This window comes from Prosopis cineraria, unplaced genomic scaffold, assembly GCF_029017545.1.
Source record: "Prosopis cineraria cultivar Desert tree isolate PC_DT_omini unplaced genomic scaffold, ASM2901754v1 PC6, whole genome shotgun sequence".
Lineage (NCBI taxonomy): Eukaryota > Viridiplantae > Streptophyta > Magnoliopsida > Fabales > Fabaceae > Prosopis > Prosopis cineraria.
In genome coordinates, this window is record NW_026555337.1 from 13,539,947 (window position 1) to 13,665,508 (window position 125,562).

The following is a 125,562-nucleotide window of genomic DNA, read 5'->3' on the forward strand; positions in this document are numbered from 1 at the left end:
CCAAGGCTTTATTCATGACCTCCAGTTCGGACTCAGTAGGACCCTTTTCAGCTTCAGCCCGTGCTAGCTCTTCTTCAGTAGCTACTAGCTAGTGCCTCAGGTCAGCTACCTTATCCTGTAGCATTTAGAGATGATCCACATGAGGAGTGATCTCCTGGACTCGATCATTGGCAGCAATCATCTGAATCTTAGCAGTAAGGTACTCATCCCTTACAAACCAATTATTTTTCAAGTAGCCTGAAAGGAGTGAGAGCTCTTTGTGACAGCGGTTGATGATATTGTAACACGCCAGGATTTGAGTGCGAAGAAGCACCTGCTCAGGCAAAGAGATCGCCTTCTCCATAGCCACAAGGGCCTAAATCATCTCCTCATAATTTTGCTCAGGGATGAGGAGTGGGTCTGAGCTGAGTTGAAATTGAATGACCCTTTAAGCATCAAACACCACATCCATTTTAGGGACGCAGATACAGGCTAGAAGGGCGTTAGTAGGAACCACCTTCATTGAAGCAAGCTAAAGATAGAAGAAGCAAGGTTAGTAATGAGAGGAAAAAAGGGAAATAGACAAGAACAACAGAGCATAACAGGCTAATACCTGATTCGGGTCCATGAGTGCTTTATCTTTGCCCTTAGAATAGGTAGGGGTATATGCAAACTGTGTAACTAATTGCAAGGCCTTCTCCACATGACCCGCAAGTGTGAAGGGGTTAGTTTAGCCCTGTACTAAGACACCTTAGATGGAGGCTAGGGTGACTATTACATTTTCCAAGGTTGGAATGCTAGTAGCTGCGGGACTGGCGATAGTTGTTACCTAAGATCCTTCTAAGGACCTCTCAGAACACTCGACCTCAAGGGCGCTTGCCAAGCTGGTGGGCGGGATTGAGCTGATAGGGGGAACTGCCCTTGGGGCCTTAGTAGAGGCAGGATCTTGAACTTTATTGGCCCCAAGCCTTAACTCATCACTCGGGGCTGTAATGAAAATGTGCTCTTGGCCAATAATAGCCCTGAGGTCTTCTGGACTGCCATCACCATCTGGGGTCGTGGCAAACATAGTTCCTTGAACCTCAATGGCAACCCCTAAGTCTTTTGCATGCTCTATCACCTCTCGAGCTACATCCTGAGTAGCCTCTAATGGATCCTTTGGGATGGCTTTAGGGATTGTAGAAGAGATAACCACCTAATGGTTCAGTATGGTTTGGATGTGGCAATGGAAGTAACCACCAGGGGATTTGAGATTTGAGTCTCCACCCCTCCACGATAAAAGGGACTCACCCCACTGTCGTCAAATTCTACCAACAGGATTATTATCTGTTGGTGTTTATGTGTGCACTTTCCCTTCTAGGGAGGGGGTCCGACTGAAAGAGGAGTAGAGGAAGGTTGATCGATAAGAAGAGGCGTTGTCTTCTTCTTTCTCTTAGAGTCAGGCAAAGGAGATAAAGCCCGCTTCCTCTTGTCAGGTCCATCTTCTTTGTCCGGGCGACTTGAGGAGTGAGTCTTCTTAGTCCTGGGCTTTTTTAGGATCGAGACTTAAGAGGATGCATTATCCTATTCCATCCCTTGGACAACGGCCCCCAATGAGGGGACCGTTTAGGTCTTTGAAGCAGCAAGAGCATCGATGTTTCCCCTCAAGTATGTCATCAACACATATGATTGTATCTAATTGTGGCTTGCAAAAAGTTAAAATAGGTTAGACTACGTTATAAAGTGAAAAAAGGAAAAGTAGAAGAAAAATGAACACAGGAGATAATACTTACTCGTATAGCTCTTTATTATGCGCCTAAAGCATTGAGGCCACCATTTATTAAAGTGAAGGCAAGCATCTCGATCTATAAGCTCTACCTTACACTGCCTTTGGGTAGTATGTGGGATGGCTATCTGGTTGATAGCCTCCCGGTCTAATAGCTCCACACTAATTTAGAGGGATAGCCCCTAAGGGATACACTGGCTTAATTCAAATTAGCACGCTACTAGTTGGGGATGATAAGACTCCAAGTAGATCTTCCAAGACTTGGAGGAGGAGCCAGTGTATGGCAGCCACATCTTTCTGGGGGTGGTGGCTGAGAGGAAGACCTCATCCCTTAACAGTAAGGTGAGCTTATTCTTTCGGTCTACTAAATGTCTGTACCAGGTGGGAAGGTGATGGTCTAAAATGCTGAAAGGCTTTAAGGTCTTTCATAAGGACCAATTCTACTAACTGAAGAACTCAAAGAAGTTATTTGAGTTGGTTAGAGGATGGCTACCCAGAAGGCAAGTGAAGGGGTAGTTGGCATGGGAATCTTCCAAGAAAGGTTCTCAGAGGAGAAGAGGGAAGTAGGCCATCATCCTTAACTTTAAGAACTAGACGGGCCAATAAAAGTTACTGAAAGGCTTCTTTATCAGTGACTCCCTCATGCCGTCATAGAGACGGCATAAAAACATACTCCCTAGGGTTATCTAGTTACCGCAGAAGAGGGGCTGAGTGATCCTCAAGTACAGTTGCATGGGCTTCCCACCCCGCAGGGCCAGGATCCAAATAAAGACCAGGTACTCCGTAGGGGTGACGGGCTCATCGATTGGGTTCTCAAAAAACAACTCTATGATCTTTGTGTAGGAGCCAGTGCTCCTAATCTTGCTTTCCAATTCAGTTGAGAGAGCGATGTAAGAGTCATACTTCTCGAAGATTGCATAGAAGTTCTCCTCCCTGGTTATAGGCATCCCCAGGTATATGAAGACGTCTCATAATGTGATAAACATGAGACTTAGCTCAAATATCAAGGCATTGTAGCCCAAAGCTTAAAAACTCAGAAGGGCCATCAGTAGGTCGATCGAGATGTCGACATTGGCAAGGAAAGCTGGATAAGGTCGTAGAGACCTATCTCTTTCCACTGGTGCGCATAGGTCTGCTTCAAGCATCTCACCCAATTAACCCAAGAATAAAGAGACTAGGGCCAATTCCTAAGCTTTCAGCAAGATGACTTGGGAAAAGGTGAGGTCGTTTGGGTCAGGACCAAATTGTGGACTGAAATCAGTAGCCATATTTAGCTAGGTAGGGGCAATCACTTCAGACAAGTCGAGAGAAATGGTCAGGTACCTGACGTCGCTCTTGTTAGAGATTTGAAAACTCTAAGAAGAAGTATTGAAAAAATAATGAATATAATATATTTCCCCAATAAAACAGAAGGTCTAAACAAAAGAAGTAAAAAGCTTACCAAAAAGCGACAGAATTATGGAATGAAGAATTCTCTTGTAATAAAAATAAAGAAATATCATAATAAAGACCTAATCCACGGGAAATAAGGGTTTTCAATAATCAAATACATACCATTACCAATCCGTCGAGTGAGGTAACAGGATTTTGGATAGTGGCCAAGGAATCAAGCAAACTTTCGGTGAATGTGGAAGACGGAGCAGTGGTAAAGGCAGTGGCAGAAGTGGAGGAAGCCGTTTGTGACCAAAGGGAAGATTGGAGCAAGGGAGGAAAAAGCTTGAATATCAAGAAACGGCAGAAAAGGCAAGAGAAGTAACTAGAAAAAGAAATAAGTTTATATTAACAAAGGACGCTTAAAGATGAAGTGACATTTCAATTTTTTCAAACATGTCACATGACTTACGTTATCAGCTACTGGCACACGGGGGGCATTGTTTCGGCTAAAATATAAAATGTTACTTAAATATGTCACAGGACTAGTTGGGCTGAGTAATTAAAGAGTTAAGCCCAATCGGAACAAAAAGGCCGGCCCTGAAGCTCAATAAATGCCAGCATAAAATAAACATGCCGAAATCCCACCAGTTACAAACATTAAACCATTGGCACATGAAGACACGATCTGGAGTAATTCCAAAATCCACGGACATCGTGCCCAAATATCTCGGTGAGACGAGCTAATTATCAAAAATGGAAAATACAGAATAAAGACTATGCCATGAGTTTCGCAAGATCCCTAATTCCTCGGCAAAACGTTATAGGTCTTAAAGGAGAGGCTATCACCACTCTGACATTATAAGTGGAAGATGAAGAAACAGAAGAAAGGCAGTCAACACTCAATCAAAGACTCACATTTTGACCCTTTAGCCTTTAGTTTTACTTTCAATTTAGATTTGCATTTCAATAAAAAATCAAACACATATTCTACCAAAGCTTTGTGTATCTTTTATATCCGAGTGAACTGTGGTAAGGGAGCTTGGGACCTTTTTATTATCAATTGAAACTCAGTGCCTCTGGAATGCTTAGTATTTGTTGTTCATACCACAAACAGTATGTGAGATTTTATTTAAAAGTATTTTATAATTTAAAACGGAGGCAATACTATAAGAAACTAAATTTGATAAAATAAATTAAGGATAAATGTGTATCTTCATTACTGTGCATGTAAATGCCTTCTCATAATTACCATTAGGAACATGGTTGCAAGGCAGAGTTTTCTCACTTCGGTACATGTAGACTGCCCTAATATGATAATGAAAAAATTTTATATGAAAAATCATATAGAAATAATGGTTTATCATCTACTCCCTCCCGTCCTAAAATTTACATTTAAATCCTTTCACAATAAATTTTAATTGTATTTAAGTTTTCTTTGATACTACAGAGTAATATAAACATAATTTGGTCATGCACAGCAGCAATTAATTTTGCCTATTGGTCATTGACTGTGATTTTCACTGAAATTTATTAATATCGTTGCAATTCTGTCGAGTGTCAATGTTGTCACGCCTTTTCCCATTTAATGGATAGGAAAATAAGTTGAATTCATGGATATGGTGGCCATCTCATCCGTCTCCTTGGTCTCCATTATTTTTCAAAGACAAGGAACGAAAATTGCTTCAAGTCAATTCATCTACCTGTTCCGTGGAAAAATTGGCACAATGATGTTGGGGAAAAAAAATCTTTTTGGAATAAGAATAGTTGATAAAGTGTTTTTTTTAAAAAAAAATTCAAACATTTTCTTATTTCCATCGATGAATTGAGTTCAGCTTCCTGATGAGACAGCCATTCTTGTCTCATTCTTTTTCTTTCAATCCCGTGATCTTAGTCAACACGTTAAGTGTCTCTTATTAGACTTGAAAATAAATACTCATGTTATGTCCACCAATCTTGTCCAGACAGTATTTCACCTCCAGATAAGACATTTAACCTCTCATACACACTCTCTCTCATGTCCTTGTGATAAGGCATTGTGATTCCCTCATCCAAATCAAGATAAAATAATTAAATCATTAATTGTATTAAAAAAATTACTCAGGTTTAAATAAAAAAATTTTAAATCTATATCTTATTCTCACTTATAATTAATAAATTTAAATAGAAATTATATCAAACAAATTTAACTAATGCCCCCTAAAATTATTATAATAAGAATGGTTTATATTTTTTAATGGTGATTTATATAAAAAATATTCTAGACGGAGTATTTCATGATTGACTGGGGCCAAAGAGCTGGAGAAAGCGTCTCATCTTTCCTTTCATATTTACTAGAAAAAACGGCATTATGATAGAGTCTTGTTAGAATTAGGACTCTCCAAGTCCAAGCATTTTTTTTTCTTTAAAAAAAAAAGAATTCACACTTATGATTGTATTTTATAAATAAAATAAAATGGATTTTATTTTTCATATAATTAAATTAACCAAAAATATGTAAAATATCAAAATTAAAATTAGAACCAAAAGATTGAATAAAATTTAAATAATGATGAAAAGATTTCAAAATCTAAAACAAGGACCAAAGATTTTTTTAGTGGATTGGTCAAAAAAATTTGCTACTCTCATCCTATGATTTGTAATCATTTAAATAAGAATTGGTAAGTGAAACTCATTAATTTATGAAAAAAAAATTATAATACATATCATTATTTCCAGCAATCTTTCCATACCATTTTTAACAAATAAAGGTTTCATTTTCCAAGACTGTCACTTCTTTCTTTCTTTGTTTTTTTTGAGAATATCAATGAAGGGTCATGATAAAGGAATTTAATATCTGATAAAAATTGTAACAGATCAGATGCTTGTTTAACAAGAGCCTCACAATATTTATTTAATCCTTTATTAATATTTTCTCCTTTTTTTTTCCTTCCACATCATCTTTAACTAATGTTGGTAATGCCATTTTTGCACCCCTACGGATAATTTTACAAGCCGATTTAATTTTGGAGATTAAGGCTTGATTTGATCAATTTTCAATAATCATTACTAATACTGATAAACATGGCACTGAAAATCCATTTGCATAAATCTATAATGTATATCTATAATATCAGGCAATTGTGGTGGGATTGCAATATAGATCTACAGTGCAATTTGACGTCTATATTTTTTAAATTTAAAAATATCTTTTATTTTTAAATAAAATTTATATTTTCTCTGTTAAAAAATGTAAGAAATTTTTAACTAAATCTCATCCCTCAATAAAATAGTTACTTATTTTTAAATTAACTCTGTCTTTTTATATTTATCACTATTAAACATCCTACAATAAATATAAAATCATTTATCAATAAAGACACTTTTAAAAAAAGGTAATGACTACGTCTCAAAAGATTAAATTTTTTTTACATTTTTAAACATTCAATTCCTTAAAAAATATTATATTTTTCAATAAAGGGAATATATTTTATTAGTAATATTGTAACGGATCATTGAACTTGAGTCCAAACTCATTTTTTAAGGTTTAAACAGGTTTGAATCTTAAAGAAAAGAAAAGAAAAAGAAAAGTATAAATAGATAGCTTGACAGGCTTAATCAATATCATCAACTCTATTAATACATATGACTCCTTGAATAATAAATTTTATAATGGAATGTACCTTTTAATTTTTTTACAAAAACACATATAAGGTAACAAATTATTATATGAATAAGTGTGTTTTAAAATTTTTAAATAATTTTACATACTTCTAGTGAAATATGCTAAAAATAGCTTATAAATAGGATAGGGATGAATATATTAAAAATGTTAACCTTCCTTTTTTAAAAAAAATTGAACTTATTAAAATCTTTTTTATTCTTTATTCACTAATATTATAATTATAATTAAGTTAAAATTCTGTGCATCTCACTGTATAAAATCTAGTTAAATATAAAGAGAGAAACATAGAAAAAGTTAAATATGAAGAGAGACACACAAAAAGAAATACTGCATGGTGGCAATTTTTTTTGAAAAATTGACAATTAAGTCTTAAAGGATCAATTTTATTTAAGGTAAGTCCCAAGACATTCTGAAAGGTCAATTAAGTCCCTAGATCCTTAAGTAGCATTTTAATATAATGAAAAATGATCGAAATACCCTTATTTGGCTGATGAAAATTTGAGGTTGCTCCTTCTCTACTCTTCCCTGCCCTATTCGTCGTCTCTTCCCTGTCTCATTGCAAGCAAGTAAAGCTCTCTATCGTCTCTTCCCTGGGCTATCCAGTAAAGCTATCTGTCATCTCTATTCTAGTCCTGTTTGACATCTCTTCTCTGTCCTAAGTGATCAGTTGCTTAGGTCATTAATCTGTAATCTGTTTTGGTCATTAATCTTTGATGGGTGTGATGCATTTGCCTAGCTGAAGAATCTGATCCTCATCAACATTCACCATTTCGATTATGCAGAAATTGCTTCTTCTTCAAATTTTTTCCCTGAGTGTCTTAGCTGAAAGGGGACTATGTAGTTTATACAAGTGAGGACACGCTCAAATGGATTTTAAGTTCGAAGTTATACATTGTACCCAATTAATCAAGTTTGCAACTTTGTAACTTTGTAATTTGTTTTCACAATTTTATTCCCAACTTCTAATATTGAAATGTATTTGTAATGTTCAAGCTATACATTATACCCAATCAATCAAGTTGTCAAGCAACTTAGGTACCCAGTTTTGCAACTATCTCGAGACAAATTTGCCACTGCTTGTCAAAATTTTAGGTGGAAGAACCATTGAATTCTTAAGAAAGTTATTATTCTATGACAGCGCTCCAGTAATTTGTAATTCAGACACCAGATTTTGCAACTTTCTTATGAATAATTTGCAAGTTCTTTTCAAAATTTTGGGTAGAAGAACTATTGAATTCTTAAAGTTATTAATGTAGGACAATGCTCCAATAATTTGCAATTGATACACCAGATTTTACAACTTTCTTATAAATAATTTGCAACTCCTTCTCAAAATTTTGGGTGGAAGAACTATTGAATTCTTAAAATTGCAAAGTTACCAAATTATTTTAGAATAAGGCTCCAGTAATTTGCAACTGATACACCAAATTTTGCAACTTCATTACAAATAATTTGCAACTCCTTCTCAAAATTTTAGGTGGAATAACTTTTGAATTCTTGAACTTATAAAGTTATCAAATTATTTTAAGATAACGCTCCAGTAATTTGCAACTGACATACCAAATTTTGCAACTTTATTACGAATAATTTGCAACTCCTTCTCAAAATTTTGAGTGGAATAACTTTTGAATTCTTGAACTTATAAAGCTACCAAATTATTTTAGAACATGGCTCCAGTAATTTGCAACTAACATACTAAATTTTGTAGCTTCCTTACGAATAATTTGCAACTCATTCTCGAAATTTTGGGTGGAATAACTTTTGAATTCTTAAACTTGCAAAGCTACCAAATTATTTTAGGACATGACTCCAGTAATTTGCAATTAACATACCAAATTTTGCAACTGCCTTACAAATAATTTGCAACCTCTGTTCAAAATTTTAAGACAACACATTTTTAATGATTATAGAAGATATGAACTGTATATATAAGTTACATGTATTAATTCATCTAATGCATCTACACATATCAATTGTCCACATGCACAAAAGCATGAACTTGGATTTATAAAAGAGGGGTTGCTATGTACCAAAAAAATTTCCTAATACTACCAATATATATGTATAAAAACCTATATATGTTAACCGAATCTAACTTGATCTAAAACTATCCATATATATATCACCCAAATCTAAGTTCATGTGGTAACCCATTTACAATAACATCAACTTGGATTTGAATTTCTACACCTCTTCCGTGTATGACCTGCTTCATGACAATGAGAACAATGATAAACCTTCTTCTGCTGATATTGAGACTCAATCCTCACACGACAAGGTCTGCCAACTGACCGAGATGTTCTAGGAGGCAGCAAAAAGGTTTGGCTTATGAGCTTAGATACTGTCAATACATTTGGCTTTGACATCTCATGGGTCTCAACATAATACATAGTGCCATTGTATATTTTCTCCTATGAGCTACGAAAATAACATGCATAGTACAATACTATACTTATAGATTGCTTGTCTACAATCATCAGCACTCGTAAAAATCTACCCAGGTCCTACTAGTAAATCCTTCTACCTTGTTGCATTTAGCTCAGGCATTGGTGTTGGGATACTTTGTATTGCACATGGTAGAACTTCAAGATCTTGTGTAGCATATGAATTTCCAACTGAACATCTTGCTTTACATTTCCATTCAAATCATGTTTATTACTACCATTCATATTCAAATTAGCATAATATTAATCATGCAACTATTAAAAAAACTTACCCATCAATTGAATCTTTTGTTGCCTTTGTACTTTGCTGTATCTTCCCAATGATGTACACATGAGCAAAATTATCATTCAATTTCATTAATTGATTTATCCCTTCATCATCTTTAAAGTCTAAAAGAACATTAATCAAATTTTACTGTGTACTTCAACTCTATTCCATTTAAATCACAATTCAAACATGATGAAATCAATCTAACAAGTCCTTCAAGAGACATTCCTTCTCTAATCATTCTTCCATTACAACTCCCCCCATCATAATGCATTGTCCCATGCATATCTTTTACAATATTTCCACCAAAATAAAAATAACAAAAAATTTTCTTAAAACAACTACTTTCCATCGTTCCCAATAATATCAACCTACAATAAAAAAAATAAAATGTAATAATATATCACTTAGAAATAAGTTACCTTTGACATAAGTGATTTTTGCATCAGTGAAACAGTGACAGTGTTCCATCTTAAGATATGGACACTCGATGATAAATTCTTACACTTTCAGTTGCCAAATGTCGAATCTTCTTAGAAACATGAAATAAAAAAAAAATCTTTCATGTTCAGTTGCAATAAACCGTTCCATCTTTTACCTTACAAGAGCCATTTTGCAAGAAATCAAGCTTAATGGAGTAAACTTTTTTGTTCAGATGCAGGAATTTGAAAAAAAAAAGACATACCTGTCTAAATGCACCAGCACAACTCCTTGAGCTTTCTTGAGTTAGTAATTAAGGCAACTCTACCTCTTCCAAGCACAACTCTGTTTTAGAAATGGTATTCTTCAATGTGCAGCCCCACCACTTACATGCAGCTCTCATTAATGGCGGGAAAGAAACAAATCGGAAGGGAAATGCTGGAACTGATGAGTGTTTATATTATATTTAATCATAGGGGCATTTTCATCATTTCCTTCGTAAGTCTGATTTGTGAAAAATAGTATGGGACTTAACTGGCCTTTCAGAACGTCTTAGGACTTACTTTAAATAAAATTGATTTTTTGAGACTTCATTGTCATTTTGCCATTCTTTTTCTTCTTTTTCTTTTTGGCCTTGAACAGGGTAGCAATTCGCAATTTAATCTTTCTATTTTGTCTCTATAATTTTCCCAGCAGTCATGTCAACAAGAAAGTCCATGGCGTGGAAAGAAATGGCTTGATATAAATATAATGTATTTTATGTTTAGAAATTGAATCGCTCATACCTTCAATTTAAATTTTCAACTCCTGCCCCTAATTTTATTTATATACCACTTTTAACATGTTGTGTTAAAATAAAAAAAAAATAAATTTTATTAAATCTGTCTTAAAATTTAATTAATTTTTCCTATATCTGTTAATAAACATAAAAAATTATTTTTTCTAACATTTATTAAGAGAATAAAGATAAAAATAATCATAGAAAATAATGAAATGCTTTATAAAATTTATATGATCAAAATCAATCTTTTTTTGTTTATCATATAAATTGGATCATAGGAGTAAAAATGTAATTGTTTGAATCGAATTTGGTGTATTGGGCTTGAGAAGGTAGTTAAGTCAAGGCCCTCCAATCCAAAAGATATCCTAACCCTATAGCAAGTCAGCCTTATAAACTTCAGTGGAATGCACGTTTAGGGAGCTAGAATTAAAAAAACATATATATTACAAAATTTACATAAATTTTAAAAAGGTCAAAAACATGTGACACCTATATAACAAAAAAATTTAAAAAAATTGAGAGCCATGGCCCCTATTAATCCCCCTCCTTTTGCCACTGCAATTCCAAATATATCAAATAACTACCTGATAAAGTCCTCTTCATTATTAGTTATTAGTTTTAATTAACTTGGCGCAGTGTTATTGAAATCAATTCGTGAGCACCTAATACTCAAAGCTGCTTTCTTAAATTAATCAAACCCAACCAAAATTCCTTTTATTGCTGCATATAAAACTTAATATGTTGATTTTTATAGTTTTATTTAATTTTAAATTAGATTCCTGTAATTTATTTTATTTTAATCAAACTCTTATAATTTAATTCATACGATATATTAATCTCTGTAAATTAAATTTATTAATGAATGAATATTTTTCCCAAAATAGAAACACTTTTGAAATTTGTAGAACATTTGATTTAATACTTTTGCCACAAAAATCGATTTAATGTAATGTTTATATATTTATTAAATTTTGTAAAAAAATTAGATATGTATAAAAACTATTTAAAATAAAAAATTTAATTAGATATATTGAGTTATAAAATTACAATAATTAATTCTAAAATTATATAATTTTTAAATAAAAATATAAAAATTCTTAATTTTATTTTTTTAAAAAGAAAAGGTTCAAGAATTTTAACTTTCAGTTAGTAAGAGATCTAATAAATCAAATTATAAGAGCTCAATTCTAACAAAAATAAATTAGAGGGACTATAAAATCGTGTGGATTAATTTTCCTACGTATTTTATATGAATTAAATTTATGTCAAGAATGTGAATAGGCCACACTGTCCACGTATACATTTTCTGAAATATAAATATATTTCATAAGGTTAACTTTCACGGGGTTGTTATCACCACTTGTTATTTATGCCATCATTTTTTGTTGGAGAATTATATTTTATCAATTTCAAAAGGATATATATCCAACCTCTTGCCCTCTTCATCCCAAGAAGCCTTAACTATCAAACATGACAAACGTCTGTTTTCATTTCTCCTTCTTCTTGTTCTCATTGCTCTGCCTCAAAGTTTCTCCCACTTCATCTCACACCAATTCTACTACTGATAAATTGGCACTTCTTGCTTTCAAGCATTCTGTGAGAGATCCTTACAATTATTTGGCTAATTGGTCCAACTCTTCTTCTATTTGCAAATGGGTTGGGGTTACATGTGATGCCCATCATGAGAGAGTAAAGATTTTGAGTCTTGGTGAAATGGATCTTAAGGGAACTTTACCCTCACAAATTAAAAAGTTGTCCTTTCTTGTTAAACTTGACCTTCATAATAATAACTTTTATGGCAAGTTGCCAGGAGAGTTGCTTCAATTACATAGATTGAAAATTCTCAATTTGAGCTCTAATGGGCTCAATGGAAAAATTCATCCAAGCATATCAAATTTGTCCAACTTAGAGACTTTGGATTTCAGTCATAATTTTATCGAGGGATCAATTCCGATTGAGATTGGAAGTCTTCAACATTTGAAGATTTTTGACTTTTGAAGAAATAACATTTCAGGGATAGTACTTCCAACCATTTTCAACTTATCCTCACTCAAGCAAATCAGTTTGTCTCAGAACTTGTTAGCAGGTATGTCTTGAATAATACTTTAAAAAAAAAGCTTTTTTAGGAAGTTATAAGTGCTAGTTTTTTTATTTAATTTAATATGATTTTTCAAATATGTAGAACTAATAGCAATTTGTGAGTTACAGTGTTATTCGTTAAAGATTCCCCAAAAAATTAATTGGTGATCTTACAAAGATAAACAACATATGCTTATTTGTTACTTCCTCTATCCTAAATTTTAAGACATTTATTGAAAAAATTTAGCATCTCAAAATATAAGATATTTGGACAAAAATAAGATTTTATTAATGATATTTTTTTATATTGCCTTTTCTTATATATTCTCCCTCTTTAATATTCTTTCACAAATAGAATATTAAATGAACTTTATTAACATATGTGATTTTGTTTAAAAATATTTTATAATTTAGAATGAAAGGAATAATTAACTGGCTGGCCATATATAGCAAGTAGCATTGAAAACTTGACTATATCTATGCTTCATGTGTTAGATCTTTGTTGCGATGACTTAAAGGTAACTTTCTCAATTACAAGTGCTTCTTATCGTTATAATCAATATTTTAAAAGTCAGGCTAGATGTCGAATTGAAGAGGTCATCAGATCTTGTTATGGTTCAACTAATTAATCGACAATCAAACTAGTAATATAATAATTAAATAAAAAAATATTATATACATCTATAAATATATATATATATATATATATTTTCACACATACATGATATATACATATGTGTGTGTATAAGAAAGAAATATCAAATAAAAATTAAAAGTAAAATTAAATAGTCTAATTTCATGATGAGTCAACAAGATCACAAAATAATATATCTCATAACTCAGTAATTCACAAACCACTGAAATTAAATTAATACACTAAAAACATACGTTTAATTGAAATACCATATAAAAATATTATAAAAAATATAAAATATAAAATATTATCAATATCAATCTATCCCATTTTCCTTCTAAGTTTCTTACACATTTTTTTAATTATTTTCAAGTCAACTAAAAATTTTTTTCCAAACCGGGATTCATTTCACATCACTCTTAAAAATCAAGTTAAAATATATATATTTAGTCTTTTAACTATATACAAGATTTCATTTTGATTTCACAACTTTATAAAATATTTTTTAATTATTTAATCTTAGTACTATTAGTTTTATTTCAATAAATTTTTACATTGAACTTTTAAATATTGGTAAAACATTCTCAAGTATTGATATATACAAAAAATAATCATTTGAAACTAACAATATTAGGGTTAAAGGACTAAAAAAATAATTTATAAAATTAAAAGACTAAATTAAAATATTATATAAAATTAGAGGACTAAAGCATATTTTACCTGCAAATCACAAACCACATCCTCCTTCTGCTTTCCTCTTTCTTCTTTCTCTGTCTTCCTTCCTCTTTCTTCGTTTCGAACACTATTCCCCTTTCATCCTCATTTTTACACCTTCATTCTCCTAACCTTTGTCTGAGATCAAAATGAATGCATCAAAGTTGATGGACTTGTAGTTGCAAAAGTAAAATGATGAATTCGCAAGGGCCAAAGAGAAGGACGATGACAGAGATTTTGACGGTGAGTTTTGACGTGTCCAATTCCGAAAGCCAGTTCAAAACGGTTCAATTGGGTTCAGCTCATAAAATGTTTTGAAGTTTGAACACTCTAAATGAGCCACTGTGTCTCCAATTAAAGTCCAACAATCCGGTTAGAGTCTCAAAATACTCGTTTTAATATTGCTTATGATGCACCAACGTCACTTATATTGGTTGGATTCCAGTCATGTTTATATCTAAATTGATTATTTACTTTCAAGATTTTGTTTTCTTTTTATGCCTTTCTCAAGCCATTTACCGCCCGCCTTCAACATTCATTTTAATTTCTCATTCTTAAAATTATAGACCAAATTAAAAAAAAAAGAGTAAATTGCAAGTATAGAGGTATATGTTATTGGATATTTCTTTGGGTAACACACACACACACACACACACACAAGGTCTTTGCTTGGTTATCATCTTGACCCTATAAGTCCATTCAATTTATCGAAATCATCTTTTCTTGAACTAGTTACTTTATCTGATAATACTTTAATAGGCATGCCCTGGAGGATATGTTTGTAAAAATAATTTTAGAAAAGTGAACAAACTAATAAAAATTATTTCAAATCCTGTTATAGCTTCACAATCTTTTGAGTGCTATAAATTTTTAATTGCTCACAGATTTTCTCCTATTAGAAATGTGTTTGAAGTACGGTCCAGGGACGGATCCTGCTTGCCCCCCATGTGGAAAATTTTTTGATAAATTTTAATACTTTTTACAAAAAAAGATGAAAAATTTAATCCCGCCCCACAACTTCCATGAATATTTTTCATTTTGGCCCCCCATGAGTGATGCTCTGGATCCGTCACTGGCACGGTCAGGTGCTTATTTTACCCTAGTCTTTTGGCAGTTATTACTTAAGTTGTTAAATGCTTATGTAATTCAAATAGTTATTGTTCGTTTTACTAACACTGGCTATGATCACGTGTCTTAAATAGCTTTTTGTTTTTCGTTTTTTGGGAGAATCAGTTTTCCGAGAGAGAGAGAAAAATCTAAGAAAGAACAATTGTACAATGATTTGTCAAAAAATGTGCAGTGAAAATGAATCCTTAGAATTTTTCAAAAGATTTATCTCAAGTGAAAATTTTTAGTTGATTTCTATATTTTTTTTCTTAATAGCTTCATAAAATTAAACATGCTACCAATTTTTTTTAATATGATTTCTTTAATTTCACACATCACCTTTCATAATAATGCCACTTTTTCTTCTTGGTTGTCATGTGTTGTAGGAGATATTTCGAGAGCAATTTGTGATCTTACAAATCTAAATCTCATATACTTAGACTCGAATAAGTTGTCTGGCCACATCCCAAGAAGCATTAAAAATTTGACAGCCCTTCAAGAGTTAGTTCTCGATGATAATAATTTACAAGGTATAGTTTTATATCAAATCATAATTATTAGTTTTTGTTCTTTTTAAATGATTTTTCTACATCATCAAAAACAAATTTACAATGTTCTGTTTTTTCTTTGTTTTTTCCTTTCCGTTTGGGTTTCTTATTATCAGATTAAAGTAGACGTGTTATATTCATGAAGAAATTGGTGATGTTCGAAGTTAGAATTATGCGTTTAGATGATAATATATACGTTTCCAGGTCAACTACGCACTATATATTTTATTTATAAATTATAAATTATCCTCAGTTGAAGATCATTGTCTAATTTTTCTCTTGACTCGAAAATCCCTTGAAGCTGGTATGTGTGATGTAAGTATTTCTTATATAATTTTTTAATTGTATTAATGGTTGCTTTATTTGAAATTTAATTCTTTTCGTATATTCTCTTTTTTATTTTTAGTATTTATTATTTAATATAATTTATATATATATATATATATATTTAAAAAGTATCAATTCGGTCATGAATAATCTAACTATGGTTCAGCTATGTAAGGAGCTATATATGAAGCAATACCATAATTTGTTCAGTGACTGCTGGTCTGATTTGTGATATTTTGTTTTTGGATGCATATATTTTCTCTAAGTTATATCTTCAATTTAATAACTAATAATATAATATTTGTTAGGCTAAAGTGCACATTTGATCCTTAACTTTGTACAAGGTTTTACTTTGATCTCTTAATTTTAATTATAAAGTGTATTTTTAGTCATTTAATCCTTACACCATTAGTTTTATTAGCAAAAAATTCCTACATTGAACATTTAAATAATAACAATGATTAGTACCAAAACTAACTATTTTAAACTAACAGTATTAGAGAACTAAAAATATATTTTATAAAATTAAAGGATTAAACTAAAACTTTATATAAAATTATATGTTGAAATATATACTTTAGCCTATTTGTCAAGTAACTTACTCTTTTTTTTTATCAAATAAGTAACATACTCTTTAGTGTATATATTTACACAGGCAACTTAGATACACAAGCTTATATATATGGTTTAATCAAGTAGCTATTCGAAAGGAATCATAAATCATTCATGTATTGACTTAAGGAGAGCTGAATGATGTAGCTAACTGATGTCTAGCTAGCCTAGTGCATGTTGCCTAAACTATTAAAGCATTACAAATTACACAAGAATTTGGTTCGAATTTGATTTGGTTGCAACTTGCAACAAGCAATGAGGAATGAATAAAATATCATCCATGTTTATAGCGTTTCAGATAGGAAAGCTTGTTTGTGATGTCAATAATATGAATTCACACTTAAGAAGGAGGTTATTAGAATGTTAATAAGCATAAACAAACCCGACTTGACTCGATGTGAAAAGTTTTGATAGAATTGAATTTAATAATATATATATATATATATATATATATGAAATGACTTATAAATTTGAACTTAGATATTTAAAATAGAATGACAAATTATAGGAAGAAAAATGAACAAAATGATGAATACTATATTATTGGCATAACCCGATACAAGCCCCTAATTAAATTTTGGTCCCTCACAGAGTCAAATAAATTAACTGCACTATATCTAACAGTTTGACTTCCAATTATATTGCAAACACTAATTGCACGGACCTTGAGTTACGTTGTTATCATCATCATATAATTAATAGAATTGGATACATAGCAAGGGGCATAGGAAACATCGTTGACGTTCAAGAACTATATCTCTTCTTCTAGTTATATATTTTGATCGCAAAACATAAAAATTATGCATTCAGAAAATCACAAGTGCTGCTTATTAATATTTTTCTTTTAATTTGATTTCTGATACATCAGCACTCATCAATATATATTCTTTTTGGCTGCCACAATTTAGGAGACATTTCCAATGGAATTTGTCATCTGACCAATGTCAATTTGATATCTCTAAGTTATAATTTACTCTCTGGTCACATACCAAGAGACATTGGAAATTTGACAATTCTTCAGGAGTTATATCTTGATCACAATAACTTACAAGGTACTTCATCAAATTGTGATGTGCTTTTATCATCTTTTGCCTTTTCACATGTTTTTAATTAATTTCTTAGTATCACTGTAAACAACATTTTTTATTGTTAAATTTGTTAAACTTTATTATGATATATTATTAAATGCGATCACTATCTACTCTTCTCATGACACGCATAAATTCAAGATAAGCCTATTTTAGCTGAAATTGCATGATGCATTTCAAAAAATAAAGTGGCATGCTCTTTTTTTTTTTTTTGTTTTAGCCAGAAAAGTGGCATGCTTTGGTTCTCGCAATCTTCCTGATTTTTCAGAGTTACTTGCGTCCACTTTTATATGTATGTCATGCATTCAAAATTACAAAATCTGTCTCTTTATGTCCATGAATTTTTTAAAGAAGATTATAGTTTTATTAAATAAACTTATTTCAATATTACCCTTTCTCTTTCTATTGAATACTAATTAAGTGTAGATTTAAGGTTATTAAATAAAGAGTATTTTTAAATTTTTAAATTTTTGTTTTGAAAAAATAAGATTATTAATTAAGTATATTTAATGAAGTTTATTGATATTTAATACTTTGTTTAAAAGTATCTTATAATTTGGGATGGAGTGAGTATATGTTATATCTGGATCAGAATAACTTAAAATGTATGCATTAGAATTTATTAAATGCTATTCATTTTTCTCTTAATATCGCTTTGATGCATTGCCGCTCATAGCATTGTGCATGGTTTTCTTATCGCCACATTTCAGGAAATATTTCCAAAGAAATTGGCGATCTCACAAATCTAAACTGGTTAGACCTAAGTTCTAATAGCCTTTCTGGTGACATACCAAGAGACGTTGGAAATTTGACTGTGATTCAAGGGTTATACTTAGAGGAGAACTTGTTGACAGGTGTGTACCACCATCTACGTATAAAAAAAAAGTGTTTTAATTAACTTCACTTTTATGTTTTTAAATAGCCAAAACCATTAAGCACTTAAGAATTCTTTTAGTTTTATAAGAAAAAGTAAAAATTCAATAGGCCAGATTAGATTTTTAAAAAAAATAATGTTACTTCGTCTAAATTAAAATTGATTTGTAATATTCTAAAATTTGATTCTTCATATTGATGTGTTTTATTTATATACGAGCAAATTCCTCAACGTAACTATATATGCTTTTTAATTTGCTTATATCTCAGTTATTTCTTTGAGCTTTAAAACCTAGGGGCAATTAAAATTCATGATTTGATTTACATAATGGTTTTGACATAGGCTTGGCAATTAATGGCCCAGAAACAACATCGAACGGGAATTGCGACAACATTAATATTAGCATTGAAGCTAGCTTAGCATTTCATAAGTACATCTAGTTTACTTAGCTCAGACATTGTTTTAATTTTCCTTATTTTCGGTATTGATAACTAACTTCATTGAAATTTAAATTAAATTAATATATGTATCATAATCTGAAACAAATTAAAATTAATGCTTTCCTTCCAGGTTTAGTACCTAAGGAGATAGGCAATCTTTGTAAGCTTGAGATATTGTATTTGAGACAGAACAAATTGTGGGGATCTATTCCATGGGAAATTTTTAATATGTCAACTTTGAATATCTTGTCTATCGAAAACAATTCTCTATCAGGCAGTCTTCCATCAAATTTCGGAAGTGGTCTTTCTAATCTACTTGAGTTGTTTTTATGGGGTAATGAACTTTCTGGAAGAATCCCAAGTACTATATCCAATGCTTCTAAGCTAACCATTATAGCATTGGAGAATAACAAATTTTGAGGGATTTTACCAAGCACACTTGGGGATTTAAGATACTTGCAAACCCTTCGAATAGCTCAAAACAACTCAACCATTATAGATGCTACCACTTCTGAAACCAGCTTTCTTAGCTCATTGTCAAATTGTAGGCAATTGATAACTTTGGATCTCTCATTAAATCCATTACATTTAAAACTTCCCAAGTCCATTGGAAACTTGTCCTATTCTCTACAAGATTTGAGGATAGATTCTTGCAATGTTAATGGTGACATACCATCAGAAGTTGGAAATCTAACTAATTTATTTAAACTATCTTTGGCTCAAAATCTTTTGAATGGATCACTTCTAACAACAATTAGTAGCTTACAAGCCCTTCAATACTTGAATCTTGAATGCAACAAGCTACATGGCTTGATGATTGATGAGCTTTGTAAAATTGGAAGACTTTCCTATTTATATCTAAGCAGAAACAAGTTCTTTAGAGCAATGCCACCTTGCTTGGGAAATATTACTTCTTTGCGAGAACTTCACTTAGACTTTAATAAGTTGTCTTCAGAGATACCCTCTTCTTTTTGAAATTTGAAAGATATTTTGAACATAAATATGTCTTCCAATACTTTAGTTGGAAATCTTTCATTCAACATTGAACACCTACAAGCTCTTATCTCATTGGATTTGTCAAAAAATCACATTTCAGGTATCATTCCAACAAATATGGGTGAGTTGCAAAATTTACAAACTCTCTCCTTAGCACTCAACAATTTGCAAGGGAATATTCCGAAATCATTTGGGTAATTGCTAAGCTTAATAAGTTTGGACCTTTCCCAAAATAGTTTGTCTGATGAGATCCCTAAATCTCTAGAATCACTTACTTATCTTAAGTTTGTCAATCTCTCTTATAACAAATTAGAAGGAGAGATTCCAAGTGGTGGAGTTTTCAAAAGTATGACAGCTAAATCCTTCATCATGAATAAAGCTCTTTGCGGCAAGCCACAACTACAAGTTCCACCATGCATAACAGGAACAAGAAACAAATCGATAACAAAATCAATTTTATTTAAATGTATATTACCCCTTGTTTTACCAATTATTTTGGTTGTTTCATGCGTTATTCTTTTTCAATATAAACATCCAAATTCAAGGGATCAAGTTGATAGAGATTTATCAAATTTAGGAGTACCCAAAAGGATTTCTTATTTTAAAATTCTAGAAGCAACTAATGGATTTGATGAAAGTAACTTACTTGGAAGGGGTAGCTATGGTTTTGTGTTCAAGGGAAAACTTTTGAGTGGGATGATAGTTGCAATTAAAGTATTCAATTTTGATTCGAAAGTGATGACAAGGAACTTTGAAGTAGAATGCGACATAATGTGTAATGTTCGCCATCGCAATTTGGTGAAGATCATAAGTAATTGTTCCAATGCTGATTTCAAATCTTTGGTAATGGAGTTCATGCCCAATGGGAGCCTCAAAAAATGGTTACATTCTCATGACTTATGTTTAGATTTTATACAAAGGTTGAATATAATGATAAATGTAGCATCTGCTTTAGAATATCCCCATTATGACTTGTTAGCACCAGTGGTTCACTGTGATTTGAAGCCAGGTAATATTTTGTTGGATGATGATAAGGTTGCCCATGTAAGTGACTTTGGAATTTTCAAATTATTAGATGACGAGCAATCAAAGATACACACAGAGACAATGTCTACAATTGGTTATATCGCACCAGGTAATATTCTAAAACTTATTATTTTCCTCTTAAATTTAAATATCCAAAACTTGCATGTGCATTAATATTAAAAGAAGTCTAGCTTGTGTTATACTTTTGTTAAATTTTGCTTTTAAAAACAATCACTTACGTTGGAGCAATATTAATAGTTGATGCTCATGAAATCTTACATATATCATCACTCATTATTTAAATTAGCAATTTCATATAAAATTAGTCCATATATAAGAAATTAATTAATAGCAATTATGAGCGGTGCAACATTTTTTTATTTTCCAAAACATTAGATATTCCCGATTTAATCTTCATAAACAAGAAGTTCATGACAAACTAGAAAAATGGAGAAAGATAAAAAAAAACTTAGGATAGAGTTACGAATCTTCATCCAAGCCTTCCTTGAGCCTTTCCTACTCACAAATTTCAAGAACCTCCAACCTATCCACTAGAAGCAAATATATGCTTCAAATTAAATCCAAAATTGAATCCGAAAACACACACACACACACACACACACATTGAAACCTAAGGGAGAAATGTGAAAAATGCAAGTTGCTCTAGGTTTCATAATTGGGTAAATGAGCAAATTACCTCCTGAATTTTAGGTCTAGTAGCATTATAGACCTTAAACTTGTTTATTGTACAAATTATTCTCTCAACTTTTAAAAATAGTACAATTTAACCCTTGCTGTTAACAAAGGTTAATTTTAACTATTAGTTGGACAAAAAATGACCTCAAAAATTATAAAAAATAACCATAAAATTTTGTTTTATTTTTTTAATTTCTTGGTCCTTTTCTATAATTTTTTAGGTCCTTTTTATTATTTTCTAATCAACTAATAGTTAAAGTTAACATTTGTTAATAACAATAGCTAGATCGCATTGTTCTCAAAAGTTAAGGGAATAACTTACACAATAAACGAGTTAAAGGTCTATGGTGTTGCTTGACCAAAAATTTAGGAAATAATTTAATTTGCTCATTTATCCTTCATAATTTGCCAATATGTTATATCCAAGGGTGCTGAAAATTGTTTATGTCGATATGGGTGGAATCTAGTATGCATTTCAAGAGTTATCTGAATATAAATTTATTTCAGATGATATAACAAGAAATCCAAAAGACCAAATAAGCTATAGAAAGAACAACATCATTTATTTTATTGGTTATTTATTTACTCTAATTGACTAAAAAGTGCGGTATATTAATAAGCAAGAACATTTTTAATTTCTTTAGTTGCTTGAATTTAATTATATGTAGAATATAGATCCAGTGGAGTTGTTTGAACAAAAGCAAATGTATATAGTAATGGAATTATATTAATGGAAGTATTTACAAGAAAAAAGCCAATAGAAAATATGTTTATCTCAGGATTGAGCTTGAAGAGTTGGGTTGATAAGTCAATGCCACATGCTATAAAGCAAGTAACAGATTCCAACTTATTACAAGGATATGAACAGTACATTGATAGTATATTGGCGTCAACATCCTCTATTTTCGAATTGGCCTTGAATTGCTGCATGTAACACCCTCAAAACTTACAGACCAATTTTTCGCAAATTATTAATTCAACAAATCATTTTTTTTCTTTTTTTTTTTCATTGAACCCTTATCATACCCTTATCATGGTAGAAAAATTTCTACCATGATACATCCAAGACAATATACCACAGGTCTTAAAATATCTCAAAAAGCAATTAGAACCATGAGGGACAGACATGATCCTCATAGCATGTGATTCAAATTAGGTCATGAATCAAAAGGGACAGACATAATCCTCTTGGACATATAAATGCATTTAATAAAAAGGATTAGAGTTTACATGCTCCACAAACAAGATATGTCCTAAGTTGGCACAAGATACATTGTATAATCCAAAATAAGAGGCAACGTAAAAGATGGTGTCTCATACACCATAATTACACCTCTGGTACTTTCTCGGCCGGATTCGCTCCTGTAAAAATATTAACCACAGGGAATGAGACTTAAAAGTCCCAGTAACCAAAAAATTAATATGTAATGATGCATGTGATTGTAACTAATCATGCGATTGCTAAGTGGGCACACAAAATATTTAACCGAACAATATTTTCAAACAAACCGAACAAGTATTTAATTGCATAACTGCACCTTATATCCTCCTTTCACCATGCTCGGACGCCAAATCACCCGGTCAAAGGTGAGTTGGACCAAGCGACACGCCACTCATTGGGTCCAATGAGGGCTTACCACATGGTAATAATTAACCGAACAGAAATTTCCATTAACACCATACATTAAAATACCCTGACAAGTCATGCATCATTTAAATATCCAAACAGGAACATATCCGAAAAATAATATCTCATCATGATAAACAAAAATAAATTTTTAACCCACTTGGCAATAATTTCAAACAAGTATATACAGTATTTATTTTCAATAATTCATAATTTTTCCAAACAACAAAACAACACATAACCATTCACAAACACACTCATCACAACACATTAATAATGGTTACCTTGTATCTTGAATAACAAGTTTCCCTTCACAACTCCTTTTTCACCACTATCTTTGTCAATATAATCTATATAATTATTTCACAATACTATATATTAATTTTACATTAAAATAAATAACTCTAATTTAAAGAATTAAAAAGTCTTAGATCTATAATCCATATTAATACTAATTTAAGATTTATGCCTCATTTAACTTCCCAAATTCTTTTTCTAAAATTCTCGTACCCTAATAAACTATTTTTTTTATCCTTAAATCACTTCTCGTATCACAATTTCATCCTTCTATATTCTAAAAATTCGTCTAAAAATAAATTAAAAATTTTAGAATTATCCTGAAGCCTCAAATCACCTTTCTATAACCTCAAAAATACCTATTCATACTTAAATAAATATTTAATAATCAGAGGTTTATCTCTACATCTCAGATTCCACATAAATTCAACCATATAGATCTAGATTTTAACTCAAAAATTCTTAAACATGAGTTTTAACCTCAAAAAAATATTCTATAATATTTATTATATCCCTAAGAGTTTTAACCTATATTTTTAATCCATCATATCATCAGATTAACTATCCTATAAAAAAATCCTAATCAGAATATTTACTCTATCCTACAAAATAATCATATCACTAAAAAGCTAATATTATTTAGAAAATAACTATAAAATTAATTTTGTAATTAAATAAATTTTTTAAATGCTAATCTAAACAGGAAAGTTAGAACATACCTGAAAAAAAAGAAAATAATCCCCCCTTGCAAGAAGACGCCGAGCAACATGAGAGAAAGAGAGAAAAATAATATAAAAATGGGATTGTGGGTCCCAAAATTATATTAAATAAAATTATAGGTCTGAATTTAATTATTCAAACCTTTGGGCTATAAGTTGCAATTTTCTCTAAATTGCATCTTAGCCTCTCATGCTTCCTAATGCACACCCCCTCCTTTTTATACATGAAGGCACCTCTTCTCTTCCCTCATCTAACCAATGTGAGACTTAAAAACAACAACCTTCCACCCCCCTTTTTTTTGTTCCTTCTACCTTCTCTCTCTGTTTTTTTTAACACACACACACAAAAATTATTTATGTATTATATCTTAACTAAATATTACTTATGTGGTTTTAAATTTAAATTTTTAAATTCATAATTAAATACCTAACCATAATATTATTTCTAAATAATCTCAAATAATATAAATTTCTATTATTATCATTTTTTTTTCAAAACCTAAATTCCACAATTTCTTTATTATATAAAAATCAGGATGTTACACTGCACTGATTGTTTAGAAATGCATAGCAATATGACAGATGTTGTGGTGTTATTAAATAAGATCAAGGTCGTGTTTATGCAAAGACAACATCATACATGACAAAGCATCAAGACTAGACTATTGTGTGATTTATGTTGTTGTCTATTCTCTATTTCTTTTTGAGTGTCCCTTTTAAAAAATGTTGGACCCATTTTAGTTTTACATATTTAAATTTTCCCCCCAAATATTGAAGACTGTTGGTTGTAATAATTGTTACATTTCATGTTTCATGAACCTTTTAATCAATGAAGATAGCATGAGTCACAAATTAAGAAAGGTTCTTTGCCACCCCTTCCATAAAAAATACATCAGAAAATTTCCCTGAGCAAATATGGGATGTATCAAACTTGTGGAATCAATCTTGCAATACTTCTTCAACTGTGAATTCAAGTATGTTTCTGCAAGCAAGCTAGAAATAGAAGTTGTTGAGATCTTTAATATTAATATATAAATATACTAGCATGTCAATTTTTTTTTAACAAAAGGTAGATAACCATTAGTAATAACTACTAACACACTAATTATTAGTGTACTCAACATTAATCAAAATATGCAGTCATATTGTGTCCATGCCATTCTCTAAGAATTAACATTTATGTTGTATTTTTTATGGTTATCGGAGTAGAACCTAGAGAGAATCATTGCCCAGATCATTTATGGATGATATAGGAATCATTGCTAACAAAATGATCAATAGAATTTTTTTTTAAGAAAAATATAAGTTTAAAATTTTACATTTTGCTCAAGTTTTGTCATAAATTTTATATTTTTTTGGGTATTCCATATTCTTATATTTTTTTTTAGTGTTCTAGATTTCTATAACATCATCACTCACAGAAGAACCTAAAATATCAAGAAAAAAATATAAGGATTTGAAACATAGAAAAAAAAGTTCAAAAATCTATAGTAAAACTCGAGCAAATTGTAGGGATTTAAAGTTATGTCGTAAAGAGAAACAGTGCAAGGTTAGTGAGAGAATATTTCTTGTGTGGAGGAATCTCAGTTGTTTATCAAATGAAAATTTTCTCTTTAAGATAAAAGACAAATTTATAATAAGGACTTTAAAAATATGTAAGGGGGTGTTGCTTGTTTTGCAATTTTTTTTGGTTAGTCATTAATAATCTTTCATGTGTTGCAACTTGCACCTACACCAATCGTGATTGTAAAGAGAAATGCTTCATGTAATGTTGAACTTTTAATTTGTACTTGACAACTCTTGAAGCTTTTAAGGGCAATAAATTGTGAGCGGTTGTCATGTCCTTTGTTATTATTATTTCTAATTTTAACTTTGATGCGGCATAATTAGATCCATTTGTTTGAATATGATATTCCACATGCATTCATGCATTTATATATTTAAAGAAATATTGACACAAACGAATGTGACTAACTTTTTTCTAATTTTAAACATTTTTTTCAAATTTGATAGTGTATATGTTTCCAAATCTATGCCAATTGCCAAATATATGTATAGAGAGAGATTTGCTAATCAAGTTGAGCCATACGGTGCCCCAAAATGAGTTGGCCCGACCCACGCGACACGCCCATGAAGCTCTGCTAATTTCTCAACTTGACCCAATACCAATATTTGCTAAATAAATATACCCTCTTTTTCCGAATCTAGTATGGCCTAATTCAATTCGCTCGAATTATATCTTGCCTATTAAACCGATCACTTTGTTATTTCTTATGGTTTAAATGCCGAATAGGTCAACATCCTAACCATCAAGTTCAGCTAGACAAGTTGTTAGGGTTCAAACTCCAACCCATGTATATATAGCAATTTAGTTTAAAGAGGTCTATATGTTACTCTCATTATCTCAAGAAAAATATTCTTCACTATCAGCAAAGCATACTCCTTATACTCACCAAAAAAAAATCAAAACTATTAGTCCCTAAAGTGTCTACTACTCATCATTCCTTTTTTATTAGGTGGGACCACACTTAGATTCAAAAAGATAAATTTAATGATAATTAGATTCTAAAAAAAATTTAAAAGGTTTGTTGTAAATATCAATTTAAACTAGTGTGAATATGTGAGTTGTGAATCAATAAGGTGACCCTATGAAATTTAAGTGCCTAATTTGCAATCAAAATTCTTATATATATGGTTATCTAAATTGATATTTGTAACACATATTTCAATAATTTTTAGGATTTAAATTTGTTGAATACTTTATTTTGATGATAACAAAATTTAAAAAAAGGTTTTGTTTGTGTAGATTATAAAATCAATTATGTCAAAACCCACTCAAGAAAGCAAATGTGTAAAAAAATAGAAGATTAGTTAAATAGATTTATATTATACTCTCTTGGTTCTTTATGTTAAAAGCTGATTAAATTTGAAAGCTTACATATGCATATCCCGATAAAACATTTTGAGAGATAAGTGGTAAGCTCACACATATATGCTCATGATCTTGGAACTTGGAAAAATATCTTTTGCATTTCATGGTTTTAACCTTATCCTCGCTAAGAGAATAGTTTGCCTATACGAGTTATATGTAAATGCCTTGTATTGTTCTTTTAAGTGTTGCAACTTATACTTGCAAGTTTTCAGGAACTCGCTCCCTCACAAGTTTTAAAGTTAAAAAACACATTTGGTTTTGTAATGCTCAACCATGTAAATTTCAATTAGAAACATGCAAGATTTAGAGCTTTAGAAAAGAAATAACTTTTGAAGTGCTCTAACTTGCAAGGTCATGTTTTGTGCCCACATGAGTTTTGGTATGCTTAAAGATAAATTGGTTTTAAGCACTCAAAACATGTGAGATCCAGTAGTGACTCACATGAGTTTTAGAGTATCAATGCTGACTAAAGTTATGAACTTCTTATCCTTAAAAAGTTGAAGTTCTCATCCTCATAAGTATTGAGTATCTTGTTACAACTTGAGTTCTTGAACATTCTCATCATTGTGAATTCTATTACGACCCTCGTGAGATCTAGTGTTATACTCAAATTTTGCTTTTACTTGAATTGTCCTTGCAAGGTTTAGGAAGCCTCTATACATATTTTGGCTTGAGCCTTCCTAAAGCCTTTCTGTGTTACTTATAATCACTAGGGAGAACTTAAAACACATAAATTTTAGTTTTCTAACACGCATTCAATGAGTTTCACGTAAAATGTGCCTTTTTACAATTTCTACTCTTAGACACATGCAATGCAATGGCTCCAAATAGCTAATTGAAATCCCTAATGACTATAATTATTTTCATACCATATATAACACCTCATTTAAAATGAGTGGGTAATGAATTTATGATGCCTTAATTGATTTCTATCATCATTTTGCATAAGTTTTCAAAAAAGCTCTTTATCATCAACTTACAAGCTTTAATTGTCATATCTAGTTAGGAGAGTTTATTTGAGAATGCTTCATTATTTCTATCATCATTTTACATAAGTTTTCAATAAAGCTCTCTATCATCAACTTACAAGCTTTAATTGCCATATCTACTTAAGAGAGTTTATTTGAGAATGTTTCATTTATTCCCATTATCACTTGTGAGACAATTTATTAGGAAACACTCATTCACTATCTTCGAGAGAATTAAGAGAAGAATTCTCTTGGAGCAAGTTCAAAGAGAGATTTCTCTCGGTGAGTGTAAAGTGCTCACTATTTTAAAGTGAAAGATTATAGTGGCTCACAAATGCATGATTAAACCCGTGGTATTCAATAAAAAAATCTCACATGTGTTTTAAAAACCATATGTATACTAAGTGCTTGGACTGAATTAAGATAAATTGATTTATGTAATCTCTCTACCCTTGCTATTTGCATCTAGCTCTTAGGGTTTATTCTCTCTTGCATGCTGCGTGGTGAGTATGTGAGTATTGCATGTGGGAAAAGGATAGTTAGGATAGGTAAAACAATTAAAAAAAATTATAAATAAACCCTATATAAGAAATTTATTTACAAATAAGTTTCATGAATTTGTGAAAATACATTTAGGTATTATAGGACTTAGTTGTAATTAATTTATTATGCAAACACTTCATTGACAAGCACTAGTTGATGTTGATCGACTATAAGTGGCCGTTGATCGAAGGTCAGCAATCATTGACCGATCAAAACTAGTGTTAGCCAATCAAAATTAATTTTTTTTAAAAATATTTTTATTAAATATTAATACTTTAATGTTTGTAGGTCAAGCATCACATATTGACAAGCAAACATTCAAGATTTATAAATAAAACCTTTTACATTTACAAGTCAATCTCTTATAATATTCATACTTTAATATTTACGTATTAAAGTTTGCAAATTTACTAGATGTTTAACTTGTAAATATGTGAAATTTGATTGTTAAATCAGCAAAGTTGACTTGTAAATATTAACTTATAAATATTGTAAGAGTTTGACATATAAATATAAAAACATTTACTTGTATATCTTGAGGATTTACCTATAAATATGTGATATTTGACTTGCAAATATTAAAGTGTAAATAATAAAAGAAAAATATTTTTGATCAGTCAATACTAACTAGTGATCGATTGAGACTATCAGTCAACAACCACCAATGGTTTGTCAATGTTGATCAAAGGGAAGAAAGTCCAAGGGTGTTTATATCATTTTTCATGGAAAATTAATTATAATCAAGTTTCATGGGATCTAATTCTTTTTTTTACAAATTCATAAAATTTACTAGTAAATGATTTTTTTATATAGGACTTATTTATAATTTTCTCTTCAATTAAACTCATCTTTCGAGAGACTTAATAGTCATTCCTCATTTTCATAACATGATCATTGATAATTTGACAATATGGTCAGCGGAAGCATAATTGAGGCGTCAAATAAGATAAAGAACAACTTCACCAACCTTGTCATCAGACATTGACAACAACAACGACGACAAAATTTCATAAGACAAAACGCATTCCAAATATCGGAGGACCCATGATTTTCTCAGCTTCCTGCAGGTTCCATAATTTTGCTGTTTAACACTAAATTATTTTGTAAATAACCATTTAGAGTTTATTATTAGAACCGGGTTAATCATTTAATTATTGAAGTTAAGAAATTATTTTTACTGGGTATTTTGCATCTTTTATAATTTAATAAAAAGTTTTAAAATATAAAACAAAATATACGTCTTAAAATTTGGATCTTCTAGATCAAATCTAAAGTATGGATGTCTGTTGTCAAAAGATTCTTAATTCAAAAGAGTTTTACAAGCAAGGAACAGGAAAACATCCCAGTATCCAACCCTGTTAAAAAGTTAACAGAAAAGTGATGATGTGCATACTCAAAATCAATATTTAGTAGCACTGTAATGTAACGTTTTAATTCATGTAATAATTATAATTAAGCTATATTTAAGGTTTACAAATTATTTACTACCTTAACTTATACTCTCTCCCTTTAAAAATATAAAATATTTTTAATCGAATTTCATTCTTTAATAAAGTAGTTATCTACTTTTCAACTAACCCCATTTTTCTATATAAAGTCATTATGAGTAGGGACACTTTTGGAAAGGAGCCAATGATTACACCTCAAAAGACTAAAAATGTCCTATATTTTTTAACATCTAACTCCTCAAAAAATGCCTTACATTTTTGAATGGAGGGAGTATAACTTAAAAATATTTTAATTTAAAATGTTAAAAATTAAGCTTAAAAATAATTTTTTAAAAAATATATTTTAATAAAATGTTTGAAATCATAACCTTAAAATGAATTATTTTTATTATCAGGAGGAGTCTGCTGAAAAATTCAACCTGGCTTATAAAAGAACAAAATTTCAAGTTTGTCAAAAAAATTAATTTAATAAAATATTTTTTCACAACAAAACTTATTTATTTTAAGGTTGTAATTATAAAACAATATACGAGTAAATAACATTAAAGTTATGAACAAAATAACACATTTTTCAAATTCCATATAATAAAATTAGATTAGACCCACAGGAAATTAGAAAATGTGCCCTGATGACATGGCCGAATCTGCAGCCACGATGGCCACTTTGAAGAATAATTAACAGATAATAGATATAAATAATAAAAATTAAAAATTAAAAATAAATCGCGTGAATGAAGGAATATTTGTGGTGGAATAATGTCCCCGCCATAAAAGCAGAGGCTCTTGCCTGCTTTCCCGTGAGAAGGGAAGGGGACGTGTCTTTGCTTTAAGTGACATAACATTATAGTGACAGCTGATCAATCCAACGGCTGATATTGAAAAGGAGTATCCCCGCTTCTGTTTGCCGGAACAGGGAATCTGCATCCACATTCCATGGCTTTAGGATGTGCCAGCGTTGACTCCGTTGAACAAAGGTCCTCTCTTCCTATTAGATGCAATATTCGCCGTCCACTTTTGTGCACAGGATTGTGCCATGTCACCCGCCCTACTAATAAATAAAACAGTGTGTTTTGAAGAGCTAAGAATGACCGTTCGATGACTTTAATCTCAACCATTTGTTTTGTGCGCAGTGCATTTAACTGAATAGTTGAAGGTTCACGATTTTTCTCATCTAACCCACGGTTTCGCCAATGGTTTTTTCATCATCTGTGTATATCGGTCTTTTGACTAAATCACCATTTTGTTTTAGTGGTTGGGGAAAATTATTCACTGTGATATAAGTGTGAGAGAGAGAGAGAGAGAGAGATTTTGTAAGCGTGCTTGGAATTTCAAAGATCATTGTGAGTAAATAGAAAAATATGCCACAGTCATATATGGTTATATGCAATTGTTAAAAGTACAAGAAAGAGAAAGTTATTTGATTTCTTTAATTTTAATTTAGTTGTAATTCATTCTTTTAATTTTCACTTATTATAATTTAATTTTTATAATTTTAATTTATATATAACTCAATCATTTGACTTTTTTGAGTTTAAACAAAAAGAACTAACAAATATTAAATGTTACAAAGGCACATATGCCCTATGTCAAGAGAGTTGCCTTGTAAAAGCTTACTCAAGTCTACAGGAGGTTACTCTAGATCATGCACTCCAATGTTAAGTGAAAAAGTGAATATAGCTGAGAAATTACTACACCTCTTCAAGCTCAATTTTCTAACTTCAACTTATTACAATTTAATTCTTATAATTTTAGAAACCGTGCGTGTCAGAGTTATAAGGATCACGTTATGGTGAGTCAAAATTTAAAAATTAAATTATAATTAAATTAAAATTATAAAAATTAAATAATTAATTTTCTAAAAATATAAATGCAAACTATAATCATGTAGGAAACTTTAAAAAAAACCCCAAGATGTTAGGTTTAAAAGTCGTGTTAAGCAATGAATGATAATTTTAAAGGAAGAAGCTAGTCTCTTTTTTATTTTTAAACGAGCTTATAATTTATGCCATGATCTTTTCTCCTACTAATTTCAAGAAGCAAATTATTCATTTTGGCCACTTTTCTCGTTCCCACGTTTTAAACATTAGGGGTCCAACATGGAGTTAGTAGCATATTGATTGGTTCTTGATTATGTTTTTTTAGAATATTCATAATTATGGTTAAATATAATATCTTCAAAACGTTTTAGATTTGACAACTACCACCACTCACTATGGACTTTTGGGATTGCGGGAGCCATGGATGGTGGAGACAGTGCTGGAAGAGAACGAAGACACAAATGCAATGTTTTTAGAGTGCTTAAAGAGCAAAGAACAAAGACGTGGATGCCTTATCGAACTTCATATAATGTTCAATTTTTGTTGCTTAGGGATTTGATTGATTTTCAGTTTTGATTCTCTTTTTTGCTTTCCATTGATATAGTGTTGGCTTATTGATGTTTCCATGGAAAAGAATGGATTTTCTGATGGAGTCTTAAGTGAGAGAGAGTGGGCTTTTGGAGGAGGCATTTTGGTATTTTCATATAAGAATGTCATGATGATACCAAACGACAATTCTACTTCCTGTAATTAATTCCATTAACGAAATGAGCCCTAATTCATGCGAGAATGGGTCACAGCCCACCGAAATACAAACAAAACAAATATGTCAAAATATAAAATCATCATTTCATTTCAATTGAGTTAGAAATATAAATCAACTCTATTTTACCGGGCAATGACCATTGCCCTTGTGGATTTGGGCCACAAAGACCCAAGCCTAAAAGCCATGTCCTCCTAATTTCTTCCATTCATGAAGCCTGAACCAACTCTCTAAATTTAAGTTTGACATTGTCATACATTAATTTATTCAATAAATTAAAGTGGTGTAAGTTATAGAAGCTCTTAACAATTTAGTTGGGAAATACCCATTCATTGCTCTTGGTACTCTAGGGAAGATATTTTTTATTATTGGCGTAGCCTACTTCTTACTCTCCCCATAAAAAATAACTCATTCAACAGAGAAACAAACTCCACCATATGCAAGCATTACATGAACATGGCACCATGATATGTTGCTCGCTTGATTTCTTTCTTTTTAATTTTATAAAAATTATAAAAAATGATAATAAAATTATTTTGAATTATGTAAATAATAATTCAGTCTCTTAAAATGGTATAATACTAATGAAGTCTTTAAAGACTTCTTTGTCAATAACTTTTTAGGATAAAGATCATTTTACCTTTACTGACAAATTGTAATTTCTTATTTAATTTTGTGATTCTTTAAAAAAAGTTGTAATTATTTAAATAAAAGTTGTGAATAAAGTATGTTATTTTGAAAACTTGTTTTCCAATAACAGAAATTACATTTGATAAATTGTGATTTTTTGTTCAACTCTTGCGATTCACAGAACAAACATTGTTATTCTTTAAACAAAAGTTGTTATTGGAGCTTGTTTTTTAATAGCAAAAATTATAATTGACAAGTTGTGATTTTTTATTCAACTCTTATGATTTACAAAATAAAAGTTATAATTCCTTAAATAAAAATTTTGATAAGGTCATATTATTTTTATTAAGGGTAAAATGATCCTTTTTCCTAAAAAAGTTATTAACAAAGAAGTTCTTAGGGACTTTAATGATATTATGGTATTTTGAGAGACTAAATTATCATTTATGTAATTTATAAAGATTTTATTATCATTTTTAAATAAAAAATATTGCATTGATCTAGTGCACTACGTTATTTGTATACTATTCAATAAAAGCATGTTATGTCAAATTTATTAAATTTTAAACGTTATCTCTCATTCATGTCATTTAAAATTACTTTAATTTCTTACATTTGATTTTTTTCATCATTTATGATAATTGGGGGAGGGGAAGGGAATGCAAAAAATTAAAAATACATTTTATTTGAAAAAAATTATTAAAAATAATGACATATAAGATCATATCTAATTTAATTGGTGCAATTTTATTGAAAATATCATAGACGAAGTGGTACTCTTGGTCTATGCAAGAATTCCTTTCAGCCTAAGTTTAAACTTAAATAATACAAATCCAAGCCCTAAATGATCAAATATAAGTATATTCTAAATTCCAAATTGCACAATACAAAATTAAATCTCCCTTAATCCTTATCTTCAAGGTGCTAATTTTCTCAGTCCCGCTTGGTAATTTTTTTTAAATCATTATCTATAATTTTGGGTCTTTTATTGTAATCTTTTGTCTTTTTTTGTGATTTTTAAAGTCATTTTTTGTCAATTAATGGTTAAAGTTAATAAAAATTAAATTCTATTATCTTTAAAAATTGAAGGAAAACATTACACAAAAAATGATTTTAGAATTCTAAATGCTCATGAACCTCTAATTTAAGGGCTAATTTATTCTTTCATCTTGGAACAAATTAAATGATTAAATTCAATAAGACTCACATCTTTTTTTTTCTTTGTCCTATAGGCATCATTTTATCAGAGATAATTCTGTTTGAGATATTATCAAACACTAAATCCAGGCACCTTTTTTTAATGGAAATTCAAACATTGATTCGTCATATTATGAGAGACTACTTCCTTTCGCTAGACCTCAATTCTCATTAGTTAAAAAGGCTAAAATCCTTAACTTAATATAAATTACATACTCATTTTACTCATGCTTTTGCGACTATTTTTGGGCAAAATCATTCATATGCACTACTTGCAAACCAAGCTTTGCAATTTTTTTTTATTTTGTCACAGCTTGCAAAGCAAGCTTTGTGGAATAAGAAAATTGCCCTTATTAAGAGAGATAACAAAAGTTTGGAACTAGCTTATTTGACTAGAAAGTGTCCACATCTTTCCCTTTCCTTAAATAATCTAGTATGTTCCCAATAAAATTTTCACGTTTTTCAATTTTTTTTGGTGAAATCACGCTTAGTAATCATTTTATTTATTTTTACATGTTCATCAAACTTATGAATTTAATTAAACAAACTTTAAAACGAAGATGGACTACGAAGATTCGCAACGTCAAATTATAAGAATTTATTTATGGGGTATAGCATTCGAGGAACAAAAAATTGAATTACTTCAATATTAGGACTAAAAGATTTGAAAATATTAATGGATTATTGAGTGCATAATCCATTTTTGGGCCAAACAATCAATTATACATAAAAATTACCTAAACAGCCAAATAAATCAAAATCAATTATAATTGATTATTGGGTCAGAATCATATTTTAATAAGGTTTTAGGAGGTTACTTATTGATTCAATTTTACTGTAAAATAATATATTTTACTTCTAAGTAAAGTTTAACAAATTTAATAATATTAAATACAACTTTATCAATAATTTAATTTTAATAATAATTTATACAGCTAAAATCAATTTTAAAAAATAATATCTAAATAAATTGCATTATAACATAATCAATTATGCCCAACTAAAATTCAAACAGCCCTAAAAGAAGGGCCACATATCTTTTCAATGGTTTGATATTCTTATTTTTTGATCTGTAACCTCTTACCATTAATTTGCAAGTGAGATTTTTCTATTCATAAAAGAAAATGAAAATTAACTTGTTTATGTATCACGACTTCTCAAGATTTGATATTCACATTCCTTTATTTGTAATTTTGTAATTGTTAATTGCAAGTGAAATTTATTTATTTATGAAAGAAATGGAATAGTTCCCATTACTTCTAATAAATAATAGTTAGGTTAATGAGTAAAATAGACCCTGAAGTGTTACATGAAAAGCCTCTGGATCCTGAACTTTTAAAAATGTGTAAAATGAACCCTAAACTTTTAAATTCATAGTAAATTAAATTCTATCATTATCTTTTTATTAATGCCATTACTATTCACCGTGGTCTTTAATTAAATGCTAGCGTGACAGTCCTTTGCTATGTATCATTTATTAATTAGCGTCATAGATCCTAAACTATTTCACGAGTTGTGCCCTGGATCCTGAACTTTGAAATTTCAAGCAAATTATCCTCATTGTTTATCTATAGAACTTTAACTGTTATATAGACCGAATTAGCCTCAGCATGGTTCACCACGATGAATGCATCATTTGTCGTGACGAATAACCCATAATTTTGTAAAATGACATTTTTACCCCTTTTTTGTAATGTTTTTCAAATGATTGGTATCTCATGCTTTCATATACTCTATTACTCCGATTTAGTCTTATTTTAAATAATTTTTATTTATTTAATGGTAAATACTTGGGACCCTATTTGAAAAGAAGTTTAAATGTCATAGGATTTTACAGACGATGGATGCGAAAGTCGACGATTCATCAACAAATTTAAAACTCAAATTAACTGGTTAATTAAAATTCTCTAATATTTAAACTTCTTTCCAATGAAATCCCAAGTTTTTACCATTAAATAAATAAACATTATTTAAAATAAGACTAAATCATAGTTATAAAGTATACGGAAGCATGAGATACTAATTGTTTGAAAAATATTGCAAAAAAAGAGTAAAAAAATAACAAAATTATGAGTCGTTTACCATGGCCAACGATACATTCATTGTGGCGAACCATGCTGAAACTAACTTACATAATAATTAACGTTTTATACATAAATAGTGAGGTAATTTATTTGAGATTTTAAAGTTTAGAGTCCAGGACACTATTTACATGATAGTTTAGAGTTTATGATACTAATTAATAAATGACACATTAGTATTTGATTAAGGCCCATTGATAGGAAATTAGTCGCTTATCCTCAAAATTACACTAAAGCTAACCCTAATGCAATATAGGATCACCTTAGGTCATCTCCCAAAGAATGGTTTTTTTTAAATCTAAAAAGTTATCTAGTGAAATAAATCAACCAAATTTTGTAGGAATTTAGTTACCTGGCTAATTATCTAAACTAATTACCTAATGTGCAAGTATTTAAAATGCTAGTGAAAGTGAGTGAAATGAACTTCCCTTTTCACAATAATGGAACCCTAGAGATTAGTTGATTTTAGACTTATTATCTTCTCATGATTAGGCTAACTTTAGCTTCCCTTTCGTCTTGACTAAAGCTGTCATGACTTAAGAAGATTATCCTAAGCCAATTAACCTAATTAGCTAACCTCCCTAAGTCTTAGATTAAAGTCCCTAGTTCAATTAACCAATTGGTGGAGATATAGCCAAGTGATTCACTCAAAATCCTCTCTCAACAGCCATGGTGAAACACATAAATTGAGCAACCACAAGATTATGTCAAGCTACTCAACAACACAAAGATTAACACTACAAGATTATGCAATATTAACCACAAGATATTCACTAATTGAAAAACACAAGATTATGTGCCAAACAAAAGAGTGGCAAAATTCAGTCATGGCTGTCCAAGGGAAGAAATTAAATGAAACAATCCTCTCTCTTTACATCAACATCAAATTCAAATTAAAATTTATAAGCTAAGATGATTAAACCTAGATTAAGGAATCTAACCATCTAGTAAAAAGAGAAGAGGATAGAAATAAAAGAACTTAGCCAATTTTGAGCTCAAGACTCATCCTCCTCTTCATCTCTCTAGGATTCCATAAAGAAACTTAGCCAATCTTCATCTTCAAGAACCCTAGTGATTGCTTTGAAGCCAAACTCCATAACTCTTGAATGAAGAGAAAGAGCTTCAATCCTTGTGAAAATGGAAGGGATGGAATGAAATGAAGAGAGGAGAAGAATGTATGAGTTTTTGTGAGGTTTGGTGGCTGAAAATGGAGGTTAGGGTGCTGGAAAATAAAGAACAAAGAGAGAAAATGAAGAACACTATGAACAAGAGAGAGAGAATGTGGAAGATGAATGAGATATGGTGTTGGATCCCATTTGGGGCTTAAAATGGCGTGCTCCTTGGTGTCTCCCACAGCTGAAGCTAATTAAAAATAAGGAAAAAGAAATAAAATGTAAATGGGAGCCTTGTCCACACTTGCAAGGTGGCAACTTTCTATTGGTTTTAGATGATTCCAATGTGTGCCTAATTTTCCCGGTGTCACCCACATCATTTTAGCTGATTTAACCCCTCAAAATAATCATAATTCACATGCAAACCATCAGCCATTGACCTCAAGTATTGACCTCAATTGCCCAATTGATGCACAAGCCATATGCCACCTATGTCACATAAATCACATAATTCAATTAAATAGCATATGATATAATAAAATCTAATTCATGTCCAGAATTAAATTCATATTAGAAGGAAAATTATTAAATTAACCAAGTTTCAGGCTGCATAAAATTATATAAAAAGTTCCACACAAAGGCAACCAAAAACTAGGACAAACTAAGACACTTAAGAAAGTGTTTGACTTTTTTATTTAATTACTCTCAAACTAAATGAATTTTAAAAATATAATTTCACCATTCATCAACTGGACATAAAATGCACTTTGTCAATTTTTCTTGTACATTTTTTCAAAAGTTCATTTTTGAACCAAAATGCCCCTGGTGTGCACTGACCTAAAACTTAGGCAAAGTTCCAAATCTAATGCAATGTGTGCACTTGAAGGTGATAAATTATTAATAAAATGATCCTAATTGACAAATAAAGTGGGTAACAAATGTGTTCTATCACCCATGGAAACAACAACGACATTAACAAAAAGTTAACAGTAGGGTTTAATTTGCGATAAATTTAAAAATTTAGGATCCATTTGTACATTAAGAGTTCAGGTTCAGAATGCTTTTTACACAATACTTCAGGGTACATTTTTCTTATAAACCCATGATAGTTTAACACTCATACTTATTGATTTGCAGCTTCATAACTAATAAATTTGTCTATTTACAAGAAAAGCAACAACTTAACTTTTCAATGATATTTGATTTCTAGTACTTTGATATTCTCATTTTTTTTTATTTGCAACCTTATAATCATTAATTTACAGTGAGATTGGTCATTCAAATATACAGGCATACTAATGTTTGTTATTGAGTCATAAATCCAAAAAAGTATTATTTGAGTCAAAAAAACAAAAAAATATTTTGAGTCAAATTGTTAAAGGACATTCTTTTTTATTTTAGATTTTCAACTTTTGTATCCTAAATAAGAATAATTTAATTTTTATAGATGAGCAAATTAGCTCCTAAAATATAGGTCCAGAAGCATCTGAGACCATAAAATAATATTTGTGCAATTTCCTTTCCAATTTTGGAAAACAAGCAACTAGCATCTTTTGTTAACAAAAGTAAATTTTGATCGTTAATTATCAGAAAATAATATCAAAAATATCAAAAATAGAAAATGATAAAAAAAATGACAGCAAGGTTAATTGGTCTATTTTTTGAATTATTTATTGTAATTTTGTGGTCATTTTTTTTATAATTTTTGAGATTCTTTTCTATTATTTTTTGGACAACTAATGGTCAAAGTTAACCTTTGTTAATGTCAAGAATCAAATTGCACCATTTTTAAACATTGAAGGGGAATATTTCATAAAGATGAGTTTAGGATCTTAGACGATAACATATTAAAATTTAAATAGAAGTGTTAAGCAAAAGAAGGAATTAGTTAGGAGCAATTTGGAGCAAGATTTGGTGTTCAAAGTGATTTGAGGGGAGGAAGTAGGGTTTTCTGTCCACAACTACCTGCAGTTGTAATATAAAAGGGGATCATCGTGCACGGATGGACATTTCTAAGAGAGGTGATACTCTCTATTCACAATAGTCCACAATTGTTCCTTCGGAAGATATGACCCGTTGCGGTTTAGCATTATTAGAAGTAGGGTATGCTCACAGATCACAACCGTTCTAGTTGAGTTTTTGCACTGGAGATAATCGGTCTGTTTAAAGGATAATGATGACAAATTAGGGTAAGTGGCTTCGATTGTGAATGGATATGCTTTTATATGGGGACAATCAGTGGCAGTTAAAATTATAAAATTGCTTTTCAAATAGTTGAAAAATGTAGAGAAATAAGAGATGGAGATGGAGAAATAGAGAGCATCATTTTGCCCTACTAAGGCACACCTGATTTGGAGATTAAAGAGCATTTTAGAGCTACCAATACTTGGGGTAAGTTCTTAAGCTCCTCTTTTTCTTCCTCTTCTTCTCTTAAGAGTTTTTGAGTTAGGAATTTTTTGGGGGGTGATTTTCGAGGAGAAATAGAGAGCATCATTTTGCCCTACTAAGGCACACACTGATTTCGAGATTAAAGAGCATTTTAGAGCTACCAAATACTTGGGGTAAGTTTCTTAAGCTCCTCTTTTTCTTCCCTCTTCTTCTCTTAGGAGTTTTTGAGTTAGGATTTGTTTGGGGGGTGATTTTCGAACTTATAGGGACATGAGTCATAACCCATTAACTTATATAGAATTAATGAAAGTTGTTTGAATTATCAAATCTAGTATTAATGGTTTTTGTGAGTTCATCAGAGTGGGCTCTTATTAATGGATGAATTTATGTCCTAAGATGCCATTAATGTTGGTGGATGAAGTAGTTAGGTGCCATTAATGGTGGATTAAGAGTTTAATGAAGTTAGATGGGACTAATTAAAACTAATAAGCCTAATGGTTGGTATTAAGCTCAAGGGCTAGGAATTTTGGGTGTTTAAAGCATTGGATGTATTAGAAGTGTGGTTACGATGATATTAATAGTGATTGGCATAATTCATTGTAGACTAATCATCTTGTGTATCATTTTGGCTTGAGATTGGCCTTGAAGGTGAATTTTTTGAGGGGTAAACCTTTGATCTCTCTTAAAAATTTGAGGTAACTAAAGAAAAATTTGAGGTAACTAAAGAAAATTTAATTGATACATTTGTTTGTTTAATTGATTATAAGAGTTTTCATAATTTGAATATGATATCTTGAATGCAAGTATGACTTGAAGTTGAATTTTGTAATGTAATCAAATGAATTGTATGCAAATAAATATGTGAATCTTGAGTATTATACGGTCTTATGGAAATTCATATGGAAGAGAATAATCATTGTTGATTTTTGCGATGTGCAAATGTGATTATGTAGAAAGCACGATAATATGAAATGATTATGATGATTTGGCATATTTATGGTATAGACAGTCGGGTTAAGGAAAATGATATCATGCTTTGGGTTGAGTAAATAAGAGTTAGCATGCTTGTTGTGTGAGTAAGCATGTTGTTGCATGATCATGGTTAGTAATAGTTTGCTATAAGGAAAGTAGCGTAAGCCTATGTGGTATAGCCACATTTTGATAATTGAAGGCTTATCCTTGTCTCATGATTTGTTGAGAGTTACTCCCACTGTTTGTTTGGGGGCTTAGACTTAGATTGTCTTTATTTGTTCTACGAGGAGTCTCACTTAGGAATAATGATACCTTAAGAATTCGAGAATAGGGAAAACTGTGGTCTGAAAATGAGTGTAGTGACCTTTGGTTGGGTTGCTCCTCACTATTAGTGAGCCTAGATAGTCCATTCATATGGACAGAGCCTTATTTGATTTAATAACTCATGGTTTCAATTGGAGGTATCGAGAGGTTACAAGGGAGGTGTTGATAATGTATATCATTATTATTTGTCACACGGTTGTTAAGTTGTGACAATGATAGTTTGTGATAAATTGAGATATGAGTATATGTGATTATGACATGATTACATGTTGTTTGCACACTTGCATGTTATAATTAATTGAGCTACAATTATATAGATTAAATGTATCTTAGTTACTGAGTGACTATATTCACCTCTTTTCTTAATATTTTTTAAGCATTATCTTGGGGCAAAATAGAGGGAAAGCGCTTGAGGCATAAGGACTTTTTTTCTTTTTGTATGCCTCTTTTATTTGCTTTTATATTTGTGTAATTTTTAATGATATTGCCAACTAGAAATTTGTTTTGGTTGTACATGCACCATTAGCATGCATTATTAGGTTGGTTGTATTTTAAGCCTTATAGTCATTGTTGTTTGATTGAGTGATTTCATCATAGCTAAAATACCAATGCAAGTATAGTTTTGATTGTATTGATGCAAGTGAATGGTTATTTTGATATTTGCAATGTTGAGAATCTCCCTCTGCCTTTTTGTAATTAAGGAGTTGAGGGTTGAATTTGAGTTATATGTGTAATATGATTGTTGTGGTGCATTGTAGTTGTCTCGAGTCCATTAAATATGATCTAAGTATCGGGTTAAGCTTTTGGCAGATTGGTCGGGTTTGGGACACCTTCTGATTGATAAGTGTGAAAATGTAATTTAATGTATTTGGGGTTCTAATTTGAACTAGTGTAGAACTAGTGATAATAGTTAACTTATAAAAAAAAGCTTTTTGTGAACACTTAGATTGTCTTAATTGGACATCAAATGGAGATTTGAGATATGCTAGAAATTGACCCCTGAATTTGTTAATTGTCAGTATTATGCTATCTGATTCTTTGCAATGTGTTGAGTCACATGGCACTTGTGTCAGGGTGCATGATGTAGTGAGAAGTTTGTTGTGGCAGATGACTCAATCTTTAGGTTTTTGGTGTTTTCAAATTATTTTTAAATGTCTTAATATAATATTGCATTTTATGCTTTTGCAATAGTTATTCTCTGGTTTAAACTATTATTGCTTTAAATGTTTAATTTTCAAAACTTGAGATCCCATGTTTATTATTTAGATAATACTTGTTTATTATTTGGATAATACTTATTTTTATTAAGGTGAATTTTTAGTTATGTAATCGGGGCAATAATGGTGTTATTATATAGATGGTTTTGGACATCTAGTTTGAGGATCAATTTATGCTCATTTACCCTTCAATTTTTTATCCTTAAATGCTATTCCCCTTTTATTTATTAACAACTATATTTATTAGCTAAACAAGAATTTTACCATAATTTTAGTGTCATTCCCATCATTTGTAAATGTTATTGACATGATAGTTGGTAACACTTGAAATAAGAAAATAATTATAAAAAGGATACTTGGAGAGTATAAAAGCTTTTAATGGTAGCCATTATTTAGCAGCATATTAATCCCGCCAATTTGTTAGGAAACTTGTGACTTCACATATAAGTTACTACTCAAGTAGAGTTCAATATAAATTTTTACATGTGATTTAATTACAAGATGATTGGACAAGTTGAATGGCCACTTTAACAATATTGAAGCTATGCATTGCTCAAAATATGAAAATTTAGCGGTAATTTCATCTCATAAAATTATAGAATATATATATATATATATATATATGTTTGATATTGATAATTCTACTTCTAATATGGACTAAATAATCCAAAATAATAATTCAACTAAAAAAAGATGTAAATAGTACTTTTGTTAGTTTTTAAATAAGAATAAAGATTCAAGACACAATGAATTATTTTATTAGATGATCTAGAATTAGGCATTACTAATTAATCTCAATTTAAGTAGCTATTTTATCATTTAAAGTTGGACAACACTCTCAAAAGCCCCACAAGAAATTACATGTTCTCAAAGACACATAGTTTAAGAAGGTTGAGTTCAACGTTGATGCCTCTTTTGTGGATTGGATAATTTGAAATACTAAAAATGAAGTAGAAAGCCTATTTACAAGAAAATTGCCTTAACAGAAACTTTTTGTCCATACCTACTAAAACATATGGAAAACTAAATGCAAGAAAGTCTATTATGAAGATATTATCTTGGATAACAACATTGCCTTCTTTTGCTCTAAACAAATTATCAACAACCTAAAGTTTCAATCCAAACTTGAAATTTCGAATAAAATCGACACCAGACATGAAGTTAGATGGAATCTACCAAATCTTGGGAGGGTTAGACTTAATGTTGATGGTCTGGTCAACTTTAATGGTGTAGCTAGTTGTGGAAGCTTTATCAGAAATGATAAGGATAACTAGATTAAGGGCTTTTTCAAAAATTTTAGTTATCAACCCAACACAGCAACTAAATTCACAGGGATATTAGAATGACTAAACCTTGCTAGAATGCTGATATTCTAAGAGTTAATGTTTGCTCAGATTCTATGGAGATGCCACCCTCTCTCAACAATTATCAGGAATATCAAAAATCTTATTATGAAAGACTGGGAGATTACCTTTGATAACTTTTACATAAAAGCTAATAGACGAGCCAATCTTCTAGCCTACAAAGCTTTGAGCAAAAATTTTGATATTACCATATTTGATAGCTCGCCCATGGATTGTAGAAGCCTTATGGCTTCAAACATGAATTTATTTTAGACTTCTTGCACAATCTTTATTGTGGGCTTATATTAAAAAAAACGTTGATGCCTCTTTTCAATTCTTTTTATGTTGTTTCCTTTCAAGCATCCTCATCATGTAGGGTAAGGCTTGAGTTGGCTCTAGTATAAACTCAAACTTAGATTTGTTAAGTTTGTTTTTATTTTTGTTTTTCGCTGTGTGGTTTGTGTGTTTCCTCTAACTCAAAATTGTTTTTGATATGTAGTCATTTTGTGCTTTTTGTATAATTATTTTATTTTTAATGAACTTGGTCTTCATATAAAAGAAATTCTTAATTTGAGTCAGCCAACTTTTAAATAAGGGAAAATTCTTCTAATATAATTATTTTGATTTGCACTATTTGAATTTAAATTTTTATTTAAAAAATATTGTGTGTGTTTTCATTTGTTTGAAAGAGCTATAACTAGTAAACACCTCAATTTTGAATATATTAATAACCAAAACCTTAATTTGCTATGAATTAGACTATACTTTTACCCATAATCATTCGCATTGCTTGCAAAGCGATTTTTCTAGAAGATAGTTGTCCTTATTAAGAATATTGTCATTGTTAAGAAAGAGAACAAAACATGGAACTAACTAATTTCAGTAATTTGACCACCAAGGATCCTTTTCATTCCCCAAATTTACAACCTAGGGTTCCAAAATATATTTAACTCATGTACATAAAATTCTCAAGCTTATTATTCTAATCAAAGAAGAATATAATAATATATAATATAATCCAATAACAATTTTGCCAAGGAAAAACAATTGAATCCTACTCTCCTATTAGCATTATGATTTTTTGTTTTTTCGGTAAAAACTAGCATAAGATTTTTTATTATACTCATCATGATGATTTTTGGCATAGCCTCATAATATGGGATGCACAGTGACTTTCAAAAATAATTTCTGACTAAATTTGTACATTTATCTTAATATTAACACAATTCTTCAAATCATTTACTTTTTTTGGTGTTATTTGATGGTTACCATTACCGGTTAACTAAATTTCAAACATATAGCATGAAATTTGTAATTAGAAGTCACATTATTTATATCTTTATAAATATTATTGTCATCAATTTTCATTTATAAATTTAATATCGATTCAAATTTAGTCAGATAGTATTTAAATAAATGATAAAATTCTCTTAATATATTTTCTATTTGCATGAAAAATGTCAATTGCATTTCATCTTACCCAATAATCATTGATTAAACACTAAAGTTTGTGTACTCATTCTCATCACCAAGATTTTTACCAGAACAATAGCATTACATGTAGCGAGGCCATGCTTCTGTTCTGTTGTGCTTGCGGGTGCCAAATGAGCTGTGAAGACGGCAAACAAATCCCCAAAGTCATACGTACCCCCACCCACGCACACTCTCTCTCTTCCCCAACTCTGCTTCAAATTCAAGCTGTCTTTTTTCTCTCACTATATAAAGTCTAAACCCTCCCTCCCTCCCTTTTCTCCCTCATCCGAAATCTCTCCGGAATTTCTCTCGCTCTCTCTCTTCCACCTCCTTCTTTCTCTATAACCTTACGCTCCTTCTAGGGTTTTGGCTTGTTGCTTGGTGGTGTTGTTGGTGGTGGCCGTACACCTTCTAGGGTTTATCACAGCCCACCGTGTTAATTCTTCACTATGGCTGCCGAGAGGCTCAGAGATTTGAGCCAGCCGATTGATGTGGCTTTGCTTGACGCCACTGTCGCCGCCTTCTATGGCACCGGATCTAAGGAAGAGGTCAGGGCATGGTCCCTCCTGTACTTCAACATCATTCGTATTGGTTTTTCGGGGAGCGCGGGAAAATGGTGGGGGTTGGGGGGCCAATTGGGTGCTGGTTGAATGTCTCTAGTGTCACTGAGTGTTTACTGGAACTTTAGGTTTTGGTCTAGAGGGTTCTAGTCGCTCATTACTGTTTTGGTACTCGAGAATGTGTGGGGCGGTGGAATGACGCGAGACTTACGGTTTTAGGGTTTAATTCTCGTAAGGTTTCGCTTTTGTGTTTATGTCTTCGAGGAGATAGCGTCCCTTTTTAGATTTAGTGTGAGGCTCTTTTATTTGTTTAGTGAAAAAAATCTGTAAAATGGAGTTTTGGCTTGCCATTATCATTTAATTCTTTGTAAGCTGGTCATCAGCAGAATCCTCGTAAACTTTCTTTCCCCCCTTTTTACACGATTGAATCGAAAGATCAAATGAATGGTCGAACATACTGTTATTTTAGCATATTTAACTGATATGTAGTGTGCCTGGCCTTCTACAACTGCTTTGATATATGTTGAAGTGCTTGAATGAACAAAATCAATTCGATACGAGCTTTGAGCAATTTCAAATATCAAATTTCGTGTTCTGTCTTGTCAATGTGACATGCTTTACTCAACCTCGTTAAAATGAATGTTTATTTTTATCGGTCTATTTATTTATTTATTTGCTTGTATCGTTATCATCAATATGGGTGCATGGCAAAATAGCCAGTGGATATTTCAGAGGCTGTTTCTAATTCTATTTCCAGCTAGTAAGCGAGTTCCCCCCTTAATGTTCAACCTTGCAATTTATAGCAATTCTTTGTCTTCATTGCAGAGAAATGCTGCCGACCAGATTTTGCGTGACCTGCAAAATAATCCGGACACTTGGCTGCAAGTCATGCATATTTTACAAAACACTCAAAATCTGAATACCAAGTTCTTTGCCTTGCAGGTCAGTGTTTTTTCAGGTTTGATCTGTACAAATTTTTATGCTATGTGGGACGAATTCTTATGCCAATTTCTTTTGTATGTCTGGCACATAAAGGCAGAGTCCACTACCAAGAGAAAAGTAGTATAGGTATTCGCCATGATCCCATGGCCCATCTTCATGTAACCAATGCCTATTGTTTTTGGTAGGGTCATTGCCCAAATATGCAAATTACAAACATTAGCCAATGCAAAATGCTCTAGGAAGCATTGATTTTGATGTGGGCACAAGACAAAAAATCTAAACACACATCTCCCTTTTTTATTTTTCAAGTGTTTGTGTTTTATTGATCATGATAGACGCATGATATGTGGCACTATGGAATTTTTAGTTGTTGCGACTTACCCTGATTTGATTAAAAAAAGCAACGTGCCCTGCTTTGTTTGGCTTGTAGTTTGGATCAAGATGAGGATATGTGTGATAGGTTGATCATATCAGTAATGCGTCATATGCTTGAGAAGTCTTATTCTAGTGGGCTTTTGATTAGGTATAGCAGTTGTAATTTGAGATTTGACTGAAGTACAAGCAGTTTGAGTGGAATTATTTGAAGACTTGCACAAAATGCTTGTGTATAATCCATATTTTTTCTAGTCTCTTAACATGCATCTTTAATTTTAAGGAAGCTTATGGCATCAATGGTCTAGTAATTTATCTTTGTCTATGAGCCAGGCTGATTTTGGTGTTCAGAATGAGCCTAATGCCAATTCTGATGTAGCTGCTGCCTTTTGTTATGGGATGGCGATTGCCCAAATGCATGGGTTCGGTCCAATCAAGTTCATGTCTGGTGTTGTGTGGAGACATTTTTGCGGTTATTCAAGGAAATAATGGATTTGCCAATACAGATAAATAAAGAGAATTTCAATCAAAAAATGGCCAAAAAGTGGAGTTTACATTAAATTGAGTGCACTTTTAGAAATGAGGTTTTTTGCTCTTAGGAGTCCAATTTTAACATATATTTTTAATTTTACTGGAAATCTGGGGTCGATAAATGAATAGGGTGGACAAAATGCTAAATGTAGAGGTTAAAGAGTGGATAGGTAAATGGATTGCGCGATTCTGCCTAACTTGGCTCAGGTTTGGCCCAAAAATTTTGTGTGTCAGTATTATCTGGACTTTAGTCCATTGACCCCCAAAAGTTATGCCTTGGTCAACAGAGCTGGTCAAGCATGCCATGGGTTGAACCTTCCTGTTCCTGGATCAAATTTACCTTGAGATAGGGCCATGAGCCTTTAACTATGATGGTGGACCTTTAAATGATTGAGCCCATTTGGCTGTTGTTGCAGTGTCTTTAAAAGCATGAATTGTTAGCTGTTAAATTATGGTTTGTTTGAGAATCTTACCTATAACTTTTTTTCCCCCCTGTGTTTTCAAAAAAAATGATGTGTCATTTCTCTGTTGTCCTGCTTACAGGTTCTAGAAGGTGTGATTAAATACAGATGGAATGCTTTACCTGTTGAGCAGCGAGATGGAATGAAGAATTTTATTTCTGATGTTATTGTAAAGGTATCAGCCATACTTATAGAAAGTCAATCTTTTCTCAACAATAGTTTTCTTGGTGCCTGCTCACAGTATTGATGTATGTATATATATTTGTTCATGTAGCTTTCCAGTGATGAGGCTTCGTTTCGAGTGGAAAGGTTGTATGTCAACAAGCTTAACATTATATTAGTTCAGGTAAAATACTGCAGCTCCATAATATTACTTTGATGTTCATTACTTCTGCGGTTTTCTTTTTTATTGGTCATTCAATGAGTATATTGTATGCTTTCCTCACCTTCATAAATTTTAGATGCTCTGAGTCTCTAACCTTCTTCGTCTTCTTTACTTTTCTTGTGATGCCTTATGTTTACTATGCTAATTTGTCATGTTTAAAAATAGATTTTTTTTCAATCTACCTTTTAACTTGTTAGGTAGGTTGTTGGTTTGCCCATTCTTATTAGTATGGGTTGACAAACTTTTTTTTAATGGAACTCTCAGTTGTGCTCCTGGTGGCATATATTGTATCTATTGATGATTATGTGCTGTACATAATGGTTGGTGTATCTTATGCAGATATTGAAGCATGAGTGGCCAGCAAGATGGCAAAACTTTATTCCTGACCTTGTTTTAGCAGCTAAAACTAGTGAAACAATTTGTGAGAATTGTATGGCGATATTGAAAGTGAGTCTGTTGTACTTTTATACCTCAAATTTGATTCCTTAAATCAATACATGACATAGCATGTTCTGTCAGCTTCTGAGTGAGGAGGTTTTCGATTTTTCAAGAGGAGAGATGACTCAGCAGAAGATAAAAGAGCTTAAACAATCATTGAATAGGTAACTGTTGACAGCTTTGTATTCCTGAACAAAACTGGTCATACTTTCTAGGTTATCTATTCAATCAGTGGATTTGCATTGACTGAGAAATTTACTTGGCTGTTTACAGTGATTTTCATCTCATCCACGAGTTATGCTTGTATGTCTTATCTGCATCCCAGCGGACTGAACTCATTCGCGCAACACTATCTACATTACATGCCTTCCTATCTTGGATTCCCTTGGGATACATATTTGAATCACCCCTGGTTGGTGCAGTCTTCTCCTTAATCAAAAACCTTTGAAGGAATGAAATTTGTAATCTTATTGGTATTTGTCTACTTTACAGCTTGAGACACTCCTCAAGTTTTTTCCAATTCCAGCATATCGGAACCTGACATTGCAATGCCTAACAGAGGTATATGTTGTATCATCTGAGTACTTTTGTTTTCTCCCAATTTTTAAAAAACGTCACTCACTTTTTTCTTTAGTTACAGGTGGCAGCCCTTCAATTTGGGAACTATTATGATGCGCAGTATGTTAAGATGTATAATATATTCATGGCTCAATTGCAGGTTTGTTGGATGGGTTTCATTACCATGTCATGTGCTATGTTTTAACTTTATCTCATGTCTCTGCTTCAGTTTATCTTCTTTTGTTTTGCCCTATTTGTTCGGCTTTATGCACAATTTTGTGGCTGATTATAAGATGACTCTTCTATTTTTTTTAAAGCAGAGCATACTCCCTCCTACTACAAATATACCCGAGGCTTATGCACATGGTTCCAGTGAGGAACAAGTGAGTGTCTGTAATTGGCTGAGGGGGGAAATTTGTGATTTGCTTGATATCTCGTGTATTATCTGCCTGAGACCTTGGCTTATTTATTTCAATTTTAGGCATTTATACAGAACCTGGCGCTGTTCTTCACTTCTTTTTACAAGGCAAGGGTTTTATTTTTCTTGGTTTTCGTGATTTGATGAGGATGCATTTCTTGTTTATTTTTCTGGACACTACTATTTTTTTCATGACAGTGGTATGTATCACTTCAGGAATGAAACACTATAATAAATTATATCATCCACGTCATGCATGGGACATATTTAAGAATTGACCTAATTTTTCTTGCATACCAGTTTCTAAAACAGCCTCTGTTCCCCAGTGACTGTTCCATCTTGTTTTCACTGGTCTTATCGTTTTTTTTTTATTTTTGGTTTGCTTATCGGGGATTCAGTTCTCTATTGATGTTAGTTCTGGTGCCCTTTCTATATGCAGTCTCACATTAGAATTCTGGAAACTTCACAAGAGAATGTATCTTCTTTGCTATTGGGTCTTGAATATCTTATCAACATTTCATATGTGGATGACACAGAGGTTTTTAAGGTATTTTCAGGTTTACATTTGCCTTAAATTTGTTTACACTTCTGTTTCGAATATTCACTTATTTGCGTGCACACCTCCCTCCCTCCCTCTAATCTCTATCATTTGCCTTATTTGTGTGGATTACTTGTCCTGTCTTTGTTTTGCTAAAATAACAGGTTTGTCTGGACTATTGGAACATTTTGGTATTGGAGCTGTTTGAGGCACACCGCAATTTGGAAAATCCTGCTGTGGCTGCTGCAAACTTAATGGGTCTTCAGGTGTCTCTCTCTTGTTGATAACCTCAATTGATTCCTGAAACTTATTGCAAATCTCTTGCAACTAGTTTTCTCTTGTCCTTGTCCTCATTACTATATTGTCTGTTAGTGTATAATAAGTGTCAGAACTAATGGCCTAGGCCCAGTCCAAGTCAGTGTTTGATTATATTGTTCTGTCTTAACACTGAACTATATATTGAAAATTAGTTATACTCCAAAGTTAAGAACATTTAGTATTATTCCAATCTCAATTGTTTGGTTTACTGTCATTTTTTGTAGTAAATCAAAATAATCTCGTGTGATCGGTATATTCAATTTCATCCTGCCCACTTTACATGGAAGTGGTGCTTATTGATGAATTTCAATGGATCTAGCAGGTTCCAATGATGCTACCTGGTATGGTTGATGGTCATGGTTCACAAGTTCTTCAGCGCAGGCAGCTTTATGCTGGCCCAATGTCAAAGTTGAGAATGCTTATGATCTGTCGTATGGCTAAGCCTGAAGAGGTTCTTATAGTTGAAGATGAAAATGGAAATATTGTTCGTGAAACAATGAAGGACAATGATGTTCTTGTTCAATATAAGGTATCTAATGACACTTTGTTCTGCTAGAATTGCTGCTATGTGTATATATTATATGTATACATTAGTATGTAGGTATATATACGTATTGAGACAGAAACACGCACAAAAAGATAAAACTTAGATTTTCGAAGTTTACATCTTTTAGATACACAAGATGATATTAAATTTTGAAAAACTTCCATTTTTTTCCTGGTTATTAATCATAATTTGATCAAACAGAGCATGAGAGAGACTCTTATCTACTTGTCACATCTTGATCATGAGGACACTGAAAAGCAGGTATGTGATTCTAAAATTGAACAGGCTCAGCAGTTAGGAATGCATAAAATTTTGTAGTTTGTTCCTTGTAGTTTTTGATAGAGTTATGATAGAAACACTTTACTATTGTTTTCTATTTTCAATTTTCAAATTGTTTGACATTTTATTTAATGGTAACATCAGAATATGCTTTTTTGTACCTATGTTAGCTTCTTAAATGTTAAAATAAGTGTATCAAATAGTTTAATGCTTAATGAAATTGCTGCACTCCTTAGCCTGCATGGAATCTTGATGTGAGATTGTCCTTCTTTGTTGGGTAATATGCAGATGCTGAAGAAATTAAGTAAACAGTTAAGTGGTGAGGATTGGACATGGAATAATTTGAACACGCTCTGCTGGGCAATAGGGTCCATATCTGGCTCTATGATGGAAGATCAGGTACTGCTTCTTGTTTCAGGGTTAAAATTTACATGATAACCCAATAGACTTGTTACAAAATAACCCTCCTTATATAAACTCATAAATCCCAAAAGTTTGATGGTAGTTGGTAGATACTGGCACAGGCAACATGTCATCCAGCGTTTCATGTGAAAATAGTGCCATATATCAATGCGGGCCTTTCCCTCCATGATGTCCCATTCTTTATCCCTCATCTCTTGCTTTACAAACTTCCAGACTTAACTCATACTGTCCCTATTATTTCTTCCACTTATTTTTCTTGACTTCATTTATGGTTGATTCACTTTTTCTTACTTTTTTTTGTAGATTGAGTCATCCAACAGCTAACTTTCTGACTTTTATGATTTATGTGATGATTTATATTGCACTCTTTTTTTTATTGAAAAGAATTGATGCATCTGAAAAATCAATTACCTAGAAGATTAAAGTTTTCATAGATATATTTTGTAATTTTTTTAACAGCGTTCTCTTTGTACTGGTGTTATGTCTATTGCTTATGGTCTGTATTTTTGGATCTTTGGCAGGAAAACAGATTTTTGGTTATGGTCATCCGGGATTTGTTAAATCTTTGCGAGATTACTAAGGGAAAAGATAACAAAGCGGTTATTGCTAGTAATATCATGTAAGTCTTGTTTATTCGGACCTTTGATTTTTGGGATTTTGCTTTGATTTTCTTGAAATTGAATATTACAATTTTCACTATTTCTCTATAATTGCTTCTGTTGGCAGGTATGTTGTTGGGCAGTATCCACGCTTTTTAAGAGCCCACTGGAAGTTTCTAAAAACTGTTGTTAATAAGTTGTTTGAGTTTATGCATGAGACACATCCCGGAGTTCAGGTTATTTATTCACCCTCATGGCTTTCATAGAAGCAATGAATTTGATTAATTTCTTTCATGCTGAAACCCCACGAGAACACATGCATGTAAAAATAAAGCTTATGCCTGTCTTTAATAAGTTTAATATGTATGCCATCTCTTATTTATGTTCTGCAGTTTACATTTTCAAAAAATTGTACTCTCTCTATTAAAAAATGTAAGGCATTTTTAACCGACTCTTACCCCCCAATAAAGTAGTTACTTACTTTCAAATTAATTCTATTTTTTCATATTTATCCCTATTAAACATCCTACAATAAATATAAAGTCATTCATCAGCAGGGGCACTTTTAGGAATAAGATAATGATTACACCTCAAAAGACTAAAAATGCTTTATATTTTTGAACATTCAACTCCTCAAAAAATGCATTAATTTTTTAATGGAGGGAGTATGTTTTAATAAGTTTATGCTTGTCTTCAATAATTTCTTTTCTTATTTTTTGGGAATTAGTTGAAAGAATATGGAGTTAAATGTATAATTAATAGAAGTTAGAAACCATTTAGTCAATGGATTGAGACAATGGAAAAAAAGCTCACTTTCTTCACCTTTTTGCCCTTTTACTTTCTTTTTCCTTTTTCCCTTCTTTTTTTCTGCAAAAAGAGTATGGTTATGTACTTGATTAATTATATTAGTACTAGTAATAATAGTTACTGGGGTCTATAAATTTTTTCTCACATTTTGGCTGCCGCCATCTTTTGTTTATGTTCTGTGGCTTGTAACAGTGCCACTCTTCTATATGTTTTATATGGACAATAATTGGAAATATACATGGTTTTATAAATGTAGTCTTGTAAAACAAAATACTCCCTCCAATCCTAAATGCAGGAATTTATTTAGGACTTTGCTTTGGTCTTAAACGTAGGACTTCAATCTCCTTTATCTCTTATATTTATTATTTTTTCTCCCAAACTACCCTGATTGATTGCATGCATTAGTATGTGCAATAAATAGTGTGGTTTCTAATGTAGATGATTAAAAGGAGGGATATTTTACAGAAATCAGCACACACTTTTTTTTTTTAACTTAACTAATTTCATTAATAAATGTGATTTAGTTATCTAGCTCCTACCTTGAGGATCAGAGGGAGTAACGAATTGTAAATTATAAATATTATAAAATATGCTGTAAAGAAGCAGCCCGTTTAACCTAGTAACTTTTATATATGATGTGATACATTTTTATGGTTTCATTTTCTTACTAGTGACATTTAAGTATACATGCTGCTGAATTTGATTCACTTTGACAGTACCTCTATGCTTCATTTCTTTCAGGATATGGCGTGTGACACTTTTTTGAAAATTGTTCAGAAGTGTAAACGTAAATTTGTAATCACCCAGGTAATATGGGCTTTAGATAGCTTCTCCCTAAGAAAATGGAAAGCATAAGTGAAGTTTCCTTGTGCATAATGCCAGAATATTCACCATCATTGTATTTTCAGGTTGGTGAATCTGAGCCATTTGTATCTGAACTTCTCTCAGGCCTTCCAACAACCATTGCGGATCTTGAACCCCATCAGATTCACACATTTTATGAATCGGTATGCCTTTTGGATTTGTGAGATCTTGAATACATTAAGATTGTCCTTGTTGTATTTATTAACGGTGCTTCTTGTTGTAGGTTGGCCACATGATTCAAGCAGAATCTGATGCCCAGAAAAGAGATGAATATCTTCAACGATTGATGGAACTTCCAAATCAGGTTCTTTTTTTGCTTGAAAAATCTTGTCTGTCCTCACTTTTCCCCTTGCTGCATCTGTGGGCTCGTGTTATATTGCATGAGTGTTTTTTTCATCATGCTGTTTCTGGCAGAAATGGCTTGAAATAATTGGGCAGGCGCATCAAAATGTTGATTTTCTGAAGGATCAGGAGGTGATCCGGACTGTGCTTAATATATTACAGGTACATCTTTCTAATCAATCAATGATATATAGAATCATTGCATGATCTAATTTATCTGTGGATTTATACGATCACATTTTTTATATGGTATGTACTAGTTGCAAACTTTTATATTATTTGGTTGTTTGATCTGTACTCTGCTGAAGCTCAAGTTTTATTTGACTTGGGAATGAAATTTTTCTTGGCATGTTATTCATTTAACGACAAGTAGCCAAATAAAACAGACGTGGGCTTGCTTGACTTCTAACTTCGGTAATGTATGGATACTTAAAATTGGTCATGTATAGTTACGCCAAACGAAGTAAAATTTTATTGAATTTTGATTGGTTTATTTCCAATTGTAGTTGCAATTATATATGTTTTTTTGGCCTCCTGGGGCATCAAACTATTTTGTTGTCTCTAGCAAATTTGTCATGCCATGTACTTTATTTTTTTTAGTCAATACCGGGTATTTCATTGGTAGTTTATGGATAAGGAACTGTTAAGACTAGCAACAGTAGCAGAAGGTTCATCCCATCATCTCACTGTTTGACAGTTGGAGTCATCTATTGAGCCCCTTTGCTAGTATTAATCTCTTTTTATGTTTTGGTTTCCACTATGTGTTGATTTGCAATGTGATATATAATATTCTTAGGTCTTCATCTTGATTATTACCTTGGGATAAGTAAATTGTCACTCGAATCACTCTGCAGACAAACACAAGTGTTGCATCTTCTTTAGGAACATATTTTCTGCCCCAAATTACGTTGATCTTTTTGGACATGCTGAATGTGTACAGGTATGTTTATGTAATACATGGATATATTGAAATGATCTATCATAGCAATGCGTACATGTATGTTTGTTTTCTGTTTTTAAAAATAAAAAAATCTTGTTTGGGTATGTGTTTTGGATTTAGACGCTTTCAAAATTGTTCTCATTTTTTTGTTTTTTTGTTTTTTGAAAAAATGGAAACAGCTTAGAGCTGTTTTCGTTTTCTTTTTTAATTTTTAAAACACTACAATTGACTATTGTAAACCATTATTGGCCGTTTTTTAAAAATTGATTTACAGAATAGTTTTTAAAAACAAAAATGAAAACAATACCAAACAAGCCCTTATAATCTGTTTGACTTGTTTCTTCTTTGCTGGTAATTACTAATGTTATTTGATTTCTGCTGCAGAATGTACAGTGAGCTTATATCAACAAGCATTTCAGAAGGAGGCCCTTTTGCATCTAAAACATCATACGTAAAACTCTTACGGTGAGATTGATTGAGAATATTTTTATCTTGCTCAGACCATGTAACACTTGGAATATTTTTACATATAATGGCATTTGGTGCAGTTCGGTGAAGAGGGAGACACTTAAGTTGATCGATACATTCTTGGACAAAGCTGAAGATCAACCACAAATTGGGAAACAATTTGTTCCCCCAATGTTGGATCCTGTTTTGGGAGATTACTCTAGGAATGTGCCAGATGCTAGGGAATCAGAAGTTTTGTCACTTTTTGCTACAATTGTGAACAAGTATTCTTCTCTCCTTTTGTTTTATTGATAATTCTGTTTTTTTTTATGTACCTCCTATGCTTTTATATGATTGAAGTATGGTGCTTTGGCATTTCAAGTTTTCATGTATAGTTGTGTCATCTTTTTGGGCTTTTATGTTAGCCTAGCCCAAAATTGGAAAGGGATAGATTGACATTTTCCCCCATGTCTTTCTCGTACTTGCAGATATAAAGCTGCAATGGTTGAAGACATACCTCGCATATTTGAAGCTGTTTTCCAGTGCACACTGGAGGTAAAACTGTGGGCTATTTAGCTATGGTGTACAAGAACTAGACTAGCATTAGATGGTGATATATGCGAGAATAGATTGATTGATTTGTTTTGATCTATTAATTCTGTATTACATGCCTTCTTGATGTGCGCCTACAGATGATTACAAAAAATTTTGAAGATTACCCGGAGCATAGGCTCAAGTTCTTCTCTTTACTCCGTGCCATAGCTACCTATTGTTTTCCTGCATTGATCTGTTTATCAAGTCAGGTGTTGTTTCTTGTATCCTCTCTTCCTTCCCAAAACAAACGGCATGTCAATTAGTTAGACTTAATATGACACTAGGACACTGAAATTTGCTGCCTCTGTAGTATGTGACTGATGTTGTTTGTGATCACTGGCAGCAACTAAAACTTATCATGGATTCAATTATATGGGCATTTCGGCATACTGAAAGGAATATTGCTGAAACTGGGCTTAACTTGTTGTTGGAGATGCTGAAGAAGTTTCAGGTATGGTTTGTGTATATTATTTAATATTTCATATCATGTGTTGCCAGCTCTCTTACCCCTTCTTTTCTTTTTTGGGAATCAAACAGGCATCTGAGTTCTGTAATCAGTTTTACAGGACGTACTTTTTGACAATTGAGCAAGAGATATTTGCTGTTTTGACAGACACATTCCACAAGCCTGGGTTCAAATTACATGTTTTAGTTCTACAGCATCTGTTCTGTCTGGTATAGTATCGTAGTTATGATTCATCCTTGTCCTGTTTACTTAATCATGGAATATATTGATGGAAGAGTTTGAATTTCTTCAGCTGGAAAGTGGTGTCTTAACTGAGCCAATCTGGGATGTCGCTACAAATCCATATCCTTATCCAAGTAATGCAGCATTTGTACGTGAGTGCACCATAAAACTTCTGAGCACTTCATTTCCCAACATGACTTCATCGGAGGTAAAGTGAAAAATAAATACTTATTAATTTCTAGCTGGTCAGAGCAGATGAATTCAATTTAAGTAATTTTCAGGTTACACAATTTGTCAATGGACTTTTTGAGTCTACCAATGATCTCTCTACATTCAAAAATCACATACGAGATTTTCTTGTACAATCGAAAGAGTTTTCAGCTCAGGTAGTATTTTCTTGTACGAGATTTTCTTCATGTAATATTTAATTCATTGTATTATGCTATACTGAGGCTTTCCTTTGACCAGGAATGAGTTAAGTTCGGATGTGTGGTGTGCATCTAGAATTTTTGACATTGCATCTTGCTAGTTAAAGTCTTCAATTATTGTGGAACTGGATGTCTGGCAGTTTTGTGGTCATCATGGTGTGTGCGTGTTTGATGTTTATTGCAACACTGAGTTTTGACATTTATAACTGCTGAACATTACGCATGTTCTCGTTTTTTTTTTTTGTGCTTATTTTTGTGTGCACATGATTGCCACTCTAAAATGAAGCGCAACATTATGATGATTATATTTTTGGCTCCATGGCACATCTTGTCATATCTGATCTCGACAAACTTGGTTGATTCAGGATAACAAGGATCTCTATGCAGAAGAGGCTGCGGCTCAGAGAGAAAGAGACCGACAAAGGATGCTGTCTATTCCGGGACTCATTGCCCCGAACGAGTTGCAAGATGAAATGGTGGACTCATAAATCAGGTTACAGCAATGGAATTGACATGACTTTGTTCTCGCAGGTGCCTCAATCGAAGTTGTAGAGTCTTTGAAACAGAAGTGCACCATTTTCCTCCCAAAGTTTAGGTTTACCCTTCCTCCCATGATATTTCGCTTCGGGATTTGGTTTGGCAAAAAAAGTTGCTGATTGCAGAGGTTTGGTTGGCGGGCGATACTGCCTTTGTTTATTGGGCGAGTGTAGATTATTTTAGTGGCTAATTTAGGAAGGTAATATTGAGTCCTCTGTAAGGGAATTGGTGAAAGGCTTCTTTCCAATAGAATTCACAAAATGGACTGATTGCACGACTCAATTCCTACTTATTCATTTCTCCTCTTAGATCTGACCTCCTAACCTCTGGCGGTTTGTGCAGAAAACCCTTGTGTTTTGATATTTTTGTATTTCTTTTTCTTTTTGAACGATCAATTTTTAGGGCAATGATGTACACTTGCTGCATTTAATATATGGGTTGTGTTATTAGTGTTTTTTCTTTCCTTTCCTATTTTTTCCCCTGGGAACATGTATCCTACATCAAATTTTTCTGGTTCAACTTCTAAAGCCTGAAGTCAATTGGCTAAACATCCGGATATTCTATGTAGGTCATCAATGTATTGAATGAAAATCAATCTGTTATGGATTGGTGGTGAAAAGTTTTTGTAAGTTTGAACCGTGTGTTATATAGGGAAGGTCAACTTTAGGAGGAATAATCGTTTCCTTTAAAGGTTTATTAGTGAAGTCGCCTCATGCATCTGGGACTCACTGTATCTAACATCTAAATTCTTGGCATTTGAGAATTAGACGTGTGTGCTTTATATTTTAAAATCTTTCATGTAGTTGTTACCTTTGTTGTATGTATATAAAAAGAAACAATTGAACTAAAAATTACTTATTTGTAAATCAAAATTATATTGTATTTTTAATATAGAAAATTATGATAGTAAAAGTGTAACTTTAGCTTTCCAATTTCAGTATATCTCAATCTAAATGGTAATGTTACACGAGTTAACGCTTGGCACGCTTTGGGAATAAAAAATTTTATTGACATGTTGGCCCTATTATCTCCCCCCCCCCCCACCTTTTTTTTGGTTGTCATCTGAAAATTTTTGTAATTTTTTTTATATTTTTGTTTCGATAATAAATTAATATATTAATCATAGTTATAGTTTTTGTAAAAATAAAAATTAACATTTTTGAATCAACAACTTTTATATGAAAAGAAAAAAAGTGTAAAAATAAATAATTAATCTTTCCTCAATTTCTATCTCAGTTATTTTAATTGCTTTCATATTTTTTTGTCCCAAAAAGAAAGATTGCTTTCAGATTTTTGAGTTTTTTTTCAGTATGTTTTAAATAGTGCTTGTGGATAAGGTAATTATGATCCAAAGCGAATTTAGAGATTAGAAAGATTGGGATAGGTTAGAATTTATTACACTTAATTAAAGATATACTTGAAAAGGTAGTCTGATTTTAAAAACATAAATTTACTTTAACTAACCTTCTTGATTTATATAAATTAATTAAAAATTAAAAATTAATTTAATTAATGGTTAGGATTAAAAGAAGATTAACATTAACAGTTAAGCAATAAACACCCAATATTCTCTAACAAAGACAACGCGCTCATGGACCATGGTTATGCAACTCACTGTACAAGGTCGCCCATGGATCTTTCAATGTGCAGATACTTGGAGAGCTGCCTGATAGTGACCCATTGGCTTGAAGCGTTGGATTTTTGGTTTAGTTCTGTTATTTGTTCTTAGCGTGCAATTGGCTTCCCATAGTCTTGTGTCAAGTCAATGCGAACGGCCCAAAGGCGCGAAAATAGAGTCACAGAGAGAGAGAGAGAGAGAGAGAGAGAGAGGGAGGGAGGGAGGGAACGCTAGGCGGTAATCTGAGTTAACATAATTACATAAAGTCGCGACCTTGACTCGAGCAGTTTTTTCTGGACTAGAGCAGTTTTTTTGTGAATCAAGGATGAACTTGTTCAGGTTGGCTGGGGATTTCTCTCACCTTCTTAGCATAGTGGTTCTTCTCCTCAAGATTCGAACCACTAAGTCCTGTGCAGGTCTCTCTCCTCCTTTAAACTACTCAGACTCTTGTTTTCCCTTTTTATCTTTAAACTTTATAATTAGTCGTCGTCTTCTATTGCTTCTACGTGGGTTACTGCACAAATAGAAATAAAATGCAGTTGAGTCACTTGTTCTGTTTTAGAAGCTGGCATGGCTAGTTCCTTCTCGTTTTCCAATGGGAGGCTGTCGCTTTTTTAAGACATTCTGAGTCCAATTATTAAACTTTTTTTCTCGATTTTAGGTTGAAATTGAGTAATAAATTTATGGCTCGCTATGTGGATACTGATAAATCTAAAATTAAGTGATCTTTTGATCTTCAGTAATTGAAGAAAATGGTGAACACGCCGCTTCGTATCTGTAATTATTTAAATTTTTTGAAGTATGACAGGCTAGCTCTGACAGCTATTTCTTTTGCTATTAGTTCGTTCTTATGATTGATTGTTTAGTTTCAATGTCATTGCGCAGTACATCTACAAAAGTTTGTTGATAGAGATCCATCCTTGAAACTCATGCCTTATGTACTGTTAAAGTCCTCTTGATTATAATGTTCTGCATACCTTAAATTACATTTTCGAGGCTTTGAAATTTGGATGTATACACTATGGAACTAATTATAATTTGTTTTTTTTTTTAAATTGTCTTCTCTTCCCTCAAAAGTGGAATCTCCATGTTCTATTTAAACAACTATAATACAAGTTCTCTCGTGTCCTGTGTTTTTCTTTTTATCTATTGTTCTGTAAAACATTTGCTCTGTAAATTTTGAGGATGTTAAGCAACAGAAAATTACAATTTGGTATTCTTATCAGATACTGTTAAAATAAACTTTGTGGACTTTTCTGCTCATGCATTTATGAAAAATTGTTTGCTTGTGCTCCTGAAATGATATTTTCCTCCTATTTTAGATGATAAGTACCTTTGAACTAGTATATAATAAAAATGAGAGTTATGTATCTGTTTGATTTTCATAGCATATTATTAAGTGAGTACGACTTTGCTCACTCAAATCAATTAGATTGATGCATTTGATGTCTTTCTCTTAGTTAAGGTTTAAATTTATTGTGAGCCATATTACAACAGTAACATTTGAATGGTCTGTGCTCTTTTCAAATGTAATGACTCCTTGCCTAAATTTTACTATTGCAATTACTTTTTCCAGGGATTTCACTCAAGACTCAGGAACTCTATGTTATTGTTTTCATTACTCGATATCTCGACTTGTTCACAAATTTCTATTCCTTCTACAACATTGTGATGAAGCTAGTTTTCATTGGAAGTTCGATTGGCATAGTCTGGTACATGAGATACCATAAAGTTGTGAAGCAGACATACAACAAGGATCAAGATACTTTCAGGCATTATATTCTTGTTTTGGTGTGCTTCTTGCTGGCCATTTTGATCCCCCACGAGTTTACTGTAGTGGAGGTTAGAAGTTTCTGTTACATTGTTGTTTTTCTGTTATGAAATTAAACTAATGTCACAAAACCAAGCTAGGAATTTATAATGAAGTATATGTAGATCCTGAAGTTTTATCATGAATTATCCATGACCTGGTGCTTCAAAGTCATAATAAAGCAACCAAATGAAATTGACCGAGGTTGCAATGCTCGAGATTAGCTAATTTTAACAAGTCCTATACATTGAAAAAAAGGTTTTTATTTGGTGTTGGGCCAATGTTTATTATAGTGTCCGTGCTTATTAATGACCATGTTTAAAAGTTATGGCTCAACTTTTTCAAAGGTTCTTTTAGTTTCTTTATCATTGTTTTTCCATATAATTTTTTTGGTTGAAATGACCTTTTCTATGGCTTTATGTGACAATGAAACCTAAGGTTAATATGTATATTCCATCATAATGTCCAGTAAAACTTAAACCATCTTCTACCTCATTTCTAGCTAACCCCTCAAGTTCCTCTTTAAAAGAATCAAAATATTGTGCCAGAGGCAACAAACATATGATTTAACTTTTATTAATTTCTCACAAGCTGAAATGTGGCACTAGATATCCTATCTATCTATTTTCTTCAAATTGCTCTGAGATTCCCCCCCCCGGGTATTTGTATATTTTTCTCTGTTTCGGTTTAATTTCCAATGGAAACTGGTTTTTCCTTGGGTAGGTGTTGTGGACATTTTCTATATATCTTGAAGCAGTGGCTATTCTTCCACAATTAGGATTACTGCAAAGGTCAAGCAATATTGACAATCTCACTGGGAAATATGTATTCCTTCTTGGGTATGTGTTGCCTTCTTACTTCTTTTGGGTTCTCTTGGCTGAAATTCTAGATTCTACACGATATAGCATAATTATGAAAGCTTTTTAGTGGTGAATCTCCATTATATATGTAAGCAAAGCTGCGTATCTTAGTACCTAACCTAGGTAATAAAGTAACTATACCTTTCTGGTGACAGTCCACGTACAAGGGGTTCAGATTTTAATGCTGTTATGAAGTTGAGCTCCTGATGGTTATAGTGTTCTAATTTAAATGATAGTTTAGATCATTCATGCTGCATGCCTTTAATAAAATATCATTGTTTTAATGCTTTAATTTTGAGTGTAAAAAAATACTTTCTCAATTTCACATGGATGAAATCACGTTATTGAGTGAAACAAAGGCACTGAATGCACTTGAATGCTTCTCAATGAAATGAATTTAATCACAATGATGAGTTACAGGATGTACATGAGTATTGTTTGAGTTTGAGATACAAGAGGGCGTTGACATCTTGAAATACTGATCCTATAGCTTCAATTAAGGTGTTTTTGGCTTGGTTTCCTAATTCAGATGTCTTGTACTTTACAACATGGAATATCCTCATTATGCCTATACCCTATACATATTGTTTAATATATTAGCATATTCATGTATCCTAGCATATTTTCCCTGAACTGGTAGCCCTACAACTTATGTGGATAGACTGTTGAAATAATTCCGTCGATCTATACCAAGAAACTGTAAATTCACGCACATTTATTCAAATGCCATGCGTTTTTATATATATGATAATAGGAAAGGATTAGTTGGGTTGTTAGTAGTTGTTAGGAAGCTAGTATGGTTAAGCGCTGTTAGTGACTGTTAATCTGTTATCCTGGGCATCTTGACCGTATATAAGAGCTGATTAAGAGCGTAAGCATTGTGAAGATAATAATAGTGTGACTGTGAATTGTGGAGAACTCAGCCACCATACGGTCATGTTACTTTGATTGATCATTCTAATGAAATTTTTCTGGGCAACTATCTCTCTCTCTCACTGTCCGTGCAAGAATTTTGCCAGTAGCCTATTACAATTACGCATTTTTGGAGTTTTTATTGGCCTATTGAGCTATTTCATCAAAAAAGCCACTTTTATTTTTTTGTATTCATAAATCTGTCTTCTTACAGCATGAACATTTTTTGGCTTAACTTGAATGAAAATCTTAAAATGCAATGTTTACAATAAGACCTATTTTTCTTTCTTCATCTCCTTTTTTCTGAAATAACTGAATGTGATAGCTTTATCTGGTTGATGTTCTTGCAGCACATACCGGGCCCTATACATCCTCAATTGGATTTACCGCTACTTCACCGAGATTCACAAAGTCCGATGGATACGTAAGCATGATTAAATTTTTACTGTTTAGTTTTGAAGATGTTTTGTTTGCCTTCACTGATGAAGTTTTTTGAACGCCAAATGCAGCTTGGATCTCAGGCCTAGTTCAGACTGCTCTTTATGCAGACTTTTTCTACTACTATATGAAGAGGTAGATCGCTTGCCTCCCTTGTCTGTTGTTTCCCAAAACATAAATTTGATGGCCGGAATAGCAACCACTAAACTGACAATTTTTATACCTTCATGTTGAACAACAAAGTAAAAGATGCATGAAGCACCGACACTGAGTTTTGGTGAAATTACATAGATATCATCTCTATTTGTAGAATCAATGCAAACTTTTATAATTTTCAAAACCTATATAAACGATCAAAACAAATAGGAAACTGCAGATTTTGTTGAAATTACATAAATCTCTTTTCAAAGATATACACCAATTTTGCCTGAAAACAAAAGGGAGCTTTGGGTAATTTGAACAAAATTCAGAGGCCATATGTATAATTTCAGCAAAACTGAAAAATGCCAATAATTTACATTTTGTTTTTTAAGAGAGGTCTATGTAAACTTTAAAAAAAGAAATGGGAAATTTTTTTTTTAAATTTAATTTAGATATTCATCCATCGTACAAGCATTTGGAGATTATTCCACTGACAATTGGGTTGCTTTTATTCAGCTGGAAAAACAATGAGACGCTGAAGCTTCCTGCTTGAAATGTTGCAGTGTCCTGATAGCACATAGCTTAGTGTCACGGGTCTTTGGACACAGCCATTGGTCTCTGTTGAAAGCTGTTTGCCTTTGTAAGATAAGGACAGTGAAAATATTTAGTCATATCACTCTCCATTGTGAACTTTATGTACTTGTTAGTATACTACCAAATACAACCAACTTTATTCGCCCCAAATAATTAACTAATTAAATAAAATACAACCAACTTTTATTGTGGTATACAAACAACGTTTATTGTGGTGTTTTTACCACTCTAACCTCACTTGAAGTTGCAGTTTTGAGGCGCGAATGCATGCAAATTTTTTAATCAATTCCCTGGAGAAAAATAAACAATAATGTTAATAATGAAAGAAGATATAACTTTAAGTTTTTGCACTCTGTTCATTTTTTGTTATTGGTCCCTGTATTTTTTTTTGTATTTTAAATTTTTAGATTTTTATTTTTTATTATTTTAAGTCCTTTCATAAATAAAGTGTAAAAACTTTAAAAAAATTTAAAATAATAAAAAATAAAAGTGCAGGAATTTAAAACATTAAAAAATATAGAAATTTACAGTTATGTTTTCACTAATAATAAAAACAGTCACCTTTTTCTTATAAATTACACGAGTATCTGTAGTTTTTTTAAAAAGTAAAATACCTGTCTTTATTAATTATTGCTCTTCATGTATAGTTTTTTTTATTGTCAAAGCCAAGTAACTTGATCTCTGCAGGAAGGATATATTTAAATTTTAAAATACAAAATTGAAGGTATATAATCAAGTATAATAAAAATAATACTGTTTCAAAGGATTGTTTCTCACTGTGATATTAAGACGAGTAATTTATTGTAATAAATAATATCAATTATCTTCTTTGTATATATATTTAGATTTATATTTAAGTATTTAAATATATCATACGAAAACAAAACAATAATTATTTAACGAGTAGATTGATGAGACCTTGGAAATAGTAATGAACAACAATAACAAATCTCACGCACCAACAAAAAATACTAGCCAAAGCCATTCTTGATTAGCTTGAGACAAATGGTGATAGAGAAAGGTGTTAGAATCTTCCAAGATTCTGATTCCTCATCCTATTGTGATGGATCCGCCTGAACCCCACCAATAATTTTCAATTTTTTTTTTGCCTGAAATATTTTTTACAAAATTCATATCATACAATTACCTAAACTAGAAACTTGCATGTTGCATGAGATGTATTCTGAATTATGACGCACTCAAATATAAATGCAAAAATAAAATAAACTTTACCAAAGAAGTAAGGAACAATTATTAATAAGAAAAATTGCTGGTCAAAAACATGCATAGGCATTCATGTTGAGGTGAAACATGAGAGGGTTGTCACAAAATGCTCAAATTCTATTAAATTCATAAAAAAAGCCTGATAAAAAGAAAAAGAAATATGCAAATATGTGTATGAAACAAGGAATTCTTAAATAGACTTATAGCATCACATCATTTGCAGTCTAACTAACCAAAATATAGCATCTTATCAAATTCAATTAATTAAATGTCAAAATAATGCCATCTCAAATTAAAAGTGTTATATTTTGATTGATCAAACAACAAATGAGGTGGTGCTCCAGGTCTACCTAAAAATTTATCTCAAAACAAATTAAAAAGATAATTCTCATGAATAAAAAAATCCTTATAATCTAAACTATAACATTCTAGGTTTCCTCTTTCTAGTACATCTTTTATTATTAGTTATTTCATTATTTAAATTCAAATATGATCAAACCCAATTGGGATTAGCTTTTTCAAGGTGTTATTTTTTTTTTGGTTATTTATAAAATTCAAATTCTCAATCTCGTTACCACTGATTAAATGAACAATTTTATCTAAATTTTTATTCCCGTGTTACATCTTATAATTAGTTAGTGGGTAAATAGTCTTAATTTTTATGCACCTAAACCTAAACCAAATTTGTATATTTTTTATATCATTTGAATTCTGAAAAATAAAAATAATTATTAAAAAAATATCATCAATAAATAAATGAAAAGTATACTCATCATGTTTGATCATCTTATTTTTATATAACATTCAGATTGATAATTTTTTTGAAATATTTTTTTAGAAACAATCCTCTAATTTTTTATTTCATTTATGTTTTTTGGGTAAGAATTTTATTTATGTTTCCATTTTTTTTCTTTTTTCCCCCGTACTAGAATGGAAATAAATTTTACATGCAAATATTCTACTTCTCTTAATTTTCTTTTAACTTTTGAATTTTGGTTTATTCAACAATAAGGTAGAAGGAAGGAAATAAAGCGAAAGCCAAGTCTGCCTCACCCTCACTTGTTTGGTCCTCTTGCTTGACACTTTCTCGTCCCAGTATATTTTTTCAAGAGGGGTTTGTTCACAATCGCCGAATCTAACTCGGCGTAAGCCCACACTGATTCGCGTTTCCGACGATACAACTCTTAAATTATCCATAGAATTTGATCGCATATAGAAATTGTAAGTAAGAGTTTCAGAATCTTGGTCACGGCCATGGGTCAAGCTTTCCGAAAGCTCTTTGACGCCTTCTTCGGGAACTCCGAGATGCGGGTACTTCTCTGTTTTCTTTTTTTCTCTGTGATGGATTGCTTAGTTGTTTTTTCCCCTTCACGATCTCCATTTGACCCATAAGTTTGAAATTACGATTTGGGTGAATTTTTCTTTTTGTGATAATACATGTCTCCCCTCCCCCCTCCGGCCCTTTTTTCCACAACAAAGATCGGCGTGAAGTTTTCTTTGTCTTTGTTTGGATTATTACTTTATTAGCTTTTTAAGAAGTATGAAGTTACGTATTATAAATTTATAATTATTATTTGTTTTTGAATTCTCTTCTATTTTTGAAAACTGGAAAGTTATTGCTTTAGGTAACTTCCTTACCATCTGGAGTGAAAGTTTTGATGATTTTTGTTTATTTCTGAGCTTTTGAAAACAAGACAAGAAATTTCAACCTTCGTCTTGCTTCTGCTTCCTGTATTCTCGCCGATCCCAGAGGATATGCTGGTTTTCTGGGCTGTAGTTGGGTGATTTTGGCAACGGTTGAAACCTTTTTTCAATATATCGATAGCAATATCGAACTATTTTGGCTTTTAGTCCTCGTGCTTGTTGAGGGATCGGGTTGTACTTTCTAAAATAAACGAACATTGGAATAAGATTACGCATTAATGCCCAAAATTTTATCACTTTGACTGAGCTTTTAAATTCATCCTTCAGAACATGGTACTTGCCCTATGGGACTATGCGTTAATGCACAGTACTTCATCCGGTTTGCCAGTTCTTAGTTTGCAAATATGATGCTATTCATTGTAATGATTGTTGTGACGTTTCGGATGTTTCTGATTTTTCTTAGGATTAACTTATCCTTGTTTCCATTTTTGTTATTTGTTTTTCCTCTGTAATTTATGTTTCAAGTTAATGTTTATAACTAGTGCTGCCTTTGCATTCTTCCTTCCACACCATCTGCATGAATGCTTTATTTCTTGGCTTAGTGCTCATGGCCCTTGAAATTTTCTTTATCTTCAACACTTTGTTAATTAATGATTCAAAAAACTGTTATGAATTCCTGTTAATCACTGATAAAAAACTTTTATGACGCTTGTAAATTTCCCTGGCTTAGGTTGTGATGCTTGGTCTTGATGCTGCTGGCAAAACAACTATACTGTACAAGCTGCATATTGGAGAAGTTTTATCGACTGTCCCTACTATTGGTGGGTGTTATTTTACAAACTCACGAATCCTGACTAATATTTATTGATTAGTTTTTGAATTTTAAACAAGACTTTATCCGGTCAACTTGCTTTAAGATAAGTGTTTTATTTCTATCTCAATAGCAGAAAATTGTTAAGATTATGCAAAGTTTTTTAAATTTTCTAAATTGCTAGCTATTTTCTTCATTTTTTTAATTTTTTGATTGCCTATATATTCAGAGGTAAGCAAAGTTGTATTGTTGCTCTTCTCCTTGTTTGATGACGTATGGAGCTTTTTGTTATTGGAGCCAGCTTTTGTTGAAAGTATATTTTTATTGTGATGAAAAGAGAACATTTCCTGCAATTATTAGGGGACAAATTAGGTAGCATGGTTTGTATGTGAAATGCTTGAATGTGAATATATATATGTAATCATGTTTCAATTTAGTGCGTTGAATAGTTAACGATGTGGATATATTTTTTCAATGGTATAGAGTGAAAGATCTCAATCTAGTTAGCACGTTTGTGATTAATGCGTGAATTCAGATATTGGAAATAATGGTTTCAATAAGATTTTGGAAGGATCAGTTTGATGTATGAGTTGATGGGAATGTTGTTTGAAAGGATCTGTGAGTTTTTCATGTTTATTGTTATTTTTTACGGTTATGGAGACTACCTATTATCAATAGGGGGATGTGGGAAGTGTGACATGCTGATATATTGCTATCTTCTGCTGAAGGTCTCGTAAATCCATTTGTTGTTGATGGTTTGTTACATCACTTGGAAGGTTTTATTTTGATTATTGACAAACACGTGACAATTGGTTTTTTCACAGGATTATTGTTTATGATTTCTGTTGTTTGATTTGATGTGGCTTATTCTTTGGCATTTTGTCAAGAAAATTTGAAGAGACCCACGTTGTGTGGGGTTTCACAAGGGTTTCCCTTTTATAGTTAAAAAAAAAAATTGTTTTCCTTCAATCAAACAATGTTCCCATCATTAATTTCATTAGGCCTTTCTGATGCCCTTTAGCATGTTCTTGCTGGTCGTCAAATGGGTGCCTACAAGATGTTTCTTCAGTTCCATAAAATAAGAGTTGTTTCTGCAGTCTAATGGTCTTTTTCGATCTTGTAGGTTTCAATGTGGAGAAAGTTCAGTATAAGAATGTTATATTCACAGTTTGGGATGTAGGAGGGCAAGAAAAATTAAGGCCACTTTGGAGGCACTATTTTAACAATACAGACGGTTTGGTAAGAATTATTTCCTATGCTTTTATGCCTTTTGATATGTTGAGTTGTGCTTTGAATTATGATGGTTTTTTGGATTTTTCTACAGTCAATTGTAATTTCAATGGAACTTACTAGAAAGGACTTTTTTTTTTTTTATAACTTAGCTAGGTTCAAACCTGTATGCTCACTTGTGCATTTACGCAGATATATGTTGTTGATAGCCTGGACCGAGAGAGAATTGGAAAAGCAAAGCAGGAATTTCAGGTGGTAAAATCAGATTCAATGCTTATTAGTCCTTAAAACTGAGTAACAAGCTTAGAATTGATCCATGAATTATTTGCAGGCTATCATAAGTGATCCGTTCATGCTCAATAGTGTCATTTTGGTTTTTGCCAACAAACAAGACATGGTATGTTTTTGTTACTTGTTTTACTTGTTTTTTTTTTCCTGAATTAGAACTTTTGTCACTGAAGATCTAATAATGAGAGCCAAAGCTCTGAAGAGGGTTGATAATTTGACATGGTTGTCCAAATAAGAGATTTGAAGAGGTAGTTGTACTACATTAGCATGTATTGAATGTATTTTGGGCATGTTATCATCATTGCAATTGAGATTGGATTCTATGATATTGAAATCTTTGAAATATTTAAGTCACAAGAAACTAAAGAAGTTTCTAGACTGTTATTACTTCTATGAGAGTCTTTTGGGTGGATTTTATGCAAGCTGTATGTATATTTTCAACTTGCAACTAAAAACTTTAAGAATCAATTGGAGCTGCTGCTGATAAACTACATTATTTTAGGAGGACTCTACTGTATAATCACATAGAATTGTGAGATTAGAAATGGTAATACGAGAGATATCTTCTACTCTGACTTTTGCAGGATATTTTGGCCAATAATTTTTGCATAGACTTGAAAGTTGAAACCATATAAATATTTGGTAAATTAGATTATCAATGTCACTTCAAGGACTAAAAAGGTCCCTGCAAGAAATTAGTTCGCCTTAGTTTTGTATACAGTGGCCTCCACACACCGTAGGCACGCTAAGGTTACTTTCTGGTGAGGCAGAATTGCACTAGTAGTAGCTCTCACTTATCGAGGGTGGTAGGACATTTTAATCACCTGTGTGGGATACTTAGGCAACCATATTTTCCTTTTCCTACTATTATTGGAGGATGCATGACACATCCAATCAGTGATTTCTGAATGTATACTGGCATGCTTGATTACCTCTTTAATGCCCCTTGTAGTTTTATGACTTAAATATCTTTGGCATAATGAGGAAAAGTATAATATATTTATATATTTCCTGACATAAAGAAGGTGGGAAACGTTTTGTGTGTGTGTGTGTGTGTGTGTGGGGTTCGTGTGAGGTATATTATGCAGGTTTATGTGTGTTTAGACTTTAAAACATATCACCTTTAGGTATGCGATAAGAAAATAGTATCAACAAAATTTATCTTGATTGTTTGTTTTGGTCTGGTGGACAAGACAAGACGCTTATATTCTGACATGGTTTGTGGAGAAATTTATAAAGTAATGGTTCCACCTTCCATCAATGATAATATTATATTCTTAAAAAGAAGGCTGAAATGGTTATTATATCTCAATTCCAACAGCATTTTCCCGTGTTTAATTTTTCATAATATCTCATTAGCAGGTGTTAAAGTGAATCAATTGAAAACGAAAGGTATGCTTGAATCATTGACACGATGAATGTATATGTTACAAGTTGGGATTACATGGTTCAAGTTGATAAGATATGTGGATTACATTCTCTCCATCTCAGTTTATCTTAGGGCCCATTTGGTTCAATTATGCCCCCTATGGTAATGCATTGCAACGTAATGTAATATTGATTACCAAATGCCTGTTGCTAATCATAGCAAACTGTTTTTATTCCTACTGGTCGACTGTCTGCTGGATGTCATCATATCCTGTAAAACTGAGGGGTCACTCCCTTGCTGGAAGGGTAGGGAATGGAATGGATTGAAGAAATAAAGACAAGTATAAAGTGATCAAAATGTGGAGGGAATACAAATCAACCAAGATTATGAGTGGGGAAAGGTAATTTAGTTCATAAGGTTGGGGATCATGATTCATAAAGTTTGTAGAGGGTGTGATGATTTCCACATTTGTGGTATGTGGTATTAAATTTTATCATGTTTACCATGAGGGAGAGGGCAACTTAGTTCATTTTTGTTCTTATTTTTATTTTATCCATTCCATTTCCATTCTTCCCAGCAAACAAATGGCTTCTAAGTTTGACTTGGTAGATTGTTCCTCTTCTTGAACAAACTGTCCCCAACCCATGTACATAGCTACCTTCTAAATGTTAAAATTTTCCATTTTCAGAAAGGAGCAATGACGCCAATGGAAGTATGTGAAGGACTAGGTCTCTTTGAACTCAAGAATAGAAAATGGCACATACAAGGAACTTGTGCGCTTAGGGGAGATGGCCTTTATGAGGGCTTGGACTGGTTGGCTGCAACTCTGAAGGAGAGAAATGCTGCTGGATACTCTTCACTAGGAACCTCATCTTTCTAAATGGTCAAGGTTTGAACTGCATCTCATGTGCTGCTAGTCAATGTTACCTTCTCATTTATCGTTCAATCACATTACCTTGTGTCTTTTCAACTGCATGCAGGTATTTCGGTCTCTCTCGGTTAGTTGAACCAACGAACAAGGAGTGTTGGCCATTTTCATCGTAACGTTGTGAATTGTAATCATATTTTTTTTGGGGTTACATCTGAAGCTGCCAATGAAGTATATAGTTGCTTTTGCCTTGCCTGGCACTGAGATTATGTGACTTGATCCAATGTATAGATAGAGGTTTGAGCCTGATGAATGAATAACCAATATGATCAACATTCTTATCAGCGTATGGATGAGAATCTTTCAGAAGTTGGAGAATCATTTCTTCACTTCCCTTTGATCTACCCTACTCCTCTGAATCATTTTGTGAGTTTTTAGCATTAAATTCATGAAATTATGATCTTGGGTTATGAGCAAAACATGGAAAAGGCATTGAGAGTGACATGGTTTCTTCTTCCTTCGCTAGAGACCATTGACTATGGTTGCCCCAAGGTAATATTTCAACTGATGTGGTAGGAGGTTGCATTGTTATAGTTCAATTTGCTGCAATCTCCTTCCTCCTTTCCTGTATAGAAATTGTGACATTTGTAGATTTTGAAATTTCTACATTATAAACTGAGTTGTTTCCATTTAAGAGCGTTTTATTATTTGCTTGAGTTCTCAGTGAAATGGTCCTTATTGTACGGACTTATTAACAATTTTGCACAGATAAATGAATTTATTTAAAATTTGGTAATATTTTTAAAATTTCAAAATTACCCTTAATGCAGCGAGGGAGCTGTTTAATTAGTCAAGATGTTTAGTTGATTAAGAAATATCAAACAAGGGCAGATAGGGAAAAAATTATTGTTTTAGGCAAAAGGTAATATATTGAAGAACATGATATAGATTTTTACAAGAACACGACGGAGTAGTTTTTAGTTTATCTAAGTTATTCAGGCAATGTTTTACACATTATCAATCAATTAGAGGGTCTTAATTTCAATGTCAGCCTTTCAGATTACCAAATCTTCTAGTCACTATTTTCAACGATTTTTTTTTTTAAAACAAATAACCCTTATTTGCGTTCCATTTTCAATGGTTTGTAGTCTAGGAAGATTATCATTATGATTATTATCCTTGTCGTCATGGTTATCATCATGTACATAAGAAAACATACGGGCAGAAAGAGTACATGAGAAATAATAACATGCTCCCTTAAACTTTTGTAACTGTAAGGAAAATATTAAAGGGAGAATTGCACCTACGATCATCCAGAATGGAAATAATTGCACCTATGGCCCAAAAAATTTTGGATTGTTTTTACAAGCCCAAAAACTTTAAATGTAAATATATTTCTTCATGAAAAAACACATATGCCCCAGATATATAGTTTTTCAGGTGTATTTACAACGTGATATTCATAAAAAATATGATAACATCCGTACTTGAATAATTTAATACTCCCTCCGGTCCTATTTATAAGTCCCATTTTAGAAGGTCCATTTGATCTCATTTATAAGTTATGGTGCGTCTGTTTAGGTAATATTTCAAAAGTATTTTCAAAATTATCCTTCATGAAAGAAAAAAGGTAATAAGACATTATTTTTTAAATTTGTTATATAGGGATATGTTTGAAATTTTACTTACTTTTATTTCTTGTACTTTTATTGTATTGATATTGATAAGGTTGGTAGGAATGACTTATAAATAGGACCGGAAGGAGTATTTGTTTATTATATATAGTTCATGTGATTAACAATAAATATATCTTTTCATGAACAAAATATTTACATTTGAATTTGCAGAAACAATTCAAAACATATTAGAATTAAGTGTGATTCTTCCAATGTTAAATCCCAACTGTTTATTTAGATTTAGGATAGTTGGTCTCAAGTTGATTATCATAATTAAGTTGATTAAATTGACCATCATGAAGCTCTTGTAGCTCAGTTGGTTAGAGCACCCGTTTAGTAAGCGGGAGGTCTTGAGTTCGACTCTCAACAAGAGCACTTTTCATGTCATTTGCTTTTCGGACTTTTGTTTGGTGCCTCACTCGACACGTACCTGAGTCCCGGGCCTGACAATGACGCGACACCTTGGATCTTTTATGTTGATTTGATTCGATTTGAGTAGGAGGGGAACGGGAACATTCTTTTTTTTCTCAAAAAAAAAAAAAAAAAGGTCTACAAACCGCCTACGTGGATGAAAAGTTAAGGGGAAATAATAAATAGGTTTTAACAGATTACTTAATTTAAATTAAATTTTAATTAATTTAAAATTTTAAAATTTTAAAATTTGACTCTTAATTTTATAATCTTATTATAATAAATTTATAATTTATTTTTTAAATTTTAATAAAGAAAATAAATTTATTTACTTTTTCAACCGACAAGTAAAGAAGAAGATGGAAGAAGACTAAAGAAGGTGGAAGAAAAAATTAAAAAGTCTAAAAAAAAGTATAAACTTATACTGTCTCTTATAATAATTCCTTTAACTTTTCATTTTGTTAAAAAGTCTAAGAAGTTTAAGGCTATATTGTTTTCTTACTTTTTCATTTTGTCAAACGTAGTTTTATTTTCTTGTAATAATTAGGGTTATTTTTTATCAAAAATTAATCATAGTCATGTAACTAGGGTTGAAATGCCAACTCTATATAAAGTCATGTAATCTCTGAGGCAACACACACATCTGAGAACCTTAGAGCTTTCTTGAGCACTGAGTTCTCTGCCTCCATCCTTGTAACCTTGCGCCATTACTGTCAATAAAAAGTATTTATTTTAATTATTTTCTCATTTGCAAGTATTGAAGATTAAAAGATATGGCTGAGCTGGTCTGAAGGAAGTAATTCTGTGAAAGCTCTATAGCCAGGCTTGAGAGACTGCTGGCTTGTTAATCTCAATATGAAAGAGGACTGAGAACATTTCATGTTCTGCTATAACCCGGATCAATATCGGTTAAACCCTGTAACAACACATAGCCAGCTGTTGTCATTATGGTTCGATTGTTTTTATGATATTCATGGGGAAACCTCTTCTAATATTTGTATTATTGAAAAGCAAATACTTAGAAATGTTAAAAATTTCTAGTATTTCTTTGTCTCATTGGTGTTGAATAATATATTCTAGTTTCTCTTCCTATATGTTCGTTAATTGCCAGCACTAATCCTATTCTTGTTTCTAAATTTTCTAAATCTTGTTCTATTAGCCAATTTAAAAATATTGATATCATAATTTGAATTATTTAAACAACTATTAGCCCAATTGCAATACTATCAGCCAACTGCTATCAAAATATCAGGAACAATAAGTATAACTGCTATAATAGGATTAGTATTTACAAATGAACATAAAATTTATAAAAGAAATAAAGAAAAATTAACAATTGACAAACATTTTATGCCTATATTACAAGAAATTGAATTAGATCTTACTAGAATAACAATACTTGAATAATTAAGATTAGAATTAGATAATACTATAGGATATTATGAAAATGAAAACAATACAAGAAGATTAATAATCAATGATAACATAGGACAAAGAGCATTAAGAATTAATACACCAACATTAAATATTAATATAAATCAACCTACTAAAAGAAGTTTTAGTTTTGAACCAAGACCCTCTACTAGTGCAGGTCCAATAAGAGGAATGTCTAGACAAGAAAGATTAATGTTAAGATCAAGAAGTGAAAACCCTATAACTTCAAACTTAGAATCATTAAGACTTATAACACCAATAGAAAATGATAATTACATATTAATAGAAGTAAAACAAGAAGCAAATTGGATAGAAGTAATGGCCCTAGTAGACCCCAAAAAAGAAAAAAGTACAATACAATTAAATCTGACAAATAATAATTTAGAAGTAACAAATGATGGAAATAGAACAATTTCATCTATAAGGATAAATAATAGAGATGTTATAACTATAAAATTTTGGGTAATAGATAATAATAATGATCAATGTAAAATAATTTTAGGGAATGATTTTTTAGAACAAGTAAAACCATGGAGGATACAAAAAAAAGAGTCATGATAAATATTAATCATCAAATAATAGTAATTCAAAAAATAAAATTGATATGACAAAATTATGTTACATATTGATAAAATTTAATTATAAAAAATATAGATCCAAAAAATATCATACTTTAGTTGACACAAGAGCAAATATCTCAGCAGCAAAAGCAAATGTATTATCTGATGAATTATGAAAAAAAAAATAAAATATTAAGAATGCGAGAGTGGATAAGGTCATAACTAAAAAGAGTTTTTACAAGTTCAGAGTTAGTGTTTAAATAAACAATGACTTTGTTGAATGAATAATGAAAAACATATTTAATATTATTGGTGTTAGGTAGAAAGAAATAGTTGGTCTTATTGATGAGGAGTTTGAAATAATTATATTGATCTAGAGTTTTAAAGGATGGTGAAGTTATTGGGCTTGGACTTCTTCTCTTAGAAGAGGTAATAAATTTATTTACTTTTTCAACCATGCTAAGATTTAAAAATAAATTATAAATTTATCATAATAAAATTATAAAACTAAGAACCAAACTTACATATTCTTAAAATTTGACACTTTAAAATTGATTGAGATATAATTTAAATTAATTAATTATTTTAAAACTTATCTATGTTCTCCCAAAATTTAAAGTAAGAGCATTGAATAATAATTAACAATCCAATTCAACCACAACCTGCTAATTATGCGAGTCATTCAGCAGCAATAAAGGCTTCCTGCAAGCAATTCAGCCATAAATGCAGATGTGGCAATAACGCTCTCCCTCCAACCTTTCATAAATTTTCCTTTGTGATCTAGGCCTAAATTAAAGCTATAATAATTTTTTGACAAAAATTTAAAAACAAATAAAAAAAAAATAAAGAAAAATAGAAAATATGTGCATAAACAAATCAATATGAATATGAATTTCAACCAATTAATATAAAATATAAAATCAAACCGTTTTTAGAATATCTTATTTCCAGACTGGATATTTAACTTATATTGTAAAAATTGTTTAATTTAGTTTCTAATATGAAAATTATTTTTAATTTATGTAATTTTAAAATAAAAATAAAAATTTTACTAACAAATCATCAATTTATTGTGACAAAATATAATAGAATAATATTGTTAATTTATTATGAAATATTATTCATCTTACTTAAATTGTATTTTATTGGTCACAACTATTTTTCTATTAAAAACAATCTTGTTTGGGCTATTTAAATTTTTGTATGAATAGACTAATTGTATAAATATGAAATCTGTATCCTCCAAAAACAATTAACGTTGATGCGAATATGGACTTTCCAGAAAAATCACAGGAAAAAAAAAAAAACACAAGCTCCTCATATGGCCTCGTCACAGTCACAATTCCAGATTTCTATTGAACAATCCTTCGCTTTCCAAATTCCAACCACTCGTTCACGTCCTCTCTCTCTCTCTCTCACGCGCGCATATTCTTTTATGTTCCCGGGAAAAATAACTGCCACAACCACCCACAACAGAGAGCCACCATCACAGCATGCCCTCACCATGCCAACGGTGCGCCATGCTCGTACACAAGACGGCTTCCCCATTTCTCCATAGGTTTCAACCCTTTCACCCTCTTCGTCTCCGTAATTCCTCTCGATTCCGCTATGTGCTTCACCAGATCGTCCCCAAGTTCGCCGTTTCTTCCTCCCTGACCTCCGTCCTCACCCCCGAAAATGTGATTGCCGCTGCTGCGGCGGCAGCAAATAGCTCCGGCTCTGTCCATGGCGCTGTCTCCTCCGCCATCACTCAGGTGGCCGTCACCGCCGTGGCAATAGCTTCGGGGGCTTGTCTTTCCACCAAGGTTGATTTCTTGTGGCCCAAATTGGAGGAACAGCCAGGTGATTTGGTTGCTCTCTTTATTCGCTTTATCGCCTTTTTTATGACCCGATTTTGCTTCTTCTTCTTCTTCTTTTTGGTTCGGAAATCGATATTGGAAGCAGAATTCGTGACGCATATTTATCCTAATCAAAGGATAAGAAAAAGAAACATTTTTCTTTCCGGGCTAGTATAGATAATCAGGATATTTTTTAGATTCTTATACCATTTCCTGATCGTTGTCTAGACAAATTAATTTAGTCATTTTTCATAAATTTTTTAACCATAGGCATTTTCCAGGATCCTGTATAGCCAACAGTGGGATAGGACTTACGGTTGTTGTTCTAACCATAGGCATTGACTCCTACATTGCGTCTCCATGAACAATAGTGTTTAGGAAATCTATTAAGGATGTTTGGTTAATTAAATCAGGTTAATTGGTTAATTAAGGATCCATGCATAAATTTCCTTTTTTCCCATGGTCAAAATTTATGACTTCTGTCTTCTTATATGGGAGGATGTATGGATTCTCTCGCTTTTCCACATCATTTTTTCTTGCAAAAAAAAAAAAAAAAAGGAAAAGAAAAAGACAAGAAAACGGAAAAAGAAAAATATGGCATTGGATAGTTCTTTCACTTCTTGGGATCTCTATATTTTCCATGAGGCTTTGACAGTTAAAGGATTTATTTTGACTAGATGAATACAATGAAAGAAATGAGTACAAAAACAGAGGATAACAAGTTCTGTTATTCCCTACTTTATTTTTAATTTTGTTCTGGTGCCCGTTACTATAAATTTCTTATTGGAAAAGCTTATGTTGTTTTCCAATGAATTGATAAAGCTATGCAGTAATTTTATTGTAAATTTACTGCATTGCTGGATCCACAGTATGCAGTATGACTTTCATTACTTTAGGATGGAAAATTTCATGAGGTTACTCTTATAGATATTCACATCATGATTTAAAGGAGTTTGGAGGCTATTAGTGATTTATTTTTACCTGATCTTGTGGCTTGGAACCTGTGATGTGGCTAAGGAATTAATGTCAAATGAAAAGTTAGTTATTTGGTGGAGTAAAAGCTAGATAATAAGCAGTTCAAAGGTTCATTGGGGTTATCTGTGGGGAAAGAATGATTCTCCTCATGGTTTGCCCATCCCAGCTATATTCGGACACATTGGTTGGTTCTGTCCTGGTTTAATTGGGTGATTTGATGCCTCATGTGAGTGGAAATTGAGGAAACTGCCATCTGAAGAAATTTTGCTGCTTGTTGTCTGAAAGAAAATCAGTTGCCATTTCTTTTTCCTTCTTTTACTGGACTTTAGTATCACAACCTGTACGTTTTGCAACTAAAAGTGCTGGTATGAAGTCTTATCTTCTGATCCAACAAATATTTAAGGCTTTGTTAATCTGCCTTCATGTTGAAGCTCCTTCCACCAACGTATAGGTGCTATTGCTGCACCGCCTGTACAATTGCGAGCAGCTGCATTTTGTGGGCTGAGAGGGAGGCATGCATGGTGATAAGGCTCTGCTTTAGAAAGCTATGTGCTGGTTTTGCTGCATAAGAAGAGCAGCCCCTTTTCCATGTGCGGAAACATTTGATTCAACCATGAGGTCTAGCATTGTAGCTATAGTTAATGCTTCTTTTAATAGTTGGAATGCTTTGGTTGTTTTCACTCGTCCATGAAAAGTTGCTCTGCTTCAGGAATTGTGTGAAGGGCCTTGCAATTTCTCCATGCCTCTTGGCAAACCTTCTATAGTAACTAGGTAGGCCAATAAATGACTTAAGTTGTTTGAGTGTGTCAGAATGGGCCACTGCATCATTGCTTCGATTTTCTGAGGATCTATTGCAACTCCTTTGGAGCTGATGCTGTAGCCTAAATGCAGTATCTGTTTTATGTTTTTTTTTTTAAAAAGCACTTATTTTGCTTGACATGGTATTGATGCTATCCTGACATTGTCCTTAGATGCTCCACATGGCTTTTTTGGCATGAATGGACTCAGATGGTATAAAAGAATACAAGGAAAAATTTCTTTAATCTTTGAAAAATACTATTCATGACTCCTTGGAATCACCCAGTTGAAATGCTATTCATGGTTCCTTAGAATAAAACCCCTGAAAATGCTGTTCAATAATCTCTCTATGGCCTTAAGAAATTGCCCCACGTATGTTTGACACTGTGTCTGTGAAAATCAAAGGTTAAACTCAAAGGAAAGCATGATCACACTGTTTTTACCATGTTTGCTGATTGGAAGGCAGTTATTTTGATCATGTTTGTTGATGATATCATTGTAACTGGGGTTGATGCTGAACAAATCCAGAGTTTGGAAAGTGCCTTAGCCAAGGAGTGTCAGATCAAAGACCTTGGAGTTCTTTAATATTTTCCCGGTGTGGAGGCAGCCAGATCCTCTAAGGCAATTTCTATATCCCAAAAGAAGTACAATCCTTTGTGAAAATGGGATGCTGTGGTGCAAACGAATTGTTGGCCAACTCTCAAGAAAATTCCTTTCTTTGATGTTGAAATGGAAGCCTGTCAGTCAGCAAACTCATCTACTTGACTTACTTGAGAACTAATATAAGTTTCTTCATAAGTAGTCATTATGGGAGCAAAGCAACTTTAATTTATATTGGGGCTGGCCATAGAATTATAAAGGTTTACGTTGTGGCACCGAGGTACTTTGTGATACTGATTGGGTGGAATCAAGCTACTGCACCTATGTATAGAAAAACTTGTTTACAAGGAAAATTAAGAGGCAGGCTATGGATGCAAGAAGCAGTGTTGAAGCTAAGTATAGAACCTTAGCTTAACCATTATATGAAAGATCTGAAGAGACTTCTCAAAGAACTAAGGGTTGATTGTGAAGAATCTTTACAAGTTCTATGTGATAACTTTGTTTCCTTTTGCAAAGAATCCTTTCCAACATGAGTGGACCTAACATGTTTAAGCACTTTATTAAAGAAAAAGATTGATATCGGTCTGTTTCAACTTAACCACATCCCCCTGCTGACTAGTGTGTGAACAATTTTTATACAGAAAAATTGTAGTGCTGGATTTGATACTTAACAATAGGTTCTTGTAATTATACAAATTTCATCATGGCCATATATTAACAGCCATGGGTGATTAACATGCAGGTGCCATTATACAGGATGGGGTTGATATTACTGGCTATCCTGTATTCAATGATGCGAAGGTTTATTACCTCTACTTGCTTTATAACTTGTTCTTGTGTTACATCATTAACGTGCCCTCTCTGTGAAGGCAGGTGCAGAAGGCTATTGCTTTTGCAAGAAAAGCACACCATGGACAAATGCGGAAAACAGGAGACCCTTATTTGACACATTGCATTCATACTGGAAGAATTTTGGCAGCTTTGGTCCCATCAAGTGGTAAACGGGTACGGACTTCTCTTAGTTGTTATTTAATCTCTGAAATTTGCGGAATTTGTTATTTGTATCATGTAATCCGTTTAGGTTCTCTTGGACAAGGAGTTTCTTGTTCTAGTTGCAATTGATTGGTTGATGCATCTACATATAGAAAAAAATGAAATTGGAGGACACTACTTTAGCATATCACGAGTTTTATGTAACTACAAAAGCAAAGAGATTGAAAAGGTTAATACTCATTCATATCAGTTAAATAATGAGTATATTTACATATAAGCACTTAGTTTCGATTTTCTTCTTTGTTGAGAATTTATTTTACTTTACTCCCCCACCCCTAATTTTTCATGTCAAAACTTGATGGGAACCTGGAAATTCTTCTTGATAAATCAACAGAAGTACAGCCTTCTTCTTAAGGAAAGCATCAAAATGAATGAATATTCCTTGCACTTCAAGGGGTATACTTCCACAAAGCTCCTAAAACTTGCCTCTGTCCCTCTCTATCCTAGCTATCTACTTACATCCTATAATTTTTACTGACTCTTGAAATTTCCATGAAAAATTTCTTTATTTTTTGCTCCAATATTTTGCCAAGCCATTATTCAGGCATAACTCACTGGCCTAGTGGCCTACTTCCTTAATGTCACCATTTTCCATTTCCCTTGTACAGACCTTCCTAATTGGGATTTATCTCAACCCTTGTTTGCCTTTCATCTGAGCTATTGAACAAGAATAACGTATTGATTATGTGTATATGTTTAATTCTTGATTAATTTGATGTTGACTGTCTTGCTAGATGAAAACCATTTTTTTTGTTCACTTTTATATCTATTATTTTTTTAATGACTTCCTCAATGTTCAAAACAGACTCGTACTAAACTTCATTTTGATTAAGTTACCCTAATTGCAGAGGTAGGGAATGGTAGAAGCATGTAAAGTGAAGATAAAGCTGCAACTGTTTTTCCTAAGTTATATTATTATTTTATTATTATTATTATTAGCAGCTTAAGGGATGATTATATCCAGAAGATTAGTGATTCAAAGGAAATACTGAAAAAATATGTATGGACTTACGTGTGCTGAGAGGGTATTTCATTGTGCTGTGAGTATCTGGTTTTAACAGTGTGTGAGCAGCAAGGTCCCAGTGGATAAATTGAATTGTGTGCGCAGTACAACTTGTATAATGTGAGATTATATACGGGCTTGTGATATGTTTACATATCTTATGCACATCAGTTAGGTATCCTAGGTATCTTAACATTGCTGAACAGCTGATTAAATCTGTGCTACCTTGAATTGGAATTTATTAATATTTTCAAAGTATTACTGTCTTGTTGCTTGTCTGTTTTGAAGTATCTACTTAACTGAAAAATTTGGGTCAAAACATGTTTTTCTTAAATCAGATTCCTTGTGACCTCTGCTCTTTTTCAGGCTGTTGAGACAGTTGTGGCTGGTATTCTTCATGATGTGGTTGATGATACGTGCCAAGGTCTTCAAGACATTGAAGAAGAGTTCGGTGATGATGTGGTTAGATTGGTAGCCGGTGTTTCTAGGTTAAGTTATATAAATCAGGTATCATTTAGACCATGAATGCCTTTTTATTATGGTTTGGTTTGAGGAGGCGGCACATATTAGTCTTTCATCTTCGGCTAATCTTTAAATTTCAATCTTTTAAGCATCTGCTTGGAGAATGAAATGAGGGATTTAGATAGACATTCGTAACTTGTAAGAGCAATTCTTTGAGTTAAGCCTCTGATTTTTAGTAATTTTCTTTGCCATGCGGCTGCAAGCATGATCTTGGTAGTCATAGGCTTGTGTTTGTCTCTGTAACTGGGTGCTTGGTTTCAAAATTGTTTGTGCAAATACTGTTGCTGATTTTTTTATATGAAGCATTCATTCTACGATGTGGTATCATATATGATATGCTCCTTTGTTTAGCTTATTGTCTGTTTGGAGAATGTCACATCTGGACAGGGAGAGGACTGAAGAGCTTTTCTCCTTTAATTATCTAGTTTAGAAGTTCATCAAAGAACTCTTATCATCTCAGTATTATTTAGCCCATTGCTTATTCTCGTTTCAGTGTCACTCTCAATCTCTCATTCTTTATTTTTTATCAAAAAAGTTGATGAAGTTATGCTTTGATTCGAGCTAGTAAGAGGGACCCTGAACTTAGAAATAGATTCTAGAAGCTACAAAAGAGTATCCTAAGAAACTTAAATAATTGGTTTTATTGATATTCCTGGCATAGTAGATGCTATCACACATAAATTAGACTAAATTCAATGAAATTGTTTGAGCTCAATTCATAGGATGACTTTGTTATATTGAACATATATTATATACATTATAATTATTTGTGTTCAGACCTTAGAATCATGATTTACAAGTATTGAAGCATGTAATATGATATTAGCTGTAATAGGAACCATTATGGATAGTGTGAATTGCTAGCAGGAAGATATATTAAAATTCCTTGTTTGGCATCTAGTTCAACATACATGACATGACGTTGGGCCTTGGAGATGATGGGAGCTTTATGCTTTGATTTTGTACCTTACGTATTTGGAGAACGCCCAAAATATGTGCAAACTTTAGCAAAAAGTGGGCGAGAATAAATGAACTTTTGAAGACATCTAGTTTGGAAGGAACTATGTTTTGAAGTTTTAGATTTTATTAATTTTAATTGGAGAAAGCTGAAGAAGTACAGCTAAGATCGTATTCTTTTTCAGTTGATGTTTGATGGGAATCAAGTTAGTGTGAAATGCCTAAGTCCTACATGTAGTAGCATAGGTTGCCTCAATAGGTACTTAAGTCAATGATTCTCTTGTCCCGATAAATAAATTTTGGGGGGGGGGGGTTCTCCACCTTGCTTGAGTGAACTGCAAATCATTTGGCATCTGAGTTGGTGGCTGGGAAACCTTAAAAAAGGCTGCATGTGGAGGTTTTTAATAGGCAGAATGGCTAGTGAATTGTCACACGGTGTATTTTCATGCATCTTGTTTTGGGTGAATTCTAGCATCTTGGATGGCCAGAGAGTGTTTTTATACAGCTTGTTTCCTCTGTTTTTTGCAATAATATCCCTATCTCACTGGTAGCTTGCTTTTTAGTTGGTTTTTCCAATTCTATAAAGCTGATCTCATACTATTTTTAGTGTATAATTTTGTTGTGTATCTATTAGGTCCCCTCTAATTACATTATGTTTTCCAGCTCTTACGCCGGCATCGAAGGGTAAATGTAAACCAGGGTGCCCTTGGCGAGGAAGAGGTAAAGGATATATGTTTGACATCTGCATCAATTAGTTACTTAGCTCGCCTTTGTAGGATGTCAATTGTCTATTATGGATTTGTAATTATGACATGTTAGTTATAGTTTTATGAGTCAATTACATGTGTTTCATTTGAACAGTGGTTAGTTAGAAAATAACCGTTGGAAAGGAATGACTTAAAACCTGTATATACTGAGGCATTTGAGTTGTAATCTTATCTTTTGTGATCAGTAAAAGAGCATTCCTTGCGTTCCCCAAATTCTCTCAATCTCTTCTCCTTAATCTCTCTCATTTCTCTCTGCTTCTTCCTACCTTCACTGTTCCTCTCTCCTATTTCCTATACCTCTCTAATTTCTATCAGTCCAGAATATTCCTACATATCATTGTCACTAACAATCGAAAACAGATAAAACAAATTGACAAATGCGCCTGATTATTGCCGATATCTGTATGTGAGTGCACCCATGATTATTGCCAATATCTGTATGTGAGTGCAAATTGTAATACACCCTCTGGCTTTAACTTGGACTTTATCTCTTCAATATGTAGGTTTGAGGTTTGGTTAATATTCATGAATCTGCACAATTTTGTTATATTAAACTCCCATAATAGAACAAGATGCCACATTTTGTTGAGTACTTGATGCAGAAGAGACTAAGTCAAAATGTTATGTATGCATCTAAGATGTGGAAAGTAAAAATATTTTTACTGGGAATTAACTGCATAAAATTTTCTGATGTGTTTAATTTTTAATCTAATAGGCAAGTAATTTACGAGTTATGCTTTTGGGAATGGTTGATGATCCACGTGTTGTGCTGGTCAAGCTTGCAGATCGACTTCACAATATGAGAACTATGTACTGACTCTGAGCTTCTTTAGTCTTTAGCCTTCATATGTAATTATTGGTGGTTCTCTATATTTTTACCTTTTCCTTTCACGTTTGGATTTTTCATGAAGAAGCTATTTCAGTCATTATTTCTAAGTTACATAATGCTTCAATTATTTTATTTGACTAACCAATGAAAACATTATAAGTTAACAATTTTGTGTTGGTTATTGCTTGTTGATGGTATTTCCTTTACAGTTATGCTCTGCCACTCCAGAAGGTCAAGCTGTTGCAGAAGAGACCTTAATTATTTGGTGCTCACTTGCTTCTAGATTGGGTTTGTGGGCATTGAAAGCGGAATTGGAGGATCTATGTTTTGCTGTTCTCCAGGTCTGTCAATAGTTTCTTTTCTGTTGTTTTGTTTTCAAAGCTTTTTGTAAATACATTTTTCCATAAGTCGAAACCTTGAATCAGGGAAGAGTAATGCTCCTGAGTGTTTGGCAAAACCTGCTTCTGGTCCGAAATGCCAATATTGTTTTTGGATAGATGACAGAAATGGATTTCTCATTGTCTTTTCTCCTGCCACCTTTAATTCTTGGTGATTAGCAATGGTGAAACTAAATCTTAGTTTTGAGATGAGAAGCAGATAGGCACTTCCCCTTGTTTGTTAAACTGTTTGGTGAAATGAGAGTAGAAAAGAAGATAGGAGAATGAAAAGAAAGATAAAATTCATTGTCTGCTAAGTAGCGGTGATTCGGTGTTGAAAATGTGGCAGTACAAAATATTGCACAGTCGACTAAATAGTCTGAATACTTGCAAGAAAAGGCCTTCATCTATTTAGTTGGAAAGTTTGTTTCAGATTTTATAATAAAGGGGGCTTGGATCATAAAACATTAACTTGTCAACTAAATGGTGATGCCATTTCCCATCAGAGGCACAACTGCATTGTGGCATTAGGTTATATGAAGTTAGCATGGCTTAAACTAGTGTGGGTGGAATGCCTAACAATGGTGAGTGTAAGTCAAGCGAGTCCTTAGAAATTTAACTCATGAGAATTCTATCTTTGAAGCCATTAATTTCATTAAAATTGGGCGATGGCTCAAAAATGCTATTTCAGGAGTATACTTGGGCAAGAAGTATTCTGTTTTTACTATCATATCAATGCCATATCAGTTTTCTTCTATGCATGCTTTTCCCATAATTTTCTATTGCCAGTACTACTTGTCTTTGAAATTCCATTTTTTGGTTTACAAACTCGAATGGGGAAGAAAGTAGAGAACTGCAGTCTCTTTTGTCTTATTGTTCTTGTTTCCTTCAGGACATTAAAGTTTGGAATCTAAATTCTTCTGGTATTTTTTCCGTGCAAATCTTGGTTGTAATGCCCTGTTTATTCTCCAACAAGGAAAAGGTTTCTTCTTGATAAGCTGATTAGTTTTGTTTGCACAGCAAAACTAGAACTAGAAGACAGTATTTTGTGTAGACTCAGCACTGAAATTGCCATTCTTTTGCATTGTATATATTTTCATCAGCCTCAGATATTTAGAAAGATGAAAGCAGAACTGGCTTCCCTGTGGAGCCCCAGGAGTAGAACTGTAAACCTGAAAAGGTTATCTGCAAAAGGAGGCCTGCTACCTTTGGACAAGAATGGCTCTACTTCTGATGAATCCTTGATGTTCAATGGGGATGTCTCAAGTATGAAGGTGAGAAGTTTCATGTGCTGAAGCTAGTTATATGTTTTTGGGTGACAATGAGGTTTTTTTCTTTCCTTGTCCTCTCTTTGCTTTTGATAGTTGCTTTCTAGGTGATGCCTGTGTTTAATGTAATGCTTAAAGTGAAATGAGATAGAAATGTTACACATATGTTGTAGAAATTCATGATTTAATCTTCTCTTGAACTTTCTTTACTAAATAAAAACAGTTGAACACATATAGGGAAGGGGAACAAACCTTGCCACACAAATCAGAATAATTGATTTGATCAAAAAAAAAAAATCAGAATAATTGATTATGATAAGGCTTAAACTAAACTAATAATAAAATACTTGAAGACTATTATGACCTAAGGTTCCTTTTTTCTATGATTAATTATATCCTAATCAAAGTAGAATACCCAAATAATCCTAAAGACTAAAAAGAGTTATCTAAACTAAATATAAATTAAGCCTTAAATAAAAACACAGGAAATAAAATGAATTTAATCCTTATAACAGCCTCAATCTCGGTATTTCAAGTTTGGACTTAAGTTCTTCAAATATAATCCTTATAACGGCCTTAGTCATCAAGTTGATCAACCAAGGATGATTGGTTGATTTTGGACATCTAGATTTTTTACTTGGGGACATTGGAACTTGGCAGGGCAGCATCACCAGTGATGCAATCCTGCTTTTATCCTTTGATATGATGGCAATTCATGGCAGGCTAATTGGGTTATTTCATTGGCTAACTCCCCTTTCTAGTGTTAAGTGCTATGACATGCCCCTATTTTGCATTCTCACTTTGTAAGCTTCGATATTGTAAGATATTCCTGGAACTTATTTTAGTGAATAATACTGAAATACAATTTGGAAGACAAGAGAGGCTTGAGTTCTCTAAAAACTTATTTTATCCAAACTAACTAAAAACAATTAAGATGAAAATAGACTTAACATAACTTGATCCCGTGCATAATGGAAAAATTAAGTTAACTATGATGTTTCGGCGTATATATATATCAGGATTAAGTTTGTTGTAATAACTGCTGTACTATCTTCAACACTTCACCATATCCAGGGAAAAGGGTGACGATATTTATGTCATTTCATCAATTGTTCTCTCTACTTCCAGGATCTTTTGGAGGCTGTTGTGCCATTTGATATATTGTTAGATAGAAGAAAAAGAGCTACCTTTCTCAGCAGTATAAGCAATAGTCTCAAGACTTGTGTGAAGCCTAGGGTGGTTCAGGATGCTGGATTAGCTTTGGCATCATTGGCAATTTGTGAGGAAGCACTTGAACGGGAACTTATTATATCAACTTCGTATGTCCTGGTTCATTTTTGTTTTTCGCTTGTACATTCTGATAAGCTTGCCTTGCTTTATGTTCGCAGGTGGTGAAACAGTATTTGTTTGATGAGGTCTATTATCATTGCTGCTGTTCTTGATAGTTTCCTTCTATATTTGCAGCTATGTTCCAGGGATGGAAGTGACATTATCAAGCCGATTAAAAAGCCTGTATAGCATTTATAGCAAGGTATTAACGATGTTGATTTCTTGATTTTTACACATACAAAAGCAAGAGGTATTGTCCAACTTTTTGATTTTTATAGATATATAAATTCACTGTGAGACTCTGCTGATGTGTAGGGATAAATAAATTATTTTATAGATAAATAAGTTATTTTAGGACTTCACATAAGTTATTTGTGTGGTATTAGTGGAGTAGAGCTAGAAAACTCTGTCAAAATTGAAAATGGAAATCAAAATAAGAGCAATGAATGGAGAGTGAATAGTTATGCAGACTTTTCTGATGAAAATTTTAAAATTTCCTGTTGTTCATTATTTCATTAATCTATTCATAGTGATTGATGAAATTTGATGCATCTTACTCTGGTTTTTTTCTTTTCTGTTGTGCAATGCCTGCACTAGTAATCTTAAATAATTTTTACATGTTATAAATCCATTTCATACATAGTCATGTTCTTATATTATGCAGATGAAACGAAAGGATGTTAGTATTGATAAAGTATATGATGCACGAGCATTAAGAGTAGTTGTGGGAGACAAGAATGGAACTCTGCATGGACCTGCAGTTCAGTGTTGTTACAATCTTCTTGAAATTGTACACAGGTTGAAGGTCGATTTTAAATTTTCTTTCAATCAGATTAACCTAAAGATACATGAAAGTTTTCTGCTGTGAGCCTATGTTGATAACATAATCTCGTTCTTGACAAAGATATCAATATTTTGCTAAGTACTCAGACGTGGCTGGTTTTTATTAAAGCATATAACATGGAATCCCTCCATTCTATTTTTAAGGTTTGCATTTTGGAACTTCAGTGAGGTGGTTTAGACTTGGGTGAATGACCACCGTTCAGTTTTAAAAGAAGGGAGTAATATTAGGGGGTTGGACCTATAGTTCATAGGAGTCATACTACTTCATTAAATCTACCGGTACCAGATATTGCCTTATAATTGATATTGGCCTACCTGTTGCAGGCTTTGGACTCCCATTGATGGTGAATTTGATGATTATATCATCAATCCTAAGCCTAGCGGCTATCAGGTTACACTTCTATTTTTCAATAATTTTCCTCACCTAAAATTGAAATAGTCATCTTGTTGCTCTTTAATCTACGCATGCATGCCTATATGAATGTACCTATTATTCATATTATTGAAAGTTAACATTTCATGATTGCAGTCCCTGCACACAGCAGTCAAGTACAAGGTCCCGACAACTCTCCTTTAGAAGTACAAATACTACGAACACAGGTGCCAAAATATTTTTCTTTAACTTGTTGAGGTTACTTTCTCATGCTTGGCTCTTGAAGTTTATGGTTATTATTTTGGTGTACTAGAGGATGCATGAGTATGCCGAACATGGACTTGCGGCACATTGGCTATATAAGGAAACCGGAAATCATTTTCCAGTATAAACAGCATGGATGAATCTGAAATAGAAGCATCCTCTATTTCTCCGAAGATATAATGGAGGATAATTTTCAAATAACATTTTATTAGTAACTATGAATCACTAAAGGTTGGGCATCCTGTCCTCAGAGTAGAAGGAAGCCACTTGCTACTGCTGTGATCATTAGGTACTTTTTTTTTTTTTGGCTTCTGATGGAACTTTCGATATAATTCTGTCAATAACTGATTTCTCTTGCACTCCCATTGCTTATTAGAGTAGAAAAGGAGGGAAACGAATTGCTTGTTGCTGTCAGCTTTTTGGTTAGTGCAGCTTCAGAAGCAGTGGCTAACAGAAAGAAGATCTCCCAGATTAGGCGATGGGAAGCTTATGCGCAGCTATACAAAAAGGTTGTGTTTCCTAACTTTGAAATATTGACTACTCATGATAGTTGTCTAAAATTTATTTAATTAAAGATTTTCTACAACTTAAAAATACCTTAAACCAAATTTCAGGGTTTCGAAGAAACTTATATCTAATCTATTCAGCACTCTAAGATTTTTTTTTTTATAATTTTTTTTCCAACTTTTTGTTTGATTTCTTTTTTTAGATTAACAATAAACATGTGAAATAATATTTTTATTAGGACAGGGTTCGGAATTAGTATTATAACTACTTTCTTTTATTTTAAGTAGAATAGTTATTGACTCAGTTATCCTTTTTTGGATTATGATTTAATATTATATTTGTTTTAAATTATTAGCAGTTATCTCTTGGTCATTTCTCTTCCTTCCCTTTTCTCTTTTCCCTCTATTTCTCTGTACGTCGCCCCTTGCTGTTCTTCCTTATCCCTTTTCCATTCATTACTTTCACATTTACATACATTTCCAACCACTACTGCCTCCTTACACCCCGAACTCACTGGAAGGATTTGCCAAAAAGTTAAGTTCACCACTGTCCACCAAATATCACTGGTTGGGTTTTTGACAAGTCATAAGCTCCACTGCCATGCTAAGAACCATTTCATCCTAAAAGATGAATAGAAGCCTCATGATTTGTTATAATTTTTATCTCTGCGGGACCTATTGTGTTGTCTGTCTAGCTTCTTATCCCTTGAGTTTTGATACATGTCTCATAATTTAAATCTACCAAGCTTTTCCCTTGACATGTGTCTTCTATTCTACCTAGCTGGGGACTCTACAGGCAACATGCTTGGTTGGGATTGTCTTTTGTAGCTACATTAAAAACATTCCTCCATTAGCTACATATTGTTGCTTCTAACGGGACAACACTTTTTGGTAAAGAAACATAAAGATATTATTTTGGGAGAATGACAGATAGATCCCAAGATGACCAATTAATTCAATTTAGGTCCTAAGTCCCATACTCCAAGAATTTGGAAGTTTGGCTTATATTTTGCAATTTCGTTATGATGAATTTGCAACTTATTTTCAAATTTAATATGGTTAAAGAATAAACAAATTTGTTTTTTCTATTAAAATTTGGAACACAAGTTGCAAATTTATCATAACGAAGTTGCAAAATTAAGAGCCGAACTTGCAAATTTTTGTAGTTTGAAACTTGAGACCTAATTTGAATTAATTGGTCCCCTTGAGACTTTCTGTCATTCTCCCTATTATTTTCAAGCCATGCTGCTTGGTCTCAGAGTGAGTTAATTTAGAATTTCAAATTTTAAACATATCCTTTCACTATCTGTTATGATATGTTTCTTTTTGTTTTGGAGGAGATATACATGGAATGGATAGTTTTTCCCCTTGAATAATGATCAAAATAAAGAGGTTATGGGTCAAAACAACAAAAACAAGCCTTATGCCACTAAATGAGGTTGGTTATATGAACTGTACAATGCTAATTTACTCTATCAACAACCACTCTACAGACAAATGATTTACCAAGAGATCTTGTTTGATAGTTTTTAAGTGTCTTCTATAATCTCCCTCTACATCTCTTTGTAGAGCTATAGATCATGTGTTCAACTCTTCTCACTGTACTTTTATCGCTTTGTTTGCAATATCCAAATCTCCTCAAATGATTTTCCATCATTTTCTTCTTAAAAAATGCAACACCAATTTTACCTCATATACAACTAACTTTCCCCATTCTTTGATGAATTTGAGATCACAAGTAGGTCATTGGTGCTCAGTCTAAAAATTAGATATATGGATTTATTTGTGAAAGACCGAATTGGGAAAGTAATTTTAGTGAAGGACTTAATTGAAAAGATTACTTATTTGGCCAAAAAAAATTTTAAAAGGCAACTATGTGAGGGACTAGTGAAATATACTCTATATGTGAGGGAAAAATAGGATGTCTTTTTTTAAAACTTTATTTTGGTACAATCTTTTTTTGTATTTTATTTCAAATCAACATAACTTGCTCCCTAACTGCTGGCCAACTTAGGTGTCTGATGAATGGTGGTGTGAACCTGGACATGGGGATTGGTGTACCTGCCTAGAGAGATATATATTATGTCGAGATGGAATGTATCACAAGGTATTTTTAGCCAAGAATCTAATTATAAATATTTATAGTTTCCTATCTGTTTTTTTTTTTTTTGTTCAATTATCATTTATGCAGAGGCAATGCACTTGGGTTTCTTTTTTGTTGAAATTGTGGTTGTGGTATACCGTGCATATTTGTCAATACAACTCACTGTCTTTTGCACGCTAACTGTATTCTTATTCACTGTATCGTGAAGCTGCATGGTTTTCAAAGAATACAATAGTAACAGATATGTGCTTCGTTTTTGGGAAATTTTGGAAGAAACTTTTTAGGCTGCATGGAGTCAAGCTTTCCTATTCTTCATCCTATCATTCTCAAATGGAAGGTCAAGCTAAAGTCGTCAACTTAGAATGTTCCCTAAGATGCATGATTAGGGGTTTCTTGAAACTACTGAATTTTGATGCCACACTACCTAATACTCATTTATTGGCGTGTCTCCTTGTCAACCAATCTATGGATTGCCACCGCCCACCTTTGACCCATTTGGCTGGTGATTCTTCTAATGAAGTGGAAGAAAGAAGTCATATTGACAGGAAATTACCACTTAAATGTTGAAGCAGCGCCTTGCCCGTAATAGAATGGTTCCAGTAATCTAATAAAAATAGAACAGACAGGGGAGTACCAAGAGGTAGATTTGCAGTATCTTGCATGCATCCATTTAGGAGGAATCTCATTATATTTCCTCTGACCATAAGCTCGCAGCTTGCTATTTTGCCCTTGTACAATGACAAAGAAGGTTGGAAGGTTGATGTGAATTGAAAAAACCTTATACTTATAGAGTTCTCCTGGCATTTCATGTGTTATTATTGAAAAATACGTTGGTCAAGCACTGCCACGATGCTCAATACTGCCAGAAGTGGATGATCAAGATCACTTTACGCTAGAACTGGGGAGATATTAGGGAGGAAGCTGATTATAAAGGGGATCTTGCCTTTGATACAACTCCTAGTGCGATGGCAGCACAGCAATATGAAAATAAATCCTTATGGACAGGGATGTTTTCTTTCTAGTGGGGTGTAATTGATATATTGGTGTAGAAGAACTCAATAGTTGAGAGGTAAGGTAACTAGTTGAGGAAGTTAGTTGAGAATAACCAACTGATCAGATTCCCTGGGGCCATATTCTAAAACTAATCGTATTCTAATAAAAAATAGAATAACAAAAACACAAAAACTAATTTTTTCCTACTTTTCTCGAGTATATGGCATAGAAAACATTAAATTAATCCCAATCAAAATAGAATGCCAAAATGAACCTCCCATTGGTTGTAACATTTTGCTGTGTGATCATTCGGAAATCACTTTGTCTTGTTTTGTAAGAATTTTAGTCTGATAAGCCTCCTACTTTTCCGAAAAACATATGTATAAGATCAAATTAAAATTTCAAATATATTACATAAATTTGAAATTTAAAATCATCTTTCTGAATACAAATGATATGATAATTGCATGCAGTACTTGTTCCTGTCCACGCGGAGGGGGGCTCTTTTACAGATTGATAGAGTTCGTGTCAGTCAGCCTAGGCATATGATAAATAATACAATAGGGATAACATTGTGCTTTTGAAAATGAAGTTAGATTGTATCATGAAATTACAGACGTATAACTATTTACTATGATTACTTTTTTTGGGAATTTCGGTTCTCTGTTTTAAGTTCTATTATATAGGGTACTGAAAAGCTTTATACTTGCAGCAAGACCAATATGGGCGTCTCCTGCCTACTTTCATCCAGATCATCAATTTTACAGAGCAAGAGGAATCTGAATATTGGACTGTTGTATCAGCTGTGTTCGAAGGCAGGCCAGTTGATAGAATTATATCTACATCAAACTTGGAATCGGCTCTATCAACTCCCGCTGAATCTAGCATCAACAACAAGGTTTTTCTCCCATTCAACTTACCTCTTTCAGGCACTTTATGTTGATCGGAAATTTCTCATGTATATTCACTTTCGGTTCTTGACATCTCAATAAATATCATAAATGCTTTACCTGAGAATCATACCTTTTCTTATGTTCCATATCTTTCTCCCTGAGAATAACTCATACTTCCTTTTGCTGTTGACTTTCACATATGGGTATGAGAAACTGAATTAGTCAGTTATAAACCATTCACATGTAACAAACGTTGTTGTGCTGATCGGGATAGTTGCTATAAATTATTATATGCTTTTTATGGTAATCTTTGTAAAGATTGTGTTAATCAGATCTTAGTTTTAAAGCGCATTTCGCTGTGTGATTCATACTACCCCTTCCGCTACAGACACAAACAGTGATGATATCGGTTAACAATTCAGTTGAATTGGATTAATTTCCCTTGTATGAACCAAGTGACAGAAAGGAGGAATGTAGAGATCCCAATAACATTTTGAATCCCTAACGTTTATGATTATATTCACATTTTTAGGTGAAATTGTTGAGAACAATGCTTTGTTGGGAAGAGCAGTTGCGGTCTGAAGTAAGCATCACACGGCAAAAGCTTGATGAAAAGTCTGTTGACTCACCTGGTTCTCTTAACCCTAGGGAAGTGGTGATCATATGTTGGCCTCATGGTGAAATTATGAGGCTGAGAGCTGGTAGCACAGCTGCTGATGCTGCTCCAAAGAGTTGGTATGGAAGGGAAGTTGGTTTTGGTTAATGGCCAGTTGGTATTGCCCAGTACAGAGCTGAAAGATGGTGATGTTGTTGAAGTGAAGATGTAAATAATTCTTCTTGGGTATGGTCAGAGTAGATGTAACAATTTATTTTTTTTTCCATTTGCTATTTTTGAGGGGGATGGGACAGAATATCTAATTTGTTGTTAAAAATGTCTGATGTATTGAGTTGACTGTAAAAATGTAGGCTTTAGGATTGATCTCCACAGTGCACTGAAGTATATTTATCTTTTTGTTATTTTGTATATAAGAGAGCTAATGAATAATGATAGGTAAGCTCTTCCCAATGTCTGATACATTGACTGTTCGATCAATTTGGGTGACCCACACTTCATGAAATAATCAAGTCATTTATGTGAAGGGGGGGGGGGGGGGGGACGTGGAGAGAGAAGGAGAAAGTTCTGACTTCTCCATAGTGGCATTGCCAAGGCAATGGAGCTTATATTATGCGTAGTATTTATACTCTTACAAAACCGTTAGCATGATTGTATTGTTTACATATCTGATACAATATGCATATCAGACTTCACAACATAACAAAATTAAAGAGTAAAATATAATGAACTCCCTTCAAGTTTGTTAAAATTACAAAAACCTCTCTTCTATTTTAGAACCTACATTTTTAGTCTATTTTTTAATGGTATTAGGAATATTCCATTTAAAATTCCAAAATGGTTTATTATATTAATTAAAATTTGTGAAAAAATTTAAAATTATTAATTTTCTATCATAATCTAATTTATTCTCTCTCCTATTTTAAAGAATATTAGGTTATATTTACATAAACATTTTACAAATATTAAACTTACAAAAATAAAAGGAAATTATATTAATTAAATTATCTCTCATTAGATTAAATTCCTAGCTCCCTTTTTTCCAAGAAAATTCCTAATTTATGAATTTATTCATGTTTGTTTAAAATTATTATTTTTGACAACTTCTGTATTTAAAATTTAAAAATTACTATATAAATAAGTTTATATAAGATACTCCTAAACTTACAAACTATATACTAATTTAACTTATATTTAATATTATTTTTCCTACTTATATATTCTGATTATCATTTGAAAACTTAAATGACTCTTGAATAACATTTTCTGTTAAAGAGGGATTTTAATTCAAAATATGATTTCACAGTAATTAACGGTTGGATTTGGATGATGAAAATGAAATCTTTAAAATAGAGGAAAAACATGTGTTATGTAAATTTTGATTTAAAGGAAGTTGATATTAGTTTTAAAAATAAAACGAACGTCTCTGTAACTAGATAAATAGTGGGCTATTGGTGTATTTTACTTCAAATATTAACCTTTTATTATTACTTTCATCACTTTTGTAATACTTATTTAAAACTCAAATCTTTCTATATAATTCATTTTTTGCGTTAATTTGTCGAATATATGTGCGCGCGCGCCCCTCTACCATATATGTCCTAGAAAAGTTTTCAATAATATATCGGTTCAATAATTTGCATTTTATTAATTTGTTTTAAGTGAAATGCTCTTAAAAAACAAGACCAAATTACATAATACTTATTTTTTGTGTTGACTAATAAAAAATATATTTGGTTTAATGTCACTATTAGTCATCTTTTATCGAAAAACCAACAGGGATGGAGGAATTGAATGTGGAGTTAGGTATGGACGGATAGCATTGATTAAGTTCTGGTTTTTTTTTTATGTTTCAGGCCAAAAAAAATTTAGATGAATTAGATCTTAAAAACTCCTTACAAAAAAACGCTTACAACAGCTTCATGTACCCCCAAAAAACTACTTATATTAGCCACCAACAATGTTCCTACATTGATAGCACGATTTAGATCCATTTATTTCAACTTATTTTCCAAAAAAAAAATTATTGTGATATTTTCTGAAACTTTTGAAAATAATCAGAATCTGAAAAGAAACATATTTCTAATTATTTTAAGCAATAAATGAGAAAGTGTTTTAAAAGGCAGGATATGTATATAAAATTTTAGAATAATAGAATAATAATCATTTTTAAAACAAAAATCAAGGAAGATGTTATAAATTTAAAAATCTTAACTAATTAATTATTTTTTTATTATTGTAACCAATATAAAATACTTTTGCTCTATAAAACCTCAACAAAATAAATCTCTTTTTATAAAATCTCTAAACTATTTAAAAATCACTTATTTTTTAATCTAAACAAACCTGCCCTTAATCTCATAACCTTAATAAGTTATGTATTAAATCCTTATTAGTGGACTAAATTTATTAGTAGTTATAGATCCACCTGTTTAATTCCCAGTGTTAGAACGGTAAGTAACTAGTGCATTAAGACAGTAAGAAAATGAGGATATTGCAAATGCCTTGGACTTTAAATTACTTGAACTATACAAAGCTAATCTTCAACACAAATATACAATTAATCAGAGAAATTTTACACAACCTTTTTAATCAACAGCGAGCAACAAGTCTGTACAAACCATTATGACCATACGTCATCTTGTCAGTAATTTTTTTCCTGATCAACATTCAATATATATGCAGTTTTGCATCCATTTTAGTAAGCCATGGTTGACAAAAAGTCTCTTTTTTACTTCATATGAAATTGCACTCTCACTGAAACAGATAGTTAAGCAATAAAATGCCCACCATAAGAAGTGTACAGTTTATATCTGAGGATGGCCTATACTTTGGTTTTTCTTGTTACTTGTAATTTTTTTGGTAGTTCTTGTCCTTGACAGTACGGAATGCCTCTTGCATTAGTCTCTCGTGCTCTCGGAGCATGTCATCGATGTTACCTCCAGGAGGCACCAATGGTCCAGAGTGGTGCATCCTATTTTCTTGGGCCCATAACCCTGAAATTATATGAAAATGCAGCACAATTCTCAGAGATGAAAAATATAGACTTGAACACAGAAATACTGCTTTAATTTTTCAGGAATATGAGATTAATCATGTTGACTATGAGCATGGTGAGCCAGAACAGAATCAACTTCTACATGTGGAGTGTACAAGTCTGTGATGTGCAGTTAACAAGTATTGTGAATGAGCAAGGTGAGCCATCATAATAACACACTATGATGAACATTCTCATCGTCGGAGACAATCAATGAGTTCACACGTGAGCGCGTGTGCACATTGTATTAATATTAGGGAAACTACATTTTATCTCCTAAAGTAAGACCTAATAGCAGAATTTGTATATGAACTTAAAAAATGTAATAAAACACCTCCAAGAACCTAGGGCTAAAATAAAGATACTAAATTCTAATAAGATTAAGTGCAGAAGATGCAATCATTTTCATTGTAGACCAACGTCCCAGGAGGGATTTTGTCGCATTTTAAAATTCAAGTGATTGTATAATAGACCTTAGTTGAAAGTTGGTGTGTAGTTTTCCCTAGGATATAATTCATGCAAAAAAGATTATTTAATTGTAATTGTCCATAGCACCATATTATAAAACATGATTGATAAGGACGCTACAACATGTGATATACAAATACGAATTAATATACCATGTCTATCACATGGTATGAAATAAAGAACGCAAAGTGTTTCCTACTGTTCCAGGTTTTCTGCTAGAACTGCCTTGCCTTGTTTAGATGAGAGCTAGAAAAAATCTTGCTGCTGCCTGGTTTACGTTAGATCTCTGCGTCCTTAACTCTGCATTTCTTCCCCCTGGATTCTGATCTCTTATTCAATGGCGATCCTGTTGCAGCGGCATGCTTTGCCCAAGTAGGATGATCATGACCGTTTTGTACAGATCCTCTGGTTGGCACAATACTTAAAGTGGGAAGCCACCTCACTGGAGTTATATTTGTCACTAGACCGTTTTGTATTTGAATTAACCTGCCATTTTAATGTATCCATGAGCCTAGAAGCAAGAAATTAGTAGTGACCATGCTTTTTTTTTTTTTTTAATGAAGATACGTACAGATATATTTCCTGGTGCGTTGTACTCTGGTGTTTCGGAGAGCATTTGTATCTCTTGCACCTCGTGCAACAGATGCTGGTACATGTCTTTTTACAGCTTCAGTGTTTTTTCTGAAAGTAAAGGCATGGAAAATGGAATATCAGTACGAATTTAGTTTGAAACTTCAGAAGACTGAAAAACCAAGTGAAAAAAGTAATCTCGTAAATCAAAGTTTTTAAGCGTTTTAACTGAATCCACTAGACAATATATCTTCTGGAGAAAGCCAGCCCATTTGATTTTTACAACATTGGTGAGTAAGGGGTATGAAGAACTAGTACTTAACAAGAGAAAGGTCTGTCAAGATTTCAATTATAGGTAAATTGTGAATGAGAAAATAACAATAAGTCTATTATTAATTGATTATAGCACTTGTCTGTGAAAATTAGGAAATAGAATTTTGAATACCTTCTTGCTTCCTCATCTCTAAGCTTGGCATCAAATTCCTTGCTAGGAGGAAACTTTCGGTAAACTTGATGGATCACAAGGTAGGGGCGGTGATGTGAAGAACTGGAATTAAAATTCATAAATATCCAACAGACAATAAGCTCAGTTGAAAATATTGAATTTATAACTCCCATATCAACGAACCTAGACAAATACACTTCGGGTAAAAAACCCAATAAAATTGATGATGGTCAATAATTCATTATTAGAGGTTCATCAAAACAAATTATGAAAAAATTTTACTCCCTCCGTCCTTTTTTATAATACCCAGTTTTTCTACAGCCCCTGTTCCTTTTTACAGAACATTTCGTAATTCTAGGATGCATTATAAAATCTTTCTAGATATACCCTAATCAGTGATTTTTCCCCCCAACCCCTAAAAAATGATTTAACCATTATACATTTAATTAGAGGTAGATTTGGAAAGAAATAAAATTAGACATAAACAACTTCCTTGGTCTCCGTGAATTTGGCAACTGGGTACTATATGAAGGGATGGAGGGAGTATTTATTAAGATGCAGTTTTGGTTTCCCCAAATGAATGATAAATACAGCTACAAGAAAGATGAACCCGGTGATTTAATTATGTGATAGGCGATTTTTAAGAAATACCTCACTTTGAAGAGCAGAAGTTGCTGAACCTCGATCTTCTGGCTCTATTGCAAGGAGCTTTTCAACAAGAGCCAAGGCAGAAGGAGAAGTCTCTAAATGTTTCAGAAACACGGCGTCTGTAATTGTTGCTGAGGTTTAAACTTGTTGCATGTGGCAATTTTGTTTTCTGCCAGAACTCTTCAGATGGGGAACCACAAAGCTTAAAAATCTTATGCATTTGTTCCACCTGGAGATAATAAATAAAATTGTTAGTATGCAATTGTCTGCAGTAAGAAATATTAGAAATCAAGGATTGAGATAGCCTGCATCTTCGTAATTAAAGGTGTAACGTATCCAAATACAATATTCATATTAATGGAAAGAAACGATACCTCTGTTCTTCCTGGCATAATAGGCTTCCCGTACAGCAATTCTGCTAGAATGCATCCAGCACTCCACAAGTCAATTGTAGGTCCATAATCTGTAGCACCAAGCAAAGCTCAGGTGGCCTGTACCACAGAGTCACAACACGGCTAGTCAATGGCTCTTTTTCATCAGTTTGGTAAATAGTTGAAAGACCAAAGTCAGCAATCTTAAGAATTCCATCACTGTTAATCAGCAGATTTGAACCCTTGATGTCACGGTGTAGCACGCCGTGATTATGGCAGTGTTCAAGCCCACAAAGCAATTGCTGCATATAACATTTTATCTGCAAGCTCCAAACAGAAATGAAAAAAAAAAATGTATTATCTAGCTAAATTTTCTATATACTATCATGAATACATTCTAATCTTCTACCAGTTGTCATGTAAAACTGACTCAGATAAATATGTTGAAATTCACAATTCTAACATCTGTCCAGTAAAATAGTAGATCTACCTATTTTTAAAATAAACATAATGTTGCTCAAAGATTGTAGAAATAGAATCTCCTTAAAAAATAAAAGCTACGTCTGATAAGACAAGGCATGCATTCATTATTCCTATAAAATTCATAGTCTATATCATAATGTAGTTTCCTTCAAATTTCTTTCAACTTTTAGTACATTTTAGATAGAATACGTCTTAGTCCTTCCACTTGTTTAAATAAGCAGCAAAAGCTTCCTGTGATCAAAATCCAATCACTATGAAACAACAATATTTGATTAAGAATGGCATATACCTGAGGTTCAGTGAACTTTGTCCCAGGCAATGCTTCTAGTCCCGCAAGGTCATGTTCCATGTACTCAAAGACAAGATACAAGCTGTTGGACGTCCTTGATGTCACGATAGCCTCAAGCTTCATGACATTTGGATGGTCAAGTTGACGCAAAATATAGATTTCCCTAGCCATAAACCGAACACTTTCAGCATCTGAAGGTGAAAAGCGCACTTTCTTCAATGCCACGATTTTACCAGTTTGAAGGTCACGAGCCTTGTGTACACTGCTATAGGCACCTTGGCCAACCTGCACATAGTATCCACATGAATGTAAGACAGATTGAAAGATAAAACATGTTAAGAACACGCTGCTAGTAAGTAAATCCAGAAATCACAAGCCAGCTGGCATGGGGCAGCAACTAACACAAACTAGAAGAAGAAGAAACTGATAAGTTGACAACTGATGCCACTCTTGTGTTATCAATTTCACTCATCCATACATATCTAGATTCGCATAGAAGTTATGAAGACTGCTTAAATAAAAGAAGAATTAAAATTCAGCTTCAGCAAATAAAAAGATAACATTTTTTTTTTAATTTCAAAGGTAAAAAAGTTATGTTCCTGTCTTAAGGAATCATCAAGAGATGCATGCTTACTTTCCTCTATTAAATAGTCATTAAAAATTATTATAATGATAAAATGCTAAGATGCCGCAGACTGCAGTATACTTTCATATTGGGTCTTGCAACAAATTTCATATTGGCAAACTCTTCCACAATTGTCAGCAAGATATGTTTGCACAGTACCAATGTTATTAATCATTACCAACGTAATCAGCTTCACATAAACTGAATCACCTGTTGTTATCAACAATGCGCAACAAACAAAATATGCAATGGTATATTGCAGCAAAGAGAAAAGGGCAGTTTATGTTAGAACTAACTTGGCCTAACTTCTCGAAAGAGTCTAGCCGTCGAGGAACCCACCCTTTGATGGCATCTCCTGCTACTGAAGATAACCACAATGGCCATCCGGCAGCAACATGTTCTGCTTCTGAATCCCGAGAAATGCTAAGCATTCGAGACATCGATCCCTTTCCTTCCGCAAGACTAGCATCTGATGTTACACATCTCGGATGTAGGCCCTTTATCAGTTTTGCATCAACTACATTGTGGTTGTTTGCATTTGTTTGTGAATATTCTTAAGCAACCTATTTACTGAACCATCAGTGTCAGCAGCAGCACCCAACTTTGCTGTTGAGAGTGCAGGAGCAACTAGTTGTACTGATGAAGACTTGGTGAAATCTTCTTCTTTATCATATTCCTCAACTTCATTCTTGTCTTTTGAGCAGAGGCACCCCATATTGTTAACCTACAATCCCCTCCTGACAAGAAGGCATATATTTCTAAAAATCTATCGCCGCCTTCTAATTGCTATAACCACTCACCCATTCGCCTTAAAAGCATTTCTAGCTACCCTCTTTTGAAGCCAAACATGATCATATCAATCAGAAACCCAAACACTGCTGGCTCTAATTGCATAATAAGATATCAAAATCCACTTTGTGAAAAGCACCCCGGATTTGAATCTTGCAGCATCTCCACATTGACTTATATTTTTTAATACCCAAATGAATTATGAAATTCAAGCTAAATGGAAGTTGAAAATAAAAATCACGTAAAAAGCATGAAATATCATCAGATGAAGAAGGCTGGAAGAAAAATGAAGGGAAACTCTTTATTTAAGAAGATGAAGAATGCTAAAACCTTAACCAGAATTCCCTGCACCGAACATTTCAGGTCGCAATGTATATACACCTAAATGTTCTCATATGCAGGATTTCTGGCCGGCCATTTAGGGGAGAAAATTTTCCTCCTTTGGTGATTTCAACAGCAACCTGAACCGAAAGAAAGAAAGGAAAAGATTAAAGTTCAACTCTGTTTCCTTCAATACGCAGAAGAGATGGAGATTGAAGGAGGAAGGACATTAATGGAAAAACAAACAAGAAAATAAAAAATAAAAAAACAAAACAGCGAAAAAGAAGTTGAGGAAATTAGAGAAATGATTTGGAATTGAGAAGGTAGTTGGTACGACAGAGAGAGAAGTTTCAACCCCTCCGAGAATTGCGAAACACCAAGCATTGTAGAGACTTGACAGAGTGGTGCTTAGCCTGTCTCTCTATGCAGTTCTTCCACATATTGATCAAGTATGCTTTTTTCCCTTTTCATTTCTCTTCCCAACAAATAGTTATCTGCGAGTTTAAATTCCAATCGCATGCGCGACGAAGGGAATGAAGACATTGATTCCAATGGCATAGTAGAGAATAGAGAAGCAAGAGAAGATCAGGGAGAAGGAAGAATACGTGCATAGCACTTAGCAGGAATCTCAGCTCTAGCAGGAGAGTATTGCTATTTTTAATTTAGGGGACGATAAGTGGTTTTTGAAAAATAATAATAGTTAACTAAAATTAATAATTAATTAATAACCAATTAATTAACTAGATCTCTTCCTGCATGATAAATTATAGTTTAAAATTTTTGAAATATTGTATGTATTTTTTTAATCATTTAAACTCGATGAAATAGGTAGAAAATATAAGGAAAATCATACTTAGATCCCATAGAACATATTTAATTGTCAAGAAGTCTATAAAATGTATAAAAATATCCTCAAATCTTAAATTCTATATATTTATAATTGGGTAAAGAGCATTTACAACTTAAGTATAAATTTAATATCAAGTGTCATTTTCTCTTGATAATTAATCTGTTTTGTGGATCTAGGTGTGATTTTTTTTCAAAATAAATTAAGGAATAAAAAAAGGGTACAAACTAGAATGGGTTATTAAAAATGGAACTAAAAATAATTGAATTATACTATTCAAAACTTATTATTGATAGACAAAATAATACCCAAATTCTTATAATTTTTCCTTAATTTTAAATAAAGTTCATTTAGTTTATTTCAGTTGGATTGGGTGCTTACAATTTGATTAATTAGAAACACTCCTAATTTAAATGAAGTGACTAATAAATTGATTAGTTGGAAATAAATGAAGTGACTAACATCATTAATCCCTGGGTGTAAATCTAACGGCAAATTTGACAATAAGTAATAGAAACGACTTGTTTCCTATAGAAAGATGCGATAGATTAGCCATCCATTTCTCTAGGTAATCATCTAGACACCTCTCATGTTTTTCTATAACATTCCAAAAATTTTAAAAAAAAATTAATTCAAAATTTTTTATACTAATTAAAAATAAATTAATAAAATATTGAATTAATTAAATTAATCATGTTTTCACGATTATTAATAGATTTTTTGGAATGTTGGGTAGCTTCAAGCTCAGGCTAAGATAGTAATTGGACCAACCAGGCCTAAGTGGGAGAGCCCAAAAATGAGTTTGAACTTTGTACCATACGCTACGACAGAAGAGACAAAATTTGGTTTAATAATATGCGGATCAAATGCAAGAATTAGAAAGGATATGAAGAAACACAAGAGAGAGCGCGGGAAAGAGGATTTTTTTTGCTAAGGCTACAATTTTAAGGTACTCTCAAGCTAAGCTAGACCGTTAAACTTTCAAGTAAGCTTTACATATCCCTCGTCTTCTTTCCTACTCATTCTCTTTGATGTTTAGGAGTGTTGACATTAGTTTTATGACACTAAAGTTTGGATATGAACTTAATAACTCAAATGGAGTTATTGAAAATTGATTCAAGCTATTATACTTAGGATTGAAGATTTTATTGAGTTTTGAGGTTGCGTTTCAACAATTGGATGAACCCTAGCTTGAAAATGAGAGTTTTAAAGTAACTAGAGTTGTTTAATGTTGATGTTTAACTTAATTGTAGCCAAGTAGAGTTGATGGAAGATGATTAAGGTTTTAGAACATGCCAACAATAGAAGTTGTAGGTAAGAGTAGCTAGTTCTACTAAGAAGGGCTTATGTTAGTATTGATACTGAACGAATCACATTTTAATATATAGATTCTTATTACTTAGAACCTCTTTGAGCTAGAGGAGTCTATTAGAGCTTTAAAGTCTAAAGGTAGCCCTTTTTCCATAACGAAAGGATTAAGGCAACCAAATAGTATATTCTATTTATTGGCGTGCTAGATTGTTTATAAGTTTTGTGAAAGAAGTTATTATTATTATTATTATTATATATATATATATATATATAATGTATATATGTATGTATGTTTAAGAACCTACCTGATGTGGGATGCATGTATGTTTTGAAAGAAAGACATATTTGTTACTTATGAAATGAACTTATATTGTTTATGATCATGAGTGATATTAAATTGATAAATGGGCATTTGTGTGAAATGTATGGGTAAGTTATGTTGTAATGATGCACTTATTAGCATATGATTAGTAAAAGAATGGGAGTTCACTATAGGGAGGAGTGGATAGAAATCTATATGGTATTATTGACATTATGGGTAGCCCTAATATCAGTTATCATTCCAACAACTCCATTATCACCTGAAAGAGTGTGGGCTAGAGCAATATGACACCTCGAGCATTCGTAACAAGGGAATCCATATTTCAAAAGTGATAACAATGCCTTTGGCTAGGCTAACTTTCATATTAGGCAAGCTCGGACTAGTTTGTTCACATAGACTTGATCTAGTATATTGTTAGTTTATGAATTCAGTTGGAGGTCATTGCGAAGGTTTGAGTAGAAATCTAAGATCATGCATGGTTTAATTTAATGAATTCATACTTTATTCCACATGTTTTGATGTTATTCTACTTATTATGCTTGTTTAGTTTAATTTGTTAAGATAGTTTATATTATTTGGTTAATAGAACTCTATCTCACCTTGTGGTTATTATTTTTCAGGTGAAGGCACGAATAAGGACAAGGAAGAAGAACCAGGCAAGGAGTAGACTTGTTCTACCTTTGTAATTGCCCAAGTAACTTTTAAGTCGATGTGTGAATGAACGTGTGTGTGTGTGTTTTTTTTTTTTAATTACCAACTAGATTTATCACATGCATGTTTTAATGCACTTGCATGATAGATGATTGTTATGAGTTGTATTTTGGCCCAAGATATATGTATTTGAATTGTATCAATTTTTTGAGGTTAAAATATTAATGCAAGTGCATTATATAGGATTTAACTTGGTTATGCATTAGATATGGCCATTGGGTATAATTTATTATACTTAATACATTATTGCCCCATTTTGATTGAAATTAAGGGTTTAACTACCTAAATCTTGTATGAGATGTAATATTGCTTATATAATCATTCAATGAAGTGTTTATCAATACATTGAGTAAGCCTCGTTTGAGACTAATGGCAAATGATTTAATTTTGGGATTCTTGATAGCATTTTACTTTTGTATAAGTAACCATTTTGTATTCGAGTATCCAACTTTTAAATTAGATATCTTTTTAAAATAAAACCAATGTTTTAGCTAGATAGTTGAATAAGCTTCGTGTGAAAATTTAAATCATTCTAATCGAATGTCAAATGATGAAATGGCATAAGTTGAAATTTCATCTTGACATGCTGTCATGCTAGCAATAATTGCAAATTGTGCCACGAAGCATAGTGCCTTTATCACAACACACAGCTCATTGTGTCGGATGACACTTTAATCATAGTGCACAGACCAATTTGAGCATAAATATCTATTTTACCTATATGTTTTCATTATCCTTTTATATGTTTTCTATCACGCTTCTTAAATGTTTAAAACACTATCTTATTGTTGTTTGAATTCAAACTTTTTTATAAGAGTTTAAAATGGGATCCCAGCCTTGGATGTTTTTTATCTTTAAATTTTAATCATTTATCATGGTAGTCAAAATAAAGATTTGACATATCTTAATTACCATGATAATTTGATCGAGTGTAGATTGTTTTGGTAATGTTAAGTTTGACATTATACTTTCGCATTTTTAAAGTTTAATATCATCAACCACAATTCCAAACTATCAAATCTTTTTCTCTCCATACACTCCATGTTAAAATCTAACCTAATCCTCATTAAAGAAGACAATTCTTGATATATTCACTCTTTGATCTTGCTAGGTGAAGAGTGTAGAGGTAGGAACCTGCCATTAAATGAAAAGGTCTTTGCAACTTGATGAACAATGAAGCCTTGAATATAGTCAAATTAAAGTTGTATTTACCACAAGAAATTAATAATTAAATACAATTTCCCTTTGAAATGTGCGAATAGATCTCAAGAAGTGCATAAACTAATTTCAAAACATGAGCATGAGTTTTCATGAAAGCATCAAACTAATAATACCTTTTTTGTTGTGAAACAAATACAACCCTATAACAACCTTCTCTTATTTTTACCTTCTTTATATCATTAAGCTCATCCCAATCCTCCAAAATGCTTTAACCTAACTTGTGTGAAGGAGTCAAAATATTTTGTTTTATTCTAGACAAAGAGGAAGACTAGCCACAACTTATGTGATTTTACTTAGTTACATGTGTATTTAATATCCTTCAAATCATTAGCCTATCTACAACTTCATTTAAATTAACGAGTATTATAGCTAATAAAGAATGCATGTATAAATACATATAAGTTAATTCTTTTTATTTTTATAATAAATTTTGATTTTACCCTTCAATTTTATTAATTTTGTTAATTTTTATATGTATAAATATATAAATATAAATTAATTTAGGATTTTATCATTATTTTCATGCAAGCATATGCCATAAGTTCTGATACCACTTATTTTTTAATTTAAACTTATTATCATTTTCACACAAGTTATCATTACTAATTAAGCTTTGATACCACCACTTGTTTAAGAAAATGATCTCTTACTTCACACATATATGATATAAAACTCTTCATGTGCATTTTCATGATTGAAATATATATGAACAATTTATACATAAATATATAACATATAAATAGTTATGATGAATAAAATAAATAGATAAATTATGAACTTCACATGAAAATAAAATTCAAACTCTATCAAAATTAAAAGTCAAAATTATAAAATCAATATAATTTAAAAAATAAGTGAGTGAAGCCATTAAGGTAGGCCCAGCTCCTCTCACAAGGTTACTGATCATTAAGCTATTTAGTTTTAAATGGCTTATGAACAGTATGGCTGCGTTTAGCTTACTTTCCTACATTGAACTACATGTTGAAAAAGAGACATTTAAACAATGATATTATGAAAAAAAATATTTTGAATTAGGATCGCATGACTTAAAATTACTTTGCATGGGCCGTGTGCTTGCAAATATAATATGTCATTTTCTTATCTAATAACAATATGGCCTCTATGCATACAGAGCTTCATCACCTCGTGATATTCATCCATTCTCTTCCATCCGTCTTATTCAAAATCTTTGTTCTCTTTCTCTCTCCTCTATCATTTTCTTCAATAGAATTTTCTTCTTCTTCAGTCTTTTTTTAATGAATCAACTAAGTCTTTAATGTTTTGATTCTCATATTTCCTGACCTAATACCAACTCAAGCGGATGGATAAAGAAGGAAAAGAAAGAAATTTCTGGAACCTCAAGCTAGTCAATCTCAACCTCCATTGTGTCGTTGCTGAAAATCACACTTATATTGTAGCTAGTGTCTATTGATGTCACTGGTATGTGAGTATTTCTTCTCTCACCATTTCGAGTCCCGTTACATTGCTAGGGTTTTGTTGCATTTGCAGTCTAGAAATGATTTCTGAGAGATACTAAAGCTAATGCAGAATAGGTTCTTATTCTCTTCCCTTTTTAATTCTTGATAATCTACATATAGTAACGATAGGGATATCTAGCAACGATGGTGGTGACGGAGATTGAAGCGACAGCAAGGATGGTGATTATGGCAGTGAAGCAGTAACGAGAATCAAAACGGACGATGATATCGATTCTTTTTTCTTAACCCAAAATAACACTTCTATAGTTTCAAAGGTGTGCCTTCTCTATAGTTTTTATTTTTCTCCTTTGATTGTTCTTTTTCTCCTTTCATTCATCACCTATTTCAACTCTATTCTTTACCTATATGGTTTGTGTCATCTTGGAGATAAAGTCACAAAGAAATTAAGCATCATCCCCAATTTGCTCAAAAGGGCGGGGACTTTGTTATGATTTTTGTGTAGAATTTGTGAATTTCATTTTCATTCTTTGATAATGTTAGATGAGGTTACTATATTTCATCCTTCCTAAGGATATAATTTTTTTCCTTCTACATTTTTACTGAAATGAAAGGTTATCAACTAGAATTGCTTTATTATTCAAATCGTTATTTGTTTATAGTCTTCAAGGGTAGGGATAATGAGAGACTTGAGAATTGTAGGGTATTTTGGGGGGTAGGGGGAGGATCGAGAGCATTTTTTTTAATTAGTTCATTTCTTTTATCATCATTGCAGGAATCACTGGGAGCATGGAATGGAAATTTTGTTCATTTCATTAATTTTTACTACAGAAATTCATTTATCTGATCTCAATCTGGTATAATTAGCTTGGGTTTCATGGTAACGACTCTAATTCCTATTGTGATTGGGATGATTGCCACCCTTTGTGTAAGAGTTTATTGCAGTCAATGACCCTCTATTAATATGCATGCTTCTCACCTTCATTTATATTTGCAGGCCTTCTTTTATTTACCTTTTTTTTTTTGCTATCAAAGAAGTAGCCACACATCTGTTCATGTATTTGATAAAGATTTTATATAAACTTGTCTTTGCTATTTTATTTTGAAAGTTTTTTTTAATATATTTTTGGGATGTTAATTTTTGTTAGATGTTCAGTCATTGTTTGATGATGTAACACTTGTCTCGAGTGTTATCCAAAAATCACATAATTCAAACAAACTAAGTGTGGTTAAGGAATTGATCCTCTAACCAACTTAAGAAATAAATCATTTAAAACCTTAAAAATAATTATAGGTTTTACCTATAGCGCACGGAAGCAAGCTAGACGAAAATGGAATAAAAAGATGCTGTCATGACAGTAATTTATTGCTGTCATGACAGCCCTCCTGGGCCAACTTCCAGGAGGTGCCGTTCCGTCATTCGACCTCCGATTGAAGTGATTTTAAAGCTCACACGTCACATTCAAAGGGTACTATAAGTGTACCAAATTTCAAAAAGATCCAACGGTCAGATTAAAAATTAAACATGTTAAAATATTGACTATTTTTGCTGTCATGACAGCTAAAAAGCTGTCATGACAGCACCTCCGGACTAACTTCCGAGGTGCACCATTTCATTATCTGACCTCCAATCGGAGCGATTCCAAATTTCACATATCACTTTTAAAGAGTACTATTAGCATACTAAATTTTGAAAAGATCCAACGGACGGATTGAATTTTATGCAGGTTACAACATCAATACTGTAGCTGTCATGACAGCAATTTAATGCTGTCATGACAGCACCTCCAGACCAAATTTCGAAGTGCGTCGTTTCTCCGTCCGATATCCGATCGACGTGATTTCAAAGCCCACACGAAGCTTATAAAAGGTTTTACTTGTGACCCAAATTTTAGAGAAATCCAACGGTCGGATTAAGATTTAGACACCAGATGCAAAAGTACAGCTTTTTGGTAAAAACCATTTTTAAAATTGTCCAAATCTCATCCTAATGGTCACAAACCTGTGGGAACACTTTGAACACGTCAAATAAGATTAAAAACATCTGATAGAACATTCAAATGATGGAAAAACCCCATACATCAAAATTTGACCACCCGGGTGCCATTTCCCAAAATGGACCCTAAACCCTCAAAATGCACAAATCATACAAGAGTGGTCATAAATCAATCCAAATACCATGTATTTATATAAATACATATGCTAAACATTTTCACTTGGCTCAGAGCTCCTTGTGGGGCCCACGCACCCACTCTCTCTATCCAAGCTGTATGTTTGCCCATAGCACACCATTTGCAATGCAACCACTTTGCATTTGCTTATAAAATCACACATATATCAAAATAAAGATCTGCTTGTAATAGAAACTTGGTCTACTAAGTAAATCCATCAAAACCACACACCATAACCAAGTTTCCTAGCCACAAGTCTGCAAACAGACAAAAATTCATACACAAGCACACAATCCACACATATTCACACACACACACACACAATCATATCCTACTGGCACCCTAATCTTAAATATATTACAATATATTTGCTCAAAAGAAAGGGGTTGCAGTTCTTTACAAATCACAAGCAAACCCCTAGCTTTGCTCCTTTCCCCATCCACCACTGGATCCTTCGCCTGGACCTAGAATATTGAAAAGAAAGGGGTGAGACAACCACAGTCTCAGTAACAGTGAAATCTACATTGATTATTACAAAGTAAGCCATAATCAAATAAATGAATAATAAATTCAACATAGTATATAATTTAGCCATTTAAAATGCATGAATGCATGACCTAGGCCGGTATGGCCTTTCATGACCAACAGAATGCCCCCTGGCACTCTTTAACTCGCAGGTAAACCTTATACCTACTTGTACCTCCACAGGTACAAAACATAATCTAAGGCATGATCTAATCCACCGAACCTCCTATGCCCCTTCGACGTGAATCCTGAGCAGTCAAAGCTAACTCCCTCCCAGAGCCAGCTCGACTTACTCTCCATGTGAGGGCTACCTTGGCCTAGGCACTCAACCTCACACTTCATATGTCGGATTCCCTCCCCCACTGAGAGGTGTCGAACACTCAATACACTAACCACTTTAGTGCACTGAGCCCACAATACGTAAGACAACGCTGAGTACTGACAGTGTGCCATAGAATATCAAAAATCCACACCTTCTCATTGGTGAACTCCCACCGAGATCATGCCTTTTACTCTTGTCTACCTTTCCTGAGTATTGACCATTCAACACTCTAAAGTAGTATAATATTTATAAATCTCATTTCCATAAAAACATTGTTATTAAATAATTAGAAAATATATTTGTACTATAATCAAAGTAGTAACCCATAACCCCTTATAAAGCACATTTAATCTTTTAAAACATGTAATGCATGATAACTAGTAATATTTATTCAAAAATAGCTAAAACAAAGTAATAAAAAAAATATAAATTTTCCTGTTACCTCAACCTTTTGGTACCAAAAGGGTTCTCCTTGTACAAAATAGGGCTCGACTTGTTCCTTACTTCTCAATAAGTTCCACCAACAATTTCCTATAACATATAAGTGATCCACATCACTTATCATGACAAATAGCATTAATGAAGACTATAACTCATACCACACAACTTAGGTCAATGAGTCATAATCCACCCTAATGGTCCATATATTAAACCAACCATTCACATAGTATCACTTAACCACCAAAACCATTTATTAGCCATCACTAGGCTAATTTTCAATTTATATAATTTTTTAATCAATTAAAAACTTTCACTTAGTGTCACCAACTTTCACCATTAGCCCTTATAATGAAAACCAAACCTTAATTTAAATCTTATTGGGCTCAAATAGCAAAATTATAACTAAATCAATAAGCTTAAACCATTGAAGAGCAAAAACCCAATTTTTTAGGATTTATTTTGTGCCCAAAACACCTCTTTTCATCCAATTATCCACTCAAAATATTAGATCACTATATAGAAACTCAAAACATGCTCCCTAGAATCCAAAGAAACAAAAGCTTACAAGAATAAAGCCTTTGGAATCAAAATCCAAAAATCTCCTCTTCCAAATAATTGAAGAAAATCAAGAGAAAAAGAAGAGGATTGAAGTAGGGAGTTTACCTATCGTGTAGCCGAGCTCGCAACGGTCGCAAAGACTCCTAGATCCGAGCCTAACTCCCTCTCTTTCTCCTTTCTTCTTCCTCTCTCTCTCTCTCTCACGTGTTTCCTTTCTTTTCTTGTTTTCTTTTCTGCGTTTCTGGTCTGGTTTTCCTCTTATAAAAGCTGATCTAAAAGTTTGGGGAAAATTACAAGAAATGGCCCAACATTTTTTATTATTGCACAAAAGCCCGGGTCAACTTTGGTAATTTTTTCTATAGTTAAAAATCAAATAAAACTAAACTTTTGCTTAGTAAAATTCAAACTCTGGACCTCTATCAAATTATTCTAAATTTTAATTTAATTATAGATATTTTATTTTATTTTATCTTTATAAATCCGAGTCTTAAAATTTCCGGATGTTACAGATGACTTCATCTACTTTTATTTTCCAATACTTTTCCATCCCTTAATGTATCAGGGGTTCTTGATATTTCCAAACATGTGTCTTTACGCTTGATGTCTTCTCATTATTCTATTAGTTCATTATGTGCCCTTTGAGTTTTTGGTAAACCATGCTTAGGATTTATGTAGTAAAAAATGGCTACCCCTTACCAATCATTCATGACAATGGAAATATCAAGGGATGTCTTTTAATAGATGCAGGACAAAGTGTAGGATGAATTTTTCTCCACTTATTTCGTAGTTTATTAATTTGATTGGTAGTCTATGAAGTTGAGAGAAAATCTCATCTACGAGGCATGTTTTGATTTGTAATTATAGATTCCTAAGGTAAGCCCTTCACCATGAGTCTGCAGACAAAGTATGAGAGTATTGATTTTTTGAAGGACATGCATCTCTCATGTTGGTCGTTTAATTTGCAAGAATCATATGGAATGATGGTTTTTTTTTTTTGGTTTGGCAGTAGTTGCAATTGATAACTGATATGTATTTTTTTGTTTAGTAAATAATATTGGGAGCTGGATTAAATTACTTGCAGATGAAGTGTTCCTCGAAAACCATTGTTCTGCCACAAGGGTTATAGGAAGAATGAGGCATTTGTAACATGGCTTCATTCATTATGAAATTATCAAATATAACTACTGCAAAAAAGTTATGGCAAGAAGAAATATTTAAACAGTCATGTGGTGGAATGATCTCAAACTAAGTAGGAGAAGAGTTGTAACTCATTTAAACTCCGGATCAACATTTGTCTTATGCAGAGAAGAGGTAGATATGACACTCTGCAAGATATGATGTAGAGAACTTTTAACTGAACAAGTATAACACCATCGCTGCATCATATCACAAGCAATATACAAATTCATTAATGTAGAAGTCCAGATATCAATATATTAGTAAATAGTAAATGCTTTGAGTTGACGAAAAGAGGACAGCTAGAAATTTCTTCCTATTAAGGGATGTTAGATGGAATACACTTTGGACACACTCTTCCTATATATAGCACAAGGCTAATAGGAGTATAGGACATCTTTCATACTGTGAGGATTGTGCATGGCCTGAGGCAAAGGCTCTTGAAATATTCCTAACATGATAACCGAATGTAAAGTCTATTCACAAGTAAATTTAAAATTGTTCTCTAAGCATAGCTTATGTGTATTTTACGTTATTAACATGAAGTGTATGTTGTTTCTTATAACTGGTAGTAATGGACTTTCAATATAAGTTTATTTAATTTGTATTGATTAACCTGCTCTTTTTTATCATATTGCATATAAATATTACAGTCCACTGAAATAAATCAATGGAGTATAAGATATAAGAAGACCTCCGTCTAATCCAAAAAAAGAAGAGAAAACCTCCATCTTTTGACATGGAAAATCAAGTTGTAGTAAATGAAATATTGAAAGGATATTGAAGGGAATATATCAATGACAGTGACATGAAATGCTACACATTACACAACAAGGTATTTTCACTAAAAAGAAAAAAATTGACCACTTACAAACCTACAATGAGAAAGCACAACTATAGCTTATTCCTCCATATTTAGCAATGGGATCATTTAGCGCATGTCCCAAAAAACTCCATCTTTAAAGATTGTCTAGGCTCAAAAGTATGGCAAGCAGTTTGATTTTTTGAATATTTTTATTAGATGATGAGGGGAGTAATGAACAAGCATGATTTCAAAATTTAATTATATGGTAGTGAAGGTTATTATATTTCAAATGTTCATCTAATTTAGCACAAATTTAGTATATTTCCATATCATTTTTATCAAGTATAAAAGTAAATCAATGCAATAATATAATTTCATATTTAATTTTTTTTTAATAGTAAAGTATAGGCTTCCCGTGCTAGTTTCATATAAAGAATGTTGGATGAAAAATGAAAGGAAAATCATTTGTTAAAGATTCAAGAAGATAAAATATACTAAAAAAAATGAGTAGAATTTTCTGCATGGAATAATTTTGATGTGACATATATTTAAGGCTAATTAAGCTAGACGATATGACATATAATTATATTGGGTTGCAAATCAAATTTAAATTTGAATAATCTTGAATTATAAAAAATAAAATTAGAATTAAAATCTGATTTGGTTTTTGAGAGAATTAAGGTTGGAGATAATGATAGATATATTCTTATAGTTATCATTATAATATTTTTGCTATTAAATAATGATATTTTAAAATTTATATTTCTAATACTTAAATAATTATCTATTTGATAATTATTGTTCAAAAATTTAATTAATTATACTATAATTAAGCTAACTAAGACCAACCAGTAAACCTAATTTTCAAAGCACATAATTGTAAAAAGAGTATGAAACATGGAATTACTGGAATTAAAGCATTCTAATTATTAGCCTATTTTTATAAATAGATAAATGACAATAAAATACCTTCAAAATATTAAAATGACAATTAAGTATCACAAAATGTAATAATTATTATGTACTACCCAGGGACTTTTTTGATATTTTAATTTTTTTAAATGACATATTTGCCCTTAGCTTCTTTCACTGCCAGTCGAGCATACTATTTCGAATTCTAGTCATATTGGTTTTGAAACCTCTAATGTCTTGCAAAATGACAAATCCTCGCTTGATGTAGATGTCGCCCAATCCCCCAAAGATCACCACTGATGCAATTGATATCTCACCAATCGTCAATGGTGTAGGCAATGGAAGCTAAGGGCAAATATGCCGTTCCACAAAAAAATTAAGTGTTCATTAGGTTTTTCATTAGTCAAAAATTCATATGATAAAAGTCAATTTAAAAAAAGTTATTTGTTGTAACAAAATTTGTGCCAATTTGTTAAATTGAACATACAATTGTCAAAAAAAGCATTAATTTTTATTATTATTAATTTTTGCCATACAAATACTTCATATTAAAAATATTTGAAAAATATATGTGATAAAAAGTTTAAATTACATAAAATTTAATATGTTAAATAACAAGGATGAAAAATATAAAGTTTGATATATTGTAGAAAAATATAAATAGTTCAATATGCATTATTCAGTTTACTATACCTTTTGCTAGTTACAACTTATTTGTCAAAAAAAAATTGTTGAGAACCATAATGTTATTAACGTGATCTGTCAAAGATATACCTACAATTTCTTTTTTTTTATAAAAATCAGGGTGGTATGGTCATATTAAATATTAAGGGGATCATGTTTTAAAATCACACTTCAAAGCTTTCCCAAATTCACTTTGGAGCCTCATCATGCATTTTCTGAAAGTCAGTTAAAAATTTATACCAGAACAACATCCCTCTTTTTTAAAATGTAAAAGCACCTTTTAGATATGAAATATGAAGCAGCCAGATGGATCCACTATCAAACAAATCCCGAAAAACTAAATAACAATAATCTCATTTCACGTTGTTTAATTTTCATATATATTTCAAGAATATATTATTGTCATTCTCCCATCTAGATTTGTGTCTAATTTTAATCTTTGATTTAAAATTGGTCATTGGTATGCTTCATTTTTTTTAATAAAACGTCTATGGTATATATAAAATTATTTGTTGATGCCTTTTTAAATTATGAATAATATAATATAATTGATTTTAAAATATATTTGTTATACCGAAAAAAAATCGTAGTGTTTACCCCTCCAAGTGCACCCTATGGAATGGAACATACCTGAAAATTAGGCCGCGCCTCTCCAGCAAACAATGGAGTGAAACCCCAGAAATGACACCCGACACCAAACCCACTGATCCGAACCGAACCGAACACATGTCCAAGTCCATTGTCAGTTTGAGGATACAGATGTCAGCTTGGTGGAGCATCAATTTCACTGAAGCAGCTATGAGTGTGAGTGTAAACCAGACACCTTTCATGCATGAAAATCCAACACAGCACTCTTTCATTCTCCACCACCTCACTCTTCTCCACCACCACGTGTTTCTCTCTCTCTCTCTCTTTGTTTCCTCTTCTTCATCTCCCTCTCTCTTCTTTGTTCTGAAGCGCATCTACAACCCATCTCCCACATATCATATATTATTCTCTTGTCTGTATAACCATCTGAAGCTAGCTAGCCATGGACTACTTGATGAACTCTGTGCTCAACTTGGTGGTCCCTCCGGCGAGTTTGCTCATGCTGGCCTTCGCATGGCCTGCACTGTGCTTCCTCAATGTCTGTGAGTGGCTTTATCAGAGCTCCAATGGCGAGTATATGGACGATAAGGTCGTCATCATCACTGGTGCTTCTTCTGGCATTGGAGAGGCAAGTTCTCTTTCAATCCTTCTCTTTATTTACTACTTCTCTGTTTCATTCATGTTGTTCGAAGCCAAGCCAGATTGAGTTTTCCACAGTTACGCAATTGGAATTCAGTAATGGTTTCATATGTACAAAATGATCATGTTTGGAGTGAATCAAGTAAAGTAGAGCCTTTATTTTTTGATTTAGTCCTTGTGAGAGTTTCCTGATTATTTTAGTTGAAGTTATCAATTTCTGTGTTGGTTTTGTAATTTACCACTAAGGAAGCAGAAACAGTGAAGCAAAACACAGTAAGAAACAGCATGCAATTTTTTGAAGTTCATCTGTTCCTCCCTGCATGTGGTCTGAAGTTCAACCAAATTACATTTATTAATATGCAGAGAAGAGAGAGAAATAAAGAAAAATGAGGTAGCTTTTTGCTGTTTGAGATGCATTTTCTTTTCACATGTGATTTTTCATTTTCTGTTTGTTTCAATGTGGAATGATTAATGGAATTACATTGAATTATATTGTGTATAATACACAAAGAGGAGGGCAAATCAAGCATCATTTACTCTGAATTTTGATCTGATTTTGCATTTTCAGTTTGTATTCGAAGATCAATCAAGTTGGTGGAACCTGTGTTTGGATTGATTGTATCTTAAACTTGTCTGTTACTTTGCTTGATTATATCATATCTTTGAATATGGCAGCAAATTGCATATGAATATGCAAAGAGGAGGGCAAATTTAGTGTTAGTGGCTCGCCGGGAGCAACGCCTGCGATGGATCGCCGAGAATGCAAGTCTACTAGGTGCAAGCCATGTGATAATCATGGCAGCAGATGTAGTCAAGGAAGATGAATGCAGAAGATTTGTCAATGAAACCATAAGTATTTTTGGCCGTGGTATGTGCATGTTACATACTAACCTTTATTTACAGTACACTAAATTTACTGGTTTTGAAAGTTGAGAGCATATTCTAAAAAATAATCTTAAAGTTCAGAACTATTCTGCATTAGCTGACATATCAGAATTAGTTAAGACTGAGATCTTGTTTTATAGTGAGCTATCTCGTTTTTGTTTATTGTTCGCAGTGGATCATCTTGTGAATACAGTGAGTTTGGGACATACATTCTATTTCGAAGAAGCTACAGACACATCAGTTTTCCCGCTTCTTCTGGTAAGAAGTTCAATTTGCATCAGTTTGCAGGGGAAAAAATCATTGTAGAGGCATTATTAATGAAACAATTTGGTCTAAACATTTTTATTCTCAGGACATCAATTTCTGGGGCAATGTTTACCCAACGTTTGTCGCTCTTCCTTACCTTCATCAGAGCCATGGCCGTGTGATTATCAACGCGTCGGTAGAGAATTGGTTACCTCTGCCAAGGATGAGCTTGTATGCTGTAAGTACTTATCCACCTCATAATTAAGTCTTAACATTCTTTGCTTTTCTTAATACAGTAACAATTAGTCTGAAAAGTTGACCTATGGTTCATCGGTCAGCCTATCAAGGTACCATTAGGCCAAATTGAATGAAACTGGGATTGACTCAACAGTTGATAGGTATAAAATCAGGTCTCACAGTCTAGAGTTTTATGGACCTTAAAAGATTTTCAACAAGACATGTACATGATCGTGTTGAAATCACTTATCTCAATTGAATATATAAATCACAGCCGGAAAAACAAGACCAGAGCGTAATTAGTGAAATTCAAGGATAGAGAGAAGTGTACACGTTAGCTTGGAATTTTGCTGAAGTGATCAGAGCCAAATCAAACGCTAGAGAGAGAGAGAGAGAGAGAGAGTGTGTGTGTGTTTTGAAAGCTGTTTTCTATTCAGTGAAGAGAGTGTATTTGGTTTTTGATTGTGTATTATCTACATGGTAGGCTGCAAAGGCTGCACTAGTGAACTTCTATGAGACACTAAGATTTGAACTAAAGAATGAGGTTGGAGTAACCATAGCAACACATGGTTGGATTGGAAGTGAAATGACAAGTGGCAAGTTCATGATGGAGGACGGTGCTGATATGCAGTGGAAGGAAGAAAGAGAGGTGAGTTGTTTCTTCATTTAATATTGTTTCTCTTAATTCAATTTCTAGTTTTGACTCTTTCTTGTTTAATATTGTTCTCACTAATGAATTGTTCTAGGTGCATGTGAGTGGTGGATCTGTCCAAGAATTTGCGAGATTGATCGTATCAGGAGCATGTCGAGGCGAGCCGTATGTGAAGTATCCGAGTTGGTACGATGTTTTTGCACTATTTCGGGTTTTCACTCCCAAAATTCTCAGTTGGGTCTTCCACCTCCTTATTTCATCCCAAGGGGTTAGAAGAAGCTCTTCCCTTTTAGGCACCGGAAAACCGATAACTTACGCTGCAAGTTATCTCTCTGATTAAAAAATGGACAACCAATCTCTTGCACATACTCTATTGAGTACGTATGGCTTGGACTGTCCTTATAAGATGTTGATGGTTTAGATTTTCTTGAACAAGATTTTAAAATAAGAAACAATTAATACAAATTTAGACCATCCATGTCAAAGTTGGACTAGTTCAAACTAGATGTACATCTTGCAAGCGATACAATAAGCTTTTACAAGCCAAAATCTCTTTTCTATGGTTCAAGTTTGCTATATGTAAGTTCTGTTGAACTTATTTCCACGAGTCTCGTTGTGAGAAACATTATGAACTATTATTGGATCTTCGCCAACTTGTCAACTTTGTATGTAAATGAAAAAATAAACTTGTGTTGAACATTATCAATGATGTTTTCACTGGACATGCATCTATGTAAGTAGATAATAAAATAAACTTATCAACTTTTATGTGTAAGTAGAAAATACATGTCATTAATTTAAGTTGACATGAGTAGCATGGACGTTGTTTTTTGGCTTTTGCCAAAAAAGATAGTCCATTTTATTAATCACCAAACAAAGTAAGCACACACACTAATAGCTAATTGCCGAAGCCAAAAAAAGCACTTAAAAAAATCTAGATACAACCTAACAAAAAATTACCCAAAAAAAAAACAGTTTAACCAACACCTACTCTATTATTACTAATGGGACAATTCATCAATCACTAAAACTTGCTTTAGTCAAATTAGCCTTCAAAACATCATATAAAGAGGTGCTGTTTCCAACAACCCATTAGTCAAATTAGCCTTAAAAAAAAAAAAGGTAGGAAGGTTGATTACTCATTCAACTGATGTGTTAACTTTTGTGTATATGATAACTTAGTTGAGAGGGGTAGACACCCTTTGCTAGGAGATAAATTCCTTTATAGGTTAGATTTATTCCTTGTTTATGTGAGAAGCATAGAGCAATGTAATCACCAAATTGATTTTTTTTTTTTTTTTATGAACACCAAGCATAAGTAGATGCTAAGAGCTGAGAATTTGAGCTAGGTTCGATTTATTCAAACAAAACATATTTAGGGCACGCTTAAAAATAACTAAACATATAAATTAAAAAACTCAATATAGTCAAACACAATCCCAACACTGTGGCTTTTTAAGCTAGCTTGAATACCTGAATTGCTAATGATTATTTTATTTTATTTTTAAATTTTTGAGCCAATTTCTATTTTTAACTTAAAATTAAGATTCTTCAAACAACATAATACGACAATGCATCATTTTTGAATGAAAATGAAGGCATATAAAGTAACCTCTTGCATTTATTTTTGAATAATGTGGTATTTAAACTGTAGACCTAAGAACATATGAGACCCTTGTTTTTTATGCATTTTCATTCCTAAATATTTAAAATAGAGGCAATCTCTCATTTTTCATTAACTTTGACCATTAATTGATTAGTCAATTACATAAAATGATCTAAAGAACTACATAAAAGGATAACAAAAACATGGTTTGAATTCGATCATTGCTTGAAGGTCATTTCTTGCTCTTTCTCTACTTCTAACGTTATCGATCTTGTAGCTAAATTAAACCCTCACCAAGAACAGGGTTTTGGGTCTCTATTTTATGCTCTTTTTTTTAATTGCCTGAAACTTCTCCGAATCTTTGGGGTATTTCACGAAGATAGGACTAATCTAGCAGGGATGTGATCTTCATTTTTCTGAGTTTATGAAAATGTCTTATCATGACTATAGACATGTTTTTATATAATTGTTTTTCTTATCATTTATTGATATTTCATCTCCATGTTTGCATGGGAGATAATTCTAATTTATGTAATATGCATAAATTTGTATATTAAGACATAGTCCATCCATAAAAATCATTTGGTTTATATGTATTGGAATTGTAAAGGTTTGTTTATTTAAAAAAAAGGAATTGCATTTAGAATGTTTTAGAGCTGATCAATACAACATGTGTATCCCATTCTAGTTTTCTCCCCTAAAAAGAAATGAGTGGGTATTGGATCAATTTGTTAGCTAAAGGTTATAAGTGTTTTTATTATTTGCCCAAGTAATATGGCTAAAAGCATGTGACACCCACACATTTTATTGATCTTATTTATAATTCTTCACATTTTATTGGTCTTATTTATAATTCTCTGTCAAAGTCATCTTTAAGCCACGGCTTCTATTTCTCATGTGTTGGAGAGTTAGCATTTCAAATATCATAGATGTAGAGGTGTATAAATCTTCCAAAGAAGCTTGGATACGAGAATCATTCATTTTGATATAACCAAAGTAATCTTTTCTTCATGAGACTATTTTTTATTTAACAGAAAGTAAGACTACTAAGCTTAATTTGCTTGTTTTGTTAAAGGATTGAGGGAGTTAGTTTGTCTCCTCCTCTTTTCTCTACCATTGGTCTTAATTTCAATGATTGAATTTAATATAATAAATTATTATTAAAATATTAATAACAAAAAATAAATAAATTTAAACTTTTAAAATTTATCTAAACAGTTCAGAACTATAATGATAAATATAAAATTATTATTTAATACTAAAAAATAAATAAATTTAAATTGTTAAAATTTTGCATGAATAGTTCAAACTATAGTGATAAATATGATAATATTATTATTATATTAATAAATAATAAATAAGTGTTTAATAAACTATTAAAATTTTAACTTAATAGTTCAAAACTATAATGAATATATTTTATATATTGTAGTTCTGGTGAATTTTTTTATCACTATAATTCTAAAACTGTTTAAATAAAATTTTAATAATTTAAATTTTATTTTTTATCATTTAATATTTTAATACTAATTTTGTTATATATTAAATCTCAACCATTGAAATTAATATTAATGGTAGAGAATGTAGGAAGAAGGATAGGAGAAAGGATGGGAAGAGGAGGGGAAGCCACCCATGGATTGGTGGGCTAACATTTATAACATCAATAGTAATAACTTGATTTAAAATAGATTATTTTTTAATAAACAAAAGCTCCATGGATAAGAAGAGCATAAAGCTAGATATCAAAATATACATAAGAAAGGAAGAGATTCTTTTCAAACATTAAAAAAATTATAATAATAATAAATATATAGATATAATTTATAAATGTGTAATTGTAATTATAAAAGATAACTAATATAAAATAATTTTTTTAAAAAAATGTAAGCATAATTAGTGGTATCAGAGTCCTGTAAAATTAAAATCAATATGAAAAGGTAAAAGGAGTACAAAAAAGTTTCTATCACATATATTAAGTGAAACATGGCTTTGATACTAATTATAAGAATTAAGATGAACAATTAGGATGTAGTTATAATTACAAGTTAGCTAAAAAGATATCAAAATGACCATCATTTTAGGGTGCCAAGTAAAATAATATTTATTTCTTTAAAATTCTTCATCAAATACTTGAAAATATAAGAACATTATTATTTGATATTGTCACAACTCGGGCTCTTTCCATCATCAAGTCAATTAGTATAAGCCCCTCATCCCATCCCAATGACAGAGTGTGCTAGGTGTTTCTTTTTTAAGAAATAATTTTTCTTCCCTTTCCTTTATTACAAAAAGAACAATTATACTATAATCAAATATTGAACTGATAATAACAAAACGATCATAATCATAAACATCAAGTTTTTGATGAGGTTCGGATGAGTTTGTACAAACAAATTTAACTATATGTTATTTATCTTTTTATATAGTGACTATTAAGATATATTATTTAGATTAAAAAGCATAACCCCACCCCCAATTTGAGGATGTGGCATATAACTTCCCCACATTTAAATGTTTAAAATTAATTCTATTAATTTTTGATTTTTTAAGCTCTCTTATAGTTAATTACTCTATTATGTTATTAATAAAAAATTTATGTCAGAGGAATGAAATACATATGATACATGACATGAAAAAAATTATTTTTATTAATTTTTCATATAATTTAAGGAGAGGCAAAATTATATTTTAAAACACGCATGATGATGTTCTCATTTTTTTATTTAAAGTGACTTTGTTCTTATTATTCACTGTTAACATATTTTTAGACAAAAACTATAATTTTATTATTTGTTTATCAATTAAAAAAGCCTTTCATATTAAATAAAAAAATATTTAAAATCTATTATTGATTAAAATTATATAAAAGACAAATTTGTCCTTTAATATAAGAAAAGGATTAATCATTCAAAAAGACACGGATAAAACTAATACAATAGTAAATATTTTAAAAATATATACTTTCTATACATTTATTATTTGCTTACAAAAAATGCCACATAAGCTTATATGTGGATTTTTTTTAATCTGACATGGAAAACTCTATTAATAACATAACAAAATAATTAAGAATAGGAACTTTAAAAAAAAAATTAAAGATTAGAGGGTTATTTTAAACATTTAAAAGGAGAAGAGGGTCATATACAATTACCTTAAAAGTCAAAAGTTTTATATGCATTTTAACCTATTATTTATGAATATTTATTTTGTTTAAATTTGTTATCTATCAAGATTTATTCTATGTAGATTTAGAGAATATTTTGCATACTTATATATTATTAGGATTTTTATTATTATTATTATGTTCATCTACATATTATAAGCTCTTTCCCAATTCTTACCAAGCCACCCCTTGCCTTGTCTTCTCTCTATATATAATTTGAGCTATGAAATTTAAAATAGTCATCTCACTTTTTTTATGTAATATCCACCCACCATGAATAGAGACGGGATTCACATATTGAGTGAGAGTCTAACAGTTTTTATACAAAGGTACAAAGCTATTTGGAGGCCTTGAGGTCTTCAAGATTAAGTGTTTTGAGAATAATGATTTGTCAAGTTGGGAGGCACATGGGAAAAATGCAAGGAGACAGAGGTAATGCATCAGGTAATAAGAATTCAATGGGCTAATATTTTAACATCAACAGCAAAAGCTTTATTTACAATAGACTATTTTTTTCAATAAGAAGCATCATAATAAGAAGAACGTCAAGCATAGACATTAAAAA

General features: G+C 32.1%; 5 protein-coding genes, 1 long non-coding RNA gene, 1 other non-coding gene and 1 pseudogene across 12 annotated transcripts; 6 read left to right on the plus strand and 2 right to left on the minus strand.

Moving 5' to 3' along the window:
* Positions 1-45,919: 45,919 nt before the first annotated feature.
* On the plus strand, positions 45,920-59,155 carry LOC129313125 (protein EXPORTIN 1A). Of its 6 annotated transcripts, none has more exons than XM_054956030.1 (32): positions 45,920-46,232; positions 47,070-47,186; positions 48,633-48,725; positions 48,825-48,896; positions 49,275-49,382; positions 49,455-49,537; positions 49,647-49,785; positions 49,866-49,934; positions 50,008-50,091; positions 50,249-50,314; positions 50,413-50,457; positions 50,789-50,896; positions 51,052-51,153; positions 51,525-51,734; positions 51,954-52,013; positions 52,320-52,430; positions 52,976-53,073; positions 53,181-53,289; positions 54,602-54,667; positions 54,769-54,867; positions 54,948-55,028; positions 55,139-55,228; positions 55,921-56,006; positions 56,391-56,471; positions 56,555-56,737; positions 56,942-57,008; positions 57,146-57,256; positions 57,391-57,498; positions 57,585-57,722; positions 57,806-57,943; positions 58,017-58,121; positions 58,529-59,155. In XM_054956030.1, exons 1-32 carry the CDS (start codon positions 46,134-46,136, stop codon positions 58,649-58,651), a joined length of 3,249 nt encoding a protein of 1,082 aa, XP_054812005.1. In that variant the 5' UTR covers positions 45,920-46,133; the 3' UTR covers positions 58,652-59,155. The 6 variants fall into 6 exon arrangements, with proteins under 6 accessions (XP_054812005.1, XP_054812008.1, XP_054812006.1 ...); XM_054956033.1 differs by having other exon boundaries at positions 50,014-50,091; XM_054956031.1 differs by having other exon boundaries at positions 45,921-46,232; positions 51,528-51,734.
* Positions 59,156-60,305: 1,150 nt separating this feature from the next.
* On the plus strand, positions 60,306-65,226 carry LOC129312830 (ER lumen protein-retaining receptor-like). Its single transcript, XM_054955578.1, has 6 exons — positions 60,306-60,734; positions 61,895-62,160; positions 62,852-62,967; positions 64,251-64,324; positions 64,410-64,473; positions 64,996-65,226. The coding sequence occupies exons 1-6, from the start codon at positions 60,644-60,646 to the stop codon at positions 65,030-65,032; spliced, it is 648 nt and encodes a 215-aa protein (XP_054811553.1). The 5' UTR covers positions 60,306-60,643; the 3' UTR covers positions 65,033-65,226.
* Positions 65,227-67,345: 2,119 nt separating this feature from the next.
* LOC129313426 (uncharacterized) lies at positions 67,346-72,851 on the plus strand. The gene is made up of 7 exons (XM_054956510.1): positions 67,346-67,608; positions 68,672-68,762; positions 69,876-69,991; positions 70,175-70,234; positions 70,314-70,379; positions 72,328-72,528; positions 72,620-72,851. The coding sequence occupies exons 1-6, from the start codon at positions 67,552-67,554 to the stop codon at positions 72,517-72,519; spliced, it is 582 nt and encodes a 193-aa protein (XP_054812485.1). The 5' UTR covers positions 67,346-67,551; the 3' UTR covers positions 72,520-72,528; positions 72,620-72,851.
* Positions 72,852-74,484: 1,633 nt separating this feature from the next.
* TRNAT-AGU (transfer RNA threonine (anticodon AGU)) lies at positions 74,485-74,558 on the plus strand. The gene has a single exon. It is a non-coding gene; the product is annotated as a tRNA-Thr (tRNA).
* A 3,440-nt stretch (positions 74,559-77,998) lies between these two features.
* Positions 77,999-95,946, plus strand: LOC129313200 (probable GTP diphosphokinase RSH2, chloroplastic; annotated as a pseudogene).
* Positions 95,947-100,012: 4,066 nt separating this feature from the next.
* On the minus strand, positions 100,013-104,164 carry LOC129312324 (probable serine/threonine-protein kinase At1g09600). Its single transcript, XM_054954870.1, is given in 7 exon segments — positions 100,013-100,115; positions 100,665-100,749; positions 100,751-100,890; positions 101,036-101,142; positions 101,145-101,352; positions 101,805-102,089; positions 102,726-104,164. Coding segments are annotated over 7 exon segments (1,029 nt in total). The 5' UTR covers positions 102,870-104,164; the 3' UTR covers positions 100,013-100,055.
* Positions 104,165-111,422: 7,258 nt separating this feature from the next.
* On the minus strand, positions 111,423-113,616 carry LOC129312857 (uncharacterized). Its single transcript, XR_008593744.1, has 3 exons — positions 113,510-113,616; positions 112,848-112,936; positions 111,423-112,022 (listed from the first exon to the last, which is right to left on the minus strand). It is a non-coding gene; the product is annotated as an uncharacterized LOC129312857 (long non-coding RNA).
* A 4,339-nt stretch (positions 113,617-117,955) lies between these two features.
* On the plus strand, positions 117,956-120,871 carry LOC129312559 (11-beta-hydroxysteroid dehydrogenase B-like). The gene is made up of 6 exons (XM_054955213.1): positions 117,956-118,197; positions 118,884-119,076; positions 119,266-119,351; positions 119,446-119,577; positions 120,061-120,225; positions 120,323-120,871. The coding sequence occupies exons 1-6, from the start codon at positions 118,012-118,014 to the stop codon at positions 120,566-120,568; spliced, it is 1,008 nt and encodes a 335-aa protein (XP_054811188.1). The 5' UTR covers positions 117,956-118,011; the 3' UTR covers positions 120,569-120,871.
* The last annotated feature ends 4,691 nt before the right edge of the window (positions 120,872-125,562 follow it).

What these genes read in the sequence shown, in the direction of transcription:
- LOC129313125 (XM_054956030.1), top strand. Translation starts at nt 46,134, where the DNA reads ATGGCTGCCGAGAGGCTCAGAGATTTGAGCCAGCCGATTGATGTGGCT. An exon ending in ATGACACAGAGGTTTTTAAG is followed by an intron (nt 50,897 to 51,051) that starts GTATTTTCAGGT and finishes CTAAAATAACAG; the next exon opens with GTTTGTCTGGACTATTGGAA. An exon ending in AGATGCTGAAGAAGTTTCAG is followed by an intron (nt 57,499 to 57,584) that starts GTATGGTTTGTG and finishes GGAATCAAACAG; the next exon opens with GCATCTGAGTTCTGTAATCA.
- LOC129313426 (XM_054956510.1), top strand. Translation starts at nt 67,552, where the DNA reads ATGGGTCAAGCTTTCCGAAAGCTCTTTGACGCCTTCTTCGGGAACTCC. An exon ending in TCGGGAACTCCGAGATGCGG is followed by an intron (nt 67,609 to 68,671) that starts GTACTTCTCTGT and finishes TCCCTGGCTTAG; the next exon opens with GTTGTGATGCTTGGTCTTGA. An exon ending in ATCGACTGTCCCTACTATTG is followed by an intron (nt 68,763 to 69,875) that starts GTGGGTGTTATT and finishes TCGATCTTGTAG; the next exon opens with GTTTCAATGTGGAGAAAGTT.
- LOC129312830 (XM_054955578.1), top strand. Translation starts at nt 60,644, where the DNA reads ATGAACTTGTTCAGGTTGGCTGGGGATTTCTCTCACCTTCTTAGCATA. An exon ending in AACCACTAAGTCCTGTGCAG is followed by an intron (nt 60,735 to 61,894) that starts GTCTCTCTCCTC and finishes TACTTTTTCCAG; the next exon opens with GGATTTCACTCAAGACTCAG. An exon ending in TTCTACTACTATATGAAGAG is followed by an intron (nt 64,474 to 64,995) that starts GTAGATCGCTTG and finishes GCTTTTATTCAG; the next exon opens with CTGGAAAAACAATGAGACGC.
- LOC129312559 (XM_054955213.1), top strand. Translation starts at nt 118,012, where the DNA reads ATGGACTACTTGATGAACTCTGTGCTCAACTTGGTGGTCCCTCCGGCG. An exon ending in CTTCTTCTGGCATTGGAGAG is followed by an intron (nt 118,198 to 118,883) that starts GCAAGTTCTCTT and finishes TGAATATGGCAG; the next exon opens with CAAATTGCATATGAATATGC. An exon ending in AGTGGAAGGAAGAAAGAGAG is followed by an intron (nt 120,226 to 120,322) that starts GTGAGTTGTTTC and finishes GAATTGTTCTAG; the next exon opens with GTGCATGTGAGTGGTGGATC.